The sequence below is a fragment of the Larimichthys crocea genome, chromosome XIII (genome assembly GCF_000972845.2).
Source record: "Larimichthys crocea isolate SSNF chromosome XIII, L_crocea_2.0, whole genome shotgun sequence".
NCBI lineage: Eukaryota > Metazoa > Chordata > Actinopteri > Sciaenidae > Larimichthys > Larimichthys crocea.
Genome location: NC_040023.1, coordinates 47,835,512 through 47,953,192, shown reverse-complemented (window position 1 = coordinate 47,953,192; position 117,681 = coordinate 47,835,512). Strand labels below are relative to the sequence as shown.

The 117,681-nt window shown below is 38.6% G+C and overlaps 5 protein-coding genes and 1 long non-coding RNA gene across 7 annotated transcripts; 3 read left to right on the top strand and 3 right to left on the bottom strand.

Moving 5' to 3' along the window:
* Positions 1-17,074: 17,074 nt before the first annotated feature.
* Positions 17,075-65,604, bottom strand: calcr (calcitonin receptor). Of its 2 annotated transcripts, none has more exons than XM_019262632.2 (22): positions 65,171-65,604; positions 41,288-41,362; positions 39,011-39,152; positions 38,380-38,487; positions 36,022-36,107; positions 35,772-35,925; positions 35,535-35,645; positions 35,311-35,423; positions 34,016-34,088; positions 33,780-33,893; positions 33,435-33,547; positions 32,867-33,020; positions 32,667-32,777; positions 32,387-32,499; positions 30,039-30,130; positions 27,435-27,561; positions 23,469-23,622; positions 22,610-22,670; positions 22,381-22,447; positions 22,009-22,227; positions 21,361-21,402; positions 17,075-18,275 (listed from the first exon to the last, which is right to left on the bottom strand). In XM_019262632.2, the coding sequence occupies exons 2-22, from the start codon at positions 41,339-41,341 to the stop codon at positions 18,054-18,056; spliced, it is 2,430 nt and encodes an 809-aa protein (XP_019118177.1). In that variant the 5' UTR covers positions 41,342-41,362; positions 65,171-65,604; the 3' UTR covers positions 17,075-18,053. The 2 variants fall into 2 exon arrangements, with proteins under 2 accessions (XP_019118177.1, XP_019118178.1); XM_019262633.2 differs by having other exon boundaries at positions 33,780-33,890.
* A 7,914-nt stretch (positions 65,605-73,518) lies between these two features.
* On the bottom strand, positions 73,519-75,572 carry tfpi2 (tissue factor pathway inhibitor 2). The gene is made up of 5 exons (XM_010741542.3): positions 75,413-75,572; positions 75,126-75,296; positions 74,703-74,882; positions 74,301-74,474; positions 73,519-73,947 (listed from the first exon to the last, which is right to left on the bottom strand). The coding sequence occupies exons 1-5, from the start codon at positions 75,483-75,485 to the stop codon at positions 73,865-73,867; spliced, it is 681 nt and encodes a 226-aa protein (XP_010739844.1). The 5' UTR covers positions 75,486-75,572; the 3' UTR covers positions 73,519-73,864.
* A 931-nt stretch (positions 75,573-76,503) lies between these two features.
* Positions 76,504-77,234, top strand: gngt1 (guanine nucleotide binding protein (G protein), gamma transducing activity polypeptide 1). The gene is made up of 3 exons (XM_010741543.2): positions 76,504-76,611; positions 76,705-76,803; positions 76,980-77,234. Exons 2-3 carry the CDS (start codon positions 76,708-76,710, stop codon positions 77,103-77,105), a joined length of 222 nt encoding a protein of 73 aa, XP_010739845.1. The 5' UTR covers positions 76,504-76,611; positions 76,705-76,707; the 3' UTR covers positions 77,106-77,234.
* An 834-nt stretch (positions 77,235-78,068) lies between these two features.
* Positions 78,069-94,812, top strand: zgc:85777. Its single transcript, XM_019262661.2, has 9 exons — positions 78,069-78,309; positions 83,862-83,982; positions 88,634-88,763; positions 90,059-90,165; positions 90,605-90,772; positions 91,013-91,186; positions 91,663-91,824; positions 93,552-93,702; positions 94,339-94,812. The coding sequence occupies exons 1-9, from the start codon at positions 78,082-78,084 to the stop codon at positions 94,427-94,429; spliced, it is 1,332 nt and encodes a 443-aa protein (XP_019118206.1). The 5' UTR covers positions 78,069-78,081; the 3' UTR covers positions 94,430-94,812.
* A 72-nt stretch (positions 94,813-94,884) lies between these two features.
* On the bottom strand, positions 94,885-96,539 carry bet1 (Bet1 golgi vesicular membrane trafficking protein). The gene is made up of 4 exons (XM_010741545.3): positions 96,327-96,539; positions 96,030-96,136; positions 95,839-95,895; positions 94,885-95,610 (listed from the first exon to the last, which is right to left on the bottom strand). Exons 1-4 carry the CDS (start codon positions 96,343-96,345, stop codon positions 95,455-95,457), a joined length of 339 nt encoding a protein of 112 aa, XP_010739847.1. The 5' UTR covers positions 96,346-96,539; the 3' UTR covers positions 94,885-95,454.
* An 8,163-nt stretch (positions 96,540-104,702) lies between these two features.
* On the top strand, positions 104,703-106,490 carry LOC113747227 (uncharacterized). Its single transcript, XR_003463456.1, has 2 exons — positions 104,703-105,515; positions 105,658-106,490. It is a non-coding gene; the product is annotated as an uncharacterized LOC113747227 (long non-coding RNA).
* Positions 106,491-117,681: the final 11,191 nt, after the last annotated feature.

Sequence of the window (117,681 nt, the reverse complement as noted above, 5' to 3'; positions counted from 1 at the left end):
GTTTGTTCAGCGGTATTTGTGCGCCGTCTTTCCTTGCAGAGCTGCAGACTTCAAACACCACTATTCCCACTGTCCTTACACGACACATTTGGTTGTCCAGTTGGACCGTAGCCCTCCTGTGATGCCGTGGCCCAGTTACCCTTTGAGATGAAAGACGAGACGCTCTCTCTCTCATGTCTAGCCCTGTGCCAGATTTCATGAGCCAAGCTCATAGAAATTACTATCACTGACCTACATGGCCTCTATTCCCTCACTGTCTGCTGATATGCATTGACACAGACTTCATTCCTGTCTATTCATAAATCTGGGAACAATTGCTGGCAGAGCCTATTAGCAGTGTTTAATTTGCATGATGATTGACAAGACAAGCTGTGACAGTCAAGCGGGAAGGAGGAAAGTAAATGTGGCAACCAGAGGAGTTTCTGGTGAGCTGAGCTCATTAGAGAAAGTAATATCTTGAGCAGGAGATGGCCAGATAGAAAGTGCAGGGAGTATTTAGAAAAAATGTCTGTCACTCAGTGAAAGGTGTTTTTTAATCAGCGATGAAATTATATATATATTGTTAGATAGCGCTTGTCTTGGAAATACTGATTAAAAGCCTCCTGAACTTCTGTGAAACTTTACTAAGGACCAAAGTTTATTGGACTTTTGATTTTTTTAAATTACTTACTAAAGGAGAAATTAATTTCTCTGCCTGTTCCACTGGGAGCTCAGTTGCTGTCCACCTCTGAACCCACTAATATTTTTCAGGCTGAATATGGGAGGTATGCTGAGAATTTGCAGCAGCCATCAAACTCTATTCATACAAAAAGATTAACATTGTAACTAATCGTATCATCTGCAACAAAACTAACAGGACATCTATATAGGCCCAGATAGGAATAACTGCAGCCACAATTTCTTGCCAATAAAACAGTACTCTTTGTAGTTTGTTTTTTTATGTTTCCTATAAATGGACACTATCGCCAAACACAGTTACGGGTACAGTTATAGGTGACACCAACATTAGCAGGTTAACAGTGTAGTCCTTGGCAAATCAAGCTGTTAAGACCAAACAGGATTTGAAAAATTCGTCGCATTTTTATTTTAACACGTCGTAGCGTGCTAACACAGTGCCTACTTTTAAAGCTTACTACCCTCAAAAAGCAAACGCAGGCCTATTATCCATAGATCACATTAGTATCAGCACAAATTACATGTAGCTACTATAAATAGCTTCAAATTGTAAGGCCTTTGTTAGCAGTATGTTGCTCTTGTACACTGTTGGAAGACTGTTACTTGGTTTTTATTTTACTGTCACTGGTTTTATTTAACCTTTATTTATACATGTGTATATAGTGTTAAAATAGGATATCATATAGGTGGATATTGTTAAAGTTTAGTTTTCTTGCTATCACTTTCTATCTCACTTACCATTTGGGAGCTGCGGTAACAAAAACAATTTCCCTGCGGGGATTAATAAAGTATTTCTGATTCTGATTCTGGAATAATTCCTATTTATACACATCCGGTTAATTGGAGCTTAATTTTTACCGTGATATGTTTGGAAAAGATTGATCAATAAAGTTTTGAGAAGATACACTTTATCTATTAAGAATGAATCAAATTGCCACAATCATTTCATGAGAAGAGATAAAAAAAATATTGTAGTCCAACTATATGGGTGACAGTCATTTCGTTTAACTCAACGTGTAGGCTAATAATGAATTCACACGGATCCAGGCAGACATCAGACAGCAGACAGACAACATCTTCTGTTTGACACGGGAAGAACAAAACGCGCACAAAGACATGTTGCTATGGTGATGTTGTGATGTTGACAGCCTCACCTAATTGTACCTTCCTGCTCTCATCCACTAAAACAATATACACTTTGCTGTCAACCAGCCTGAATCCATGTGTGAACGTGAATGCAGCATAAAATAACGCTTAACGAAAGCACAAATAAAACAGTCCCCTTGTTTCCTTTATCCTCCCTAGACAACTGTCACTTATCTGACAGAGACGAGAGGAAAAGAGGGTTCATCTGAAGTGATAAATGCTAGAAAACACCTTTGGGATGTCATGCTAACGCCTACACACATGGAGAGCTTTTAATCTCAGCGCCTCACTCTCTAAGAGCAGAAAATCGAAAACTGTAACCAGGGAGCTGCATGTGTGTGATTTAGAGAAACCTATTCCTCCTCTCACGATGACAGCAAAGTGTATTCACGGAGCTTTTCATTACCTAGCACCATACAAACCTGCAGGGGAAATGGGAATGTCTGTTTCTATAAAGAAAAGGCAGATGGGTATATTACTGTGCAGAGAAAGCAGTGAAGAAATCTTCATGGCACGTGCTTCAAATTGACGATGCCAACAAAAGTGTTCTTTGAATGCAGCGATAACCGAAACCACCAAAATAAATTGCACTTGCTAAAGGCTTTTTTGGGTTAGAAATTAGTTTTAGATATCTTGCCGAATGCATAAAAGGTATAATTTCATTTCATTCAAAGTAAAATTTCATTCAAACCTCTCAGTAATTCAATAAACATTATATCGTTTTCACTATTTAATATAATGCCAGTATTCTCTCTTTTTTTTATTGACTGGCATTACGGATTGAAGCGGCTAATTGGTTGTCAGACTCCACTGCATAAACTTTCACGACGGCCCTCTGAGAATCTTGTTCCACCAGTCGCTCCTAATTTGTTGCTTGACTAGCTGTGCTCGGGCGGAAACAAATGTTGTGTGTGGTCGTAAACATGAGCAGGGCTGGGAAACCTCTCAAGAAACATCAGGGCTCCGTTTACAACAGACCGGCTGTGGTCGGGACTGTTCCCCTGCAAAAAGCTATCGATTCAAAGCTCAGCTTGAAGTTGAATTGGTTTTATTTAAAGTGGCAGTGAAAAGGAAAGTGTATGGCCTAATAAATAAATTAATAATACATTAATAATAAATCAAAGCTTATCCCTTTTCCCGTCTACTGTGGTGTGATCTATCAAGTATTTTATTCCACTTCACATCACCTTATAGTATCCATCATATCACCAGCTCTTTCTGGTGCTGTTGGAAATTCCCTCACACACAACACAAAGTCAATACTCCCGTCTTTGAGGAATGGATATTGATTTTACCCCTCTGGACTTGTGTCTAGGTGTAAATTACCGGTTTTCAACGTTTAAAGAAGGGGGTCGCTGTATCTTGGATGTCTCATTTCAAAAAGGTGAAGGTTTATTTTTCCACAGAGAAGCACAGATGTGACTGATGAAAAATACGTTTTGGATTAGTTTGCTTGCAGCAGGAATGGCTTGCTGTGAATATCTTTGTTACACAATCTCAGTCCTGAGCCAGTGGCTTTATACTCTCTCTGCTTGCAATGATGGCTAGTGACATTTTCAGTCAGAGGGCTCTAAAGAATAGCATATCTTAATGGTCACTGGCTTCAGTCTTTAGGCATTCAAAAGGATGACTTAACCTTTTATTTATTTATAACTCTTTGAAATGAATTGGTCAACCTACATCATACCATCACATCATCTTAATGGTTTTATCCTTCAAAAAACAAACATGAAAGGGCAGATTATAAATGTCACTGCAGTGTGAACTCTGTAGGCTTGTTCTATGAGACTCCATGTCAGCATGTTAACATCCTGATGTTAAAACAACATTAAGCACCATGTCTACCATAAAATATTTTGATGTGTAATCAGGTGATCGATGCCTCTATCATTCCCACTCTGTTCCTCTTGCACTATATAATTTTGTGCACCATAGACGATCACGCCACTAAATCCCACAACACCAACTATTTAATTTATTTTGCTGACACTGGAACATATTGTATTAAGAAAAAGTTTTGAACTGAAGCTGGGCAAGTGGGCAGTGTAACCGGTCTTAGCAGTCTCTATGACATAATGTCAGAGGCGGAAAGACTAAAGGGGATGTTGACAGAGGAAGCTATGAAGAGAAAAGGAGAGAATGATTAAGAAAGAAGCCTTTGGACAAGGCCAACAAGTTGTTGGCAAGACCTATGTGAATTAAAGGCTGAGCTGGGCTTCTTGCTGTTGGACTAGTAAGTAATATTAGCTGGCTGCTATGTCTTGTATTGTTGCACTCACTCTATGTTTGGCCATGTAGAGCAAAGTTGTTTACTTTTTTAATTATAAGTAATATAATGATAACAAATATATGTATACAGCTGTCCATAATCACCATAGTAGTGTAACACCCTAAAAATGGGGATGCTAAATAACAATATAACAACATTTCTACACATTCTTGCTTTAAGCAGATATAATGTTTACCATCTTATTAGCGTGTTAGGATCCTAACATTTGTTAATTAGCACTAAAAACAACATACAGCTAAGTAGAGTTAAATTAGTCAGTCAAAGGACCGTGGGGACCATGATTATCTGCCATCCATGGGCAAAGCTGTAGACATCATTGGTGGTGCCTGTGTTGACCCTACTATTACATGTCAAAATGGCTGCTGTGAAAAAAAAGGCTACATTGTCTACATTTTCAGGCCTGAGCCGCATTTGTTGGTACTTTTCGTGCCTGTAGGTGCCCCGAGGCCACTTTGCAAAAACACAAAATTGGATTTTAATTCTTACACACTCCTGATAACAAATGACTCATTCACTGTGCCTAATAAGTGAGTCACGAATGAGGTCCATAGACATACAGTAGAGAGGTGCGAATGAATCACACTAATAGGCTGAATATTTATACTGGCAAACAGACAAAATGATCACAGAAAATGATTCCACCTAATTTCACGGATCTCGCCCTCTCATGTCCTCCCTTTCACAACACTGCAAACACAGTGATGACTTTTGAATAAATGAGACAGATAACAAGTGAGAGAGTGGCTGTATTTCACCGCCTAGATATCTCACACTATCTCATTTGTGTTTGTGGTTAATTCATGGCCACACAATGTGCAAATATTTCTGATGAATGACGTGTGTGACCTCAAGTGTGTTGTTGACTTAAAGTATATCTAAAGGGCAGTGCTATTTTTATACTTCCTGTTTATGCAACGAGTGACCACTGTCCTCAGATCACCTTACATGCTCATATCGTGAGGAGAATATACGGGTCAGTATTTAACAATATTATCAGTCTGCAGGGTTATCATAATGCTGGCAAACAATTTGCTGTAATCAAGAAACATGTTTGACCTTAAGGTTACAACAGACAGACTCACCATTACTGCACATATCCATTGGATTAACATGATACCTATTGATCCCGAGTTCAGGAGTCAACATGCTACAAGAATGTTGATCCTCATGCTCAAATCACATTGTGCCCTTTAGATCACAGATAATATTGGAAGAATTAGAGCACAGCATGTCAGTACTGTTTCTGTAGAGCAGAGTACTGTACTTAACAGGATCCTTTTGACAACATGTGAATGGCCGAAATGGTTCTCAAAGAATATCTACAACAAATATCTACAACTTCCACTGCATTCAGAGAAAAGAACAACACAAAAAATATCAAACGCTATCTCGTTGCAGGAACAATGCATTTGTAAAAATATCCTGCTGACAGGAGAACGTCTAAACAGTGACCCAGAAATGATTACAGGATTTTCATTTTTACTAGATGGCAAAATAATGAAGGCAATACATCATACAAGGGAAAGTAGACCAGCTCACATTCTCTGTCTTGTGTTTCATGGCCAGCATTACCATATAGACCAATATTTCACACACCAATTTGTCAGCGGCTCCTCTGCGTTGTTTTTATTAATGCAATCTGTATGCTGTACCTTGCATTTCAATCATTTCGTTATGATAAGGCTCAATATGCTCCTCTTGGTTGTTTCTCATTAGTCAGAAGAAAGCTGTGGTCTACAGATCTACAGAGTTTTAAGAATTCAGAGTGAAAGCGACGGCAAATGAAGGTTTAACAGGACCAGAGCTAACCCCAAACCGTGACAGCTTCTCTTTTAATGGCAATTACACACCGACTTTGCTTCGCTCTCAGACTGACACGATGTAAGTGTGTGAGGCATTCAGAGGACGAGATAGAAATACATATTATATACTAGCAATGTGTTCTATAATACAGTATATATAATGTCTTCTGTATGGTGCACACAACACAATGAATGCCAGTGTGTCCAGTTTATTCCTCTGCAGTGTGACTTTCTCCTCATCGCTAGCTCAAGAAGAATAATTCCAGTCAATCGCAACTTGGACCTTATTTTTTGTGTCTTCAGCTTCATGATTTCAGTTCAGAGCTGTGTGATCATGCGTTCATCTCCTGACTAGCGATGTCCATTCACTCAGCATGTACACAGTGGCTGTTGTAACCAGACACACTTCTCATTATTCCTGATAAGTTCATACCATTGGTGTCTACTGCAAACACTCATAACCATACTTAACAACCATAGACCGAATCTCGTTTAAAAAAAGTTTACAACACTATGGTCATGCAGTGCAGTGTCGGAGCCAGTGGCGGTGTGTCTGAGGTGGTGCACGGCTGGTGGTGACAGGAATGGATGGACTGGATTTTCCCGAGGCACAGGGGAAAACTGTTACCACCAAGGAGCCTGAACGATCTACCAGAGTCTGGAAGGGCCGGGTTTTATGGAACAAAGGCTGATTGGTTGATGAGGCACAGGGGCAGTAATCAGACATGTGAAAGGAACCAGGGACCACGCCCAGAGACTCACGAACCACAGAGACAGACAGAAACACAAGGACAGCCCGCTGACAACGTTAAATTACTTGCAAACAAACAATCAGCTTGCTTCCAAACTTGCCAGGATATGCTGTTTTTGTGATGCGAGAATTGTGAGTTCTGCTGTCTGCAGCTGGTGCGCTCACTCTGGGAAACCAATAATCCTCTCTGCGTGTTAGCTGCATGTATTAGCGTTAGTTTGCAGAGACACAACAGACCTAACATTAGTTGTGTTACTTGCTGTGTTACTGTTCGCTGTGCATCACGGTATAATACTGGATAACTCCCCTGAATTGCTTAACTCCGTTTTAACTAAGGTTTCGTGTTAGTTCTCCCATCAGAGCATATTCAGCCACATCTAACTTATAACCACGTGGTCAGTTTCTTGACAAAATGTTTTCGGTGATATTAAAAGTTCAAAGAACTGTAGATTCAAAGTAGAAAAGAAAAATATCATCTGTCTTAACTTCGAGGATTCAGTGCTGTAGAGAGTATGGGTTTCATTGCTCAGCTATGAAAAAAAGATCCAGTTGTAATAAACCAGAATCATCCTTTCAAAATAGTATAGAATAGAAAAATGATTTTATAGTAAACAATCATCCAGCAGCACTTTTAAAGATACACATCATCTCACTGACTGAGTGAAGTCTGTTTACATTGCTTTAAGCAAAAACCAACATCCAGACAGATTTAATGAAGGAGATAAAGGCGATGAAGTTCTGTGCTGCCCTGTAGAGTCCTGTCATCCTCTTTTCTCACACTTACACATGCCTGGAAGCACTCTGAACATGATGACCATCAGCCCTCTTGATTGCCTGTTCTCCGCAGCGTTCAGGATTTACCATTTTTGATCTTGATGTTGGTAATCCTGAGGGTTTAGGTGCATGCCCAGGGAATGAGGCTTAGACCATGTGGTCTGAGCTCTGACAGGTTTTTGTGGATCTTCCCTCTGGATACTCCAAGGATGAATAACTGCAAAGAGAGAGGGCTCACAGACTTGCTTCAGATAAATCATCCAATGAAATCCCAATTGGGCCACAGCCAGTATTATTTACATATGCAAATTAACCGTAGGATTAACTTGAAGTTTGCTTCAACTCACTAAAACGCCTGCATTATCCATCTGTTTTGTGCATGTGCTTGAATTCTCCTCAGTTATGAAAATATTTGTACTGGTGGCAGCCTTCAATACCTTTGATGTGTAAAGGGCAGAGCAAAGCTTTCTGCTGAAAAACGTTTGATTTGGCTTTTTAGTCTTTCTCTCTCTCTCTCTTTCTCTCTGCGTCTTCTTCCAGTCATTCATCATCAGAATTATAATTTATTATACTGTCAAAACTTCTGGGAGTAAATTGCTTGCGTGCACACATCCAATCACACTATTTAGGCAAAACACAAGAGAAGGATTCATGAAGGCGAGGAAAATCCTCCTCAACTTTTCAGTTTGCTCCCTCTGAGCAGAATCGGTCTCCAAATGTCTTTGCTAATGTTTCAGGATGTTTTAGTTTTTCATGCTTTTGTGTCATTTTGAGACCTTTAAAGTGAAATAGATTAGGATGGACTTGGTGTGGACCGACTAAGGGTGCCACAGGCAGGTTTAAATAACACTAAACAATACCTTATCTGTGGGTGGAAAGTGTCTGGCTGGGTAACTTGCTGCAGTAGGATATATAATCCTGAGGGAGAAATACACACTTCCTTTTAAATGTGTGACTTACAGCCTGAGTGCATGAAGTGCCTTGAAGTATCAGAGTGTGTGGGCTGTTTATGGAGAAGCAAATATAAAGGGTATTTTTGTGCTTTAAACACACACATGGATGCTATAAAAGCACATTTTAGAATTATTAATAGAACAATTGCACACATCTAGGGTGGTCTGTGCTTTAATGCATTTTTTAAATATGAGAAAAGGACTAAAGTGGCATACTAGAGGACGGGTTCACATTTTTTTTATGTCTATCTTAAAACACTGCTGATGCCAAATGTTAGTTGCAAGAGTTTATTGGTCACGGTAACTATATAAATAATGTACATACACACAGTTTAATACATAATTTAAGCAATATGCTTATCTTCTTTCCTGCTAAGACTTTGATGAGATGAGTGAAACAGGGGCGGCTTTGTGGCTTCAATTCCCAGCTTCCCCAGTCAAAGTCTTCTAGAGCAAGATACTAAACCCCAAATTGCTCCTGATGATTGCAATGTGAATATGTCTGTATGGGACATATACAATGTGAGCGCTTTGGATAGGAAGTGCTCCTGATGAGCAGTGGGTACCTTGTCGTCAGTGTGTGAATAGATGAATGTGTAAAAGCACTTTGAGTGGCCGGTAGTTCAGAAAGGCACTATATAAGAACAAGTCCATTAGCACTCTAAAGATAAAGCCAGCAGGTGATTCTCCAAAGCCAACACCAGCAACAGCTTGCTAATTAACACATTGTGGACAGGTTGTTATATTATTAGCGAGTTTTAGAAGTAATGTTTTTTTGTCTTTAATCTTTGGACAAACCCAGGAGTTGCTTCTTATCTTGCTAAGATAAGCTTATCAGCTGCTGGCTCTGATATTTAACACAGGCATGAACAGGGCGTTCACCTCACTCTGAAGTGAACAAGCATATTTCCCAAAACACCTCCTTTGCAGAGGGTGCACTGAAAGGAATGTGATCCACAACTACACCACTAGACGGCATAAAATCCTACATGCTGATCTTTAATTGTTTCAATTCTGTTTTCTTTCCGCTTTGCTATTGCACTTCAAAGAAACTGCACCAAAGGTCAACTTCAAGCACGCTGAGACTTTTCATTTGGTTCAAATGAGACCTTCACACCAACCTAAAAGAAAATAGCCAAAAGGCTTGCATCAAACAAGTAGCCTGCAGGTGTGTGAATACAGGTTTTTGTAAAACTCTTGTTTGTCCATGATGCATATTCAGTCAATTCTTCTTATTTCATATTTTTCCTTCTTTATGAGGCACATGTAACCAAGGTTTTAAATAGTGCAACATAATTTTTCTTTTTCTTTGTGTCACACATCGGCTGCGTATTTGAACAAAAGCACACAGCATACTCAACTATGAGAATATCAATCACATTTCTTACTTCCAGACACCTCTCAAAGCTGTATCTCTTCAAACCGTAATTGAATTCATACTGCACGATAATAAAACATCTAAGTTAGTGCTTCTCCTGCTGTTCTGGGACCACTCATAAAATATTAAGAGTACCGTGGAAAATCCAAGTGCTCAGTTTTTGGGTGGAAAGGAAACTCTGGCCCGCTAACCCTGCATTTAAAGAAGGCTCCGTGGTCCTTCAACTTTAAGCACTTTGGGTTTTTTGGCTGTGTCACTGTAAGCTCTGTGTGTCAAAGAATTACGACTTTGGTGCATATCCGTATTTCTGCACAGTAGATGTTGACATTTGTGGCTCAGCGGATGAATGCTTGCATTTTAGCCATGTGGGATCAAAGGTTTTTGTCAACTGTCTGAGACAACAGCCTGGTGAAATTTTTACAGCATGGATATTCAGTCTGTCCAAATGTTACACCCTCTTGTATTATGTGCTTTAATCAGCCAAGCAGTATTGTGATAGAATTTGGTTGACAACAAGGTCCAAGAAGCAAATGACCTTTTCAGATACACTCAACAGGAGGTATGATTAAAGTTAACAACGTCCTTCAGTTTGATTTTACATCAAATTTTCGATCCTTGAAAAAACTCTTCTTATGGACATCTTCTAACACTCCCTGCTTTAAAGAAAAAAGAGCTTGAAAAGCTGCATTCCTGGTTTGTGTAAATGCACAGCAAATGTTTATACTGAACAAGCATTCCACACGACTGAGTAATACCTTCTGTATTTTAAGACCATCTGAGGATAGTGAAAAATATGCAGCTGAATCAGAGTTTGAGCAATGTCAGCAAGGAATACATTTCTTAATTTGTTCACACAGCCAAAATATAGACAGCAAAAAGTTAGACTGATTTGTTCTTCCTCCCCAGGATCTAAAAAATTACTCTGTAATTATTTTGACACTGAATAATTGCATTCTTGCTGCTTCCAGTGCTAAAAAAAGAGACCTACAGTTTAGAAAACACAGCAGAGCTTTCCAACAAAATGTGAGTTTAAGCTCCAGATGAAGGAAGGTTGGAAATAAATTGCTGTTTCATGGAAAGCCTCTCTGGCACTACAACATGTACTATATCAAGGGACCTCATAATTAATAATTTGACTCACAAATCCCATTAGTGTATAATGAGGGAACAAGTGCTATTAGTATGACATGACTGAGACGGTTATCTCCGAAGATGCATTCTAACCCCTGGGCTGGCTCAAAGGTTCTCCTCAGCTTTTAGGACAAACACCATTATCATGTGTTGGGCTGTGATTGAACAAATACCCATAGGTTTCTTTCAGGGTTTTGTTTGAGACAGCATGACTCCCTTTATTGAGGTCAGAAGCCTGCTGCATTATTAGTGATGTGCCACAATGTGAAGAAGCCTTCAGCGCGAGAATTCTCCCTCAGTGCAGCTCTCATCGCTGGAAGGTTAGAAAAATATACTTTTTTGCGGATGCTCTTTCTTGCTCTCTCTTTCTCGGTTCTGCAACTCTACAAAGTACGGCTTCTGCAACGCCTCAGGTCTCTCAACCTTCCGCTCCACTGCAGAATAAGATACCAAGATGAATGTGGCAGTAAATACGGTCACACAAGTGTGATCTGCTTTAGGCCATCACTTTGGCTCTTCTTAATATCAAAGAGGTTTAAATCAAGAGGGTAGATAATTATCATGCGACGAGCATTGTCTTCCAGTAATACATCAAAAGGGTTTGAGAACGCAAAGCTTATTTAAGATTATAATTTATGAGTGTTGCATTGTAATCCTGAAGGAAGAGTTATTTTATGAGGTAATCTCTACTCCTCTCTATGTATACATCTGGGGGATGCTAATTTCCTGAAGAGGCGAACACCATCAAGTGCAATTTAAATATCCAATAAAAGTCTTGATTGTTCTGGGCTTTGTGACTAAATTGACCCAGCCTCTAAAATGTGAAATAGCATCATGTTGAAAAGAAATGACATGATGGCCTCTGAAATTAGTCAGTTAATACTTCAGGGGATGCTGCACAAATCACAAACTAATGAGTGTAAAAGCAGAATTTCCCTCCTGCAAAAATTCCACTTTATATTCGTCTTTCCTTTCATGCCGTGGTCTAAATGCCTGAGTGCAGCCACTACTGTTGAATCCCATCACGACTCAAAAGTCCTATCTCTCATGAGCAGAGCGTAGAGAAGATGCCACAGATTAGTCCCTGAGTGAGAAGAGATTCTGATGGTCTGATTTATTCCATTTGAGGCAGCGGCTATGAGCACAGCAGGGGTTCCTTTCTCTGCACATTATGCTCAAAATACTATATCTGGCACACACAGCATGAAACTGTATTGTACTTGTCACACACACACGCACAACTTTTTGATCCACGTCTTATGAAACATTTCTTCCTTTGTGAGACAAACAAAGGAACAGGAAAACCCAAGAAACATTTTATGGTATGGGTCATCTTCACATTGGTAGTCAACACACATGCTGGATTTCTGTCCGTTATTTTCTTCTTCCAGACTGAAATATCTCAACAGTTATTAGATGGATTGAATTAGACATTCATGATCCCCAGAAAAGGAATCCATCTGTCTTTTCCTATAGCGCTTAGAAGTTTGTAATTTTGGGTGGTCCTGAGAACTATTGAATGCTATGAAATTGTCATCATGCTACCATGTTAAGCTAAAATCATTGTAAACATCTGCTTAACATCGCCATGTCATAATTGTGAGCATGTTAGCATCAAATATAGTGCAGTCACCCAGAGCTGCTGGCATGGCTGTAGGTTTTTATAATGAGTTATAATAACTCCTGCACATGAATTAGTGTCAAGCTATGATCACAGTGGACTGTTAAAATCTGTGTAAAGTAAGAACAAATATGTGTTCTGAGTTGGTCAGACCAAATAAGTAAGTGTTCTTAACCACCCAGCCAAATTTGAATGATTACAAATATAGACAAGTTTATGAAATTAGAAAATGAGCAGAGTTCAGAAAATGACATGACTAACTTGAAACACTCTGAGCAAGATTAATTAATATCCCAAAAAATCCTAGACTGTGAAAAGCTGCTTTAAACTCTAACTCCGCATCGTTCAAAGTCTTTTCACATGTTTTCACCAACTATTTCCCCACATATTTAATGTATTTTGAAAGAAATCTCAGAATTGCCTTTACATTGATTTTAAATTTCAGGATACTGTTGTTTCTCTGGCCAGCAGCACCCAGAGTGTTAACAACAAGCTAGAACCTTTTGGTAGTGAAATGTCTACAAATACTGGCTTCATATTCTTCATATTAATATTGCCTGGTTCCTATAATTTGTCACTTGTCCTCTTGATAATGTATATATTTTTCTATAATGGAGTTTTTTTCAGTCTTTGGTATACCTCTTTGTATAATAATGCAGCGCAAAATAAACTGTGAAACCTGGCAGGCTATGTACTAATGTAAATGAGCTTCTTGGCTGTAATACACACCATGAACATACATTAAAATGTCAACACTGTTATTCAACTTAATGTTCTGTTAATTCAAATGCACTCAGTCTAATCTGAGAATGACTGCACGTCTATTAATCCTGTTATTTATACATTCCTCTGTAAATATGGCCTGCTCATTAAACAGGAGAGTCTGTGGCCACATAGTGACAATCTTTGGTCTCTCAGCAGTCCAGGCATGTTTGTTCATGGACTGTGACTATAAGCTGGTTTGCTGTGTGCTGCAGGGGTGAGAGCCGCAGTGCACTGTAGCCAAGCAGAAAACCAGATGAGGTGCTATCACACCCTGATGAATGAAGTGGGGCAGCAGAGTAAAACACATCTTTTCTCCATTGTCCATGTGCCTACTGCAGCGAGGCTCAAATGAATTTCTGGCCACGACAGCTGGAAATACTCCAAACCTTGGGTAAAAGAGTGGTTGGTTCAGCACACAGTCAGTACACAATGATTTGGAATGAGGGGACATGGATGTACCCGACACAGAAGGAAAGAAAACATGACTGTCTGTGACAAAAGTGATCGGAGCAGTCACAAGGTGAAAATTTGACCATGTCAAGTAAAACATTTTTAACACGCAGATCTCCACTGCTAAGTAAAACTACACCCAGGATCACTGTCACAGTCGATTTCTGAGCACGAGCGATAGACTCATCCGGTTTGCTGTGAGACGTCGCTGTCAGGGAACATTCTCAAAAGCCTGAAATAGCCAGCCGCTGACATTTTCCTATAGTTTCCCAGGCTGACATTCTCTCAAGATGGAGGCTGTTCAGAGCAATTTACTGCTTCTTCCTCCAACGTTCTGCTTTATACTTCATTCCTTATCTACTAAAGAAAAGCCCATAACAGGAGGGTCTATGACAGTTATAAAGAGTCCAACCTAATTGTATCTTCATTTTTGCACATCTACTTCATCTCCGCCTTCATGGGCAACTGATGAATCTAGTGTGATGCTGACAATATTCATCAGGAGAATAACGAGAAGGCGCCATACTTCATCCTAATATGCACGTGGACAGTATGTCTTCTTCCCTCGGATGTACCATTAGGATTCAGCAGAGCTTGAAATTGCATATTATACAATATCTGTCTTTAGAAAGGTTGAAAAATAATAACATAAAGAGCAGAACTCAGCCTTGTTAGTGCGATAACAATCATAATTTGTTATAGGGCGTGAATGGCCGTCCATCTTGGAGTTGGCTTGTGTCCGTCAATTTGGTCCTGCTCCACACATCACATGATTTAAGCTGAACCTTTAAAATGACAAAAAGGGGCTGTATGGCACTTTCAAGCCCGAGGGATCACAAAAACACCAAATGGAGTAAGACTTCCTTTGTTTTCCCTGCGCAGTCATTATACAAAATCTCTCAACCCTGAAACATTGACAAGAACAAGTGTTGGCGAGAAAATTGCTGCTGAATCATCCGAGAATGTTGCAGAAATACTTTCTTTGGACCACAGCATAACCCTAACTATAGCTTTTATCATCAAGAAAGTGCTGCAAATTTGCATTTTTATCTGGATTTTTCATCTTTTTTTCCCTCTCCTTTGCAAATACAAATGTCGCAACTTGTTTCTTTGATTGCTATTAGCTCAGGAAATAAAGAGGAACACCACAGAATCTTTAAGGTCTGTATTGTTGTGCTAAATACGCTTTTCTTAAAAAAAAACATCAATTAATTTCGGCTTTTACAAAATGCAGAGTTTTTTTTTTTTTTTTTATCAGCTTTGAGATGATGCCAGTCCAAGCTGAGGGAGAAGAAAGAGACAAACACAAGCCAAAATAAATGACGGGAACGTAACAAAAATAGCTGTCAGAGTATTTCACAGTGCGAAAAAAAATCTATTATATACACAGTGTCAGCTCATATTTACATTGGCATGAACATACAAAATATACAGAATCTGTCTTCTCCAAATCCAAAAGATTAATAAGACGTCTTACAGTGTAAACCACATCCAAGACAAATCACTGTTATGAAGATAAAGAGCAACAATGATTTTAGAGTAAAAATAAATAACATACTTGAAAATTACACAGAAACACATGTAGCATAAAACCCACTCTGCCATCATAGCATGATGATGTCATTCTCTCATACTGATTGTCACTCTCTGTTCCTTCCTCGTACCTGTCCAGCAACATAGAAGTCATTGAAGTATTGCAATAGGTCCAAATGTCTGTTTCAAGAGAGACTTAAGGTAATATGCAACTAAACTGCCACTTTACAGCTAGTAAAAATCTGCATCATTGACTTTGATAACTTGATTGCTGACCTGATCTGTGAGTTTGCAGGGGCGAGGGGTTCAAATTTCTGCCATAAAAAAACTCCAAATTAAATATTTGAAGGTAATTTATTTCTGTATGATACCATTTATGTGGTTATATGCACAGTGCATCATTAATTATTTTAACAACGTATGTCTGATTATATATTAAAGTATCATAAATAAGCTAATTAATATAACTCATTATTAGAACCCACCGTTGTTGTATTGTCCAACATATAAAGATCAGCTTCAGACTTTTATTCTGTGTATGTGCAAATTTTGTCCTTTCTTCACTCCATAGGTCCATGAAAATATATATTTTAAAATGCAAACCTAAATTATTACATAACCATGGAGCAGACACTGACAGACGATAGAGCAAAATGTCATCTTGGAGAACCAACTTAAGGATAACAATATCCTAATACCTGGTGGTATTCATATTTGACAGTAAATCCCATGAAAAGACCAAAACAATATTTATATTTTATTATAAGTTTATGAGTATTTAAACCCTGATGCACTTTATTTCTCTGTGCCCTGAGGCTCCAATGTTCTCTAAAACCTTTAAAAACAAATTAACGAGAGACATATTGGCTGCAACATCTCTTCATTACAACGGACATGAGCACTGTAGTTCATTTTGAGTCAATCCTGCATACACTGTTTTGCTGCTAGAAAAGAGTGATATTTCCTAAAAGCTACAGTGCCCAACGGATAACTTCAAAAAATGAAGTTATCTGTTCCATTTTTAAGGATTTGCATCTTCATTAGGAAGATATTGTCTTGATTCTTGTGTGACACAGAACAGCATTGCTGACTTTGTGTCTTCATGGAATCCATTAATAGTAACAGTAATAGTAGTATGGTAAAACATATACCATATTACTACAGCCTGATCTTTAAAGATGTCCCTTCTCTGTCTTTCCTTCTCAGTTGAACAGGGAATTCTTTGTGAAAGGTTCAACAAACAAATCACAGCAGTCTAAGCCAGCTGGAGGCTTTACTGGCTTTTGGTTTTTGGGTGAAAAAATGTTATTCTCTGGCTGAATTTAAATCTCTGTTAACAGGTTTTTGGAATCCTAAGTAACTTTTTTTATATAAAGACAGAGAATTTACCTAACAAAAACTTTAAATTATTGGCTACTGACACAAAACAAATTCAGTGTGGTCTTTTTCTTGTATTCATTCTTACTTACGCACTATGGCCTTTTAGCAGACAGTATGATCTCATCATTTCATCTTCAGCGAGCCTGGACTTTCCCCCTAGACACTTATTCATACGAGATGCTACAAAATTTATGAATCTATGTGCATTGAGACAGAATATCATAGATTAAAGGCATCATGACAAAGGGTGATTATGAATAAAATCAGACAGCACAGCTTCGACACTCTCAGAGAAACTGCTTGTTTGTCAGAATCATTGGCACAACTGATAGCACATTTGACTCATACACAGTGAAACAACTCTTGTAGCTGTTCAACCTCAAAATATTTTTTTATTCATATATATATATATATATAATGCGCATTTAGCTTCTTCTTTTTGCTTTTCAGCCCTGTGATGTTGAGCATCAGCACAAATACAGCAACTGCAAAACAACAAAGCAGTCAGGAGTGCAGCATCACAGGACACACACGTAGCACATACTTAGGAATTGGCAAGAATAAAATATTAATAGAAAATAAAAATAAAATCCTTTAAAACATTTGAACATCTTTTTTTTTTTTTTTTTTTTTTCAAAATGAAACATGGTGAACATACGTTATGTACACAATTCCAGAGCTTCAAGCACAGAGGGTATTTGAAATTTGAACCTCTATCATGGCACATATGATCAAGTTTGTGAAGTTTTTTAAGTGTGTGTGTGTGTGTGTGTGTGTGTGTGTGGGTGTGTGTGTGTGTGGAAACGGTACGCCCCTTCATAGCTAAGACCAACATACAGGACCCTTTGGTTTCGGTGAGGTAAGGAAGGATTGGTTCTTCTACTTCACCTTAAAAATCATCATCGTGACACCATCAAAACTCTTATCGACCTCCACCTCGTGTCAATCAGAACCAGCGTCATCACCACAGTCACATTCAGCAGCATCATCATCTCGAAACAGACATCACGATCACAGTTACCCCTGACTCCACGCCGGCACAGGCTTCCGTCACTGTGAGTGTCTCTCACAGTTTAGCAGCTTTAAGAAGTGACACATGTCAAAAAGTAGCTCTTGTCTCATGCCACAAGTTCTTGACATCGAAAGTTCTCAAAAAGCAGCCGCAACAGCAATGTAAAGTAAAATATTAGCCTTCTGTAGCTAGTTCATCTTCGACCCAATGAGCTCTTTATTTCCAGACCCGTATTATCGTCCTGTGCTGAACAAACCAGCCTCTGAGATTTTATCACTGAGATATGGTGGGCAAGACTGGATTCCTTTCATATTGTACATGTCCGTTGCTCTGTTACTCTTCTTCGGCTGTTCCCACCACTACGCTCTTTGTCTTCCATGTGACTGAGTGGCTCATGCATATGTTTCTCCTGATTTTAGTGCTACCAGTTCAGAGTCCTCCGTGTGGCGCCCGTTCAAGTGTTCGCTGTTGCAGTCATGGTGGTACATGAAGGCGGGCACCTCGGTGATGGAGGTGGCTGTGTAGGACGTTGAGCGCATTGAGCAGTGGTCCTTTCGTCTCTGACCCCACTGGGTTTTGTACTGCATCCACTGTCTTTTTAGAGCTGCCTGCACCTGAATAAAACACAGACACGCACAGGTTAATGTTCATTTCCCTGGTTCAAATGTTGTCACTGTTTACCTTTAATCTTTGCGTACTCCATAAGACTGTTTCTTGCAGTCATTTTGAGATTAACTTTAAGTTGTCACAGTTACACGTGACAAACATTTCTCCAAACTCTTGTCTGTTTTGCTTCTCTTTTCCACGTTCTCCACAAAATGATCATACCAGACATTCAAATTTACAAGCAAATCAGTATGCGGAGCAGGCAGAGCCCATGTAAACACCATCTTGTGACGATATTAATCCAAGCCTGGTGATCTTAACTGATGCAAGAGTAATTGCTGCAGCATATGTGGATCACTCAAATTTCAGTCCCATTAACAGATGCCAGTTTGGAAATGTAAACACTAAAGTCACATTTTTTGAAATGTAGCCAAGTTGTGCATGTGAGCGTTATAAAAGGATAGAAAGATGTAATCTATACTGAGCTATATTTTAAGATTTAATCATGTTATTGGCATATTAATTCTCCCCTACATCTGTCATCTACAAAATCCATTATTGTGCCAATGACATATTGTAACCCTTCATAATCCCTTCATATAATCCTAATATGTGATTAGTGACTATATTGACTTAAAAAAAAAAACTCCTCCAAACTTCTAAATCAGAAAATAAAAAATATCTGACAAACTGCAAATATTTTCAAAAGCTCTCTCCTGAAGATGGTTGCCCTTTCAAAAGTTTAGTTTAGACTGACAGCAACAAACTCAAACTTTGCACCCTTCAGAAGCCTAAAAGCCTTGGAGAACTCAATGTCCCAAATTTTAGACTCCCTCTCTCAGTTCGCCCACATTACCAATAGAGATGAACAAAAGGAAAGCAACTCTGCATGGCTGCCTACTTCAATAAATAAAAAAGAAATGTCAGTTCAGGATGCACTATTCATATCCAAATGTTTAAAATGATTTATTACACCTGTCGCACTTCTATTCTCAAATCAATCCAACACACTTAAGTTTCTCAACAGTAAAACATTTCATGATTTTTAGACAGAAATGAGTAAAAAACAGCATCTTTCTGCTGTTGGTGACCATCCATCATTAGTTAATAATTAATTGTACAGCTAATCAATTCAGAGTGTGAACTAATTTTTACTAAAAACGGAAACCAGAGCAATAATGCAGCAGTACAATGTTAATCATTATACCCTGAACCACCTAACAAAACTTAACTTAAAGGTAATTAACACACAATAATCTAGTGATATACATTCTGACGCTAATTGTTAGAACGAGACAGAAGAGCAGCCGGGGCTTACAGCTTCCATGTAGAACGTTGTGCATGATGTCACAAATACAGCACGAAAGCTGTTTGTCTCACTGACCCTACCTCACAATGAGGCCATTGAAGAAACAAGGCAGGTCTGTGCAGTTTGGCCTTGAAATCAAAAAACAGAATTGAAACCAGCCCCAGAAACCCGTGTCCTGATTAAGGGAGCTGAACCAGCCAAGTGAGTGAAGCAAACAAACCCTGTCGTTCCCTTGTGATAATTTGTCCGCTTAGTTGTCCCAGCGTCAACCAGAAAGGGGCGCAACCTTTGTACATACGGTCTACACATTATTTTTACTCCAGCTATTGTTTTTTTTTCTTATTGTTTATCGTTAAGGACATGCGTTTGTGTTCTGGCTGCTCATGTATGAGTTAATAGCTGACCCATTTTCCAGGCTGAATGTACAAAACTCCACAATAGCTTGCTGGTTTCTCTACGCCAGACACTTCATGCTGAGTATTTATTTAATCTGCATCTCTGCCCTGCTTTCTTCTCATGCAAAATATGAATATGAAATGACTCGTCATTGTTTCTATACAACACATGATTTTAGCGCACAGTTTTTACTAACAGTAGAATTAATACTAAAGCATATTAGCTTTAAAAACAAAGTCTGTAATTGTCTGATCTGTCTGTATTCATACCAGTATGGAAAAAAAAGTCTAATTCAACCTTTTATCATGTTTTGTTGGTGCTTTGCAGAGACCTTGAACTTCACAACATCTGTCACACAATGAGTCTACGGTGCCATAAACTCTCCGCAACACCATTAACCCCATATCTGAGTTTTGACAGAAATCAAGCTCATTCGCTTGGAGAAAGTGTTTGAACCAAGTTAAGGATGGTCGCAGTCAGACAGCTGCAGACAGACTTAGAAAGGCTGACAGAAGGACTTGAAAGGAGAGTCAATTTCCAGCTGGGGCTTGGAAACCACGCAGTCATTTATAAACTACGTCTTGCTCTTCACCTGATGTGACCCTTCAGCTTTTACTGCCGCAGCACCAGACTGGTCTCAGAAGACACAAGCAGCACAATGCGTTATAACCTGTTACAATTGGACTAAGGACAGATGTAGCATCTCTGTGAAGTTACAACTACTATAGTATTTAATGCAAAAATCAAACTCTGAGTCTATGTTTGGATCACTTCTTGATATGCTATCATGTAGGGATGTACAATGCCAGATATCTGGCCTGGAAAAAAACAAATATGAAAAATGCCTGATGGAGTCTGATGTCTCTTAATGTCATCAGCAATGAGCGGTTTTATTGCTCCATGACTGAACAGCTAGAACATGTGAAGGTTGACCTTTTGTAAAAGCCACACATGGCACCAAAAGGGGAACCTTTCCAGAACACATGTTTTTAAAGGTATAGTTCAACATTTTGTCAATTATTTAGGAAGATATATAGGAATTTATACCATTCTTGTGTCTGTCATATAAAGCTGGAGCCAGGAGATGTTAGCTTAGCTTAGAACAAAGAGTAAAAACATGGGGAAACAGCTACAGTAACTGTGCCAAGAGTAACAAAATCTACCAGCACAGCTAAAGTGATGAAAGAAAATCTGCCTTTGGACAGAAAATAAGATCATTAATCACCTGAAAATAAGAATCATTATGTTTTTGTTGCTTTATAATGAGTCTTTTTTTTAAATCTACAGACACCACTGAATCCACCATGTTGAACCACCATGTTTCTCTAGTGCACTGCTCCATAGGGAGCCAATCTGCTAATATGCATAAATACATGAACAGTGCTTACCTCTCCATTGAAGAAGCAGAATATTGTTGCCACCAGTAACCCCTTAAAAAGCAAAACAAATAAGTGTAATTAGCACCTTTTGTTTTTTGTATAAATGTAATGAAATACAGAGAGGATGTGATGGATGTGATCTCTATCCAGTTAGTGAATGAGCTGTCTACAGTACCTTGAAATTTTACAGCTTGTCTGCCTCTTGTTTAATTAAGTGCCTAACTGTTAGTTAAATAAAGGTAATGGAGTGTCTAACTGGTTCTTTAAATGGTAAATCAGTAGGGAATCACATAAATCAATCACAACTCTTACACAGCAGAAAACAAGACTTTAATAGGTGGAAACTTTCGAGCAAGCGAGACATCTAAAGCTTGAGCCTGATGGGAGCCAAGAGAACTGACAAATGCTGAGAGTTAGGGATCAGCAAATAAATATTACTATTAGCTATTACTTCCAATATTAATGGCCCATGGATTGTAAGGTAAACTGTTTTTCCCTTCATCAATGACGCTGTACACAATACCTCAGCACACAGAGGCAGTGAAACAGCACTTTCTTTTGAATTCACAGCTGAATTACCTTGAAACTGATCTGCTACCTAGTACTTGAATGGAAGTTCTGATTAATGCAGTGTCTTGGTGTCAGCTCAGTGCCTACCTGGTAGTGCATGAGTATGTGCATGACGTACTCGTAGACCTCCCCAGCTAGCCGGTTCTCTGGCCTCCAAGGGAAAATGACAAACTGTATTCCAAGCAGGGGCACCAGGATCAGGGTGGCTCTCACTGCCTTCATGTACATGTTGGACTCTGCCCGGTGTGTGTCTCTCAACTTAGTCACCAACACTCTTATAATATTTAGTAAAAAGAAAAGGTTCACCTGCAGAAAGTTTAAAAAAGAAGATATTTTCTTATTTTTTATGTTTGAAGGACTCAAACTTCTGCTAAAATAACAAACCAATAATAAGATTTCTCACTTTGTGATCATGTATGTCTCTTTTAATGTGCTGAAACAGTGAATTAGCAGACTTACAAGAAGCGCTGCCAGTATAGGACCATGGACTGCGAAGAGCAGATGGGTTTCCACACTCATCCAACAGCTACAGAGGGAAAAAACATATCAGTCAGAGCTGTCTGCTGCCCAAAATACACATGCACACACACATTCAAAAATATGCACTTGTATGGATCAGCACGCTCTCTGCGAGCACGTATGTAAACATCTCCTCTTCATTTTCAGAGGTTTCTGGAACATTACTCACTTGTCATCGAAATACTTTTTCCTTGCCACAGCGTGGATGGATGCGGGCACAAGAGGAAAGCCTTGGACAGGAAAAAGATGGCGGCCATATGAGGTCTTGAATGAGTTTAGTGAAATTCATTTGTCATAAATGTGTGGTTAGCTGTGTGGTCAGTTGTTTTGCTGGTTTTAGACCTACTCATCATATTACTTACAAATATATATTGTTGGATAGCAGATCAACTTTGACATCCTAATTTCTACAAACTTTCCTATCATGCTTTTATTACTACAACCATAAAAACAACACCATACAATACATTTCACGTAGCAATTGTGTCTATAAAACCTCACTACATTCTGGGCACACATTTGCTTTTGACTTTTCATGTGGCTATAAACACATGAATCCTTGTACGCTCCATTTTCAGACACCACTGAGGCCCTACGGCATATCGGACACAGATGGACTTAACTAACTGGCTGCCTTCCATCCATGGACACACACACAAACACACATACAGACGACAAAAACAGGCCTCAAGGTTATCCTCCAATTTTTGATGACGACGATTTAGTTCAATCGCCTACTACATTAGTTTGACAGAAAGGATAAAAGCAGGATCGCACTACGCAATAAACGACAGAGGGCCAATAAAGCTGACAGTATGTCCAGGTTGACATACTGTACGAGGGTTGGGTGGATACAAGTAAATTGTGGCTTGTTAAATTGCTATTCTGTGAGTTTTCAAACTGTGATTGAATCCAGTGAGGCCATACCAAATCAATCTTTAAAGATAGATAATACAGTAGAATACACACACACAAATAAAAATAATACAATCAAAAAGTGTTTTGATTAAATGCAGACTGAAACTCACCCCAGCCCAGGAGGTAGTACCAGTGCAGGTGCTGCTCCTCTGCAAACACAGCCACCACAATGAGAGTGTGCAGGTATATGCCTTCACAGAGCATCCAGAAATAATTGCAACCCAGCATGTACATGTGGAAAAAGTGCAACACTTTACAGCCAACCTACAGAGAGAGAACGAGAGCCAAAACAGAGATATTTGTAACTTGTTTTTTCTGTTTTCAGACGCTACATAAAATATATATCTATTAAGATGATTTAAACACCTCTGACATCATCTCAGCAGGACACAAAAAAAGAGCTGAGAGGATGTTTCTGCACTCATGGCACAAAATCATTAGGCAGTATTAGCCTTTGGAGACAGAGAGGATGTTTATTCATTTACCCCCTCTGGAGGTGAGCCGAGATGGAAATGATGATTTTTCTTTGTATTTGGAGCGCTCTTTGATTGCGTTTGGCTCACTTTGCCTGAGGAAAGAAAAAGCCATTTTCTGTGGGTTCCTTATAAGACCGTAGGAGTGCAGTTTTCCGTTTATGCATGCGACAAGATGACAATGTCATTATATATTCTATCCCGTTGATTGAACTATTATTATAATTTTTTTGAAAAAGATGACTTTGATAACACATTATTATGTAAATCCACAGTCTTCTAGTGCTATAATTACCAAGACGCTTGTGGATGTGCCATAAGCCATAATTCTGTTAATGACTGCTACACTCTGGCTCTGAAGACCCTGGCTATACTCATGTCTATTCAAAAAGTCCCCTTCTGTCTAAAAAATAACTTTTATTCAACAAAAGTTAATAGTGAGTGAGTATAAAGTTGTATGAAACCCAAAATGTTCCCTCCTAGGGGCCGATCAGACAGACATGGATCTCTACAGGCACAGACGCTTCAAAAACGGTTTGGCAAGACGTGTGGGGCAAAACAGCTGGTGCGTCTGTGGAATGGGACTGTGTGTGCAACAGGGTAATCAAATATCATTAACACCGTTAGTGTACTTTTGGATAAGGAGGGGAAAAATTCCGTAAAAAGCAGAGGTTTGGGGTTCATTATATACTGAATAAATCCAACAATTTGATGAAGACCGCCATCTCACGAGTTGTGTTGTGTCTTCTTATCACATCTACTGACATCAAAACAGGTAGGAAGTGGTGAAGTAATAAAACGCACCTCTTGCTTGACTTGATGTTTCTGTTTAAAAAAAGCTAGAAAAACATGATGCGTGGTGCAATAGAGAAGCACACATTAAGCATGCAAGCAAGCACCGTAGGAAAACAATAGTTTTGCTGGTGGTACATTTGTAGTGACACATCTTGGTGTGATTCCCCGATTTGGCTTTTGGCACCATTGATCATATTTTAAAATAATATTTCTTTCACATTTTGCTGTCTCTGCTTACAGAAAAGTTGTTGTTGTTCCAAACAACTGATAAAGGTGTCCCACAAGGATCAATATTGGGCCTCCTGCTATTTACTCTGACTGTACCCCAAACCAGATTTATTTTAATTGCCTCTCTTAACAATTCAAATCTTGTTTTGTACTACAAAAAGACTAAATATATGCATTTTACAAGAGCACAAACTCTTGATGTTCCTACTCCAGTCCATCTAATTAATACAGTGCATCATTAAAAATACATGGAACATGGGTAGACAACAGATAGTCCTACAAAACATTGATTTTTAAAATTTTAATTGGATTCCTTTATGGGAAAAGAGTTTCCTTTCCAAACCAAAAACTGACTGTTTAAAATCACTTTTGGGATTGTTTTAATTATTTAATTATGCAGTTTGTATAGTCATGTATGATACCTCCTGAATAAATAAAGCCTAATCTCAACGTAACCCAAACGTATTTCTTATGATAAAACTAGTACTGAGTTCAGTGTTTTCTCTGAAACACATGGAGAACATACTGTAAACGGGAGACACCCTCATACGAATATACTTTTGATATATTCACATTCCTGAGTAAAAAGAGCATGCACGTGATATATAATTCAAAGATGCTGCCATTGATATTAACTGCTGCTCTCTTAGATCAAAACACACATCATTCATTCACTTCTAAACTTTTACCCATATGTTGCTCCCTACCTTTCCCTACGTTTCTCTTTCCACTTGAGGAATCTCCGGACATAGACTCGTATCAGTAAGCAGAAAGTTAGATCACTCACTTCTTACAAATTTACAAGTGTTTTTCATTTAAGCTCACCGAGGTTTGTGTAAAGTTACAGACAATGTTCTGGTTTAAAAATCAAGCCACTATAGATCATGTAGATGTTTCTCATGTTTTCAGCCTCCTCCCTGGTTTGACATAAGCTTTGGGGATTCACTCCCCCACACTGCTGGCAGGCCAAATGAGACTTTGTATTGCCACACCAGACAGAATACAAAGAGCTTGTTTTCTCTGTGAGAGCAGATCTCAACCACAATCCACTATTCCTAAATCACCAGTGCAGAAAACAGGCTCATAAGTTTCACTTTGGCAGCAGTACATTTCTAACTGTTTCCCAGGAGACACACATGAATCTCAACCATTGGTGCTCATGATTACTTTTTCTCCTTCCACTTGAAAAGACAGGCTAGAGTGACCAGTTCTGTTTTGACATGTTGCATCAAGTTAGCACAACTTGACAGTTCTATGTCGGAAAGTAACAGATTCAACACAAACCTTTTTGACGAATGGTGAGGAGAGGCTTAAACGCGAGCCATTTCACAAAAATTTCCTCACATTAATGATGACGGCTGTCATTCCTGGCTGCTTCTTGGACCCGTTCAGAGATGGGATGTGAATAAAGACGGCGGTCAGGATGAGCCAGACATATTTGGTGAATGCACAAAAAGCACCCAAAACCTAGCTGAAACCTCCGCTGTCTCCTGGATGTTACTAGTACTTTGTCTGGCCAGAGATGCTCCGGCTGAAAGCCGGCCGGAGCTAATGTGATTGTATGCACATTGAGCCAACTCCTTTAATCCTATCTGTGTTTTTTGTGGCAGTTTGATCATCTGAAATTCTTTTCTATTTTGTTTTTGAACATTAACATATCGGGCGGATTAAAGTTTTTATCAACTTGAACTTTAGAGCCTAAATGTGTTTAGTTTTACTCAGTTCTACATAAAAGGAAAGAAATTATCTGGGGGGTTTTTTTAAGTTGGAAAAACTCTTAGATAACAAACTTTTAAGAGGCAGCAAGCACTGAGTTGAAAGTCTGTCATTATTTTTATTTGCAAAAAGAATGGTTCTTGAAAAGTAACATGTGAATTTATGTTTAGGTCTGATAGTGAGGCATTCCTACGGGACAGATTTATCATCCCTACCAAAGCAGACCCCAGGGTTTCAAAGAATTCACATAATGCATTCAGTGTAGCTCCAAATCCCTGACAGGAGAATGTGGGAGAGGGCGAAACCTGTTGACTGTGTGACACTGCCAAGATATGGCACAGTGAGATGAGTTACTAATTAGGATATACTTAAAACTCTATTGTACAAACTTATAAATATTTCAAATGCAAAGCAAATCAATTTAAATTTCGTAGTAGAGGAAATGAATTCTAATTTCATTGAAAGTTTTTTCTTGCATGCAGTTTTATTTGGCTTAACATAAATTATGAATACATTTGTATCTCATTTCAAGACAGTGAAACTAATCCTCCTGTTCACACTGTACTCTACTGGCACTTCATCTGGCACTAGGGATTGGCAGCGCCCACCAGTATGATCCAGACTGAAATATCTCTATAAATATTGGACTATAAAATTAGGTAATGACAGTTATGTCCCGCTTAGGATGAACTGTAATACCCATGTTCCTCTTAAGTGCCAAAATATTCCATGTTCAATATTTTCTCAGCTGTAACGACATTCCCGTCAGTCTTCGCTAACCATTCTTAATGTTTGTGCTACCTAATTAGCAAACATTAGCATGCGAATATGCATATGATAAACATTTAACATGACTGTGCTCACCGGGTTTCTGCTCACCACTTCAGGCTTGCTGACCACTGCTACGAGGTAGATTATGGTGAGGGCTGAATTGAGCACATAGGAGCAGAAGAGATTCTTGTGTAGGGTGATCCTTTGGCAGCTCAGGCTCCTGTACAAAGAGAGATTGATTTAATAACATGGTATGTTGTAAAAAATAAAAATGTATTAAAAAACTTCTACAAATCTTCTTCTGGCACAGTAAAAAACTGGTGAAAAATCAACTCATGATTGGCAGATTAATAGTTTAATGAGGGGGGCAGATGTTGCAACAGTCTGTGGAATATCAAATCATTGAGATTCTTTCTTCTGAGATCATTTTTTTGTGGTTGGTAAAAAGTCCCTCCCCCAATGGGCTTTGTTGCCGCTAAATAGTCCGTACTGTACATGCTAGAAACGCTGTTAAATAATGCATGACGGATCCCAGGGGAGCTTCCTCATTAACTTGGCTGGCCACTCAGAATTAATAGCATAATGAAATGCTTGACAGGCAAAGTGAAAATAACTATTAGAATCAAAATGGTTACAAGTCATTCATATCCAGTAGCATTTGTCGTAGTGGTTTAATAATGTTTTAAATTCAGGGCAGCAATCAAATATACTGCAGCTCACTGAGTGTTTAAAGCTCGCAGCAAATATATTTAGCAGAATATAGCCTCCTATAAATATGTCTACACTTTAAGAAGTTATATCCTTTTACTGTTCATGGACAATTGTATCTTTGATGAGTCATAAAAACCCCAGAGACCCGTGAAAAACAGGAAGAGTGGTAAATTTCCATAAGCCAGGACAAAGCGGTATGTACAACTGCACATTTTTACTGTCTTAAGGAGAGGCCATGGTTGTCTCCAACAGAAAAAAAAAGCTTGTTTTCTCGCTTCAGCTACAGACATAAAAGGAAATGCAGGAGCTGTTGAATGCTTATATACAAGGGGGTTTTATCTAAAAAGGCAATGTCAAAACACAAGCTGAATCCTTAAGGCAGCTTTGTCATATGTCCTAACATCTTCAGGTCGGCCGCTCAACTGCCTCTGTTTTTCCAAGGCAAGCTGGAATATTTTTATCTGGGAATCCTGACAGTGTTGATGTAGAGTTGTAAATAACAGACTAGTGCAGCTGTACACCATCACATTCCACTGTAAGCTTCACATCTGGATCTTATAATATGGCATTAGGCCTCCAATATTTTAAGTGTTTTGGCTATAAATATGGCAAGTTATGGTTAAAATTAATAAAGAAATAAAATATTTTCTAGGACAATAACTTTACTTTATCCTAAATTGTTAGGACTTTGATCTTGACGAATTGTGAATGTCCCGCTGAGTTTCTATGGATCTGAATTAAGAGTTTGACTCTCGGCAGGTCATGGGGTTTCACGATAATGCACCTGCCCTAAACACTGCTAGATTTATGAGTGTGTTTAAAACTTTGCAGTAAACTGAGGGTCTCTTACAAGATCTGTTTTGGATAACAGCTATACTTAGGAGGTCAGCACCCTTCAATGTGTCACATTTTACAACTGCAGCACCCAAGAACAACAAGGCCAATGGAGCAACTTTCCCAAATATTATTAGAGAACATAATATATATATATTTCCATCCTAAAGGCTCAATTTTCATGTTGCCTTGCAGATATGTATATAAAACCTATTATGCTAAAAATAAAAATGTCTTTGCTATACTTTCAACAAAGTGCACAGTCTTTTCTCAGCCTTAATTATTTCAAAATTTCACATACATTCACTGAATATTATACCTTCCTTCCCCTTATCCGCTTTGAGATTTTGAACTCTCATCTAATTGATTTTCAACAGCAGTATCTCAATTAATGCAGGTGCTTAGTGCAGAATTCCCCTCTGAGATTTACCAGTACATTGGGATGAACAACCTTAATGTGCAATGCACTCAGGTGCACACGTTTCAAATGAGAGCAAAGCACCATCGCATTCGATGGTCGTCACAGCCGTCCAGTTTTGAATCTTAAATATCCATGAAATAAATGTGAAGCACAAAGAAACCAAGTAGGCATGAAATTATCAGCAGTTAAGTTGTGTTTAAATGACAATCAGGACAATCTCAGGTCAATAGTTTGGACTAATTTGTGACAGCAGTGAAGATACTAATATGTTGAGTTTTTAGATTAAAATATGCGCCTCAGAGCAGCTCTATGAGTGAATACATAATCAAAACTTTTGGTTACATTATAAAATGTAACTGAAAAACTAATTTCCACTGACACATTTTCTGTGTTGCTATGGGGCAAGTGTGCAGAGTGAAGATTTTGCTGAGACCCAAGCACTGCCCGCAATGAGTAATGAAATGGCTGGAGGAGACTAGTGACACCATCTGTGCGCCTGTCGGCTACACTGATGATAGTGATAATACGATTGAGTCTTTAAGGGCATAGCTACAACCAATTAATCATCCCATGACAAGCTGTATCAGCCATTTGCACCATGTTAACCATTTCCAAACATTATAACATGCATTATCAAACTAATAACTGTAACAGATATGATTCTCATATGGTTAACATCTTATATGAAAGGCAAGAAAGAAAGGCACTTTTAATCACACTGAATCCATTACCTGAAGTAGAAGAAGATGGCCAGAGAGATGAGCAGGGAGGCTATGGATAAACCGTGACCCACAATGGCCATGTAAAAGAGGATGTACACTGACTGTGAAAGAAAACACAGACAAACCGGACTGAGTAAAACCAAATAATGTGTGTAGCATGTACATGTGTAGCATTAAAACTTGAGCAGAATTGAGCTAAAATAAAGATATACAGAAGAAATACAATGTTTTTGTTACAATATTTGTGCCAAATAAGTTGTGTGCTAATTTTCAGTTCATGATGCATTTTATGTCTCAGTTGCATTCTTTCACAGTGACCTTAGTTACATTTTGCACAGCCCTCATCAGTGAATAATAAGACTTGAGTTTTACAAGTGGGATCATTCATGTGTTGAGCACCAGTCCTATTATGCTGTTTTATTCATCAGCTAAATTCTTGAAGTATGAGTGCCTGGTGACAAAGTTTTTTTTAGAGATAATGCAGCACCCAAACAAGTAATCAGAGATCACTAAGTTGAAACTGTACTATTCAAACCAATTATTCTGACGTCAAACTGTCCACTATGACTTCTCACAGAACTTTGGTTAAGCAGATTGAACCTGAACTATTACAGTAAACTAATGCAACAATAGCTTATGATGGACAGTATGGTGACCAACAAACATTTGCCTTTTGTTTTTCTCGTCAAGTAACTTATACTTAAATACTAACTATGGGCTTGTTTAAAAAATGTCTGATCATTGTTTGTCTGTTGCAAAACTGGTGGATAAAATATTAAGTATAAAAGGATGAAACGACTCTAGGGAATAATGTTAATTGGAGAAATGAAGCAGGTTGGCCGTAGATTAGCTGAATTATGCATACATGAATGAATAAACAATGCTAATCTGCTGCTGGTCAACTCAGTCTTATCAGAAAATCCTGGAATGTTTCTTTAGTTTCATTCTGCTGAGGCTAGTTGTTTCAAAGTTCCCTGAAGCTGTGAGGCCGAGTCAGCAAAGATCAATTTTCTGTGGTAACAGATGGAGCGACTGATTTCTGTTTCTCACCGATCAGCAGACTTTGAGTCTTCGAGTCCCAGGTTTGCCAGGACAGCTGTTCCAACTGCGTAGTACACTAACTGGGTAGTAAAAGGGTTTTTTGTGTGTAAGTTTTTCCTCATTTGAACCGAGGGTCTAAGGACAGAGGGTGTCACTTCCCTGTACAGATTGTAAAGCCCTCCGAGGCAAATGTACTTTGTGACTTTAGGCTGTACAAATAAAATTTGATTTGATTTGATTTGATTTAGTTTCTTGCAAATGTTTGTCAATGGTTTGTTTACAAGTTGCCCTCATTTGCAAATGGCTGTCTTCTCTTTTTTTTTGGAGAGTAGAGTAAAGTTGATTGCTTTGTGCTTTTATTTCCTTGAATATTTGCCGGTTGACAAAATTGGCAAATACGATCCCAATAAGATAGACGGTGTTTAATTGTTGCCAATAAAAATAGAAAAGTGGAAAGCAAGAGGAAAATTTAAGCAAGCAAAATATACAAAGTGTGAAAATATCTTAAAAGGCACTTCAAGTGCAAATGTTGAATTTGTGCATTAATTAGTGTGAAGTATTATTTGGTACTGTGTAGTTTCACATAATCAGCCAGTTACTGTTAACTTGTAGATAAAAAGATATAGGTTTCATAAAACATTAAAACACTTTCAGTTTTTTTTTTCAGATTTGCAGTTCTGATTAAAAGTCACGTGAATGCAAAAACTCTTATTATCAATGTGTGTGTCTCTGATGTTCCTTCTGGCAAAATTTAGCTCTGTGTCAAGGAAAGGAAACCTTGTTAGTGGCTTGGTACAGTACCCTGGTGCTGTGGGAGATAAGACGGTTGTTAATACGCGATGGTGTCAACATGGGGAAATTTGTAGGAAGACGCCTTTGTTCACGTCTGTGTTTTATAACCTGAGAGACAGACAGATGCAAATGCCAAGTCTGTTCGAACAGTAAAACAAGACCTGTTTTACATGGCTTCTGTGAGATAAGAACTCAACTCTGTCTTGCAAATAAACAAATGCATCAAACTGGTGTGGCATAACAAAAGCAGTATTTGCTTTGGACTTTGACCTGATTCTTTTGTGATTTGCACGTTAGTATCTACCTCTAAATATTCCTGTAATAAAATGCCTATTAGCGATGATGTCTGGTACAATATTTATGAGCAACTATTTCAAAACTACATATTTCCAGTTTCCACATTTTCTCCTATCTGGCCACAACTCAACTCCATGCAAAAACAAGAAGATTATGCTGACCCATCACAGTGTGGCCACCATGAAATAATTGTATGATAACAGGCTACTTTTTCTTAAATTAATTACCTTCAGCTTTGCTGTAGTGTTTTCATTGCAGAGTGTGTAGTTGGACCAAGTCCTGTTGGTATCCGGGTGGCGAAACCACTGCCCGTCCTCCCCACAATACTTAGTGGCCTTTTCTGCAAGCAACAATTAAGTAATAAATACAGATTCTTTGAATCTATACAGTTGTGTCCATGCATTTAGTTTCTGTTAGCCTTGGTGAATAATTCATCCTTAAAGTAATTAATATTTCATAGTTCTTGAAAAGCAGTCAACAGGGCACCAGCAGAGTCTTATCGCTCACCTGTGGGGTCGAAGTCCATGAAATAATTGGGGCAGTTTTGAGATGTGTATGTCCCTGCTGGAGTGTCGTCCCAACACAGCCATCCATCCCAATTTCGCTTGCAGTGCAGCCCTGTGAGCAATAAAGCAACAGAGAGAGATGAAGATTGGCAGAGGAGAAGTGAAGAAAGCCACAATAATCTCAGTAGATAATGTCTCTACCTGATTTGTTGTAAGGTGGATCTCGATTCATTTTCTCGAAGCATTTGTACTGGCTGTCAAGAATTTTCTTCCTCTCAATTTCCTGCTCTTCTGGGTTAACCATGGGACTGACCGTGACCTCGTCCACTGGGTCTTCCTCAACGCCCTCTGAGTGCTGGGAGGATTTTGTTTTACACCCACACACACACACACACACACACACACACACACACACACACACACACACACACACACACACACTCTCTTTACTAAAGAGAGCACTGCATTACTTAACTTCCTTATCTTTGATTGATGTACAGTCAAAAGATAAGATTATTCATTTTCCCAAAAACAACAATCATTTTTGAGCCCTGAGTTCATGGATTTTAAAAAGTCAGGGTTACACCCTCATCCCCATTGGAAATCTTTGATACTTTTATGTGCTATGGGCTGAAGTTTTGCGGAAACGATATGTTTGCCAGAATTCACAAGAAAATCCAGCAGCACTGGTAATCTTAGTGACCAAGAACATCGACAAATGTCTAACGTCTAATGATCGTCTGATGAATAGCATTTACACAAACATTACCTTTGACTTCTCCATAGTGTTGAAAGCACATAGTGTGTAGTTGGTCCATGTCTTGCCGCTCTCTGGATGCCGAAACCACTGCCCGTCTTCTCCACAGTACTTAGTTGCCTTTTCTGAAAAGAACAAGTATGTTCTAAATATACACAGTGAGTAAGACATTCTCTAAACAGTTTCCACTCTTCTATAAATCTGTTCAACTATGTCTATAAACCTTAGTCAGATTAGATTTATTAAATAATTCATCCTTGAACCAGTGACTGTTTTATAGTTAATCGCTCAGTAGAAGATCAGAAGAGGTTAACTAGATTTCAGAAGAACTCTGAACTCTTGAGCCTCGCTGCTCACCTGTTGGGTCGAAGTTAGAAAAATAATCAGGGCAGTTTTGGGAAGAGTAGTTTCCTGCTGGAGTATCATCCCAGCACAGCCAGCCATCCCAGTTACGACTGCAGTACAAACCTGCTACACAAAAACACATTTTTACAAATGTTTACAGGCCTCTTGTATGTTTGTCAAACATGAAATAAAAGAGTGAACCCACGAATATCCAATTAAAAGATTTGATGGCAGACTAATATCAATACCTGATTTGTTGAGTGGTGGATCGTGATTTATTTTCCTGAGGCACTTGTCTTCATTGACAAGGATTTTCAGCTTCTGAAAATAGAAAAACAAAACAAAACATAAGAACAAAGCGAGGATCAACTCCTGACAATGTCAGCATTGATTATTAGTAATCTGCCGGGTGCTCACAACTGTGAAGTAGTAAACGCGAGGTGAGTGCAAGGTATTGAGCAAGTCAAACAGGTGAAGTGTAGGTAAGGGGGAATCCTCAGGGTTTACTTCAGGCACATTCGCACTGAGCCAAGGAAGTGTTTAAAACGCCCTTCTCGGTACGTTAGGGGACATTAAAGTTAAGAATCACAAAAGGAGAATGCAGGAAAGGGCTGGCATTCTGCTTCTGTGACTTTTAATGGTCTGAAGTGAGCTGAAAGGTTTTCTCTTTTTCAACAATAATTCCTAGTAGCCATAGCTCTTGGTGAAATGTTTGTAGAAGTTTAACTACAACAGTAGACTAATAGAAATAAAGAGACCCGCAGTCAGTATAACCATGGAGATTGGAAAAACTTCAAACCAAAAACCAACTACAGGTGCATTTCTTTATTTAGGTGTTTTCAACCTCACATCCAATCAAACAACTGCCTCAGAATGTCCAAGGTCCAAGATCCATATTTTGTTCTGACAAGACCTGTATGAAGCTGTTCCCACAACAATAAAATATGAACTTATAATATGAACAGAAACCACAGATGACATTCCCCACATGATAAAGTAAAAAATGAAGAACTGGAAATAAAAATAAATAAATACAAAATAATAATAGCAAGTGCCCCAGAATATTTTTGGGTTATTTTGTTACTGTTGTTACAAGATAAATAAAGACACTGTGGACAGGCCAAACAGAAGTAGTGCTAGTGCTACTGAGGACATAGTGATCCCTCACCATTGGTCTCTGTTGTGGTGGACAAAGGTTTGTTCACCTACACCAGTGTGTACCTCCACCAATGTGCTACCATAACTTATTTTTATAACTATACTTTCACGTCTGTTGAAACTGTTGTCTCCTAAATCCAATTTGTGCCTTTATAATGGATCATAATTCATCTTCTCTCAAGAGAGAGGTAGTAGTGATCAGAGTTGTTTGAATAGAAAATTTGACCAGATTCTCCTGTAATATACTGTATTTAAATTTATAATTGTGAAAAAGGCCACATTTTTATGAAGACCCAACAGTATTTGTAAGCCTCGTTATCAAGAACCTGTATGCAAAACGTGTGCGATAAATCCACAATGGAAATACAACAATAGTGTTCATTACCCTCAGCCTCTTCTCATGGGTGGTTGCACAGAGTGTATAGTTGGTCCAAATCCTGCTGGTCTCTGGGTGGTGGAACCACTGACCATCTTCTCCACAGTACCTAGTTGCCTTTTCTGAAAAAAGAGCATTGTGTGATTAAATCCAGTTTCTTTCAGTCAACAGAGGACTGATGGTGAATTCACCATGAGAGGGTAACAAGATATCAGCAGAGCCTCACTGCTCACCTGTAGGGTCAAAGTCACTAAAATATTCAGGGCAGTTTTGGGAGGCATAGGTTCCTGCTGGAGTGTCGCCCCAGCATAGCCAGCCATCCCAGTCACGATTGCAGTAAAGACCTGCATCAATAACAACAAAGAAAAGCTTATGGGCTGGTCATGTAGAAATTGTGCTGATATAAAGTAAAAAAAAATGTGTTGGTAGACCAGAGTTGCATAGTGGGTTTCAGTAGACAGTATGGGTACCTGATTTGTTATAAGGTGGATCTTGCTTAATTTTCTCAGCACATGTCTTTTCATTCACAACGATTGCCATAACACTGCCTTTTTCTGTGTTAATGCCAATGGCCTCTGTGGTGGGCTCTCCCGCCGCATCCCTTAAAAAATGGAGGACTTCCATCTGAATAAAAAAACAAAACAGATCAACATACAAATTAGTGTACAGAGCCAATGTAATTGTAATTCTTCCATTACTTACAGGGAAACAGCCAAATACCTCAAATTTATTCTTTGAAGATGGTTGACATGTTGAGCCCGTCTGGATCCAGTTACCCAATTCATCGCAATACTTGGTAACTTTCTCTGTTAAAAGGAAAAAAAAATCCATCAATGATAATCCTGCGAGCTTCATTATATTGTATCACATTACTTACTTACAGGCACATCATTGCTTCTGTTTGACATGCACGTCCAGCAGAGAGTTCCTATTTCTATTTTTGGCTCTGTCTTACTTTTTCGGCAGTAGTATGTTGGTATTGCACAAACACATAAATCAGACATCTGAAACTTGGTGTTACTGAACAACTGCGATTAATTTACCTTGGCAGGCATCATCAAACATTATGTCAAATAGCAAATTTACACTTTGGATTAATTTTCTGGCAAGTTCTCAAATATTGGGCTTAAAACCACATGTACTGTAGAGACATGACTGGTCTAAGAATGAGATCACTTTGTTCCTGACAACAACAACCATAGCCTGACTGTCTAGTCGTCTCTCCAACAGCTCATCAACTGCTCAACAACCACTTCCAACTGTACGTCTCCCCCCAAGCCTCATATCGGCAGCATCAACTTTCAAATAAGCAGCCATGGGGGACTCTTAACATCACAGGCATTTTGGGAAGATCCTTTATGAGCCTTCTCTTACAAAAACACCTACTCTCTCTTCTCATTCATATTCTCTCTCCCCATCCATCTCTCTAACTCCAACTTCAACCTTTTTTTTATAATCCCTCTTCTATCCTCTTCTCGTTTTCTCACTATGTATACCCTCCACTCTTCCCTCTGCCCTCTCCCTCACCTCCCCTCTCTCTGTCATATTGCATCTCCTAAATCAGACATGACTCGTCTCTGGATCTCTTCAACTAGACATTATTGAGCCTTGCATTCCTTACAATGTAAAAACCACTCACACTGCACTGACTGCTTTTACATCTATCCAAACATTAAGTGTACTTACATAATCAATTTCCACAGTCAATTTCAATATAAATAAATGTCTGTTTTCATTCAGTCTACAGCCTTGCTACAGTAGTGGTTCTGTAAAGCCGGAGTTCTTCGACTTAAATACTGTACTCACAAAGACAATGTTAACATGCTGATGTTGTAGGTGTAATGTTTACCATGTTCACAATCTTAGTATGGCATTTTAAGCATAATATCATTCAGTATCATAAATTCTGGAGTCATAAGTTTTGGACAAATAGAATTTTGATATAATGATGGCACTAAATTAAAAGTCAAGGATTTGCCAAAGTAATTACAATCTATTGGGGGGGAGGAAAAATGAAAACTAATCCAATATATTTTTTCAAACCAAAAATATGCACCTCAGGGCACTAAAGGAAAAGTCAGTAGATTATCACTGTCTAGGCCACATCCTCCATCCAATCCATCCAGCAGGTGATAAAATATTTCACTAGATATCTGGAAAATTTGATCTGCTGGTGGCCTTAGATGAAGATATTAGAATTCACCTTTTAATTAGGCACCATGACTATCTGTATCTCATATCTCATGACAAAGTGATGGGCTGACCAACTGACTAACAGACCATTACTGCCATCAGAGATACTAGTCTTGCTAATAAAGACCTTGATCATTTATGAAATGCTGAGGCCAAAAAGCAACAAAGAGCACCTACAGGATAGAAAATCCAAAGAAATGTTGTCACAGTGCTGCTTCCTCTAAATAAGATAATATCTACTTACAGCTCACCATAAATCATTTCTGCTCAGGACATTAGGCACTTAACTCAGAGACACTTGCATCAAGAAACTGACCATTTATAGTCAACGGTTATATTTGTGTTTATATTTGGGGGAAAAGGCTCAGCTGTTGAAGTGAGCAGAAAGAATCCGGAGAATCTGAGTAGTAGCACAATTTCTGCTTTCAGCACTAACCACCCTTATTAAACACATGGATATTGAGTATTAGCTAAAGCAACAATACCAAAAATACAAGAAGTTTGTGGTGGAGCAACAGAACTTTAATGACTATGCTGTATACTTGCATGGATTTCAGTGGACGCCACTAGTCAGTTGTTAGCCACACAGCTGACGAATGATGAAGTGATTGTGAAGCATGTATGAAACAGCTGATACCAATCAGAAATATTTGGTAAAATCAAATAGAAACACATAAAATATAAAATAAAATCCTACAAACTCCCTGAAGCGTGGTGCATACAATCAACATGGCCTTTAAACCTTTATCACAGATAAAGGGAGGTTGGATCATGATCTGTGTTGCCTGCTGATCTGGAATTAATAAACCTTCTCAATTTCCCACTGCTCTAAATTCAGTGAGCATGTTCTTGTGTATTAGTGAAATAAGTGCAAATCTTTCTCACCAGCTGGATCCAGGTCAGAGTGATCTGGACAGTTTTGTGTTACAGATGTCCCAGTCGGTGTCTCATCCCAGCATAACAAGCCATCCCATATAGGTCTACAGAACACTCCTAGAGAAAGGAAAAAGGAAGTGTAATGGACTAGTCTTTTTTGTGCCTTTATTTGAAGATATCAGCAGATCAACTCCTACGCAACTTCCAACATTTCCCTCTTTACCCTCTCCTCCTCTTTTGCTCTTGTATTCTGCACCTTACTATTTCTTCCTCTCCTTCCTACTCTCTGTAGGATCCTTAGGGGGGTGTCATGCCTGTGTGCTAAAGTGGATTCCCCATCAAAATTCCCGTTTTGTTTTGTTAATAAATCACTTAAATGTATCTTGTTGGTGGTATGACACTTGATAGTGAAATATATATATATTGTAAGCATATTATATTTCTCTACAGCCTTGATTATAATCTCACAGTTTGTACTCCAAAAGCTCTTTAAGGTCAGGTGCCCTGCTGGCAACAACACCATTGCCTTGAAGAAGTGAAGTGTTTTGATCCCACTTCACTGCTTTACAACATCATTATACCTGTGATTCACTGGCAAAAATAATCCATTTGAAGCCTTATAATAATTTGGGCTTCTCACCGGTTCTGTTTCCTTGGTGGTCTTTGTTGGACATCTCAAGACATTTGTATTGAGCCTGGCTCACCATGGGTTCCTCTGTCATGCTATATTCAGGCCTGAGCAATGTGTCAGATATTGAATCAGCGTCTGAGGTCACCCTGCACTGTGAAGACAATACAACACCAAAGATTAGAAGAAGGGGAAAGTCAACATGTTTTGTACTGACTTTGAACAGTACGGAGCATAGATTGACTGTCAAAAATAGGATAAAGCATAAATATGATCTTAGATTGTAATGCTAACTAAATTTGAAATATTTTATGATTTTCTCACACCGATCTTACAGAAGTGCAAAATAGTGTTGATAAAAAAGTTTTTTAAGCATCTTGCTGATCTGATGAGGATTTCACTTTCATTTTCAAATTCTAGTCACTTGTTATTCATGTGCAGAACTCATTAAAATGTGTTTGGAAACTTACAAAAGGAAGTTAAGGAGCTGATTTTCTCCGACTGAATCTTATCTCTGCTCTATTGTTTGTATCTGTAGGTAGCATTAAAAATGAAGAAGGCCGCCCGTGTGAAATGCTGATTTTGATAATGCTGCTTACTGAAAGATAGAGACCATTTTGCTGTGACTTATCACACACATTTTTTGGTTGAGAAATTAAGCCTCTCAGAGTGCCAGGCTCATGTGCTTCCATTTTCTGAATTATTTGAAATGCATTAGTTTGCCTCGAAGATTGTCTGCGCGTATCTTAACCACTGTCTCTTCGTGATGGGAAAGGCCAAAATACCATTCTTACCTGTCTGATAAAAGCTTGTAAAAAAAAAGGAACCTTCGTGACAATGTCGATGTCCCATGTAGCAGTTTAGCAGCCGTACATATGATGTCACTCCAAACATTGAAGTAAATGACGTCATACATACGACCACCAGGCCACCACCAATTTCAACCGAAGAGCTGAACAAGAAAAAAAAATCTTCTCTCATGTCAAGGGCTCTCCATGCCTATTTCAAATCATTAATCTTCCTCAAACAACACGACAAGACTCCTCTAACAAGAAAGTACAGGAACATAAAACAGAACAGTGCAGATACATCAGGCATAAAACATTTGGCAGGGATACTGTCCAGGATCTTAATGTCAAGCCTGATGCTTCACAGCAAAGGATATTGAAACAGTAAACTTCCATTTCACACTGACACTGAAGAATAGTGTACCAAATGTTTGTTTTTTTTCTTAGTGAACAATCTTTATTTTTCTGCAGTGAAAGCTAAAAAAAACCCCAAAGTGAACATGTCCCGCTGTGTTTACACTGTCAGTAACAAGATGAATATCGTCTCTGAGCTCCAAAATTTATTTAGAGCGAGCAAGTGTTGAAATACCATTTATTAAAAGAACCATCATTAAACCAATCAGTTTACCGAAACTTGTGAGCAGAGCTTCAAGTCTGTCAGCTGCAAGCTAATACAATGCTAATATAATTTCTCAAACACTGTAGCCTACTGTGAATGTTTGACTCAGCTCACCAAGGTTAACTGAAATCAGATGATGAGCTAGGCAGAAAGCACTCCAACACTCACTCAGGAGCCTGAGGAAATTTAGACATACAAGTTCTTGTGTGGAGTATTTAGTAACTCTGTAGATGGTATTACGTACTGTAGGCACAGACAGTGGAAATCTATGCACATACATATGCATATACAAGTATGTGAATACATGAATGGCTATTTTATGTATTTTGTTTTCTTGTTTATTTTTTTTAAATATTAAAAAATATTTAATATTTTTATTTTGAAGGCACAGGAAATATTTATGCAAAAGACAGAGGTTATGACTTTGCTGTTTCTGGTGTCTTGAATAAGTCCTAAGAAGCTTGTTCATTAAATAACATATCGCACAATGATGTATTATAGGTACATGACAAGTTTAAATACAGGTCAAACTCAAGACATCTAAGAGAGAGTAAGAATCCGATCTCGTGAAAAGTTAAACACACACAAAGACACGTGGAGTCATGGATCAAATATCTTCGCTTTTAGGTCATTCAAGTTTGTAATGAACAAGCTGAGCTAATTATAAGTTATAATTATTAATTATAAATAGTAAGTGAAAATTAATCATGAGCTTTCTTGGCTGAAAAACGAAAATCACTAGACCACAGCACATTATATGTCCATTTAATGAAAATTTAATCCAATGTTTAAACACACATGTTCAGCATACATAATAGGCGAAAAGAGAAATTGAGTAAGTTTACCTCACCGCATTCCTTGAATTAAAAAATGAGAACTTACCACAAGGAGAAACCAGTGGATCCAAAGGATCCAGAGGGAGCCCACTAACATCATATCTTCCTGTCACAGGTAAATCTGTAGAGAGAGAAAGGAAAACGACGAGTTAGAACTATCAGAAAACAAGTTGTCGACCGTGAAAGTGACTGAACAAACATATGGCTCTTTGAAATCAGGATTACATCCTCCCAGGAGAAAACAGAAACAGCAATCACTAATCCAAAATGCAAAACACTGCAGCAGAAGCACTGCAGTTTGTGACATTCAACACTTTTCCTACGTGTGTGTGAGTTTACCCATCTATACGTGATACAATAGCATGAAAGAGTAACATTATATTGCGTGAGCTAAAGGAGGAAGCATATACGCAAGACTGAGACACAGTCGGACAGTAATAGTTGATGGTCATTAATCAGCTTGCGCTGATCCTGCAGCAGGTCTGCCATTTTAGTAACTGAGTGCATGTGAGATTAAAATTCACTTCAGGTCTCTTTGCTCTGGCTCGCAGAGTCCCTGTTGAGAGCCCATCACTCCCTCACAGTTTGAACAGTTAGAACATCCTAATGATTATTCTCCACACCCCTCAGCGACCTAGGAGTCATGCTTTTCGGTGGATACACAGGCATGAGCAAATCCTATAAGTCACTGTGAAAAGTTAGCCAGATTGATAGTATTTATTTTGGCTTTCATGCACACTGATGGTAGGCTACTTAGCATTAGGATGACAAATAAACAGGGAACTCCATCTGCAAAGAATTTAAGGCTCTGCGTTTTGATCTCCGACCAGGGATCCATTGGATTTTCCTCAAGCTTATCATTTCTCATTCATGAGTTTTTGAAAAACAACCGATACTATAATATAAAGGAGATATGAGGATAATTATTATGTCCACAGATGTCCTCTGTCTTAAATATAGACTCAGAAAGAGATTTCTAATCCTCTGTCCCAGACCTTCCCTCTGTGTCTACATACAGTAGACCTGAAACAATTAGCCTTTTAATCTATGATTGACAGAGACAGGAAGTGTTTTGATAACTGACTAATTGTTTATATAATTTTTCAACAAATATACATGCCACATTAGCTGGTTCCAGCTTCTAAGTCATAAGGATTTGCTGCTTGTTGTTGTATTGCATGACAATAAACTGATTGAATACTTTTTGTAGGACAAAAAATAAATAAAAAAAACATCACGTTGGTTGATCTATACTTTCCATTTTTTGGTAATCATTATTTGAAAAAGAAATCAGATCAATAATCCCTTAGGAGAAACAAGTGAATGAAGTAAAGATAGATATGTGACGAATAAATTCTGAGGAAAAGTCTCTGCAGAGAGAGTTTTGGAGTCGAGGGGCAGCAGCAAGATAAATCCCCCAATCCAGATATTGGTGGTGGTGGCTGATGGCCATATGATGAGAACAGATAACCACCATTGACAGCTCCAAATAATAGCAAAATGTAAAGAACACATTCAAGAAATGGAAATTGAGAGCCTTTGTGCCAAAAAAATAGTCATCCTGACTAAACTTTTGCTCAAGCTTCATTTCCTTTTTGAATAGTTTCATAGTAATATGAATAGATTTGAAAGGCACTGGTACTGTCTCATTTAACTGTGTGTGTGTGTGTGTGTGTGTGTGTGTGTGTGTGTGTGTGTGTGTGTGTGTGAGAGTTAAAACTGGGCTTACAGACTCTAAGTACATCATACCATTCGTAACATTTCTGCTCCACGTGTGACAGTTACACATTCAAATTCAAACCTCTAAGCTACATTTGACTTTCAGAAGGGCAAGATGCGTCTTTCTGCCTTGCACATTAGCTCTTTGTACATCTCTAAACATAGTCCCCAGAGCATTTTGTGGTACATTAGGTCCAATGTGATATGAACAGTATGGCTTGAAGCATATGTAGCTCATTAAAAAGACAAAACCTCCTGTAGAGAAAACACAGAAAAGCGCTCAAACAAGATGAGTGAGTGCATCATACACTTCATACATGTACAGCCTTTGTTCATTTCCAGGAATGTTATTTAACATTAAATCTACCTGTAGATGAAGTGAAAGGTCAATCATTTAAAATGGATATTTGAAATGATCTGCTTTATTAACGTTCATTTCTACTCAGATTCTCTTTGAAGATAAAATGAATTCTTGTGTGGTGACTTTGAAAAATGTGACTGTGGTTTGAGGAATTTGTGTCCTTGGACAGACACTGGTTTAGTTTGAATAAATCATTTTTTTCCTGGAGTTCTGTACTTTACAAAGTTACAGGCTGAATTCTGTAGCTGACGCTCAAAGTCAAAGTATGGTCCACTTATCATCTGCCTTCTCTTTTGTCAACGTCAATAACAAATCCTTTTAAAACACAAAACCAAAATTTTTTTGTTTTTTATAACAGTTGTTATCTTGCTTGTGGCAGACGTATAAAAAATTTTAAAAAGTCTACTGATCATGATCAGTATTATTCATGTGTTTTGTCTTTGGTCCTGTCCTTCTTCTCCTCCTCTTCCTCTGCTCTCTGTCTATTCCTCTCCTCCTCAGTTTGTGCTTTCTTCTCCCTCTCCCCCTCTTTTTGTCATCCTTGCATCACTTTGACATCAGCAGATGGAGCCACGCATCTCTTCTCTTCACTTTTGCAGTGTGTAGTCACAGGCAAGACGACAACACAGATTTGTGCTGACATCACATCAATGATGGAGGATGCAGCAGCACGATCTGCCCTCCCCTGACTTTTCACCACTTCAGAAGCCATCACTCAGTCTGAAGAGAGCAGCCACACGGACGTGATTTGGCATTCTATTCATGCGTCACGACAAATGAGGTGGATTACAATGCAAACTCAGGTGGATTAGTTTGACAAATGGACAGATTGTGGACATTACCCAGGTTGTCATATAAGTCCTGTCTAAAGAGAAAAAATTTGGAGTAATCTTCAAGAGCTCTCCTTACTGCTATTGAGGTTTACCAGCTGTACAACAATACATCTATAATCACCATGAACCATTAAGTAATATTTAATGCACATGTCACTGTGCTGTTAAAAATATTCATAGACATCAGTGAAAGCTTCAGGTGCACCAGATATCTGTGAATATGAAAGAGGTAGAGAGGCATGATAATGCATGATACACACTTTTAATTTTTAATTGTGTATCAGTGGACAAACTCTTAAGTAATACAATAACCAGTCATGTATGTCTGTTTATAGGCAAATTTAACACCTAACTTATTCACGCCAAAATCATATAAAAATACAACATCAAGCTACTCACATATTTAAGTTGTAACCGGGCACAGTTTTTAAAACTTTTTAATACTAAGTGTTTAAACCCAATCCGGCATCTGGACTCTAAAGTCTCATGCACATCCTTTTAATTGTTTTGGTGGTTTTCCAAGGTTTGTATCTCTGACTACAAAGTGTGTGAATATAATTCAAAGCACTGAATCAAAAGTAATGCTTTTAGCCAGGCAATTTTCAGAGCGTTGATATTAGAATTCTCTGATGCACAAAGAGAGTGTTACAAACGTTTTCTACCAGAAACTTCATTACCATATGACGATAACGCGATTTGACACATTTTCCCTGTGATGCATAATCCCATGTGAAGAATTTTGTCACAAAATTGATGCAAGTCTCTGCAAGTTCCTTTTTTCAACAAACATTGAAATAAATGGAAATGAGGCTAGAAGTTATTTATAAATCTCAAAAGTTATAGTATGCTTTGTAGGCTAGTATGTATTTTGGGGTATATGTGCTAAAACATGCAGTGATTTGAACACATAAAAATGTTTTAAAGGACCTGTGTGTAGGATTTAGTGGCACCTAGAGCCGTAGATATGAAAAGGCTACTGTAGAAACATTGCGATTCAACATGTCAGACTCTGTGGAAGAGCACCGACAACATATGTAAATAGGAAAGGTTCATTCTAAGGTCTCAAAAACATATTTTCAGGTTACTATACACTAATTAAAACAAAGTTATACATATTCTGTAAATAGAGCCTCCTAAATCTTACAGACTGGACCTTTAAAAAATGACTCATTGTTATCAAGTAACATTCATAGATATGAGACTGTATCAGGTCAAATTCATGCGGACTGATGGACAGTTTCAACACCCTCTTCTGAGTCTTTCAACGCGTCATTAACTGAGCATGTTTCTGTATTTGAGTCAGGCTCTTGTTGAGGTGAAACAGGTAAACATCAAGAGAAGCAACTTTTTTCATGTGCTTTGGTTTCCTCACCTATCTAAAAATATACCGAATGCCAGTGTCTCCAATTAAGGTAAAAAGAACAAGCCCGTTTCCTCACATGCATTTACCTCTCCCTCCTCACCAAAATCCTACTTTTCTCTGCATTTTCATTTCCTCCCTGGCCTCTTTTCTCTTTTTGCTTCCATATATCTTCTGCTCCTTTAATCTTTTTTCCCTTCTCACCTCGTTTCTCTATCTCTCTCTCATCCTCACCCCTCCTCTCCCACTCCGACACCCCTTCTCCGAGCTACGTACTCCCCCCTTAAAAGCTCTGTTCTCCTTCGTGCTCCCTTTTCCCTTTCCGGTTACATTTTCAAGACTTTCTCTCTGACTCTGAGCAGAGCCAACAGATTTATCAACTATCCTTTAAACATTAAACAGGCTCCTGTTATGGTGACACATCATATTTTCACCTAATCTGTCTGTGTTCCAGATAATGCACACTCTTATTCCTTGCTCTACTCTATATGTCTTGTTCTACTCTATACGTCCTGTACACGTGACATCCATTGCACGTCTGTCCGTCCTGGGAGAGGGATTCCTCCTCTGTGGCTCTTCCTGAGGTTTCTTCCACATTTTTTCCCTGTTAAAGGGTTTTTGTGGGCAAGTTTTTCCTCACTCGAACCGAGGGTCTAAGGACAGAGGGTGTCACTCCCTGTACAGATTGTAAAGCCCTCAGAGGCAAATGTACTTTGTGACTTTGGGCTATACAAATAAAATTGATTTGATTTGATTTGATTTGATATGTGACCAAGCAATCAGACAAGACACATGAATAAAATACAATATTTTGAATTTGAAACTTGGCCCTAGAACAACGATCCCTAACCAGGAGTATGTTTGCAGTTGTAGGGGGTTCAATGGCTAATTCAATAAAAAATAGAAGTAATAATTCGATTAAAACTCAAAAATGATGCAAAAATGCATACAAAAGATGATTAAAAACTGATGAGGCATTATATGTATTGTCACAATAAGGGACTATACAATAATTATTGTTTTTTTCCCTCATCTTTTATCTTTTTAAAAAAAGCAAGGGAAAAAAACTGCATTATCTCTCCACTAATATTTCAAAATAGCTACACATGTTAATGAATGTTTTTTATGATTAATTTGCAAATGAAAATCAACTTGTATCAACAACTTGAATCTGAGCTGAGATCCTTCCCTGATCTCCCAAAAAAGTCAAGCTACCTTCATAATCCTGTCCAGTTTTTTTCTGAAATACAAATAGGAGAATGTAAAAGCCAGTTTGCAGATGAGAAGACACGTACAAATAAAATAAGTAAATGTTGAAATTAACCTGACCTGAAAGCCAAGCTACACCTTCTCCACACATAAGATGGTGCAGCGTCACATAATGTCCTCCATGAAGGTAAGGCTTTATTTCTTGGACATATTCTAAAAGTGCCTTTGAAATTACACAGCCTTTTTTAGCTGTTGTGACAAATAAATGATGTCCTGATTCAGCACAGCTATAGGTGGTCTGTGCATGCTGTTAATAGAGAAATTCAGAAAATAATGAATTTGTTTTGCTGTGTCAAGTTCTGCTTCTCTGAACTCATTCTCTATGTTTTTGCCAATCCAGATAGTTTATGACCTTATTTATGCATTTTTCTTTGCCTGGACACAGAAACTGCGTTTCAGTCTTCACTCTGCCAGTCCTCTAGTTAGTAAGCAATGTCCCAGCACAAAGTAATGATGCTCATAGTCCATCAGTCAATGTTATTCTTTTTGATATGATGAAATGAATGGATAAGCATGCAATCTTTGTTGATTGCAGACTGAGTTGTTTATTGGTCTAAAACCCTTTGGAGGATTGTTTTCTATGAGAAGTCTTAAACAAATATTCGAGCATCCCAGCCCAAGAATGTGTGGATGGTTGACCAATGGAAAATCAAACTGATTATGACAAGGAAACTCATTCCCATGATGAGTAAACAAATTAAGATGCATCTGAATACACAAAGCCTTTACAGTCTGGACTGATTGGCCAGTTATCTCCTGCAGCATAATGTGATTCATCTTCTAGAGGTCAGAGCATTTAATTGTAGGCACAATCTTCCTGGTTACAAGTTATGCATCCTTAAGCTCTTTCATTCTCATATTTTATTTAATTATTACCATGCAAGAGATCACCACCTCCCATACTCATTATTAAATTCTCGGTTGACTGTGCTTGAAGAAACATTTAGTGTTGTTACTCACCCTAAAGGAGCTATATTGCCTTCCAGCATTTGAAGCCAAGCACCTTTCTCAAATCCTGTGTGTTATTCACCAGTGAAGTGGCAGCAATGTGGTTAGGGGCACTGAAGCAAGAGAGCATTGTGTGCTAGTTTTCCAGCTGTTCAAAACAAGCCTCTTGTAATAAGAAGACTCACCCTGGCTGTCTGTAAACAGTTGATTTATACCTGATGTCTAACACCATGACATCCCACACGTTTCCTCTCCAAGACCAGAAAGAAATTGAAGGGGCAGACAAGGGAGAGACTGGTTTAATAAGGGAGGATTTAGAAGGGGAAATATGGATAGCAGTGCAACAAGACTCTGGTGGATATCATCATAGTCTAGACTTCATCCTGATACATTAGCTTAACCCAGCAGTACCCATATTGCTGCCTCCTTTTCCAATACTAGAAACATACATCTTATGTAAATTGGTATTATTTAGTCTTTGCCATGCAGGCAGACTGATGGGAGCCATCTAAGCATTTCCTTCTCTCCACTTATGACTGCATGGAACAGGTTGGAGCCCCCTGAGCCACTTTTCATCTCCAACAGCTAATAACTCAGCTGTGGTTAACAGCCTTAGGTGTGCCCAATGCATCTTAGAATAACTACGATATTTTACTATGAGGTAACATCCGAAAGTGAACATGATTTTTCCATTTCTGTGACATCTCTAAATTAGCCTAAGTTGAGCATTACAGCAGTTGTAGCAATCTGTCTGGAACATGTCTAGGAAAGTTGTGTTGTGCACTGTGTTTTGTTTGCTTTGCCATGCATTTATGGTTATGTGCTGTATGTCTTTTGGAAGAACAACAAATTACGTACATCCTGGATAGTGATGGCTAACTTAGCAAGAGTCATGTTTCTGGTTTCCAAAGAGTCCAATAATCCCTCTTCTTAGTTTTGGTCCACTATGTTCACCAGCTAGCTGCTATCTTTGGCTGTCTATTGCTTGGTTCTAAGAAGGTAGTGAACAGTGAGCTTTCAGAGCTTTCTTCCAGTGACAGTTCATCAAAACAGTAAAATAACTGGCCATAAATTAACCAAAACAATGAGTTAAAAGGCACTAAAAAATCTCATGTAGAGCTAAGGCGAACTGCAGAATTGGGATTCTATGTGGGTCCATCACTACGAGTGACTCCAGTCACATACACACAGTCATGTGGTTCAGTGTTTATAGCTGCTTTAAATTGAGTTATAACAGTAACTGAAGTCAGGAGGATGAGACATACTTGATTGCCAAAAGCGAACTCCTCCCTGCATTCAATTACATGCTCCATATTCATCCTGGCAGGACCTTTATTATGCTCTGCTTTTTGCAAACTTCCTATTTCCCACTTATCTTTCTGTGTCTCACTTTCTCTCCCTCTATGTCTGTTTCTCAAGGTTACAGTCATGGTGGTCTTTAGATTAATCTGCGGAGAGACCACCGGGCTTCTACGATCAAAAGAGTATTCCCGTTCCCGTTTCCCATCAATTTACAGCCGAAATGCTCGAGTGCCCAGTCCATCCCACTGTCTGCTCAGCTTTACTTCATTCAGACAACCTATTTTGTTCTCTGTAACCTCACTTAAATGTCACGAAGTAATGGTCCTTGCCTCATCAAAAAAACATGATTATCCACACCCACAGACAAGATATATCACTGTATGATTCACAGCCTTCACACATTTAATAATGTGAGTTTCATATGATGAATGGCTTGTACTGTAATGGCATTTAGAGTTGAGATAAACTGTTTCCAGTTTTAGAGATAGAAACCTGTACTGCTTGTCTCAAGAAGTAGTACAGTTTATTTTTGCTGTGGCTTTGGAGAAAATTCTCTAAGGTCTCAAATAACCACAATGAAACCACCAGTTTTCTCACTTTGGACTTAAAACTTCTAATTTCTATTTCTATAATGGAAAGTTCTTGTTGTTATGTTTTGTTATGGGTAGTGTTTTTTACCCAATCCAAAGACTAAAACTAACTATTCAAAATCTATACTTCTGTTTCTCCTATTATAACAATTCTTCTTTAAATCTATCTCTTGTGACCTCCCAGACTTTATGGAAGTGCAAAACTAAATTGCTGAAGCACGAGTTTTGGTACTACTCTATTTCCAGCTATGGCTAAACTACAACACAATCACCTGCTTTGATCTTTCCAGAAGCAGCAAATCTGCCAATCAAAAGAACTACATGATTAGAGACTATAGTAATCAGATGTTTAACAGTGTCAGTCATGCAGCCAGCCTGACTAACAAAAGAAAAACACCGGTGTGATTACTGCTTTGAATGCTTCAGCCAATTTGCATACAGATGATTAATTCACACTAATGTCACCGCTTCCCAGAGGGTTGCTGCTGAGACAGAGTATGGTTAAATATCTAGTTTCATGCCAGTAGTTTCTGGAGCAGAACGCTGTCACGCTGAGGTGCGTTGGAAAACTGCACAGGTTAACAAAGGCTTTAATCATTGAAATCTTTGTTTTGTTTTTGCATCACCATTAGACTACATCTATTGATTACAGCTGCACCATTCCTTACAATGCAAGTCCTCATTTACAAGGTTTAATTTCCTTGATACTTGCCACATGGGAATCTGAGACTTTCAACAAACAACAAACAAGCAACACCTAAAAAGGAGCGCCACTATCAAACTGCATATTTAAAGCACGTGAATATACATTTCACACAACATAGTTTATGATACTCATTTGCGATGCAATGCACCTGTAGTTCAGATTGTTACTAAACATGACAGGATTTCCAATAATCACTCAGCTACGTTATCAGGTTTATTAAATATATCTACCCTTGTTATATGAACTCCTGAATAACATTTTATCCTCCTGAAACCAGTACACAAAAGAGTCTGTTTATGAACAGAAGCTTTGTTCCATCAAATGAGCAGCTCCCTTTCTTCAATGACGCCTTTGCACTGCCTTTTTGTTTATTTCCTGAACCAATTAAGTGTCACTTTATCCTTCCAGCCTCTCAGAAGCAGTGTAGATAGCTTCAGGTGCTTACATATATCTGCCACTGAATGGAGGGGTTTTTTCAGGGGATCAAAGTCCTTTCATCTGGCAAACCTTTGCTTTTCCCAGCCCTTTCATTTCCTCTTGACTTTCTACTGAGGGTTCATCTCATCAGTTAACCAACCAATGACGTATGTTTGTCTCATTTCCCAAAAGAGGAGAGCAGAGGACAGATGTTGAATACCATCTGACCTCTACCAGGCTTGGTTTCAGTGTCACTGAGTGGGAAAAAACAATTTCAATTGCAAGATTAATACCTTTAATTAAATACAAGGATTAGTTTGACATTTTAGGTAATATCCACTTTCTTGTGGACAGTTGAAAAGATCGATACCACTCTCATGTCTGTCATTGGACAAATTAAATCTAAAATGTTAATTATTGAGCTTTGGAGGTGTCAGGAGGTGAAGTTTATTCTTCTTTTTTTTTAAATCTTTGGACAGAGGCAGGCTAGGCTAGGCTGTATCTACTGCGTCTTCATCCCATTTCCTATTATGCTAACCGACTGCTGGCTATAGCTTCACAATAATGAGGGAGTAACTCCTTCACACCCTGTAATTGGTAAAACCACTTTAAGCTGGCTTTAGCTGAGCATAAATTATTGACTGCAGTTCAGAGCAGTGGTGATAACAAAACTCCTTTAATAGCCAACTCCTTAACTTTCCTACACTCATCACCATCTCCACTATTAAGGATTATTATACTGTCCTGAGATATTTAAGGGCAACATGCTTATTCAGTTTCTTGTCAGACGTTAGATGAGAAGCTCGAGACCACAATGTATTTTAAATGTGACAATAAAACCTAAAGATAGTTATCCTAGCTTTGCATAAAGACTGGAAACAGTTCATTAATTCATATATTTTTCAGTGCAAAAGTACATAGTAAATAACATGTCTCTTGGCTGTAGCTTCACATTTAATGAACATATATCTTGTAATCTAATTCTTGGGAAAAATGTCAATAAGCATATTTTCTAAATGAATGAAAAATAATACTTGCTGTTGATCTTGTGCATAGTTTTGATTCTTCAGATTTCTAAAGTGATGAAAGAGAGATAGAGGACACACGTGTGTGTGGGTGTGTGCAGTCATGCCATCTACAATCTAAACATATTAATCATGTTGCTGTGAGTACACACTGTCAGGTACACACAGTATCAGCCAAAAGATGCTTTGAGATCAGAGTATTATCTCTTTAAAATGATGGATGTAAGGACTGTTTGGAAAAACAGCAGTACAGATACTATCAAAACTCACTGATATACAGTCGAGATTAATATACATATAACAGTACCATGCACATTTTCAGTTTTTATGCTAAGCTATGGATGGACTACTAGCTATAGTTTCAGTGTATTTCCCAAAATTTCAAAACATTTCTTTAAATTTCTATGCACATGCAGGCTACACTTCAAGTGAAATAGGTCCTCTTGATGACATCCATCTGGAGATTCTTTCCACAACTTCCCCTTCCTATTGTAGGCGTTATAAGCACATACTGGCTTTTTATTTTAAGCCCTCTAGAAGTCCTTCAGTTGAGTCCTTCACTTCAACAATATCAAAGGTTATGTCTTTAGTCCAAAGCTCCACATTGAAGGTATTACGAAATGACCAAAGAGATCAAAGTGCAAAAATCCTTACAGAACAAACTTGAACAGTATGGCAGCGCAGAGCATCTTGTAGAAGCATTAGCAGAGAAGAGGTGCTACAAATCAAAAATGAAAGATAAGCTCCTCTGGATCAAGGATAGCAATCAGACAGAAAATAGGTCCCAGAGGAAGAGATCAGAGGCCAACGTGATCCTGCTACTCAATCTCAGACTCAAACAAGACAGTTCAAAAAGAATCAGAAAGAAGGGGCTTATTCGGGTGGAAAATGATCAGCACCTATTGGAACAAGTAATAGCTCTGGGATGTATGCTGGGTCAATGGAACAAACATTTTATTCGATAAATCAGGGTAGGTGGGAGGAAATTAAAAAAAAGAGATTGACAGAAATAGCTCTGTTGCAGCAGGCAGAGCAAAAGCACACCAGGGACACACTACAGTCAACACTGCATGTTCCAATGTGACTGGAAAATAAAGACAAAACATATGACTATAAAAACAAATGTATGCAAAAATCATAGGTTTCTTTTTATAACCACTTTTCCAGCATAGGAAAATCTTTAGCATGGAAACACATTTGCAAGAAACCCAGCAAGCATTTCCCTAAACCAATACACAGTTGAGCTCCATACAAAACATTTACAGTACTGTAATATCACCATTAGTAACATTCTGTGCCTACAGGAAACTTTCCAAGAACATACGTGAAATGGGCTGATAGGAGAATAACTACAGAGAGATATTTGTGCAATACATATCAATCAACCTAAAATACTTGAAGAAAAGCAATTTTCCATCATCATGACTGCAGGCGACTAATGTACAGGAGCCTGTTTCCTTTTTTCTCAGCCCCAGCACAAAAAGTTAACTATATGCAAATGACTTCAGATGAAAAGACTAGAGGGGAGGAGGATGACGGAGCGTTATCGAGCATTTCTTCTTCAGGCTTTGTGTTGTGAATGTGAACGAGAGAGATTATAGCCCCCCTCTCTCTCTCTCTCTCTCTCTCTCTCTCTTCTCTCTCTTTCTCCCTCCCTCTTTTTCTGTGTGTGTGTGTGTGTGTGTGTGTGTGTGTTTCTATAATCATGCTCTGCTAAATTTATTACTAGCTGCATTCATGTGTGATTACATCCTGAAGTGTTACAAACCTACTTGACAGTCATATAAACACATCGGTGGTTCAAGTGTGTGTGTGTGTGTGTGTGCGTGTGTGTTTGTGTGTGTGTGTGTGTGTGTGTGTGTGAGAGAGAGAGAGAGAGAGAGAGAGAGAGAGAGAGAGAGAGAGAGAGAGAGATGTACTGTAACTGTATTCTTACAATGCACACATGCATATGAGGGGCATGATGTATGAAAGTTCATAATTAAGTACATAACAAAGGACGGATAATTTACAAGATAATTATAAGATAAAGTCTTCTTAATGCATAGTGTGAACAAATACATTGTTACATTGTTCTCAAATTCTGGTAGTATTACTACTTCAAACTCTTCCTCGGGTTGAACTCCTGATGAAGATCTCTTGCAAAAGATCCCTTATCACTTTGACGCTGATGACACAGCTCTTTTAAATTCTCTCTCAGGAATATCAAATGCTCGATGGCCAAAAGTTTTCTCCAGCTTAGTCAGAGTAATTTTTTTTAACCTCTGTATTCATGTGAAGCAAGCTCTGGAGGCCGTCTTACATGCTTTTAGCTCTTCATTTCTCAGTTTGCAGGACTCAGCCAATCATTTCTTTCTTAGGTGAAACTCAAAATGTAGCACCAAGACCATATCTTCTCATTGGCCTCCCGACTCCAGTTACAAGTAAAACATACATTTGATTCCAGATCCCTCATATGCTCTTAGATCATTTCTCTATAAACCACTGCATTAGAACTTGTCTCGCATTAAGCAAATTAACATTTGCTGTGAACACAATAACAATTTTTTGTGCGATGGTCGTGATGCCTGCTGTCCTCCGCAGGTCAACAGGTGAGGCTTTCTGTTCAGCTTTCATCTCAAAACTCTGATTGTTGTTTTATTCTGTGCTAAATATATGAGTAATCAATGCCAATGACCAATTCCATCCTGCTCATATTGATGCAGAGAAAACAACACTGTATGTTGTAATGAAAGTGTCATTATGAAATGTCAAGTGTTATTATTAAACACAACAGCGAGGAAAATTCCACAACCACTTGGAAATGTATCAACTAATAACTAGAGGTCTCATCGTGACAGGAAAATATTTTCATTTCATGTTTTATTAAATTATTTATCATTGTATTTTAGCATACATGGCTGCTTATTAAGCCTATAAAAGCATATCATGTCCTCCTTGATACAAACAACCTTTATTGATGCCAACTGTTGACTGTTGAATTATTGCAGAATAATGTCAGAATGAGGGTTTGATGTTCGTGAACTGAGGGCAAAAATTCTCTCGTCCCTGTCCCTCTCTCACACACACACAAACACCCCACACACATAAGCAAAAACACACACTCTATCGTTCTTTTGCAGTAGACCATGAGTTATTTTTAGCCAAAGAATTATAATCAGTAAAAGACCAGAGCAGATCTCTTCACTATTCTCCTTCTGCATATTGTTCAGAGCAAACAGAGCAGCACCAACCCGCACACACACACTCACAGAAATACCTCAGTGCTTTTTTTTTTTTTTTGCCAACTGTTCAACTCAATATAAATAACACTCATAATTACAACCATTTCAGTGACATATTTCTAACTTTATGCATTTGTCAAAATATCATTATCTAGCAGGTGAAGGAGGGAAAAAAATAGTCAGAATCAATGCTGGAAGTTTTCAGAAACGGTAAAAAAAAAAAAAAATCATCCTTGATTGGAGGCAGCAGGTAATGACAGGCTTGAGCGCCGCTGCCTGAGCTGAATTGGCTGGAATGAAACTAAGTCCACGTTGATAAGGTTCCCAAATCATTAACAGACATGGGCAAGATGATTTTTATTCATCATTGAGAAAATGAACAATGAACACACATCCGCTGCAGTAGCTGTAGCCTTGTGCCTGGTTTTCTTCATACTTTCTATATTTATTTTAAGACTATTAAATGTATTTAAATGTCAATATGATATAATTTTTCTTCCTCAGTGTGACATATCGCATATAGAGAGTCACACAATGCAGAAGAAAACGTATTGGTTCAATCACAATGATTGAATGTGCATCACTTTCTAAATTTATGCCTGACATTCTGTCTAAGGCAATATTTCCCCACTACATTTGCTATCCTAATTGTAAAACAGGGGTGTAACTCCTTCACACCCTGTAATTGGTCATGCCCTGGCACCTACAGTAAAACCACATTAAGCTGGCTTTAGCAGAGCATGAATTATTGACTGCAGTTCAGAGCAGAGGTGATAACAAAACTCCTCCATTATATGTGCAAGTAGCCAGCTCTTTAACTTTGCCACGCTCATCACCTCCACTATTAAGGATTATTTTTTAGTGGCAGAAATGATCAGGCGGGATTTTAAGCAATATTCTACAATGTCCTGAAATATTTAGTCGGCAACATGCTGAAGAAAAAATGTGAAAAAGCATATTTTGATCATGAAAGTGTTCATTTTAATGTAATGACAAATAATTTTTGCTTTTCGTTACAACATCAAATATAAGACTGAACATAAAGAAACACTTATCACTAATCACTTATATTTTAATGGTTTGATACAGTACATGCATAGCTTTGATTCTTCACATTTCTAAGGTGATGAAAGAGAGATAGAGAACACGTGTGTGTGGGTGTGTGCAGTCATGCCCTCTACAAAACAAACATATTAATCATATTGGACACATTGTCAGGTACACACAGTATCAGCCAAAGATTTAAAGATGCTTTGAGATCAGAGTATTATCTCTTCAAAATGATGGATGTAAGGACTGTTTGGACAAACAGTAGCATCGATACTTCAAAATTCATGCAATTAAGATGAGCATATAACAGTATCATTGCAAAGGTAATTAACTAAAACATCTGCTCAGGCTAAATTGACGTCACTGCCCTAAAAATATCTCCAAATGGGATAATCACTCTTTATTTCAGACTCGGTTTCAATTTTCTGTCTTTGAATCTTCTATTCAGGACCATTAATATAAAATAGAAAGTAAAGGATCTGTTTAATAGTTTTTCCTCTTTCACGGGAGGTCTGAGTTCAAAGTGGTTTATCACAATGCAAGTCCTTATCAGGTATACTTTTGCACATTTGGATTGGCTAGAGAGGAAATGTGTACTGCTGGCTTCACGCCAGTCCACATGATCCTGTATTAACCTCGTCTCTCTCTCACACACACACACACACACACACACACACACACACACACACACACACACACACACACACACACACACACACACATACACAACTGTCACATATTCACAGAGGTGAAGAGAGTCTCCCATTTCCTCTCTGGTTGATACCATTACCATTATCTGTGCCATTTAGAGCCCAGGAAGAGTCTGGCCAGCAAAGTACACTGCAAATTGCCCCACTATTAACTAATCAGTGGATAGATGTAGACAGATGCGCCTCATGTTCTGCAGTTTCTATCACGGTCAGCCTCATATTAATCCATTAGGACTGTCAAAATTAAGTTTTTCAGCATGAATGCGTGCTTGTACAAAGTACTTCCACCAACACACTACTTTATGTACAGGAATTTTACTGCAATTAAAATTTGACAGACTGACTACTTTTTATTATTTTAGTAATAAACTCTGACTCTTGTAATTTGCAAAAAGTGCTTTTAGGTACAATTTCTTTTCTTTGAACTACAGGTTCATTAAACTAACTAACAAATGTTTTCTCAGTTACTAATTAAAGTTAGTTAAATACTTTCCCTATTTAGAAAAGTTTAGAAAATAATAATTAAAAACGGTTTTAATAAATTTAAATGAGAAATCCATCAAGCGTTTAATATTTTAATGAATAGGTTTATTTTGTGAAACAAACTACGAGCACCTGCTCTTATTCAAACATGTCTTACAACTTATAAATAATAATAATAATCATCATAATTACTGTTATTATTATGAGTAGTAGTAACTTATAGCTTAAGTTATACTGCCCATAAAATTATACACTAATGAACTGTAATTAATTATGACTTTGATGACTTATAATTGCTTTATTATTGATTTATAATTAGTTATAATTAGATTGATTCCTATTGAGTTTGAAAGTTATTCATTTATACTGCAAATTAAACTGAACTGCTCTGATAATAACCAATATATTATTCATTATATTAGCACATCTGTACTAATTTAGGTTACATCCAAAATCTCTCTTGTATGCTGTCAATTAAAACTGAACCCATTGGCTTGTTTTTGGCATTAAAGCAGTCATTTTTCAGTTTCTAAGAGACCTATGGTTCTGGTTCCTTTAACTAAAAGCAGACATTTATAAATCTTTATAAAACTCGACCAGCAGGGATTTCAAACAGTCAAACAAAAGCACATGAATAGATCTTAATAAATTTAAATACATACATCAAAACCTGTTTTTTAAAAGTCTTATAAAACATCTAAAGTATTCATAAGGGATTGTGAATGAATACCATTAAAGCACAAAAAGAGAAATCACGATAAGTGACTTTTTTATTGTTGTCCTATGACATGATAAATAAATTTAGTGTAATAGCTGTACTTTAGTGTCCTAAATTCAAATCTCATTGTTGTTCCAGTTAGTTAAAGATAACTTTGGTCGACCTTTTTTTTCTATAAAGTCACTTTCATGTGTCATTCTAAAATAAAATTTCAGGCACTCATTCAGGTTTGAATTTGCATAAACAGGCAAACATCCCCCTTGAGATCTTAAAAGCCTGCTCACAGCAAAGAAAGACGGTGACAGATGGGCTGACTGTCATCTAGGTGACTTACTGTACGGCACTCTAAATCCACTCTCTCCATATGCAGATCATAATTCACATCTTAAAGATAACCTTGCTTTTGCAGCTCCAGAGACGTATGAAGAAAATAAATAAATAAATAAATAAAGCGCACATTCTTCCACAGTATGCTCTCAATTATCAGTGTGAGGGAGGACCCTTTCTCAGGAGGCCCTCTCGACCTATGCTCTTTTTTCCACATTAAGTATGTTTTTAAAAAGAAGCTCAATCTTCTATCAGTCTCTGAGCTGATCTGGTGGAAATAAAAGAGAGAAATAAAGGTAGCCAGCATCAAAATACCCGCAAGCACGCAAACCACAACATCCTATATCGAACTGGAGGCTTTAGATTTTTGCATTTTGGGTTTTTCTTCTCTCCAAGTCTGCTTAAAAATCATAAAGCCAAAATATTCATTTAAATGTGGCCAGACTGACGAGAGTAGAAATGCAGAATAAACCAAGATTGATAAACTGCTACGCACTTAAAATCACAAGAAACTTTTTTGCAAAGATGGCTGTACACAGATCCCATTAGGACATGCCTTTTGTCCTACATCGCCAACTCCCACTTGAACTGATGTGCAGTTGGAGAGGAAGGACAATGCAGCTGAGGGCTATGGGAAAGCAATTAAAGAAATATTTTGCCATTGGACTTCAGCCGAAAGGCATTAAATACAACTCCCTTCTGGGCACAGTGTTCCTAGTACAGTCTTTTGGGTCATGGAGTGGACTCTGTGTGGATGTTACCCACTGTAAACGGACAGAGAGAGAGAAATTACTGCTGTTATTATGATGATGCACAGTACCTAACAGGACAATTAAAATACTCTTACAGTCCTTTAATATTGTGACTAGAGAGGGGTGATGTAAAGAAACTGATAGAGGTGGAAATGAACAGAGAGTGAGAGAGAGCAAACATTACAATAAACATTCAATTAACATTAAGAGCCATATGAGACAAATTGAGGAAAAGAAGCCAGTGGCCAAAGAGAAAAAGAGGGGAGTGGAAGTGAGAGCAGAGAGCTTTTCAAGAACAGAGCAGTTATGCTGCAAATCATTCTCTCTTTGCACAACAACCCCTGAAGCCTCATTTTGGAGTCCCTAAAGCTCTCAGACCCTCAGAAAGAGACAGCCTGGACCTTTCTATTGCGCTGGCTCACTAGTCAGATGTGTAACTTTCTTTTTTCTTTTTCCCCTGGTGTTATGACAATAACCAAAACAATAGACATTGTTGTTGAGGCTGAAACCAACTTGAAAATGCAGTCCCAGATTTCCAGAGGAAAATGCCTAACACGTGTTGGAAAGGGGTGAAAGTCTTTGGCCACAATCTCCAAAGTCAGCATCAATGGCTCTCCCTGGGTGCCACCAATCAATCATGGAAACCTTAATTGGGGGTGATTACACACGACTCTGTGAGTCATAGAGAGAATTGAAGTGCGAGCCAAAATTAGGATGAAAAAGAGCCAAACGGCAGAGGAAATCAATGAGTGGTCTGGTAGGCTAGGGATATTGTAATAAGTCAGAATTAACAATGTCTCACAGCACACACAGGGCTTGGAAGGGAATATTTCGCTACATTAAATTACTGCCGACGGCACTGAGAGTGAGATTTCACTGTTGAACCGCAGGAGTCTTTCAGGGGTCTGATGTGTCATTCAAACTCTTGCTAGATATTTCTTTAGGCCTCCAAACGATTTCTGAATCATTTCATTTTTTTTATTTTTATCAAGGTGTACCTACTGGCTAGTGTGTGTTTTCTTTAATATGTTAAGTCGTCTATAGTGCAAAACAGAAATTCTCATTAATAAAAAGATTACTATCTACAGACTGCAGGCACGTACGCAGACAGATGCATCAGCGCCTTGTGCGGGCGCCAAATCCGGAGAAAGGGTGCCAAAAATATTCCAGTGCGTCGTTCTAAATGTCAGTGTTTAGAAAAGAAAAAAAGAAAAAGAAAAGACAAACATATCGGGTGTGATAATCAGGACACCTGAGTGATAAACAGCAGGGAAGAATGGAGATGAATACAGACAGAAAGGCGGGAAAGCAACAACTTGTTTTTATGGAGACTGTGGAAATCAGGAGAGGTTGAATCCTTTTTTTTTGGTTGTTTTTGTTGCTCAAGAACTAAAGAATCTAATTTTCAACCAGGCTGACCTGAAGCACTGAAAAATGAAAATGTATTTTATCTAGTAAAAAGGAGCTTTTAAAGACGAGCCACTGTCTGTGTCAGCGACCCAGAATTCTGTGCACTCTTTGGGTGTCTCACTAAGCGACAGAAAGCTATCGGGGGTTGACACTGGGAAAACCCCCAGGAAGAATTTTCCAACCCAATGCAGTAGGGAGCAGGTGAAAAGATTTAGAGCAATGGTGGGAGGATGGAAGGTATAGACAGAGGAGACTGAGAATGCAATTAACCGTGAAGGACGAAGAATCAGTCAGTGCAGCATCAGAGAAAAAAACATGAAGAGAGGAGAAGATGGACGAGAGACAAATAAGAGAAGACATGCCATTGTGTCAGTCTGGCCTCTGATAGACTCAAGACTCAAGAAACAAACAATGAAATGTGGCAGGAGAAGCACGAGGTAAGGGCTCTCTGAAGATAAAATGAGATAGTTTGTACAAATTCTAGCACATACACGGAGTAAAGTGTACGGATGAAAGAGCCAACAAAAGCAAAAGCAGAAACTGTGAACAAAGAGAAAATACCGGAGAGATAGAGAGAGAGAAAATGAAACAAGCGTGTCATTTCTTGCTCCACCGACAGCAGAAAATAGAAGCACATGGACATTACCATGCTAATTGGATTCTTCATACAGATGCGTGAGTTCCATTTACTGTCAAAATCATCCAGCAAAGTAAAGATGAGTTTACATTAGGGTATCTTTTAAAAGCTCTGTTCAATCATTTTAAATTTAAAATATACAGTATTGTTGAGGAAGAAGCTTTAACATGTGGCTGTTTTCAGGCTCAGTGAAGGCTTTGTTTTCTAGAGCAAATGAATTAGCTATCAGTGTTAAACATTTAGCAGAGTAACTGCTAATTGTTGTTTGCAAGGAGTCATTTGGTAGGGGCGGCCTAAATTGGGGATTTAGGATACTTAGGAGGGTTAACAGCTTTTCTTAGCCGGGCAGAAATTTAGAAACCATTCTGTGGAATTGAACTTGCATTAAAAGCCCAATTTAACAGCTGTAAAGACACTTTAATGAGACAAACAGCTATTAAGTATCTTACAATTTGAAACAGCTGTCCATTAGGTTATAATAGCCCCAAAAGAAATGATTTCATACTCTTGCTCTTTTGGTTTCAGGACCCTATAAATGACTTTTTCAAGATGAACAGGGTCGATATAATAAAAAGGCGCTGTGAAACTGCATGTTCTTTTGGCCCTGCTAACAAATCTTCATGATTTTAGACAGGGAACATTGGATCGATCAAGGAAGTCAGGGAGCACGTTTTGCCATTAGCCGAGCAGCTGTAGTGTTTTGAGTAGCAAATTGAATTTAGGTATTAGAAGATGAGAAGATATCACAGGCCAGAGGAGACACAATGACATTTCTATGAAAATGTTAAGCCATCGGAAAACCATGGCTGTATCTCACAAACACAAACACACACACACACTCCTAATCTGTTGAATGGACTATCAGCCATTCACTCGATTCTAGCACCACCTATTGATACTACTGCTCACCATATGAAGCTCTCTAGATGCAGCACCGATCACAGGCGATTTGTCACTGCATGAAAAAAACACGGCTTCATTTGTATTAAGCTGAAATAAAGACCTTTTTGTCTCATTAATGTCATGTGCATCTCTTTCCTGGAGTCTTCAGTGAGTTCAGGCACAAATCACATGCAAATATTCCAAGCTTCTATTACTCTGAAACTGCTCATCCAGCCACCTGCACTTGGTAAACAGCTTAACGGGGTGGCGATAACTGCAACAGATGACTGTGAAATTGAATTTTACAACAGTAGATCCCCTTGTCTTCATGGGAAATCGTAAAAAGAACATTTTCCTGAATAAAGTTCAAATCTGACTCATGCAGATAACTGAAAGTTAATAAAGATGGAAGGCTACTGAGTTGTGTGGCACGTATAGGAATACTTAACTTTAATCACATCCTATAAGTGGTCCAGCTTGTTCATTGTTTTTTAGTACTCTCAAAATGTCTGTATCTTCACTGGTCTATCTGGGCACTGTTGCATGTCTATGGTAACATGAAATGAAGAACTAAAGCCTGACCTCTGGCTCTGACGACATACTCCTATTTATTATGTAATGGAAAAGGTTAAACCGCAGCCTTGGATCTGTCTGAGCCTGATGTATGGCTTTCCAGCATGAGAACTCTAAATCTTAATGTGTGACATTTCAACATGAGTCCAAATTATGCAGTTTCATTTCGCCTGGCTCCTGTTTCAAGGTTTGCAAAACAGCCAATGTAAGTAGTTAATTGCGTGACAGCAAAATTGTCCACATCATCCAAGGGTGGCTTAAGACAGCGTGTGGTTCAAAGGAGAGGGCTTTTCCACACTGGTAACTCTGGACCAGAATCATGTTAACTGACATGACTCTCTGTGGTTTGTTCTGCTAAGGGTGCATTATATGTGGAAGTGTCACTGTTAGTCCTGAGGAGTAAATTGACCATTGCCTTGTTCATGAACACGTCGATTACGATGCACAGACAGAGTGACATTGTGGGTCATTGCATGTTCGTATGAATAAAACATGGAGCATAAGCTTGATTAATATTGAGGAATAACAATGGGCAGTGGATTGTCTGCTGACCTTCCCTTAGTGATGGGTCTCAATTACATGACTGTGTGTGTGTGTTTGTGTGTAAGAGGCAAGGGAAGAAGACAGAAGCCGTGTGTGCTGCTGTGTATTTGCATTCGTGTGGTGTTCAAATCATGTTTTCCGATGGCAATTACAAGACTGCTGTCGTCCAAAAGCCCAAAGTACGATACAAAAGCACAAAGATGCTGCATAAGTGTGCTTGGTGACCATTGATATTTAACACACAATAGATTTTTGAATGTGATGCACAATGCTCCTCTAAAAGGTCTACAGACAGCTCCGGTCTCTCTCAGAATCTCCTGTCCCTTCAAATTGGGAGCCAATTTGCAGCGAGCTCGTTTGCCTGCCTCTGACCAGACAGAGAGACAGCGTGTGAGATGATGAATGACGAACTTATCTCTGAGATTCAGAAAGCAACCAGTAATGTTGCTAACCCAGCCCCAACCCACTGCAGGGCACTGTACATATCTCAGCCTGCCTGTCTGCACATATCCCTTCTGTGCTGTCTTTCTCATTCCGTGCTGTTTCTGTCTTTATATGTCTTCGACAGCCTGACTGCATGTCTGTTGCTATTCTTGTCTTTGTCTGTGCTGCACGGTATAGGCATATCGGTACTGTGCCGAGAAGCCCTCGTTCCTTGCAATCGTATCAGCTCACTGAAGCCACTTCACTCACCATTGCCTCTAATCAAAGCCTAGATGACACGCGCCATTACTCTGAACACGGTTACGTAAACACAAAGGAATCCCCAAAAGAAGAATCCCAATTTAGACATCTTCAAGGCAAGCACTTCAGTTTTTGCTCTGAACTGAATGAAATGAGGCAGGCAGCATTCGGCAATGATTTTGGCTGATTTTGTTTCCGGGTTGTGGGCTGGTGGGTCCATGAAGGAATGCTTATTTTGCTAATATAATTTGAATGCATGAGGGTGGTTTAAAAACCAGTGTCAAAAATTCTCACGCAGAAGAGAAGAGAAGTCCTGGGTGGATTCAGCTTGAGAAAATATAACTCACACAAAGTCAACAGTTCTTTCTGAGCGCAAAGCTCACAAAAACAGCTTTGGTCTCACCCTCTGCACAGTCTCTGTGTTCTGTAAGCGTGGCACTATGATTAATGCAAGCGTAGAAAGGTTGCATGCATTGACCTTTAATCTGTGTATAGTACGGGTCTACTTTTAAGCATTGTGTGCTGTGTGACTGCTCGTTTTATGTGTGCGTCCTGGTGTGTATTTATTAGTATGTAAAATTATATATTTATTACTGGGAACATAACAGACGCCTCTCTGTTTTTCTTCCCTGAAGAGAAGCAGGAGCCTGTATGGACTGCAACAATACAATGTTGAATGTGTGTGTGTGAATTATGTGTGGATGTATAAGTCGTGAGTGTGTGTGTACGCTCCTTCAAATCTCTTTAGCTACAAAGATGAGAAACTAGAGTCTTTAAACACCTTTATGTATGCAGTTTGAACGCCGCTATTGAAAATCCCTCTGTAAATTTGCATTGATTAACCAAAAAAGTTGTTTATGTTATTCCCTGGGCATGAACATATTTGTGTGGATTTACTGCATTTACAATTCCTTCAGGAAAAACCACCAGGACACTGAACAAGATTGGCTATGTCTATAATGCATACACCCATGACTATTTTGAATCTAATAAGGATTCCTTTCACCCTTTACTTCAGTTTTCAGCCAAATAAATAGAGCATCAACAGCACAACATGAGTCTGAGTCACATTCTGCATTTTCCTCTTTTTTGTTTTCTTCTTCTGCCTAAAATAATGTTGAGCTAAGCTGGTGTTTAGATTTAAACACCTCTTCAGGTAATATAATAACATTCCTGCAGCAAGAACACAGGAAAAGGAAAATCCAGTTCATATTGCGTCAACAGTCACAGTCATCTCATGCAAAGAGAAGCAGATTTTCCTTCATCAGTCCAGAAAAAAGGTGGCATAAAATGATTCAAACTGAATGTCAAGATGGGAATATTACACCAGTAACTAAATAATCATAACGCCATTCCCAACAGTGCCTTAAAGAAGTTAAAAAAGAAAGCCTGAGTGCTTGACTTACCTTATACTTGAAGAGATTTTTTTTTTAGAAACTGCAGCCCTGGTTGAAAGAAACAGATGCTGAAGAGGTTCAGGGAAACCCGATGTTTGTCCTTCCTCGGAGACTGGCTCCTATGTAGGACTCCGCGTTAATAAAACTTTTTATTATTATTATTATTATTATTATTTGCATCCACGGAGATAAAACCCACAATAAAAAAATTAATCAAATGCTACTACTGCTGCGTCTTCTCCCAGGTGTCTGCCTTTTTTATGAGATGAATTAATGACCGGCGGTGCGCGCCGTGGAGGAGCGCAGGGCAGGGCGCCGGTCTGTAGCTGTTATGAGCGGTGACAGTTGACTGCCCGGTAATCCAAGTGCGTCTAACAGCCTCCCGTTTACGCGGACGAGCGTGCTGTGGTGGAGCTCCTCCTCGCCTTATCTCTGTCTGTGCGTTGCAGACACGCACAGTGAGCAGAGGCAGCCTCTCCACCGCGTGTGCGCTGCACACCGGCAACAAAACAAACAGCATAAGGAGAAATTACAGTACCGTGACACAGCTCAGTTTGTCTTGTTAGTCTTGATTTTGTTGTTGTTATATAGGAAACATATGACATATTATTTACTCTAATATTCGTTTAAAATGTACTTAAATGTCCACTTTGCATCTCTAATACAGTAGATTTGTGACAAAAGTGTTTGGTTATTATAATGATTATCTAATCACCATATGGCTGATTAAATCCCTCCTTTACACTTATATCCCAACAGCCACAATATCAGGCAATAAAGATTAGATTTAGTCAGGTACAAATTACCTCCTCTCAACAGATAGTATATAAAATGCTATAATCATCATCAATTTAACAACTCAATGCCCAGTCTCCACATCACACTTGAATAATTTGCATTTCATAATTGCAAGGCTTGATTGGCTGCCAGTTGTGAAGTCACTAAACCCTGCTTACAGAAGTACCAACATGTCTTAAACTCAGGTTTTAAAGGTTGCTTATAGAGTTGTGGACCTATAGTAGTGCTATGGAGCAGTTTTCTTATGAGTGGGTCAAATTTTTGTTCAAGATGGCCAACAGGTGGCAATAACGCACAAACACATGTTGCAGTACACCAGAAAGTCAAATAGAATACTGCTAGCTGAGATAAATGGATATAAAGAATACTGGCTTTCAAATAATCAACTTTGCAAATGTGTTATGAAGGAGGAATCATGTGTTTTGGTGAACAACACTGTAATGTAAACATAATTTTTGTTTGTTTAAAGAAAAATCCACAGGGTGTCTTTAAGGTGAGCACAGAGAAACTTCCCCCGTCAGCAGATGAATGTGAAAACAAACCGTGCTCGTTTATCATTCTGCACCGTGGAGCTCAAACATCCGAGCGAAGGAACAAAAAGAAAAACACATTTTTGAGTGAGGGAGGACTTTAAAGTCTGACCTCAACCAAAAAACTTACCATAAACAAGAGGCTGAATATCCTGCATCTGCTTTTGTTAATGACTCAGCAGCATTATAATCAGCAGTGGACCCTCCAGAATCAATGAGACAATAACTCTGGCATGAATTATAATCTTTTTTGTCATTGTTGCTCACCACTATTTCTTTTTCCATATCATCCTCACTGTGTGGTTTTTCCAATGTTTACGGTAATTCTCATCAGCATGAGAGTTTAACACCCATGCTCTTTATTTATATGACGGTGCTGCAGACCGTGTTGATTTCCTCTGGACAACTGATGAGTTGTTGGCAGATGTTGTCCAATATCCAATTATCATCCTAACAGGTTTTTCTGCAGTTTTCTGACAGTCTATTCTGTTTAGTCTTGAAGTGGGGATATTATTATTGATCTGTTTTTTAAAGGAGTGTTGTTTGACGAGGCGAAGGGGGCAAAAAAAATTATTTCCATATCTGATGCCTGGTAGTCAGACTTACTGTTTAGATGCTGGTGGTGTAGAAAACAGGAAACATCTGTGGATGCAACACCTTTGGGACTACTTAAAAAACAGCATGTATTCCTTGATGTGTGTTTTTTGTTCCACAACTTAAACTTCACACTTAATTACAACACAATCAGCTGTTTGTAAATCACAAATTTAACACACACACACACACACACACACACACACACACACACACACACACACACACACACACACACACACACACACACTCACAGCCAAGTCAGTGGCAGACATGTAGCTGCATATTTATAACACATTATAAAAGTGAAAGACATGATGAGGCTGTCATTTCTTAAGCCACGAGATCTGCAAACAAACAGCACTGCCTTCAAACCAAAGGACAGAGCATCCGCCCAGGAGAAGGACAGGTCTACTTGGAAATGCTAGTCATCATCCAGAGCTGAAAACAATATTGCCCCTGTCAGCTACATTTGACATGTGCATCTGCACACATACATTAATTAGATTAACCCTAAATCATATCATAGAACAAAGAATTTGACTTTCCAGTCACACTGATTTCTGGACAGGGGAAGAGAGCCAAATCTTTGGTTGTCAGTGACAGATTTTTGCTCTTATTCCAACTTCAAAGAACTTCTTCCTCTCTTTTCGCCCTCTCCACAACTGAATAAAAGTCATTCTGGACGTGTGAAACCGTATTCACATGATAAATATTTAAAGTTGTGCTGCAGATGGTATTGTGGTTAGCAAGTCCTCTTCATAGAATCCCCTCATTATGGTCAGTGATGATGGAAGGTGGTGGATGAGTGAGGAAAATGGAGCTGGAGGGATGCCTGTTTTGTGGGACATGCTGTGATGTGAATCTAGAGGATAGTGAGTGTGAGTCACAGCTTGAGTTTAATAGGATGTCACTGCATCAAATTCTGACATGGAAGAATGTAGTTTTACAGAAAACCTGGGATTGACAAAATGAGTCTGGAATGATTGTTAGCACTGAAGGATTGCGATGATGGAAGGTGGTGGATGAGTAAAGAAAACATATTGGTGCATTCTTGGTAATGATGTTCATGAAAACAGAGAAAAGAAGCGTTACTTCTAACTGACTTTTTTTATACCTTTTTAACGGTGATCACTGAATATCAGATTAGAAACAAAAACCTCGATCCTTGTGCACACATTCAACTCTTTAATGTTATCAAGTGCTGAAGTGTTTTCTGTCATATTTCATTCATTAATGTCTGAATATAATGTAGATGTCCAGCTGTGAATCAGTAAATGTGCCCAGAGTCACTATTGTTGCTGTCTTCTTCAGTATGTGGAGCAGCTCATTGATTTGTCTCTAGATGACGTGATCACTTTTCTCAATGCTCAGCTTTAAGAAGATTATTGAACAAGCTTTTATGATTTCTAAAAGACTTCCATCCTGTGAAAGTGGGCACTTAGCAATATACAAAGCTTGGTCTAATGCCAGGTTATGTGTCATGTGTGAAATATGTTGTCTCACGTCCAAATGCTAACCATGCACTAGTGAACCAGTGTTATGGTTCAGTATGGTTACTGTAGTTTAACTATATTTCTAAATAACTAATTTATAACACTGTAAGCTCAGAAACTATTCAAGTTACTGGCTAACCTACAGTCGGGGCCAGGGACATTGAATCTATTCAAAGAGAGCCAGGTGCAGTAAATACTTGGGCATGGACAGGGTTGTCATTTTTAATCCAAGACGTTAGTTCAGCCAAAAAGTGATCGGCCTCCAAAAAACTGAAAACTGGCTAAATCTAGAGCTGCTTTTGGCTGCAAATACACATAATGTTTTGTCTGTGGTAAAGAGGGAAGGTGTGTCTTTGTGAAATTTAAAAGTTTATAACTAAATAACCACAATGGTGACCAAATAAGTGTTTGCGATTGGCTGTGTCATTTAGTTATTTCCCACTTGACCTCTGACATTATGGATGGATCCACTTGAAGGGGTGTAGGGATGTGACACCAGTCACTATCATTTCCTGCAAATGCCTTACGGTATAATATAACTTATTGCCACTTTTATGACTGTGTAACCTCCAATAGGTTGGACTGTTTCAACATCAAATGGGCCATGGTGTGGTGCAGTCAAGAGAAGCTGTCACGCCACCTGCAACCCCTACTTCCAATGTCTCTGGTCAGGTCTTTATATAGACAACAACTAAACTTCAGAATGCATTTTCTATACAGAGCAAGGACCATGGATTGTTTCTTTTTAGCTCTAGTAAATGATCAGATTTGAACAATATATTAATACAACATTCCCATAATGCATAACTATAAAAATAAATAAAATAAAGTCTTAGTAGTGTGATCAGTTAGTTGATTTAAACATTAGTCTGTGTCACTTCTTACTGTCACAGTACTGAACTTTTCCATTAGCTCTGTGTCTGAATGTTTCTTTTTATTTTAATTGGCAAAAAAAAAGTCAGATCTCTGAAACTCAATTCAAACTTTACACTCTACATTTGGCCTTTTTCACATTTTGACAAGTAAGAAGCACAGGTACAAGTCGTACTACTTGTACTGGCTAAATTCCATTAAGCTACGCTGGTGTTGTTCATACTGCCACACTGTCATGGCTTAGTAAAGTTGAAAAGAACAGAGCGACCTGTCTTTTTTCTGCTTTGACAAGTCAAAATATCTGCTGTGAATTTAGTGCCATTTAATGACAAAATACTTTGCTCATCTCATAAATGTGTACAGTAAAAGTACAGTAAGTCTCTGCTCATGTAGTTGAACAGCCACCAACAATATATCCAGTTCTGTTGCCAGCTATGGAGCATGTTTGTCTGCTTTCCTAAATGTAATATGTATTAAAAACCTATTGTTAAGCAGCAAATTCAATTGTACCAATGTGTTTAGCTGCTGAGAGTGTAGAGAACTTCTCAACATGGGCTCAAAAAAGACTTCAACCCTTTAGAAGCTGGTAATTGAAGCATGGAGGTGAAGAAGAAGAGGCTCCTGATGGAAATCATTATTTATTTATTTATTTTATTTCGTAACTTTTCAACCATGCCTGAAGAAAACGAAAATCATGATCTGGCTTAAGGGAAAAATAGGCATCTATATTTGTTCGTTCTGCTCAAATCGTTTTTAATCTTCCCAACCTTGATGGAAAAGGATTCTGGCACATTTGCAGGAGGATGAAAGCAGGAGATTTACAGCTATGAGTCATCTGCTGTGAGAGAGATGGTATTCTCAAACAATAAAAGATGGACACAGCATGATTTTAACAGTAAATACCTGAGGCCACTTGGCAGTATTTGGTCAATATTATATTGTTAAAATAATATCTGTTTTTTACACAATAGGTTATAACACCTTTAGAACCAAACTAAGTGTGTCCTAAAAAAAAAAAAATTGGCATTCACCTGAAAAATCAATTATTGCACAACCACCGAAGCCAAGGCAGGGTGAAATTGCATTTGGAGTTTAGAAGTGGGAAGGTAGCGTAATGACTATTTGTATGCCTCAGATGCATGGACAGGCAACACACGTGCTGACAAATTAATCTCCGCCCGTTGGCATTTCTCTGGGAATAAATTGGAAATCTGCTATGGCCTCCGAAACATCTCAGAAGCAATAGAAGTATAGAGTCCTCTGACTTGTTTAATTATACAATAGTTACATGTGTTTGGCAGCCAGGTGGAATGTGAAGAACAGACCAGATTGTGGTGGTTTCGACGTGTCAATCTTAGGTGTGTGTGAGGGAAAGAAGGGTGGGTGGGGGTGAGATGAAAATGATGGATGTTGGGGAAACTGTGATGCTATGTCGTGGCAGGGACATGTTTGGTCTACAGTTTAAAAAGGTTTAAAACTCTGACAGCCCAGAAATGATGCATCTTAGAATAAATATACTCACTTTCATTTGCATGCAGTCTGTTACTCATGAGGCCAGAGTTTCTGTCCTGAGCACTAAAATAACCTAACATGTTTACCAAGTAAATTGTACATCAGGAACCACTGATTTGTGCACTCATCAAACATATAAATGACACTGCACAACAATACACCCAATTTGTTTCTACTTAGCAACAACATTAAGAAACCTCTGTGTTCACTTCCTGTTTTCATGAACAATAACAAAGTTATTTAACCCATCAATCTATAGCCAATGCTGTTTTGTTTGTCGATAATATCACAAACAACAAGAGATTTCCTGTTTCTGGCTTAGGGGACACTTAGGGACACATTGGATAAGATTGATTTGTTTGAAGCAAAAACAATAGTATATGAGCTCAGGATTTAGTTTTCCTCTGAGGAACTATATCATTTAAATATTCAATTCATGCTTGAACATCTTTGCCAGCCTTTTAAAATCATACAACCAAAATGAGTTGGTTCTGTGCCATTAAAATAGAGAAGAAACCATGTAGCCTGATCTGCAGCCGGTGGTTTTTAAACTCTAATTTTCTCATTGGCATCTGCTGCCAACGTTGTGAGAGCAGCTCATTTTAGCAAACAACATCCACCTACAGAAACAGATCGTCGTTGAGTAAATGCTGCTGAGTCAACACCTGAGCTCCATGGCATGGGTTGCTTCAATATTCTGCAACATTAGTGGCTCCAAAATCTCTTGTGTAAGCAGTTTATATTGGTTTACCTAAAGCAGCCAGAAAAGTGGCTAATTGACTTCCAGTCTTTAAATTAGATGGCAGCTTTTTTGATTAGTGTATATTTACACTAACTTGTGCTACAAATAGACTTGTCAACATTGCTTTCTTTGGATGCTCTTGTATGGTAGATATGTGAAGGTGCCAGCAGGGGGCGTCTAAGATATTTCCCTTCACCTACAGTACATCTACATTTAAAATCATCATTAAATTGATTAGGTACCATGTTAAATGTTAAATTAGATAGTATAGTCTATTTCCAAGTATTTAACATTGAATTCTAAAACAGTTTATGCACATGTAGCTGCTTTAAAATCAGTACTTTAGTTTGAGGTCAAGACAAATACAAAACATTATAACAAATTGCCTAAGATAGCATCCTACATGGAATTAATCTAATTTTAAATGAGAAGCATGATTCATTGTAAACGCCCATTAATCAGTATTCAGAAAGAAAGACAAAATTACCCTGCCTAATGTACTGCAACTAATGAAATAACCGGAGTGGGATCAATTCATCTCAAGCCCTCTGAACTAAACCAGATCTCTTGCAGTCAGTATCATATTGCCACTCATTAATGGTCCAATAAAGGGCTTTGTGATAATTAAAAGTTAACCACTGTGGCCATTAGTACCACATTTGTCATGTACTTTGATGATTAAAACAGACCATAAGAATATGCAAGGTGTAACTAAAGTCCAAACAAATCTTATGTCTCATGCCTAATTTATTAAGAGTTCTTTTTTTGAAATATTGAAATATTTTTTGATTGAAAAGTCCAGGTAAGAATAAGAGTTTACTTCCAAGAGGAGGAATATGCTTAACCTCAATTCCCCTAAAACTACAGACAGTCATGAGTTCAAGATTATGCGGCTTTTGAGGAGCTGAGTACTGCCTGTTAGGATGACATCCTCTCTCATATAGCTATCAGGAGATGATTTAGCTTTGGTTCTTAATAGCAAAAAGGCCTAGCCAGTTCTTTTATTGCTATTTATATCCAAGCCGGATTGGGTGAGCAATTTCCTTTGATATCGTCCATAAATATTTATTATCTAAAAAGTCACACAGCACTTCAACTATTCTATTATAAGAAATGGAACAAAGCAGAGATTTAGGATAGTCAGAATATTCTGTAAACCCTGTACGCTTTCAGTTAATAGCCTCTTTCCCTGAATGGGGTTACCAAGCTATTTCATTTCTCCTGTGGTACATAAAGTATATTAGCTGAGAAGACTAAGCAGTATTACCAAAAACAAAATAATCTATACAATAATAAAGCTTGGGAGGAAATGTGTGCGCACACATTAGCCTGTCGTGCTTTGTGCAATGCATTCCAGTTTGTACTTAAAATTGTGTTTATTTCATTATAATTAAATTGCTAAAAAAAAAAAAAAAACAACATTGCTGGATGCTTGTGATTCTCATTTTATAAACCTCCAGCTTCATCTCTTCTAAACATGCAGTATCTAATGAACCTGCCACAGTAGCCATTGCTGATGCATGATGGGCTTTCTTCCTGATTCAAGGGTATGCTGAAGCGACCAAGATAGACTCAAATGCCTTGCAAAGTATTACTAGATAAGAAAGAACAGAAGCATTAGTAAGGAATAGAAGAGGCCTAGAGATAACGTGAAAGTGCCTGAGAGAAAGTGAAGTCACCAGTTGAGCCTGTTATGGGTTTTTTTTTTTCTTGTTGTTGTGCTTTGGTAACATTGACATTCTTGAAGATTACATGCATGTACAAACATGCACAATAGCAGCATACAAGTGCAAAGAAATGACACAATACTTGTAAAATTCTCCATATTTTATTTAAAAAATGTGCTTATAAAAACAGTTAAACAGTTTAAAAAACCTTCACGGTAATAATGTATTACTTATACAATATATATATGTTACATACATACAGTATCAAAATACACAGGATCATTAGTGCAGTAGTAATAGACTTCATCAACAGCATACAGTGAAATCACATGAGAAATTGCTCATAAAGCATTGCATACAAATCCAGTGAAAATGTGTGTATGTGCCTTTAAAACTTTTCCAGTGGCATCAAAAAAAGACCTGGTCGACATTTTAGGTTTTATTAAATGTTAGTATCCATTATGGAGTCCCTGAGAACATGTGTCAGGCATCTAAGCCTGCAAGAAAGTGATGTTATTATTTCTATACCGTCTCATGCGACGACCTTTTCCTTGGCGTTTGTATTTTTTCCCTCCTGGAACAAAAACAAGTGTATAACATCTGATTAGTATGATAATATTGACTTTTATAATTAAGCAGAAAGAACTTTCTAGAGTCAGATCCTCCTCCCAGTCATAACATAATGATTGGCTGCGGTACACAAAGTATTTGGAGGACATCAACCCCCTGAGTGTATGGTAATGAGTTCTTCAGGTGCCAAGAAATATTTAAGCCTCAGAATAAATCAGCTGAGCATTATTTGGATTCCTCCCTCCTTCCCCCTCTGTCTTCCTAAATTCTGTCCAAATTTAAACCAACGGGTGTCTTTAACTGGCAATCCAAATGCAAATCATAATTGACAGTCTACAAATTCCCCCACTCACACACCTTTGGCACACACGTCCATGCAGCTCTGCCTCGAGACGAAGTTGTTGCTGCTCCCTCCGCAGCCCGAGTAGATGAACTCCTCACACATCTTGGTGGCTGTGTTGTAGTAATACCGAGGAATGGAGGCTGAACACCTCCCTTTGTCCAGAGGATCCAGGCACAGCACAGGAACAGCTGTAATGAGACACAAAGCACAATAAGTACTATTTCTCAAGAATAATTGCATGAGAGATGCTTCCTCCTTCCGTGATATTATAACTGAAACTTTTGCAATCAAAACAGGTTTGATATTTAAGTATTTAGCAACACTCTTGCCACACTGTAATGCACCCATACAGGGGCCAGTCAGCATTACTTCAGGATTACTCAGTGGCAGCAAGTCACAGTAAAGTTCATACTCACTTTTTTGTGGACTGCAGTACTCCATGCAAGATGTGAGGTCTTGGAAGCGATTCATATTGCCCTGGCACCCACCATAAGAAAAAGACTCACACTTCATGGTGGTCATGTTGAAGAAGTAGCGGTGGAAGAGGCCACGGCAGGGTCCCTCCTCTTTAGGAAACCTACAGATTTGGGGAATCTCTGCAGAGAGGAATGACAAGGTTTTTACTGTAGATATGAACTGAATCAAGTGGCACCGTGAGGTGTTTGTGCACGTTTTTGCACACAAATAACTTAAATAAATAAAGCTTACATTTATCATGTTCTTAGTTTCAGTGTACATTTTAAATTACAATACAAAGAGTGTGCTAAGACACAATCAAAAACTTTTAGAAGTTGGCAAGGTCACTATCATTTTGTATGCTCTTCACATTGAGAACTTACTTGGGATTCTGAAACATGTTTTCTGGCACTCTTGATAACTCTTGAAGTTATTGGCATTTCCTTGGCACCCTCCAAAGTAGAAAATCTCGCACTTCTGGGTGATAGTGTTGTAGTAATAGCGCTCGATCTCTCCTCTGCAAGGTCCCTCGTCCACTTGAAGGAGGCACACGCCTGAACGCAGCAGAGATACAGTTACTGAAACACGAAACCAACATGGACAAACACGGGAAATATGCGTTTCTCCTAAACACCAAACTGGAGATCTATGAGCTACCAACGCGTCTTACCTTGAGGTGACAACGCCAAAACGTTGTAAAACGTAGAAAAAAGTGCAAATAGCGTTAATATGCAAAACTCCATGGTGAAACTTTTGCTCCAAAGTATTTTCAACTCTGCCGAACATCCCAGCCACTTCCAGTTTTATAGTTGTGTTTCCCAGAGGAAGTTTAGGGGCGGGGATGTAATGACTCATTTTCAATTACAGTGAACTCGATCAGTGATGATGAATTAATTTATGACGATGGTTGTTTCGGTGTAATATCTGCGTAAAGGATCGTCAATGTAGTGACTAAGGATACATCAACCGAATTAAAATAACACGATAAGATGAGAGGTTGAATTCCCTCTGCTTCAGGATGATGGTGATGGTGGTCATGACTGTCCAGGGACCCCACAGCATCCCTGTTGATTTTCCACAGTATTGTTTCCATTCCAAAGCATTGTTTTTTGTCTCAGACACAGACACTCTTGTCAAACATTTGTATATTTTACTTGTACTTACTCTAAAACACACACACACACACACACACTTTCCCTCAAATCTTTCATGAAGCACTGTTGCTTACATTTCCTTGTGGTCTGTTATCTTTATCTAACTTAATGATTGCAGGCGCCTCTATTCTTTCAAGGAAACAATTTCTCGCACCATTAAATGCTTAAAGTCCCCATTCCTTAGACTTAAAGACAGCATTATGTGAATATAACACAATAAATGCACAATAAAATATTGCTTTTGTTTGCATAAATCTACCCCACTAGTTTGTTCCATCTATTGCTATAGGAAAACTGCCTTGCAGTCATGTTTATAACAATGATGTGTCTCCACCTTGACAGGTGGAGGTTAAATCCAGATTAGCCGTCTTATCAAAGTGACCTGATACATGAGGTACCACCCATTAACCAATTTCTGCATATGAGAAACAGTCAGAATCACACAAATCCAAATTTAATCTAAAATATACAGTAAATACAGCTCCTTGTTTTTCATATAATAAAAAAAAGAACCCAAACAGACACCTGTGTGATTCACTGCCCTGTTTGATAGCATACTTTAGATAGTGCTGTGATCATACAGAGGAGTCTTGTTTTAATCAGATTAGCGGATTAGGATTGTTTATGCAGATTAGTTTATAACCCAGATTGAGGGACAGGAGAGGGATTCTTCAGCAGGACTTTGGGGGAGAAGGACTGCTCCCTGTAAGCAATCGTAAGTACATTTCCATTCTTTCAAGTAAGTTTTTGTGGTGGTGAACATTTAGCAAAAAATGTGTTATGTTTCCTTTCTTTTTCATATATACAGAGGATGCCGGTCATAAACGTAGAGGACCTGACCGACAAGGACAAGGCTGTGATGGAAGTAAACCAACTTAAAATTGAAGTGAAACTTGAGAGGTGGTTGGTAAGTTTGTTTTTGCACTGATGAAAATGTCAAAGCCTTTGTAGGTTAGACTTTAATCCATGACAAGCAATTTATCAACTTGCGAGATGAATCTAATTACGCAAAGTGCAATTAATTCTAACTCAAAGAAATTGCTGGATAGGTTTGTCCCAACACTTTTTGTTTGATTACTTCAGACATCTAAATGCTGCGAGGAAATCAAGGAATACATTCAGGCTGGAGTGGAGGAAGACATCCTTGTCAAAGGAATCGCAGAGGACAAGAACCCCTTCAAGGAGAAAGGTGGCTGTGTAATCTGCTAGACTGTACCTGAGGAGCTTTTCATATCTCAGATTAGCACCCAAGGACATTCTCCCTCCCCTCATGAAAAACGGATTTGCATACTGTGAAGATTAGAATGACGTAATAAAGAAAGAATTTCTAAAACTTGATGAGTTCCCGTGTAAATGATTCCCTATGTTCTGGTCAGATTGGATTGGTAATTGATAATTTTACTCTTTGACGCAGTAAATAAGAGTTGTATTTGGCAAGGGTTATATAATGCTTCTCTTTCATGTGGTACATATAGTCTGAGAAAATGGGGCCCATGTGTTGTTTCATACACGGAAGCAATATTAAATGTGCTTGTTTATAACTCAGTCTGTCTCCATCATTCACTGTGGGAAGGTTTTATGACAGAACAAAGAAACCGATGGCTTACATCTTCATAACTCAGTCTGCATACATTTTAAGTTTACCCAATTTTTTTCTCATACATTCTTATGAGATCATTAACAATTTGTAGCATTTTTGTTAGGGACTTCACAAGCATGTGTTTGAGCTCCTTTTTCCTATTTTATTTTATTTTTATTCTGTAGCTTCAGGCAGTTTTCATTAATTCTACCAGGAAAATCAAGCAGCAGACAAACTTAAGAAAGATGAATTTATCATTATGGAAAAGAGTGTAATGCAGTAGATACCATACAAGGAAATAATACATGAAAAAATCCAAATCTATAGCTCTTAATAAACCCTGTGTACTTTGGACCTTTTGTGACACATTGTAGTGAAGAGGACTTCCGGAGTAATGTTCCTTGACTCATTCAACATTAGCAACAGTAGCAAAGATTAGAGAAAATAAAATAAAATATATAATAAAATAAGATAAAAAATAATAAAATATATATCTTTTTTTTTAACTGATGTACTTTTGTAAGTCAAACATTGCTAAAATATTAAGTTCCCCCCCGTGTTCGTGTTTTATTTACCTGTGGGTTAGAGTGGGGTCACCGCAGGCGCATGCGCACACAAGCCAAGACAACAAACATGGCGCTGCGCGAAGGAGCCCTTCGTGTAAAGTTGCTCGCAAACAGCGGAAATTTCTACAAATTGACTTCATTTCTTGGTGTCCGGTCGTTGTCTGAAAATGTGTCATCTAAGCCCGTCACGTCCAGTGCCTCAGAGACCACGGGTGACCATTTAATCTACACAGCAGAGCACTTTGCATTAAAGGAGTCCCTCAGAAAGGTACGCTAGCGCTGTGAAGCTAAGCTTTGACTTTGCAGTGAAAACAAAGCTGGTTTGGTTTAGTTTCTCTGGTGACAGCTGGATATGAACAGCCATGAGTGTTATTAGAAAGTAGCATGAATGTACCGCTTAGTCTGTGCGTAAGAAAGCAGCGGAGGGGCGGTGCAATGCAAGTGGGTGAGAGGTCACTATGCTCAGCTGAGCTGTGTTTATGTCTGCAGTAGCTGCTTTGTATCACATTTATTTTGACGTTGCTCCTGTTGTTGTAAAGGATGTTAATGTGTCCTCAAACGACTGCACAAGCCTGAATTATCAAGGCAGAGAGCCAGGCACACTGAGGCTGCACTGGTCAACAATAACAAACAGTCTCTGGTTTGTTTGTGTGTCCATCTCTCCCACATTTGATCCATGTCAGCCCTGCTCCTGCCAGCATGTGCAGCATCTCTGTTCTTGCACCGGCTTTATCTAAAGGTATGGTTACATCAAGCATCAGGAATGACTCACAGAGGTCTGGACGATGGTGTGATGACCTTGCCTGCACTCTTACTGCATATTTACAGTCATTGTTAAGACATAATTCATGTGTGGTTTGCTAATTGGGTGTTGTGTAAGAGTAGTAAAAGCAGATAAACACTGATGGACAACTGAGAGGGGCCATGGCATTCAGATGCAAACTGCAAATGAAGCCGGTGTAATTTTAGCCAAAGCACATCCAACGTTTGCTTGTATCAGACAAACTCTGTTCATCTAGAAGTCAAAGATATTAGGCTTTCAAAGATTTAGCGGTACACTGGAGAACTGGTGTTTTTTTTTTCTTCTGGCTCACTCACTCATTTTGGCAGAGCAGTACCTATATAATTATTCAGGAGGAAAACTGATTGTGTGACATAGTGGAAAGCGAGTCCCATTATTGTTTGTGCAGAATACTAGTATGAGTATTTAAAATGTCAATTTTCCATGAAGTTGCTTGAGAAAACTGTGAAATATTGTGGCGTACAGATGATAAAAATTGGAATGGTAGTTTAAAATGAACGTGTTTACTATCTTTGTCTCAAAAGCGTTGAAGAGAACGCATTATGTTAGATTATTTTTGATCTGACCGAGTATTTCCTCTATTGTTTCAACAGTTGAAACATATAAAATATGTAAACCAAAAATCATTTAATATTTAAAATGAAGCAATCCCATCATCATATCTGCTTGTTGTCTTCTGGACTCTGTGGATAAGTTAATGCCTTACGCATTAAGTAATCATAATTAAAACACACAATCATCACAATCTGGTAAAATCAACAAATTGAGAATAAAACATTACTTGCTGTGGGTATAAAGAAATTCTTGAACTTTAGTTTTCTAAATAAGATGCAGATGTGATTTCTACCATACAAAGTTTTTGTTTTTTGAAATAAAAATTTGCTGCAAATTGTGGTAATAAAAAAAAAAAAATCAGAGCAAGAGCAATTAGTAATTAGCCTGACTCATTACGAGACAGACATTGGAGACAGAGCCTGCAAAAAGTAACAACAAGTGCCTAATTTAAGGCAGACAGCAAAGATGTTGCGGTAAATGGAGGGAAGCTTGTTGTGTGACTAAACCTTCAAAAGGATGCCAGGAGGTTGAAAATAAACTCGTACTGGGAATAATGGGAAGGCTGAAAATGGGAAAAGGAAATTAAGACAATATACTGGCCGTGCAGGAAAGGGAACTTGAAGCAGCGTGGTTTATTAAAAGAATTCACTGTAGGATAGTGTGTGTTTATAAATGGTATACAAATGGGGTTATAGGAAATCCTTTAGTGACTATCCAAGGTCAAACGCTCCTAAATAGTGCCAATGTTTCCACTAGAAAGTTTCTGTTAGTGGGTGGGGGTATGTGTATGTGTGTAGGACCATGTTTGACTGTTGTCAAGGTAGCTCTGTGTGTGTGTGTGTGTGTGTTGTGTGTGTGTTGTGTGTGTGTGTGTGTGTGTGTGTGTGTGTGTGTGTTATAAAGTGTTGGGCATCTGTCCACGAGGCAAACAACTTCCGATGCTACCGAATTAGTCACACTTCCCGCAGCAGACCACCAAACTGTCCAAGGCTGTGGTGTCATGTGGAAGGTCATTAATAAGGATAAGAAGCCAATTGAGATTTCCCTCACGCTTCTAGGAAGAGGTTTCTCATGTGCTGCCTCCCATAAGTTTCCCACACTACAAAGCCATTGTTGGCAGCTTCAGAACAATACCGCTGGCCAGCTATGTGCTACCGATAACAAATTACCCTTTAATAATTTTGACCGTTTGAAATGGGTTGGTGTTTGAAATTGAAGAATTTACTATAAATAACTTTACTGGCTTTTCTTCCAGCCTTAAGAACATTTCTGTCCTGCAACAAATGACAAACCTTTGCCAAGAATATAACATCAGCAGGGCCCTCAGTCAGCCCTTTTTCGACAGGAAACTGATGCATCGTTATCGCTAGAGCCACTAGACTTCATTGGAAAAATCATTTTTACATTGCAGAAAAAAGGAGTTGCTGATCTGCTGCTCCCTTGCTCTACAACAGCTAACATTAGTTTAGATCTGAACTAACATTTTCAAACACCAAAACCACACAATAAGACAAACAAACTAGCTGATTGTGTGACAGTGGTAGACCAGCAACTCCTGTGTTCTGCAAGGTAAAATCGTGTTTGTTATCAGTGAAGTCTGGTGGCTTTGACTAGAACATGGGTCGATATGAACAGCAACAGTCAATGTAATTTTGTGCTGATAACATTATATTGATTTATTTACTTTAAAACAATAACCAGATGGCAATGTTTGTTGCTAATCGAATGAATTTATTTGCTTAAATGTGCAAATATATTGCCTGATATGAGCAAATATATCGAGATATCGACTAAAGATAACTCCATCAAAACAATAAAGCAAAATCTCTGATGGCCGACACAGTGTATGTTGTCATACTTCCAGGCCCTAATTGACAACAGGTCTTCATAATATCATATCTTGAGTAACCTTGTGATTCCCAGTCCTAATAAATAGTATACACTGACATAGAAACACACATTAACACAACAGTTATATTTGGACAGAGGGTCCCAGTTTTCTTTCAGTATTGCAGAGTAGAGTAGTGAGGGTGTCAGGGGAAACGCACAGACAGACTGGATTTTGTAAGATTATTTGACAGTCTGGTGATGTGAAATTGTTCTGGTATGCAACACAAATAGTCTACAATAACCTCTGTGAAGAGATACAGAATCACTCCCCGATGACCTTTCTGTTCCCCTTTCCAGCAGCTCGTCGTCCCTCCCTTATCCTCCTCAGGATTTGAACTTTGCACGCAGACTAGTCTGTTATAGGTTAAAGGGGATCAGTACCTCCCCATATTTACTGCTTGTCCTTGTCTTTGATGTAATAAAATGTAAGTTAGATTCAAGCCCAGGCATGTGCGCCATATCTCTTGAAACTGGTGTCTGCTTTCTGTTTTGAAAGGTAAAAACATGCTGTCTGTGTTTTCTGACAGCCTTGTATTCAGATGGTTCTCAGCTAGTACGTTTTTCTTGGCAGCTTCAGTGCTTGGCTGGTCTGAGTTTGTGTGTTTTGGAAGGGTAAAATGAGCAGTGTGCATCACTTTTTGCCATCCTGGAAAACCTGTGAATACTTCTTCAGTACTTTGTTGTTGTTGTTTTTTTGTTTGAAAAGGGAGCACCAGTCTGGCTCATCTGTGGTTGGGCTGTCACTCTCAGGCAGAGATTCAAGCTACATGAAGAAATAATCAAATTGGGTTTATTTGCCTCAATCCACTTTAATGCACAAGGCTCATTTAACTCATTTCATTTTCTGAGGATAGGATTTGATGTTTCCTATTTCCAGTACCTCGTTTGGTTTAATCATTACCTTTCACAGACTTTGCCAACCATTTAGAGCATATTGTACTGGAGGGAGAAACACATTTCCGCAGCAGATTACCATGGGTCTGTTTAAACCATGGCCCATTAAAAGTGTGTATGCATTAAATTAAATAACACCAATAGCAAACCACTTATAGTTGTTTGTATTATTTCATTTCTTGGACAGCATTTTTGAAAAGCATTCAGCAGAAAAACAAGGAAGGCAACAGCACATAACATGTTTATTTTATATATTATATTCATATATATTTGTTATTCAATTTGCTTTACATGACAAAAAAAAGCATGCTCTGTAACCCACGCTTTCGATGTACAGCCTATTATCTGTGAAGCAGCTTCAGTTCCCACAAAAATAGCATTGAATAAGCGTCACAATAGACTAGGTATCATAAGTGCTTCTCCAGCTGTGGACCACTTCCAGGTGCTTGAAATGAGTCACGGTTCACTCATTCAAGTCTGTTATAATGCCAGGTTGAAACCCTGTCTGCGCTCCTTACGGACATTTCGGTTATGACTCACAAAATCAGGCACTTGTTAAGTACACTGATAACACAGAATGCTTCATTGGACAAAAAAAAGCTGCTCTCAATGTTGAAGAATATTATGTAAAATTCAGTGATGAGATAACCAAATTATTATATATTATTATTATTATTATTTCTTCACAACTACAAAGTTTTTTTTTTTTTTTTTTTTTTTGGTCCACTCCTGAAACATATAATATAGTCATCCTTCATTTTTAGGCAGCTGTATATCCCAGGCTTTGTGGCTGAATAGATGGATCGACTGCTAACTCAGAAGGAATGCCATTAGTCTGGGTTTCAGTACCAAGCTTTATTTTCACATGCTGTTCTAAATGTTACTTCAGAGGTTTGTCTATCCTGCCAAGAATAAAATTGTGGAGGAAACACGGAGTCATTAAAATACTGGCATTCGAATGGTCGAAAGCAAAGATGCCGTAAATTCAGCACAAAGTTGGCCAACAGCTTCATAAAAGTATCAGTATCATCCCTCAGAAACCGCAAACCCTGTAATTTGCACTGTTGGTTGTATTGCACCACTTTGTGTTACCAACGTTGTCACTGAATTCTGTTACGGTCTCATTTTTAACACATTTTTCTGCTCCAAATATGACACAGATTGGGATTAAGCCCAAACCCCTGACATTGTTTCATCAGCCTGCAGCTTGTCTTTTTGTATACCCCTAGCCAAGTCTTGGTTTAAGAGGAGTGATAACACACACGTATAGCAAATAGCACGCCATGCATACCGTCACCATATGCTCCATGTATACATTTTTCCAGCCTGCTTTTTATTCATTGACGTGTAATACCTTATCTCGCTGTCTGCTAGAGATAGATTACATAGACTTAAGTCGAGATATGCACCGCACAGCAGGATACCCATGTATGTATAACAATCACTGTATGTGTTGTATTCACTCATAATATGTATCCTATCAAATGTCCCTTTGATGTCAGTTATGAGACAGGGGATGGAACGGCAGGGCTGTCATTTGTTGTTATGATCATACTGAGGTTTGAAAAAGCAATCGTGTGCATGCAAACATATGCATAGTAGAGAAAAAGGAGGTTTCATGAACAGTGTTAGAAGGACGGACATAAACATTGCTCTACTCTGCTGTTTTTGCCCTGTAGATCATTGATCAGGAGATCAACCCCTATGTGGATCAGTGGGAAGCAGAAAGGACGTTTCCAGCCCATAAAATCTTCAAGATCTTAGGAAGTGCCGGCTTTCTTGGAGTCAACAAACCAGTTGGTAAGAGTGTAGTAACATCTGAGAGATAAAAAATCGAAAGTAAACAGAAGTATGACAATAATCCACATTTCTGTGGACGCAGTAGCTTGTTGATTAGTGCCCCACAACACTCTTCGAGATAAAGTGCCCTTGAAATTGCCACAGAGGAACTAAAGTTTGTGTCCGTTCGACCACATGTATCTTTGTTAGATCTGTAATTGACTAGCAGTGTATGCTGGGATATATACCAGCCCACGTGACACAGAAAAATTAATTCAGTATTGCCTTAATGAGAATGATTTTGTTTCGTAAATTATAGACATCTTTTGAAAAATGATTTGAGCTTAATTAATCTAATGGTGTTTTGTGCATTATCTGGAGCAGAGCAATAGAAGAAAAGCTCACTTTGATTTAAATACACAGATTTATTTAGGAGGATGCTTGTTTTTTTGTGTGTGTGAGAGGATCGAAGGATAATGAGCCTGCCGGGAAATGATAATACCCATCACATCAAGGTGCCAGACTTGGAAACAAAGGGCATTTTCCCCATTGTGTCTCAGTGAGAATGCTTAATTTTAAGTTAATTCAGTGGAATCTAATTAAGTTTATAACAACTTTGTTTAGACGTGTGAGCAAACTACTAAAAACCTGGACGCCTCACATGGACAACCCAAGAGCATGAACAAAAGAAGATTGTTTTGCAGGCTTGTTTAGCAGAATATATATCCGTTCTATAAAATGGTTCTGGGGGTCATTTTCTGGCTCAGACTTTAGTCTATTTGTATTCTTGGTTATTTCAGTTGGTAATCCATACAAATATGACTACCAATAAATCACCCATGCTTCAAGGATATATGTTTTTATGGGCGTGCTGTCTGTGTTGCCTTTGCAAAAACTCCCATGATAAATCTGTAGCATATCTGTGAGTAGAAAAGGCCCCGGCACAACATAAATATTGCTTTTAAAGATATCATTTTTTAATCTAATAAACATGACTATCAATTACTGGATAGAATCTGCTTGTGTCACGCAGCAGACCACAAACTGAGAAATCCTTCACTGTGTGTGCAGTTTGACCATCTCCGCTTCAAAGAACATTTGGCATGTCTCTTTCACAGTCCAGTTCACTTTCCATTCATTTTCCTTGCTGTTTGACAGCCATACATTACAGTTGGTCTGGTTTAGAAATGTTCCCACTGTGATGATGGGTGCTGGTGTCACAGCAACATCCCACAACAGCTGTCTGCTACAGTATCTTATTTCCAGATGTGTACCCAGCTGTGTCACTGCTGGAGTGGAGGAGGCAGCTGGGTAAGTCCTGTACAATACAAGACCACACAAAAATAGTTGTGGTCGTGATGTGTAATTCATTCTGAGTATGTGAAGAAGTGTTTGACAATCAGACAGCAGATATCTAAGGTTTCGCAGCTATTCCGTATTCAGCTGTAGTTGCTGTTCTGACATTTCATGCCAAAAAGAACAAATCAACAACAATTGGACGTTGAGTTTTGTGGAGAAGATTTTACCTCCGGTCTGTAGGTGAAAGAAGAGGGGAGGGCCGAGGGAATTAAAATGTGCTGAATAGACAAGCCTTGAGCGGTAGTTGACAGGATTAGAGAGGAGGAGGAGGAGTGAAGACACAGTGTATTAGCTGCTAGATTACCTGCTCATGTACATGTACAACAAGAAACAAGAAATATTCTACAGCGATATTGCTTGTAAAGCAAATTTAAAAAACTTCAGAGAGTCAAGTACACCCTGTACTGCAGAAACAACTGTCAGAGTGTTGATTTTCCATGTTTTAGTATACCATTTAAATTGATCTCATGTGGAGTGCAGTATATGTAGCCACAGATTTTTGTCTTTAAAACTTAAAATGTAAAAACCTCTTTTAAAAAAACATTGTAATGTATGCAAAAGACTTCTAAAATGTGGAATTCTTGTTGCTTTTGGCTTAATATTTGCTATACCACTAGGAATAATCAAAGTTGCCATGGTATTATGTCTCAGAGAAAAGTGTACAGTTGGAGCAACTACAGCTGCTTCCATTTGCTGAAGTGCTGACTAACACCTCTCAAAGAATTCTGCACTGGGTTAATTGATTTAGAAGCTTGGATTAGAGGAATGGGAATAAGGATTTAGGAGCCTGTTCAATGGAGAAATGATTCATCAGGTCAAATGAGAGATGAGGTCACCTTTGAACAGGAAACAAATCAAGCCCAATACAGTTAAACAAAAACTCCTTTGAAAAAGTAATAGAACAGAAAATGGACATGTCTAATCTTATATATAGGATAAATGTTCAATATGAGGCTAAATGATTATGTCTTTAGTGCCATATGTTGTGTTTTGACACTGACCCTGAACAGCAGCATCCTGGTTTGAATCTGGCCTTTGACTTGTCATCATTCAACATCTATGATTTCACATCCTGTCATTCAAACAAATCCCATTTTAATTCCTGTTTCAAGGCATTTAATGACTTGGAGCTCCTCTGTGACTTAAAATCCGGTAAAAAGCAGATCACTGGGAGTGGACCTAGATTCATGCCATGGTTTTTAAATGCCTGTATGTCCGAAACTGGCACCAGTTAAAGCCCCTGTTCAAATCTTTTGGTGCCATGCAGCATATCCCTTCATTTAATCTGCTGACAAAAGTGCTCAACACTTTTTTCTCCACTCTTTTTTCCATGCCCAAGCAAAGACATTATTACTTTTCAAAACATGAGAACAGGAAGATTTCGCAAGGCAGCCACGTTCAGGGAGTAGACGGGGATGACCCTTGGCTTCCGGCCTGTTTTCCTCTGCTCTGAGAAAGACGTATCCGCACTTTACACACTGGCAATGGCCTCTTGTCTCCTGCTTGACAGATAGAACTTGGCAGTCTGCACATTTTTCCCTTCAGCTGAATATTTTTGATACTAAAGTTTAGATGACTAACTACTTGGAGAGAGTTGTGTGCACGTTCTTACACTTTCTACTTTGGTAATATCATGATAAATGCATTGCAATGGCTCATTCGTCTATTTTCTAAAACATTACTAATACTGACTGTTCAGATTTTATGTCCTTTGTAATAATTGACACAAGACAGTGGTTTATTGTTTATGTATGGTTTTATCATCACATTCCAGTGCACAACAGAAAAGAGACAACTTTATTTGACATTGCCCGTGTGTCTGCTTGCATTACACCCTTAAATTTCTTTCAGTCTGTATGATTCAACATGTGTTTCATATGAAGCTCCACCCAAAGAGGCCCTACCGTGACAAACATCTGGTGTTTAGAAGAAACATATGTGCATACGATTGACATTTCTGACAGGATTTTGTTTGTTTTTCTTCTGCTTGCTTGTTCAACCAGGCAGCCTGCTGTTTTGCTTAAAGTGGGATAAGCCCCGGTGCTTCCCTTTGTCCACATTATCCACCGCAGGGTTTCCAGTGCTCAGAGACTTATCACTGCGCAGCTGCACCTGTTTCCTCTTATTTTTGGCTCCCCTATTCCCTTATTTGCTTGTCCCACTATATTTCCCTTCTTCTCTGTCCCCATTTTTTTTACTCCCAGTTTCTCTCTGACCGTCTGCCAGACCGAGGTGTCATCATTCGATAGCAAGTCTGACAGGTGATATTAAACCACTTTGCTCAAGGTACGGGCCCCCATTTTATAAATTCGCTGATGATCATTCATCGTCAGTCACTGCGAGTTATCCATCATCAATTGGCTGGCACACTGCATGTAGTCATGGGAAAATAGTGCACAGAGCATTTTCACAAATACTCTGTCCAGTTACTTTTGGCTGATTGGTCATTTTCATCAAAGGAGCAGTATGAGATGATGAAGTATGTAGTACTGTAGAAGGACCACGCACTTTCTCTTTGTTTTATTTTGAAAGGATTTGGATGCGTGTATGTTTACCACAAATATCTTGAGAGGAACGCAGCATATGGAGTGCATTAGCCAGCTAATTTCATGAGTAGCAGACAGAAAATTGGCCGTTAGCATAAAGTAGCAGGCAGAAGAAACGGGCTATTCATTTCGCAGTGAATGCTGCAACTGGTGATGAAAGGCAAAAGACAGGAAAGACAGGGAGATGACTCTTTTATGAGGATAACTGACAAAAAAGACATGTTCAAACATGTTTTATAATGCACTGTTCAGATCCATTAAGGAGCTCGGGTCTTGTCTCCACTGCCTGAATGTTGGAAATAGACAGACATATTTGACTTTTCAGTAAAGGGATTGTTTAAGAGATCAAAATCAAATTCGAGATACGAAACAGAACAGCGATGGCACCAAAATGACAGTGACCTTTTTCTGCAGAGCGCCTCTGATCTCCCTGCAGTGCTTTTTACACATAATTACAGATGGCACAATTAATGATAACATCCCGTAATTAATTTGAGTGCATGCTCCGGTGCCAGCAGATTAGTTCAGGATATTATGTGCGTGTATGTTTGTGGTCAGAGACATGCTCGGCAGGGATAGTATTACAAAGACAACAGGAAAAGATGGAAGGGAGTGTGAGTGCAAGACTAGTTTAAGGTGACAAATGGTCTAGGAAGGTTCTTTCTTGGAAAAAGGGAGGAAAATCCAGAATCCAGACATTGTACAGTGAACGGTCAGCCTTGAGCTGGCAGCAGTAGTCATAGGAGTGTATGTTTTGTCCCGTACAGAGTATGGCGGCTTGGGTCTTGACTTCAGCTACAGCGTAGCGGTGGCAGAGGAGCTTGGAAACATCCGCTGTGGAGGCGTCCCCATGGCCATCGGTGTGCAGTCTGACATGGCTACTCCTGCGCTGGCCAGGTACAATAACACAATGCTACATGAGTGATATTCGATACATCTGCTGATATTTGTCACGGTGAAAAGTTTTTACACCTCAGTGTTACATACCCACGTGTCCAGTGTTCTCACCATCTGCCTTCACACAGCTGCCTTTTCTTATCAGAAGGATGACAGCTACTTAGTGAGTCAGGCAACGATGGTCTGGTTTGTGTTATTCATTTTTTACACTAGCACTAGAGCCACTTGTCTCAGCGCTGGAGTACAATTTCAAACACTCATCCCTCAGGGAAGTTTCTTTTTGAGGTGATAAAACGTTGCTTGTATTGCTGGCCCTGGCAACAACTGCCACATTGTTTAGCCTGCAGATCCTTGTATTGTGTTTGATATATGAGTTTATAACAGCAAATCATGTCCAAACTGCACCTTTTATTTCAGACATTTATTAGGTCCGGCACTGCGGGGACGTCTTTCTCTCTTTTTCACCCATCTTTTCTTTGTGTGTTTATTTTTAGTGTATTTTTTACTGGTCTGTCATAAACGATGGAGTTAACAGTTGCACTGACTGCACTTAATGTAATCTTATAACTGTTAGCAACAGTTAAAAAACATTTTATATTGGTAGAAAAGCAGGTATTAACAGGATCTGCCCAAATGTGATGCTACACTGAGAGCACAATGGCTGCAGAGTATTATAAACAATTGAATAAGGATCGTCTCAGAAAAGTTATTTTATGTTGACCAGTAATTATAAATGTATGTATGCAGATATAGATATGACTGTGACTTCTATTGGTCAGGCTACAGTATTTTTCAATGTGATGCCTGTGACATCTTACTGGTTGTACAGTAGGTATGTATGTACACTAGAAAAACACAGCCTGTAGTACACCCTGTTTATCAAAGTTATACTCCCCAGAGGGTATTAATATATTTGCTCATACATTGTTTCATCCACATAGGACCTTGGCTTGCTGTGTGATGTCCTCCTGCTATGAAACAGCTGCTGGTGACAGAATTCAGTGAAAGACAGTTGGAGTCTCAGGAGTTTAATTAGGGGATCTACACCAGCGCTGCAATGAGTTCTTATGAAGAGAGCAGCAAAAGAAAAACAGGATACCATGGGAGGTTTAGGATAAGACTCCTTCCTCCACCTCACTGCAGCTGTAATTGCCTCAAACATGGCAGTGTTGTTTCAAAGCACGCAACACACTGTTTTGTCTTGCCATGATTGGACCGTGAAGGGATGGTCTTGTGTCAAGTAATCACCTTTTTATAGTTACTAATAAGTTTTAATATAATGTCTGTGTGTGCAGGTTTGGTTCGGCCGAGCTAAAGAAGGAGTTCCTCCTTCCCTCCATCATGGGGGACAAAGTGGCCTGTCTCGGTGTTAGTGAAGTCGGAGCTGGCTCTGATGTCTCAAGTACGTCTCTCCATCATCATGCTCCTTCATAATCCTCTGGTCATTTATTATCCTCTAATTTTCTTTTTAGCTCCCAGAGGGTCCCTTTGAAACCACCAGTTCTGCAAAAGTGATTGAGGTTTTACAATCAGTTTGGCACTGACATTCTCTCAGGAGAGAACGATGGCATGCTGAATGTGACACACTCACTGTCATCAGATTTCACCGCTCTTTCTTTGCGGATTAGTATATATTATGTTTGACATCTGGAGTAATACACCAGCTTCAGATTCAAGTCTTTTGATTGAAGGGACAAATTGTATTTCTCTGATTATTCATGCATTGAAACTTTTCATTTAACCTTCTGTCCACACACTTATCTTCCCAATTTTCTCTCTCTCTCTCTCTCTCTCTCTCTCTCTCTCTATCCATTTACACACTCCATCACGTGTCGATTCAGGTATCAAGACCAAGGCGGTGAGGCAGGGGGATGAATATGTAATCAACGGGGGAAAGATGTGGACCACCAACGGCACCCAGGCTGACTGGATGTGTCTCCTCGCCAACACCAGCGACGGGCCCCCACACAGGAACAAATCTCTATTCTGTTTGCCAATGAACCTGCCAGGTACACATCAGTTCATTATTTGTGGGATCATATTTCTACAAAAGCTACCAAAAGTTACCAATTTTATTACTATTTTATTATCTGTGTTTTTCAGCTCTATGATTTACTGCAATATTCCTGATCATGATTTGCCTGACCCACCGCCCTCTCTAAATAATTTGTTCTATCACAAGAATTTATTATTATTGTGCCTTTGCCAAGATGTGTAATGATGTTTATTCCCTGTCCTTCCCACTGTAGGAGTACAAATCGCACGCAAGATTGATAAACTCGGCATGTGGTCTTCGGACACAGCTGAAGTGTTCTTCGATGACGTTCGTATTCCCTGCAACAACATCATTGGCCAAGAAGGCATGGGCTTCACCTATCAGATGCTTCAATTCCAGGAAGAGAGGCTCTGGGCAGCAGCAAATGGTAAGCTCTTGATTTCTCTTCTTCGCCTCTCCCCAGGCCATGTCCAGTATTCACAAGTCATCTGTCCTAGTTCATATAGATTGCCACTTTCACTTCTGTTTCACTTCCTCACATCACATCCGCCTCCTACACATCTGGTTGTACATTATGTAACTTAGGGATTGTCATTTCCATTTCAGTTTCCAGAAATTAGGGAGTTCAGATCACAAAGTTCAAGTCATTATTTATCTTTAAAGTAGCAATTTGCGTTTCGCTTTGAGTAACAAACATGAGGCAATGTTTTCTTGGGCAGAACTTTGATAAGCACATACTTATATGGAATTCGACCCTGATGTATTAGCCTGTTAGGTCTCATAAACGTTTGGGGCATCATATCATTAATCAGAGACACTATTACTGCCAAGAAAAACAAAAGGTGACAGCTTCCATAAACCAGCATTAGCAGTCAGGTCACGTCTCTTTCTTAATGCCTCCAGTCCTAACAGTGATGGACAACATCATTCAGGAGACCATCCAGTACACACGGCAGAGGAAGATCTTTAAGCAACCTGTCCTCTACCACCAGACAGTTCACTTCAGGTTGGCTGAGCTGCAGACGGAGGTCGAGCTGCTCCGCTCCCTCCTCCACCGCGCTACAGGTAAGGTCACATTATATACAGACATGGCATAGCACAAATTAAACATTGATGTTAGCTTGGTAATATTAAATATATTGGAAAATAGTTTCTGAAAACATGTGAAAAGACTTTGAACGGTGTATTACTGAAATGTGGAGTTCAAACAGTTTTTCACCAGTTTTCAGTTCAGGATTTTGTGGGTGGTCCTAAAGCGAGACCGTATGATGTCACGCGGTGATCATTAACAAAAATTAGAATAACTAACGGTATAGAAGCCTTAATGGTATAGATTGTGGTTCTGGTGACTCAAACAGATTGGGCTGAACAATACCAATAATACTGCTAGCTGTGGCATCCATATTGTGCTTGTTACAGTCCTAAAACGAGATCACGTGACGTGGCGTGGTGATCATTAATGTAAAATTTGCATATTCCAAGTGGGCATGGCTTCGGTGCGTTCAGTGGACATGCCTCCACAGCCCTGGAGCTGAGAATACTGCTAATTTTTTACCAGATTTTGACACCTAATTTCATAAACTTGTCGTTATGTTTGATCATTTAGATTCGGCTGGGTGGTTAATAACACTTTTTTCTTTAGTCTGACAAACTCAGAACACAAATTTATTTTGACTTCACACAGACTTTAACTAACGAACACACACAGCCGTCCTCATGGCACTCAGTACCACGGATAAGACTATAGCCTTGGTTGACTCAGCTCTGTAAGAATGATGTGAATGCTACACTCGCCTTGGGTGGAAAACTTGGCCTTGTGTGATGCAGTAGGTTGGTTCAAAAGACAAAGGAGGCATAGAGCGGGCTGAGCAATAATGTGGTTACTGTTAAGTAGTGATAAGTTAACCACATTGTTGTCACATCAACAATGTGGTTGTCTGGCCATAAGACAGAACTGTGATTGTTAGCTTTAGCATCAAAACTGTGTTTGCCTCTAGATTGCGAAAGCAACACCAGGAGGAATTTCATGGATGAGTCACCTCAAACTTGGCTGCACTTCAATTTTGTTTTACTGAAAGGGTATTTGATTTTTCTAAGCCCTATTTCACAAGCATTCAAGCTATGCTAACATTATATTTTCTGTCTTCTATTAGTTAATTGTTCGTCTATATTTCCTTTTTAAATGTAAATAAATGACTAACTTTAAAAATCTGATTTTTTTGTACTTTAAAGGTGAGAAAAACACATGTAGAGAGGACTTGTTTGCTTGTGTGCTTGTATAACTTCAAACCGCCACAGGCTTTGCCACCTGAAAACAAGCTCTCCCTAAATAAAAAAGCTTTACGACACTGTTTATGATATGAATATGTGGTTGCATCTGTTGGGCGAGTGTCCAAGGTGTTGTGATTTTCTCGCTGTGTTCATAACCACTCCAGTGGCTGGCAGCTTGGAATGAATTCATCTAGTTGGTAACAGTTCAAAGTCCATTTTGTTTGCCCAAAAATAGATCAAAGCTTTTGCATCTGTTTGGCACAGGTAGACACACACACACACACACACACACACACACACACACACACAAACTTCTCGACACATTGAAACAGGACAGATCATGCTCAAACACGTTCCTCTGGAGGATACCTACAATAGAGGCACTGATCAGTTGCACTGGGAACTGAATTACATTTTGTGTCTTTGTTTTAGTTTTCCTCTCTTCATTCTTTATCCGGCAGGACATTTTTCACTCTTCCACACTTGTGTCACTACTTTTGTCCTTCCTTCTTCTCCCGCAGCATTGTACATTAAAGGCAATGATGTCACCAAGCTAGCATCCATGGCCAAGTTAAAGGGAGGCCGCCTGGTCAGGGAACTGAGCGACAGCTGTCTACAATTTTGGGGAGGAATGGGCTTCACCAGCGACGTGCTGGTCACCAGAGTTTACAGGTGAGACTGGTCGAACAAACGTTACCCTAACTGAAATATGTTCATAACCATTCAATGATCTGGTTTTAAAGCTACTTTTCCAATTTTTTCCCATCATTCTCTGAAGTAAACAACAGTGATTTACAGCATATAGCACCCCTGTGAACTGGTTTTCCAATCCGGAATAAAAACTATGTTGCCACCCAACTACTGTTATATTTGGCTGGCCGCCATGTGCGCCATTGTAAGGGTGCAGTGTTTCTATGGAAACGGCATTTGGCAGGAGCTTGATAAAGCTGGCGGCCAGTGTATTTTATGAAGACATGATTCCTTAATTGAAAAGTTAGATCAGATTGATTGATGGTTTCTACTCAGACACAGCATGTGATTAAGTCGTATTAATTATCGAAGACGTGGAATTAGGCTCGGTCTCCTGTTGTGCCGTGTTTGTTTACCCACAATATAATCAAGCAAGTGTTTCATTCAGATCTCTAAGCCCTTATTTTACGCGGTGCTGACATCTACTGATGGGGTAAATAATGCAGCAAGGCGTTCAGGATGCATCATCATCATCATCATGAGACGCTGAATGAAATCCACATGACGATCGCTACAGGAAAAACCCACCAGTTTCTATTATCTTTGTCCTTTCCGCAGGGATACCAGGTTAATGTCGATCGGTGGTGGGGCTGATGAAGTCATGCTGGGAATCATCTCAAAGTACATGGACACGTTACCCAGGAAGTGATGTCACAACACTGCTGATGAATTGTTAATGATTCACAATGAATTGCTAAACACGGATCACCTAAGTGCAGTTCTTTAAACTCTTAACATGTGCATGGAAGTTTTTTTTTTTTTTTTCATTTCGCCTTTGATGATTTTAACTAAACTGTGTGTGATCAGGCAGAATGATGAAGGGCCTGTATTTATGTATTCATGTTTTTTATAAACGTGAATAACCTACAGCTGAATGAACTCATGTAATCTGTAAGAGATTCATTTAAATACTGGTCCTCAGATTATTTTTATAGAATAGATGTTAGATGAAGAAAAATAATGTACAAAACTGTCCTGTAAAAAAAGATCTGTCTTTATGTGTTGACATTAAACGAATAAGCTCAAATTAAATACCAGTTCCCTTTGAATATTTTCAGCACCATCTGTGTGTAAGTAGCACACACTCATACACATCGGTCAATTCAGAGCATAAAATTTGTTTATTTACATAAAAAAAAAACATTTTACAACAAAGGTGAAACAATTAATAACACTATTTTTTTTTGCATGGATGCCAAATACATCCATTCATTCTTCAAAGCAAATACACAAGACTGTTTGTCTCGGGTATCGCTCTATAAGTTAATCACTTTTGACACAACTTTGGGCTGTATTTTTATCCTACAGTGTGCCCACGACTCCATTACCCAGTAGTATCTTCTACAGTTATCTGTTTGGGCTGATACCAAGTACATAAATATAGTGGCGGTGTCCACTTTAGATCAACATTTGTGATTTCCACTGCACATTGTCATTAATCATCACAGTCCCCATTTTATTTTTTGGGATACCATCAAACGGCATCATCAGCAGTCCTTTCATGACTCAATTTTGGGATTATTCTATGATATACTCAGACACATGGGCACCTGCGAAACTAATACACTTCTGTCTTAGTCTAGTTTTGAGATGGATTATTGTGGCACAGACTGCGGAGGATGACGCGAAGATAAAAAAAAAAAAGGACCAAATCTTGAGAGAGTCGTCCTCCTATCACCTCAGCTTGATGAACCAGTAGAGGATAAAGAAGACGAAAAAGCAGAAGAGGAGCATGTAGCACAACAGTTTGGTCTGGCTGCCTCTGGACAGCTGTTTCACTCTGCCGATGGTGGCGCCAAGCAGTCCGCCTGTTGAGTCAAAGTCTGTGTCCTGGTGTGAGACAGAGGCGTAAAAAGTGTAAAGTCCAGACAGGCCAGAGAACATACTCAGATCTTAGGAAATATTAATATAGGTACTACTTTAGTATACTCATATACATCTACTCCAATTCAGAGGGAAATGTTGTACTTTTTACTCTGCTAATGAATCTGAATACTTCACAATCACTTCCATTTGTTCCAGTATTTAAAAGGAATAAAACTATGAAGTGAAACTCACCATATCATCCAGCATTTTATTCTGGTATTTGATCTCCGTTCCTATTTCGATTGACAGCTGTAAACACACATTTGTCAACGTGTAAATATCAAACACAAAGCAGCATCAGTTTGCATTATTTCAAACCGTACAGCTCGTGTGAGAAAGTTAGGAGTTATTTCACACATCAGACATTTAAAATAGTTACTCACACTTTTCAGAGCGCTGGCTTTAGCTCTCATTTCCTCCTGTAGGTGTTCATTTTCCTCTTCATACACACTGTATCCGCTTGCTACATAATTCCCAGAGCCTCCGTCACCTTCACGAAACCACAGCAACAATTAACACAGTGCTGTTAAACGATTTTAACACTTTAACAAGCCTCCAGAGTAAAAAAAACAACAACAACCAGCGTTCATTCATGTTTGGTAACAACATTGGCTAACGTTAGCTCGCAAGCTAACAGGCTAAGTATGACGTTACCATGGAGATGTACGTCTGTCTCTTACCCAAACCTGCGCGCCTCATCTTGAAACACCAAAGGGAACACTGTCCTGTTGTGTATGTACCGGGAAAGAAAACAAATGCACACTAATAAGGTGGAAAGTACCGCTATCTGTAACCCTGTGTGTGAGGGGAGTCTGCGCACGTCAGCACACGCCACGACATCAGACGGTGGCCGGACGAGGACAATCTTTCCCTGACGTAACCCAGAGCAACACCGATTAGAACACTGCTAGTGCGACGTGCGCTATTTCCACAATCAATTAATAATGAATAATTATATTTATTATAGGATAAATAGTTATGAAACTAAATTTAAAGTGTCTGTCTGTGTATGCGTGTGTCCAATCTCCATGTGAAAGTAGCACACACTTATAATGATCAATTCATAATATAAATAAATAACATTTGTTTTACAACAAAGTTGAAACAATGAAGAACACTATCATTATTATTATTATTTTTTTGTTCCCATGGATGCAAAATGTTGTAATCTGTCCATTCATTCTTCAAAGCAACATTTCATCTCTGTGTATTCTACACTGTGCCCATGACTCCATTACCCAGTAGTATCTTCTACAGTTGTTACATGTTTGGGCTGATATCAAGTACACGAATATATATATATATATAGTTTCAGATCAACATATGTTCTTCTATGTATGTGCCATGACTACAAACTACACTCATCAGCAAATCTATCCTTACTGACCGTGCCTCATACAAAGTCTGGACGGACAACATTTATCTTGATTTTAAATTAATCATTATTAGGGAACTGTAAATTGTGATGGGGTTTGCTCAATCCCATGGTGAGTTCTTACAGGAGCGTAAGCTGTCACACATATTCTTGAATTACTTGAATTCGCTGTTGAAGTTCTGATGTTGGATTTGGATATATATAGCGTTTACAAGAAAAAAGGACCAACATAGAGTAGCTAAAAACATACAGCAGCTACAGCAACAACACAGGCAGGAACACTGAACTAATGCATTTAAAAGCTACAGATCTGCTAAAGCTCATTTAATCTGCAATGTTCATATGAGACACCTGTTAACAGAGTAACAGCTGTAAATGGAAAATCAAGGCCGGGAGAGTACAGAACTTTAAAACCTCAAAAAATGAGAGCAAGCTACCACATACTGTATATTTCATTAATTCCATCTATAACCAAATCACACATCCTGTTGTACTAATGGCCTATATATGTCACTATACATCCTGTAATGCAGTTACCTTATGTGCTCTAGCTGTAGCTGGCTGAGTTAAACTCTCTGGGTCCATCTCACCATGAGCCCTGACGTCTTTGGTCACTTTGATTGTCTAAAAACCTCAGTGTGCACATGTGTGATCGATTCAACCTACCTTGTCTTAATCAGGGTTGGAAATAAGGTTGTTATAGTATTATAGACATACTATTGATAAAAACAAAGTCATTATAAGTTTAACTGATTATTTTAGGGGTCGCTGCAGCGCTGCAAAGGTGAAATAACCATGTTTGTTTTGTCTTTTCTCAGTAAAATGACTATTCTATGGTGTCCTTATCTTGAGGTGGGAATATTCAAATTTAAATCTGAATCATACAATTATGTTTTTGTGTAAAACCTTTATGTACGGGTACATACAACTAATTTTCTGGACCAAAAGAGCTAAATAATTCATACTTTCAGGCTCATACCAGTTGGTTCCCCTAACACAAAATATATGCCAACTTATGTCAAAGTCTCTCCTAATTTACATATAAGAAAAATATAATTATGAAGAGCTCAAATTTTCCCTTGCACCATACATGCAAACACAGACGGTCCCACAGTGACAAACATCAGTGGATTGATCTCCCTTTGGTGGGAGAAACATATTATTATAAGAAGAAAATTGCTACGATGTTCCTTTTAGACACAGACAGATTGTTTCCTCTGAACACTTTGAAATGTGACCACCATAAAATTGAGACAAATATCCTCTGTGGCTTTAATAACAGGGCTTACTGACAGATCTATCTGTGCTGCAAGAGTTTCTCGATATTTCCAAAATCCTAGAGGTGCTATTTAGCAATGATTAGCTTTCCTTGAACCCTTCATACATCATCTCTCCCCAAGCCTTGTGCCAATATAACAGGAGACAGCTAATATGATATAAAAGATTAAAATGGCTCTCATGATGTTAATTTATTCTAATCCAATATCTTATAAATAAATACAACTTTAAGCCCCTATCTACCATAATGCATTTCAATCCCCCAGCACTCATCTTTTTATGTATCACCCTGAAGCTTCGCTGTATGCATGACCTTGACATGAGTGTCAAAGAAACAGTAGATATTGATTGAACTGTGTGCACATCTCAGCCTTTGTGGATCTGAGAGGATCGTGTATATCAGATGAGTCTTTAAAGAGGAGAAAGTAATCTGGACGTTTGAAACCTGGTCTTAATCCTCAAACTTCAGATCCAGAGCAACCCTGGTGCAATGATCGACACACACACACACACACACACACACACACACACACACACAGTATGCTGTGTGTTACAGCTAGTTCGGGTGTCTCTATCTGTAAATGTCTAAATGTGTATTATTTATTATTTTCTACTGGGCAGTTATATCAAATAGAGCTTATGATGGCTTCTCAGAGATATAACTTATAATATCAGGAATAACTGAAGGATAGTTTGACATTTTGAGAAATATTCTCACTTGCCTTTTAGCTGGAAGAAAATGAGAAGATTGATATCTTTCTCATTATTGCTATCAATCTTCTGACCCTAAACCCTGACTCTCAATTGAGCATATTTCCCGAAACATCTTGTGACAATTCCTCAAATTATCAAGAATCATTCATTTGCACAATTAGGAAAATAAATGTTATTAGAAAAAGACTTGTTTGTAGTAGTTGTAGTTTGCATTAAGCACTGCAAAATAATGTTTCAATAACTTCTCAGGGATGGACCAGAATAAAAGAGATATTCCCCAGTCAGTAAAGCATGCTTCAATTTGGCAAGATAGGACCATAATTAGCTGAAAATGAGAATTGCTCACCTATCTCTGCACTGCACCTCTCACTGAATACTGCTGATACTTAACAATATCTGGCTCGTCCTGATTAGCATAATTCCTCTAGAGAATAGAGCAACGGATGAGTCAGATGACGCAGGAGAAGTGTGGAGAATACATGCCAGAGGAAAGATCAAAAGGACGCTATTGCACTTCCTGCTATTAGTCTCAGCAGAAAAAGGATTTTGATTTCTACCGTTAACATTGCTTTGAACAGCAGTTAAAAGAACTCAGCCACCCCCTTTAGCCATGCTCAAAATTCTCAGGCTTGCAAATTGATTTGGATCCTGAATAGATGGCCATGTTGTTCAGAGTGGACCTAAATCCTTTCATTTGTCACTAAATGGGTTTTAATAAGATGCGCAGGAGAATAAAAGTGTGATATTTGGGTGAGGTGGAAGACAGCTAAAGAGAATAAATGGACAAGGTGTGAGAGGGAGTATGGCTAAAATTTGATAACTAGACCTGCTGTAGAATCTATGAGCCTCAAAGAATGCAATATTCATGCTATAAATAAGAATAAATTAAATGAATAATCATGTGAATATATAAAGTAAGACAGAAACATAATTAATAGATTGATATAAAATGTTATTTTTATCTCAAAACATCAGTTTTATCATCAGCTTAAACCCCGTCTGTATAAAGATTATCCTATGAGCAGATGTGAACAGATATGTGTGTTTGTACAGTATATGCGAATGTATTTTCCCGGTTCCCCATTTCATCATTTCTTATTAGGATTAATAAGAATTAATTAAATTATTGTCTAGCTTATGTATTGTCATTTTGCATTATTCGGTCCAATTCCAATTTGTCATCTTATTGCTTTTGCAGGAATAGCCACCAACCATTCATGCAGACAAAGCCTAACTGAAATTGAAAACTGACGGTGAGAGAAAGAGGTCGGGGGAGGAGCAGTGTGCAGATATTCATCTATTTAAAACCACACATTTTAGCTTCATGGCTATTCCATGCTGCTGAATTCCTTCAGGAAATCCTGCTGTCAGTCCAAATGAACAATACTATTACTCAACCTAAAACATTATTATTCACTCATCTGTGTGTCTGTGTGTGTTTGGGGGCGAGTGTGTTTGTGCGTACGTGTCTAGGAACCTGACAATCCCCCTTGAATGAAAAGGGAAAGAAACCCTGAACATCTGAGCTCCTTGTCTTTCGTTCTCTTGTTTTAATTGAACTTTGACTCCTGAGTTGACACTGACGCTGAATCCCTTGACAAAGAATATGCAACAGCATTTAGAAATGAATTGAAATATTGATTCACTTCAGCGTTGTTTACTCCGCTGGGAGCTGGGCTTGAGCGGCTTTGTTTTCATTCTGATTACAATGTACACATGAGTCTTTTTTTTAAATCAATGAATGCCATTCAAAGTGCCTCTAATTGCAAATCACATTACTGTTAGTTCTTGTCTAACTCAAAATCTAATGAAGTAACATCACCTGTCTGCCAGGCTTTGTCTTCCTGTCTGTCACCATCTTTCACACACGCACACACCTCTTATAGTGAACCCTGTCTTCTCTATCTACACTTAATGCACAGAAAACATGTTATCAGTGTGCTGAATGAACACCGCCTGAGAGAAAAAGTGAAGGTACGTGACCTGTGTGTTTAAACTGATATTGTGTCGTAGCTATTGCTGTGGTTCACTATGGAATGAAACCATGATAAATATGATTCATATAATATGTATAATATTTTTTAAATTTTGAGCTGTTTGTTGGACAAAACAAGGATTTTTAATTAGAAATCATTATCAACAAGCTACACCAATATGTGTTAAAATACATTACAAGGAGCAAAATCATTATACAACTTTTACCATTCAACCCCACGCACACAAAAAGTGACACAAAGCGATGCCCTATGCCCCCTGTCATGTGACACTGCAGCCATTGTGTAAAGGTTTCAGGTATAGTCACCTTTTTTAACTGCACATCTTTACTCCTGAGTCATCTGACAAACTCTGTGTGGTCACAGACTAAACTCGCCTGGCTGAGGACGCCCTGCTGAACACAGTCTAATGTCCATTAGCTACACAGATGCAGTGAGATTTAATCAAGCCTAACTTGGGCTGTTTACCTCAAGGCCTGATGCAACAGAGTGTAAGTGAATCTACACCTTTTGAGATTATCTTGAATTAAGACAATCATAGTGAAATACCTCCTCACTTTGCATCATGCAGTCTGAAGCTCCAGTGCAGAAGTAAAAAAGTTACTTAGTAGTTTGGAGTTCTTTCTTGCCACAATTTGCAGATATTTTTATATAAATCTTATCACATAAAAAACTACTAATTGATAGCACTATTACTGTTTCAGCCGCTGTAGTTTTTAATTATATAGAAGCCTGTTTTTAGTCTTGAACACATTTGACCATTTGCTTACTTTTTTATATTCACTAATGGCCATTTATGAAAGGTCATTTAAAACGTCTGCCACCTTGGACACAACACTCAAACAAACACTGGCCACAAGTTGCCTGAGAGCACTGAGTGGGTGAGATGACATAATATCAACATAAACTTCATCACACATACACACCTTTTCAAACCGAGTGTTCAATTCATTCATCAATTAATCAATGACTTCAGGCGGCACTGGATTAAAAATGGGCGTGATTCTCGACTCGAAATCACTGCATGGGCTCAGGAACACTTCCAGAAATCACTATCTGTGAACACAGTTTGTCGTACAATCCACAAATGCAAGTTAAAGCTGTATCCAAAAAGAAGAAGTCATTTGAACACGATCCAGAAATGCCTCCATCTTCTCTGCGCCAAAGCTCATTTAAAATGGTCTGAGGAGAAATGGAAAACTGTTCTGAGGTCAGATCAATCAAAATTTTAAATTCTTTTTGTAAACCATGGGCGCTGTGTCCTGCGGACTAATGAGGAGAAGAACCATCCAGCTTGTCATCAGCGGAGAGTTCAAAAGACTTCATCTCTGATGGTATAGGGTTGTAAATGAGATAATATTTTCCATGAAATGGTAAAATGTCTCAGTTTTAACATATGATATGTTGTTTATGTTATACTGGGAATAAAATATGGTTTTCTGAGATTTGCAAATCATTGCATTCTGTTTTTATTCACATTTTACACAGTGTCCCAACGTTTGTCTCAGGATGTTTGCATGTCACAGCCTGTTTTAGGAAACACTTCCAGTCATCAGCAAACATTTGTAGACATAACAAATTTCATGTCTAGGAATTATTTTGGTACATTACCTCAGACAAAAAGAGGAAGCTCCTCTGAAATCTTAGATTTGCTGGTAGAAAAAAACATCAATGATATATTTACTAAAGTGCAGAGAGAAGAATTGGTTTGTTAGATTAGTAGCAACAGCAGAGCATAGGTTCTTTAAAAATCAATATCCCGGAATAGCACAGCAATGGGGAGTGTGCTCGGTCTCAAGAGTTACAAATATGTGCTACTCTTTTACTGTTTTTCTGAAACTTTGAACTTTTATTAAAAAAAATCTAAAAAAGGAAGAAATGCAACATTTCCCCCAACAAATAATATGGCCTGTTTTATGAACTGCCTGTATGTTTGTTGGTAAAATACAAACTTGTTATTGTACATCCTCTTGTTGTGTATATACAGAGATTGGCTCATGACATTGATGATGCTTCATTTCTGCTGACATCATTACGCAAATAAAAAAGGAAAGAAGTACCTTTAACATTTTAGTAGTGGACTGTCATACCATACTTACCTGTTTGCGTATGTGCTGCAGAGAGGACACAGAGAGCAGAGAGACAGAAAGAACACAGGTTAGTGTATGGCCCTAAACTAATGCATATGGACATTTGGACTGGCCGCTGGCTGGTGGCAACCAGCGAATCACATGATTATTTTACACACATTTATCCTTCAATTTGGATAAAACTCACCAAATATGAGTATCTGGTGACGGATTGACAGACAGAAGTAACAAAATAGTAGAGCTACAATGTGAAGTATATACTCAAATTGTGTTCTGCTTTAGAGCTACAATGTGAAGTATATACTCAAATTGTGTTCTGCTTGTTGATGTTTGACCTTTACTGTCAACACTGAAATGAGAAATATTTGCATATTAACTTTTGACATATTATTGAAGGCAAATTATCTGTTACTGGACTTAAAATATATCTAGAGGTAACATTTAAAATTAGTGGACCCCCTGCGGTACCTCTGCGGACCCTCTAGGGGTATACTCCAGACAAAGTTCAGACTGGAGCCATTTTTTCACACATGTAGCGCACAATAGAGATTCTCCGTGCTCTCACATGTTGACAAAACTTTACAAACCGAGTGTCAGAATGACAACACAGGTCTGTGACACAGTCAAAATCCACTTGATAAGTATGATGTCACATCACGGTGCTGCAGAGAGGACACAGAGAGCAGAGAGACAGACAGAACACAGAGAGACAGACAGACAGACAGAACACAGGCTAGTGTATCCAATGCATATGGACATTACCATACATGACCTTACCTTACCTTACCATACTTACCTGTTTGCCTATGTGCTGCAGAGAGAACACAGAGAGCAGAGAGACAGACAGACAGAACACAGGTTAGTGTAGATGGCATGAAAGTAATGCATATGGACATTAGCATACATGACCTTACCTTACCTTACCATACTTACCTGTGTGCTGATGTACCATCAGCACATAGGCAAACATCAGCGTACTGGTTCCTATTTATAGACTTTTAGGATGTCACAGATGATGTCACTGATGATGTCATAAGTCACATGACCACCAGTGGGGCGGGCCAGAAAACAGAGCTTCACATGTGACCTGTGACATCATAGGTCACATGACCTCACCAGTGGGGATGTTGCATCAGCACATAGGCACAGGTAAGGTAAGGTAATGTATGCTAATGTCCATATGCATTAGTTTAGGGCCATACACTAATCCGTGTTCTGTCTGTCTCTCTGCTCTCTGTATCCTCTCTGCAGCATGTAACATCAGCAAACAGGTAAGTATGGAAAGGTAAGGAATGGTAATGTCCATATGCATTAGTTTAGGGCCATACACTAACCTGTGTTAGCATACATTACCTTACCTTACCTGTGCCTATGTGCTGATGCAACATCCCCACTGGTGAGGTCATGTGACCTATGATGTCACAGGTCACATGTGAAGCTCTGTTTTCTGGCCTGCCCCACTGGTGAGGTCATGTGACCTATGATGTCACAGGTCACATGTGAAGCTGTTTTCTGGCCCGCCCCACTGGTGAGGTCATGTGACTTATGACATCATCAGTGACATAATCTGTGACATCCTAAAAGTCTATAAATAGGAACCAGTACGCTGATGTTTGCCTATGTGCTGATGGTACATCAGCACACAGGTAAGTATGGTAAGGTAAGGTCATGTATGCTTATGTCCATATGCATTACTTTCTACACTAACCTGTGTTCTGTCTGTCTGTCTCTCTGCTCTCTGTGTTCTCTCTGCAGCACATAGGCAAACAGGTAAGTATGGTAAGGTAAGGTAAGGTCATGTATGGTAATGTCCATATGCATTGGATACACTAACCTGTGTTCTGTCTGTCTGTCTCTCTGTGTTCTGTCTGTCTCTCTGCTCTCTCTGTCCTCTCTGCAGCGCCGTGATGTGAAATCATACTTATCAAGTGGATTTTGACTGCGTCACAGACCTGAGTTGTCATTTTGACACTCGGTTTGTGGAGTTTTTGACACAGAGAATCTTCGTTGTGTGCTACATCTGTGGAAAAATGGCTCCGGTCTGAACTTTGTCACAGGACACATGAGTTGTCATCATGACATTGATGATGCATCATTTCTGCTCACATCATTACACAAAAAAAAGAAGAAAAGAAGTACCTTTAACATTTTACTAAAATACATAATGGGTGTGCATCAAGGATCAGTGTTAGGCCCTGTACTATTTAATCTATATGTTAATGAGCTTCCACAGAAAGGGCAAATGTATGTCAACAACATACTGTGGCAGCCCGGTGTACAACCAGCCATGTTGCGTCGGCACATAGGCAAACAGTTAAGTCCAAATGTCCATATGCATTAGTTTAGGGCCATACACTAACCTGTGTTCTGTCGGTCTCTCTGCTCTCTGTGTCCTCTCTGCAGCACATAGGCAAACAGGTAACTATGATAAGGTATATTAATGTATGCTAATGTCCATATTTATTTGTGTAGGGCCATACACTAACCTGTGTTCTGTCTCTCTGTGTTCTGTCTTTCTGTCTGTCTCTCTGTGTATGTATATGTTAATGAGCTTCCACAGAAAGGGCAAATGTATGTCTACGACACTGTTGTATACAAACATGCTAAACCATAAAGCAGTCACAGCAAATGTAATGTGTCTGTCAGTGAGATTAGTATTTTGTGCTAATAATTTCCATTAAAGAATTATTTCTTTCCAATGAAGATGTAGGTGGACTGTCATTACAGCCAGAGTTTAAACTGGGACGGAGCCCTCCGGAGCTCAGCTCTGCCTCCTCACCTCGGCACTACATCCAGCAGGAGCTGAGCTCCCTCTGCTTCGGAGTTTATAATAATCATGGGCGTAGCTACCATTACAGGACTTTTTTAAATCATTAGTTTGGACCTCCCCTCTTTTGCCATGTCAAAAATCAGTAGGCTACATCAGTCTGTTCACTCATCGCTGTTTCCAGAGCGCTGTGTCAGAGCTTCAATATTGAATCCGTTCCGCTTGTTTATTGATATAAAACCTGAATTCAGTCTATTTTTTCACCTTAATGTTTTTGTGACAAGGTCACAGAAACATAAAATGTCAGTTATAAAATCGTTCAGTTAACTAACTGTTAAGAAGCGCTAAACCCTGAGGTCAGTAGACCATATAGCATGTACAGAGAAAGGAAAGGCAGAAGACAAGAGATCTAAGTCCTATTTGGAAAGTTGTGAATTGATTGTAATGACTGGCAACTGCTGATATTTGGTTTGATGTTGTGACATGTAAGAAAGTTTAGCAAACAATTGATTTGATTGATGTAGATTTATGGTGTCAGATGTAATTAACTATGTGAACTTATGGTGTGAGATGTAAATAAGTAATGCAAATAACAGTGTAAATTGATGGGATGTAAAAAAAAAAAATGTTAATATGTGAATTGTGTATATTGTGAATCTATCTATCTATCTATCTATCTATCTATCTATCCATCTATCTATCTATCTATCTATCTATCTATCTATCTATCTATCTATCTATCTATCTATCTATCTATCTATCTATCTATCTATCTATCTATATATATATATATATATACATACATACATATATTTCATTTTGCTATTCCCACTTTAAAATTGGTGATACAACACTAAACAGAGTATGTACCCTTAAACTCTGCTGCACAGCTACAGTGAGGGCTACATCAATAAAAGCGATTGCTCTGTCTGCAGGATCACGTATGGTCACAAATCACCCACACATAACTGCGTGTCCCTGAGCTTTATAACTGAGTTAAAAGAATAAGGTTTGGGTAAAAACAAATTAACTTGCTTTACCAAATCCAATAAAGGTGTCCAATAAAGTTTGGTGATTGCATTTGTTTGAGTCATCTGAAAAAAACTCATGGTGGTGGTGGAAGTGTTTTGGTTTTGCAGTTTATAAAGGTATGAGAGTCTCTCCATCCATCCTCTAAAACTTGTTCAGGGTCATGGTGGTGGAGTGGCTGGAGTAATGAATCATGATAATGAAAAGGGATGTATGCTAAGACTAGCATGCAGGGATGGAGCCAGACAGACATTCAGGGCTTAGCCGAAACAACATTTTATTCTGCATTTATGGCAACTATATACACTATAATGTTTGAGCCATTTAAGATAATAGAATGCCTAAAAATCTTTATAGCATTTTGGAAAATGTTCTTTGTCATTTTGAAACCACAACATAAAAAATGTTGAGGACACCCCATTTTCTTCCAAAAACACAACATACTGTAGGGCAGGAATTTGGTGAAAACATCATTATTCATTTTAAAACCTGTTTTTGTTAAGCTGCTCTGAATTAATGTTTAGCTGACAAATCTGCTATATTTGAATCCATGCCATACTAATATGCAAATTAAGGATTCCCAACAATGCCAAGTAAATGTAAATACCTTAATACTGAACTGAATATGAGGCCAACAGAAGAACGATTACTCAAATTATCTTCTTTCAGGATTACGAGTAGTAGTAGGACAAACAACACATATATTCTTGCTACTCTTTTCTTATTAATTTCTATTCCAAATTTCTTCCACTGAAACAGAAGTATTAATATTTCTGATCAGAAACTTAAGATCTGTGATGAACTATTGACCAAGCCTCTTGCCCAATGCCAGTTTAGGATTAAGTTGTTAAAATGAGATAAACTTAAGATACAAAAGATTAAATCTGTGTTACGGTGGACCAACAAATGGTGATATTTTCCACAATGTAACTTTTACTCATTTGACCAAGCGCCCAGATTTTCGTGTATGTCCACTTTAAGGGGAAAAGTTTTTAAAAGATACAATTTGGCAGAGTAAATCATAAGCCAGCCTGAAGCAGATTGAGCTTTTTGTTTTTGACCGTATTGAGAAAACATTTCTGTCATCTCTTCTAATTCCTGCAGCCAAGCTGCACTCTTTCATTTCAGTGCGGTAAGGCAAGAGCATTAAGTGTGCAAGCTGCTTTCGCTCTGGCTTCATTTTTATATGCACTTTCAATTTTAATAGTGGTGAAAGTTGGGGAACTGACCACAGGGACGTGCTGATACGCGGCTGATTCATTTGCTGCGACCACACGTCTGACAGCTTTCTATTAACTGTCATGAATAGTATTTTTTTTCTCTCAATAAAAGAGCAAACCAGAAAAAGCCTACCCTGATGTGAATTCCATTTTAAAGGCTTACCAACACACCAAAAACATAATCACAATTTTATGCACTGCTGTGTCCCTCATGTCACTAAAGCTTTGGTCTGCTGCACCTTTCCTCCCTACAATGTGTCACTGCACTGCATGCCTTTGTCCTGATATAATTGAGTATCACCAAGGCTCAATTCCAGCAACCTTTTACACCCTTGGTGCTCTGTATAACAGGCTTTGACAAGTAATTCATAGTTTGCTGAGTAGTGCTATGAATTGCTTTAGGGTAATCTCCCCTCAGGGAAGTGGCATAATGTCAACCCTCCTGTTCTGTTCCGCTTGTAGAATACTCATTGTGACCGCAGATGGCCTTGCCCAGGTATAGTTTATGTATTTATGTCCAGGCAGGACTGGGTGGGGAGCATCTGGAGAGTGAATTCCCACTGAAGTTCTGCAGCGGCAGATGTGCATAACGATGAAGGAACCATATGGTGGTCATAATGAAGCTTATTTGCACATTTCACAGAGGGAAAAGCACAACAGTCTGTTAAATTTGCCAATGTGTGCTATTGCGTGGGCTGGACTACACTCTCTTTATTGCAATATATAATTGTTGCAACACTAGTGCTAATATTCTTCCAGTGTTCTGTGGCATGCGTAGATGTTTTGCATAATAACTGCCACTGCCACAGATTACTGTTTTGGTTTAGGCTAGTTTGACAAAGCAACAGAACTGAGACAGACAGACTGTAAAGCCGTGGCCCAGATATTTACTGCATATTGTATCAGTTTTATTGCTTAATGATGAATAAAGTTTGTATTGTATCGTATCGTGTTGTATCATATTGTAACATTTCGTATTGTATCATTTCATCTTGTCATAACATATTGTTTCGTATCTTGTTGTATCGCATGGCATCATGTCGCATGGCATCGTAACATATCTTGTCATATCATAATGTATCGTATTGTGTCTTATCGTATTGTGTCTTATCATATTGTATCGTATCACATCATATCTTGTTGTATAGATAGACAGAGTTTTTTTTTATAGCTTTACACTGCATATCTTAGCCAAGTATCATCCAAGTAAACATCCTGACCCACTTCCAGCTTGAAATGTACAATTTGACTATATGAACTGCAAAGGTATTAGTGCGGAAGCATATTCCAAAAAAAGCAACTCATCTCTAAAATTTGTCATACCTCAGTTAATGGAAATCTAAAGCCGGAGGCCTTGTAGCAGAATGTGATTTATTATTAAACTAATGCAGTAAGTGAAAGTGCAACTATTATTATGCAGCACTGTGTAAGATCACAGGGTTTAATCACTCAGTTCTTTTATTGCAACAATCACAGCAATAGAAAATCATTATTATTATCTTGACTATGCTTGTATCATTTATTATAAGTCCCAAAAATGTCACTGATCACATCAACCACAACACTGTACTTTGCTGTACTAGAGGAAGAGCAGCAGTGCCACCTAGCTCAATGTGAACATCTCTATAGCTGTACGAGCCAGTTTAAGCTCTTCATGGCCAGGCATATAATTAGTCTGTATATTAAGATTGATTGACATAATGAGTGATGGATACAGTCTGTCTGCTCCTGCTGTGTCAGTGCAGAGGAGATCATATCAAAACACTGCAGCCAGGAATACATTAGACATGACCTTTGCTTTGCTGTCTTTATTTTTAGTTACACAAACACATGAAAAAACTTTATTTAGATGGACACATCCTAATTAGTCTTAGGTTACCTCTTCTCAGTGTTGTTAATTTCGCCATCATGCACACAGCACGCCCTCGCATGGCTCAAACAATGAGTCATCATAGCTCTGTCAGGGGAGAAAACAAACAAACTGAAACAACTTTAGTTCTTCTCTCATTGTCATTCAAGACAAACAAAAGTCAGTCTGGTTAAATGAGAATATTTTGTATTGTTGTGCATAGACACAGTTTCAGATGCATTTCTGTTTGTGCTTTTATTTGGTTTGAGGAGTCTCAAGGCCAATTTAGAAACTGCTCAGCTCAACTCTTGACACTTCTTTAAATCACACTATACGACAGGGGTAATTCTAGTATTTCAAGGTAATTCTAGTTTTTCATTAGAGATGTGGATCAAAGACATTGTTTTGCAAAAGAGTTCGAAGACATGATCCAAGTCAGCTGAAAATAAAGACCAACAAGCCCCTACTCAACACAGTTGTTACTTTTATTACTTGTAACCTTCATACCATCATAATGTTTCTTATTCCAGTGACACAATTACAATCATTTGCCAGCCAAAAGTTTTGCAAGTTGCCATTTTTGTCTCATCCACATCCTAGTTTTTGCACCTGAAGGAATCATCTTTTTTTTTTCTTTTTCTGTCTGCTGTTCTGCACTGCCAAAAGCATGTTGAAGAAATGAAGAGTTGATTTGTTGCACACTTCTTGTAACACAATTTTCAATCTCTGGGCTTGAGGACCAAATATATTAAATCATTCCAAGAAAAAGTGAATTTTAAAATCCAAATGTTGAGCTGAAAGTCTTCTTTTATTTTTACCCAAATCTGAAGTAATCAAATGAAAGTCATGTAACTCAAATCCACACCATTGGCACTTTAAAATAATGCATAGACTGGTTTGCCTACATATAGACTGTTATACTGTAAGTATGAAACACATAGCTAAAATGAAATCTAAGTATTGTACAGTTTTAAAATCCTTTGACAAGTACAGCTCATTTAGAAGAAAAGACATAAATCACATGAAGATGTCAAAGCCCACATGGACAGCACCCGTTCTGTTTGTTCTTTTGAAGCCATTTTACCCTCTACACTGTCTCCTCTGTCTACATACATTGAAAAAACAGCATTTATGTAAATTTGAAAGAACTCCAAATCTCTGTTTGAACCCCACACATGTTTTTCTTCCCAGCTAATTCCCAAAGAGAACTCGATGGAGGAAAACATTTGATTGATATGCGCCACGATGCTTCAACTGACAAGTGTCCATAGAGTATGTGCCCAAAAAAGCAACATTTTCCTCATTTTGATCACAAAAATGTAACATGGCTTTTATCATGCAACTGCTTAATGGAGATAAATGCCACAGTGTCATGAACTGACCAATCGACACTCCTGAAACGACGCAGATCCAATTATCTCATTCACCTTTTAGCCTGTAAGACTGTTCAATCTCAGGAGTCCCAGCTGTTAGTGACTCTCAGACAAAGTAAACAGGCTTAATGTGGATCCTGAAGACCCCCCAAACAAATCCACAGTAATGTGCTTATGCACAAGTGAGAGTGCTTTAAAATCCCAGTTGCTTACAAGGGAGGAGACTTTTATTGATCAATAGATGAGTGAGTTGTCTCTCTTATGACTTGCTTGGGTACCGTGTTTGTGATTTTCTTTTTAATGCTCTTATCTCGAGATAAATATTTCACCGTCTCTAAAAACAAGCTTTGATAACGAGATAATTAATTTGTGATCTAATATTTGATTCATATCATGAGCTTTAAATATGACAGGCGAGAAAACAAATGTTTATGGAAGTGATCTGCAAGGCTGCCTGTTGGAGAATATCAATCATAAAGCAGCAGAGGTGATTGGACACTGACAAACAGACATAAGGTGTTATAAAAATTAGGTTTATACTGTGTTTCAGATGTCATATGATGTGTATGTGACTTCCTATTTCTCACAAGTTCTATTTTCACTTCTCTAATATGATTTTGTTGCTGAAGCTGGCAGTTTACATTTAAATTGGGGAAATGGTAACTATCAGGGGAAATTGCGAAGACTTATGATGCTATCTGTATCTATGTTATAAAATTCTTATTACATAGGGGAATGTTTCTTTTTGTTCCCTCTCTCTGTTAGATGTTCAACTGCAAACACAAGCTTTGAATTCAGGTGTATCATATCTCCTCAGAGCTCGTGCCATCCAATCTTCTTTTATTTTTCCTCTCATTTCAGTGACACTGTCCTCTAGCACAGTACAGTACTTCAATGCCATGCTGATTTTCTCTTGTCACAATAGGTACAAACACAAGCACTTCAGATTCACAGGCTCTGGGACACGACCATAGCCCGGAAGAGCTTCATGTTTAAATATAGAAGGGACACGTGGTAACGTGGAGGTGAGGTTCTGGTCCGATGAGTCATAGCAAGTTTGATTTTAACGTTAAAAAACAAGTTGCTGGCAGATGCTGCTAAGGCCACGGTATGAGAGAAAGTTCAATCCAAGGGCTTTTCCATATTTTGTCACCAAAGCCACTGTATCTAATTTTATCTCCTTGTCTATGTGATTCTCTTTCAAATGTGCACAAAATCCCTGCTTTGAACTTCACGAAAATCACGGACACAAGGCACCTGGAGAAGACAATGCACATGTAGAATAACGGCAAAACACAAAACAGTCAGCAGGAAGATATAGGCAATTATAGAAACACTGTGGCATCAGTGGTGATTACAGCTTGTGCATGGGCAGAGGAAAAATCAATATGGCTGGTTGTGACTGACAGGATTATCCTGTGTTGTCACTAAAACAAAGAGACAAGGATTTTAGAGTAATTAGTGAAACTTCTGTGGGTTTGTGCAAATCTGTCATGCAGTCTTGTCAGTCGACGTGAGAAGATTTCTTTCTCCAGCCAGTTAAGAGAAATAATGTTTACTGACATTAACAGGGATTTCAGTCCAAAACCATTGATGATGACTAATTGTTCAGTTAATTTTTTTAATGGACTTCTACTTAATGTTTCTCGTTACATCCCTATATATTAAAGTCTGAATGTATGTCCACATGAAGCCCATTGTCCTGTTCTAGGTAATTTACCAGCTGCTTATCTTCAGGTACGCAGGCTGTACTCAGGTCAGTGCCACATGTCAAACAACAAGATTGTTCACTATTGGTTGCTGGAACCAAGCTGGCTACTGTAATAAGGTCGGCTCTGTGGTAAACAAAAAAAAAAAAAAAACATGTTACAAACCACACAATTGATTCAGGAAAAGAGTAGGACAGAGTAGAAAGCCTTTGTTGTCACTGAACAAAATGTAACAAAAATAAAAGCAAACTCCTGATCAGTGCAATAAGAAGACAAAACTCAAACAAAACAACCTTCACCAAACAAACATCCACAGCCGACAACACAGGTTCTAATGGAGCCTCCATCCATTTTCCATAACCTTATCCTTATCAGGGTTGCAGGGGGCTGTCCCAACAAAAAGTATTGCTGTATATTGAAGAAAAGCAACACTAACTCAGAAAAAAACATTTTAAGCAGCTTTATGGTGATCTAGTCTGTTTCCAAAGAACACTTAAGTACAGTATGTGTTTTCAAACCCCATGCCGTGCTGAGAACACACAGTCATTATGTTAAATCAGTACTAATCACCTGGATGTGTCCTGGACCCATGACTGCTGGGCAGAAGACTGCATTTTCATGGAAAACAAATCTATAGATCAGTCATGTTTATGTCCACAGCAATCAGGGTCCACCACAGGGAGCTAGAAGTCCTGGACTGAGCAGATATTTGAGCAGGAGACTGCTAAGAAAAGAATCAGGGTTAGGAGCATTGCTAAATAGTGGATATGTTTATATGAATACATTAAACAGCCAAACCTTTGTGAATATGACTGCAGTAAGTTATATCCATATGGTTTAAAATTAGTGTAAGAAATATGCAATTATGCTAATTTAAATGTCTCTATTTGCTCATTTAGTTTGTGCATATTAACATAATGTTATTTGACATGTATGTTTTGTGGAAAATGTGGTTTAAAATCTTCTCAGTTTATATTATAATTAAACAACATTTTTGATCCAGTCCATGTCCACTTCTTTTACTTCTGAATTCAAACAGATTGTACTGCCATTAGCTGCGAGGAGAAGAATATTTAGTAACATCTACTTACTATCTATGAACTAGTTTTTGGGGTACAGCTCTTTTTAAATTTTAATTTAGAGCTGTTTATTGTTAAATCTCCACTTAGTTAACGCTAACATTGCAACTAGGCTAAGTTTTAACTAAGGAACCGGTGCAATCTAGCTTCAGGACAGATAAGAAGTTTGTTTTCTTGCAGTAAAACTTTCCTTAAAGGTTTAAATGAAGACTACCGATGGAAACTGACCTCACTGTGACAGCATCATTTAAACGGATTGGTGAAGCCGTGATTGGCATAGCAAACCCTGAAGGAGTCTGGGATGAAGATCCAGATGTGATGAACAATAGATGAGCTGAAGAGCTCAACCTGAGCACTGAAACAGCTGACAGCAGCAAAGAGGAGAACAGATTTAAGGTTTGACAGCAGACATGATTGGCAGATTCAGTTTATGGTTGGTGTAACTGAAGGACTAAATGCTATAATAGTCAGCTGAATGTGAATGAATGAGCATAAAGATAGTCTTCCTGATTGAACTTACTCTGGGTTTTATGTTCTAAGGAGACATGTGAGGTTGTCAGTCAACGGCACTGACTCATGGATGACGTCACAAATAACATCCACATGAATCCAGAATCCAGTTCTTAATGTCAATCAAACAGACAAGACTATAATGTCTAGTGTCATTGAGTGAGTATAAGTTTGTACAGGAAAATGTAGTCAAAATCTTCCAAAGCAGGCGCCCTCCTAATTTGCCAGTGAGATTTTTTTAAAGAAGCATCAAACCATAATTAAAATCATGAATCTATGACAGTAAAAAGGATAATTCTAGTGAAAGATTTTGGAGTTTTGCACTGTCGCCTCACAGCAAAAAAGGTTCCTGGTCCGAACCCACATCCAGCTGGTGCCTTTCTGGTGAAGTCTGCATGTTCTCCCCTGTGTCTGCGTGGGTTCTTTCCTGGTACTCCGGCTTCCTCCCACAGTCCAAAGACATGTACTTAACTGGTGACTCTAAATTGTCCATATGTGTGAATGTGTGTCAGCCCTGTGATGAACTGACGACTTATCCAGGGTGTACCTTGCCTTTTCTTCACTGTCAGCTGGGCTCAGCTCCAGGCAGGAGGCGTAAGTGGTGGATGGATGGATTTTAAATCATGGTGCACTGCTGTTTCTCTTCTTGTTAATTAGGCAAAATATCCACCAAGCTGCCCATTACCCAGCAACTGAAATTAAATCTTAGAAGCCCCAAAATATTTTATTTCTCCTCAAGGGTACATTTCAGTTAACAGAGCCAATTATCATATGCATGATTATCCATGTGTCTTGGTGGCCCATCTGTCTCTAGTCCGCTGATCTGTGCCTCTCTCCTCCCTGAAGCTTGTCTATGAAGTTCTGACACTTTAAAAACTAATCTTTATGTATGGCTGCTGTCGTGAGCATCTGACTGTATTTACAATTCTAATGTATGCAGATCAAGCTCTCAGAGTCTCCCGATGACTCTTGAATGACTGAACCAGACCTTTGGTATATACAGCTAAGCAGAGGAGAGGCGAAGCAAACATGGCAGGGTCTTTCTAAATCGAGTCAGACTAGATTAGGAGAAGAGTTCTTCCAGAGAAGTGAAACAAAAATGAGATTAGATCGGATTCTTTCTTTACAGACCATGTGTAGCTTCTTTCAGGAGATCAGTATCAATAAATAAAGTACTTTATTTATCCCAAGCTGGGAAATTACAGTTACAGGAGATTGGAGGCTGATATCAGGTGGAAATATTGCACCGGATAACAAAAGCTTATTGTAATGTTTGAAGAGAACTCACAGAGGTATGGCTTCAGTGAATATGGCCTTAAACCAGTGTTAGTATCATTCTGTATAATGGAAATCATGAATGAAAGAGAGAGTGGAGAGAGAGATTCACAGAGGATAGCTGCAGGATAAGACGTAGTTATGATTTTCATGTAGGCGTAGAAGCAACTTGTGCCTGATTTGAGCAGCTGTCATAATGATAAAGGCCTAAAGTCAATGTAATAAAATAAATTTACATTTTAAAGTGTACTTGTATGTCATTAAGTTTCCACTCAACTCTACTTGAGTACTTCTATTCTATAATAATTTATATTTATTCTCTATTTCAGAGGGGAAAATGTGTACTTTTTACTCCTATTCATCTGTTTACAGTTGAGTTACTAGTTCTATGATTTTATTTACAAAACCTGTGATATGCTTATAAATCATGATTTATTGCTTTAGACGAAACAGTCAGGATATGGATTAAGCCATCAGGAAATTCATTGTTATAATATCATTGAATGCAAAAAACATTAAATAATCCCACAGGAGCCACGTTAAGGAACTTCTCATTTTAGTTTAGGCTCTGAATTAGTAATTAGTAATGCTTCTGATGCAATAAAATTGATCAATCGATCACATGACCATAATTGTCACACAGTTCCTATATCTTACACAACTGACCTTCATACATTTATTTTTGGTAGCTTTTTGCCCACTATAGGGGCAGCAAAAACAAGTGGACCTGGACATCATCACCTGTTAGCAAACAGTTCCAACAGTTATGGAGGAATATTATTATTAATTTCTGTCACATGGGGAATGTAAATACTCTAGGTCACTCTATTTTACCTCTGTTTTCATCTCAAACAACTCGTAAAGGAAATATCCAGCTCTGTAGCTGCTAAATTCTCTACTATGTTCACCAGCTAGCTGTTAAATCTGTCTCTTGCTGAGTTAGTGCAGCCTTCTGCAGCCAAACCCAACATCACGAGAGCAGTAAGATTGAGCCAAAAAAGTTAAATAGCTGAACAATGAGCTAAGAGTCTCTGCAAAGCTCCATAAAGGTGAGCGGAGATACAGATTCAGGTTTTCTGTAGGTTCCTTAATTGACCACATAGTCATTTGATACACTGTCATAATGAAATATTCATTTTAGCCACTCTAAGAACTATTTGGAAAGACTTACTAGCAAAGAAGCATGTTTACACTGCAGACATGCCATTTAAGTAAAGGATTTGAATAGTTATTTCTAATACTTATTTTGTATTCCCTTTTCTCCACTGTCGCTTCCAAATATCTTTTATTGATCAATTTTTCATCATAAACTGAGCATGTAAATCACCACAGCCGCAGCCTGCTCAAGGGATTTATCTCAAACAGCTTGGCTCTATTTTTGTCCGGCCACAAACAGAAAACAATTTATTGACTAAATATATTACTTATAAACGTGGACTGACAGATCATTCAATCACTGGGAAGTTTTGATGACCCGTATATCAGCCTGCAACCTATCCTGCGTCATCAGAACCAGGAGAAAATCAAAACAAAATTTATTCTGCTGACTGACAGCCAGGTCAAGCTGCACTTTAAACTTGTATTTATTTTCTGCGGCGGTCATAAAGAGTTCACAGATAAACATTTTGGATGTGACTGTGTCGTTTTGTGAAGACTGCAAATGAACTTTAAAGACAGAAGTTTCAAAAAGGGAGGAAATTATGCATCCTGACTCCACCACCCATGACCAAGCACCGAACCTGGGGAGACAGAGCCTTCTCTGTAGCTGCCCTC

Excerpts from the sequence above, each read along its gene's own strand:
- bet1 (XM_010741545.3), bottom strand. Across the intron at positions 95,896-96,029 it reads AAGCCAGCGCTCTGAAAAGT|CTGTCAATCGAAATAGGAAC; the intron begins GTGAGTAACTAT and ends GTGTGTTTACAG. Across the intron at positions 95,611-95,838 it reads ATAAAATGCTGGATGATATG|GACACAGACTTTGACTCAAC; the intron begins GTGAGTTTCACT and ends GTCTCACACCAG.
- calcr (XM_019262632.2), bottom strand. The coding sequence starts at position 41,341 with ATGATGTTAGTGGGCTCCCTCTGGATCCTTTGGATCCACTGGTTTCTC. Across the intron at positions 35,424-35,534 it reads TAGTGACTTTGACCCTACAG|AAAAGGCAACTAGGTACTGT; the intron begins GTGAGCAGTGAG and ends CTCTTTTTTCAG. Across the intron at positions 33,548-33,779 it reads TTCTAACTTCGACCCAACAG|AAAAGGCAACTAAGTACTGT; the intron begins GTGAGCAGCGAG and ends TGTTCTTTTCAG.
- zgc:85777 (XM_019262661.2), top strand. The coding sequence starts at position 78,082 with ATGCGCACACAAGCCAAGACAACAAACATGGCGCTGCGCGAAGGAGCC. Across the intron at positions 88,764-90,058 it reads GCTACTCCTGCGCTGGCCAG|GTTTGGTTCGGCCGAGCTAA; the intron begins GTACAATAACAC and ends CTGTGTGTGCAG. Across the intron at positions 91,187-91,662 it reads GCTCTGGGCAGCAGCAAATG|TCCTAACAGTGATGGACAAC; the intron begins GTAAGCTCTTGA and ends TAATGCCTCCAG.
- gngt1 (XM_010741543.2), top strand. The coding sequence starts at position 76,708 with ATGCCGGTCATAAACGTAGAGGACCTGACCGACAAGGACAAGGCTGTG. Across the intron at positions 76,804-76,979 it reads TGAAACTTGAGAGGTGGTTG|ACATCTAAATGCTGCGAGGA; the intron begins GTAAGTTTGTTT and ends TGATTACTTCAG.
- tfpi2 (XM_010741542.3), bottom strand. The coding sequence starts at position 75,485 with ATGGAGTTTTGCATATTAACGCTATTTGCACTTTTTTCTACGTTTTAC. Across the intron at positions 75,297-75,412 it reads TTTGGCGTTGTCACCTCAAG|GCGTGTGCCTCCTTCAAGTG; the intron begins GTAAGACGCGTT and ends TGCTGCGTTCAG. Across the intron at positions 74,883-75,125 it reads AACATGTTTCAGAATCCCAA|AGATTCCCCAAATCTGTAGG; the intron begins GTAAGTTCTCAA and ends TCCTCTCTGCAG.